The sequence below is a fragment of the Silurus aristotelis genome, assembly GCF_946808225.1.
Source record: "Silurus aristotelis genome assembly, chromosome: 17".
Lineage (NCBI taxonomy): Eukaryota > Metazoa > Chordata > Actinopteri > Siluriformes > Siluridae > Silurus > Silurus aristotelis.
Window position 1 is genome coordinate 2,167,097 of NC_139590.1, and position 104,865 is coordinate 2,271,961.

The window sequence follows — 104,865 nt, forward strand, 5'->3', positions numbered from 1 at the left end:
GTGTAAATTTATAAAGTAACACGCTACTTTACTCTTTACTCCAGAAAAGTAATATTATTATCACCTCTATCTTCAACAGATCACTGGAGCTGTGTGAGGTCCCCTCCTGCTTTAAACTCTCCACAATCATCCCGGTCCCCAAGAAACCCTCCATTACTGGACTGAATGACTACAGGCCTGTCGCTCTGACATCTGTTGTCATGAAGACCTTTGAAAAGCTGGTATTGGCCCATCTAAAGAAGGTGACAGAACAACTGCTGGATCCCCTACAGTTTGCATACCGAGCAAACAGATCGGTGGATGACGCAGTCAACATGGGGCTAAACTACATTCTACAACACCTTGACTGCCCAGGAACATATGTCTGGATTCTGTTTGTTGACTTTAGTTCGGCTTTCAATAAAATAATTCCAGGAATCTTTCAGTCCAAACTCCTAAACCTCACTATACACCCATCTGTCAATGGATCACCAGCTTCCTGACAGGCAGAAAACAACAGGTGAGACTGGGAGATGTTACCTCCAGTATTCGGACATTCAGCACTGGTGCGCCTCAGGGATGTGTCCTTTCCCCACTGCTATTCTCCCTTTATACAAATGACTGCATATCAAGTGACCCAACTGTTAAACTCCTGAAATTTGCAGATGAGACCACACTCATCAGACTCATCCAAGATGGTGACGAGTCTGCATATGAGCAGGAGGTGAAGCAGTTGGTGTTATGGTGCAGTAAGAACAACCTTGAGCTAAACACACTCAAAACTGTGGAGATGATAGTGGACTTTAGGAAACACCCTTCAACACCACTTCCCCTCACAATATCCAACATCCCTGTGTCATCTGTGGAGAACTTCAAGTTTCTGGGCACTACCATTTCCCAAGACCTGAAATGGGAATGCAACATAAACTCAATTCTTAAAAAGGCCCAGCAAAGGATATACTTTCTACGCCAGTTAAGGAAGTACAGTCTGCCACAGGATCTGTTGATGCAGTTCTACACTGCAGTCATTGAATCTGTCCTGTGCTCATCAATCACCATCTGGTTTGGAGCAACAACAAAACAGGACAGAAACAGACTGCAGAAAACTGTTAAAACAGCAGAAAAAATCATTGGTGCTCCCCTGCCCACTCTCCAGGACTTGTACCAAACAAGAACCAGAAACCGGGCAGAAAAAATCATTAATGACCCTTCACACCCTGGTCACAACATCTTCCAGCTCCTCCCTTCTGGCAGGCGCTACAGAACTTTGTTCACCAAAACTGCCAGACACAGGAACAGTTTCTTTCCCCAAGCAATCAGCCTCACTAACAACTGACCATAATTATATTCCCTGCTCATATCTATAAGTACTGCACACAACTGTCAGTCATCACATTATCTGTATATGTTACACACACTATGGCTGCTACATACTGTACAAACTTCTATAGTAAACTCTCTATCATACCTGACACACAATACTGTTTACACTACCATGCACTCTCACACTTTATGTTTACTGATCTGTATCCATATTTATTACCCACACTGTCTATACTGTCTCACATTGTCTGTATTGTCTTGTATAGTCTGTTTGTGTCTTGTCTTGTCTGTTTTGTCATGTATAGGTTTATTTATGTCTGTACTTTTGAGTCACTAACAGCTGGAACCAAATTTCTTGTGTGTGTCAACACACTTGGCCAATAAACCTTATTCTGATTCTGATAACGCACTGCTGGGGAGCTGCGGTTCATTGAAGGAAACATGGATTCCAACATGTACTGTGACATTCTGAAGCAGGACATGATGCCGAACCGCAGTTTTCAAACATAAAAACCACCCAAACACACCACCAAGATGATAGTGATGGAGTTGCCAAGTAAGTCTCCAGACGTGAACCTGAATAGCTGAATACATGAGCCCTGAATAGACATCACAAGACAGTGAAGGATATACAAAACACAAAATAGTGCCAACCAGTAAACCTACTGTACAAAATGTTATATAGCACAATGTGCAAAAGAAAGAACTATAAACAAGTGTATTTGTAAATAAACACAAAATGGAAAAACAAGGTTGTGCAAAACAGCAAAAGCAGCGATCAAGAAGATGTGCAAAACAGCATGTAAACAGTTATATAGTTATAATAAAAGAATAATATAGATGGATGTGTGTGAATCCAAATGAGTATGAGTGGTGTTTGACTTTAGATTTGTAGCAGCTCAATAACATAGGTTAAATAACAATAAGTTGAGTATGTGTGTGTATATATATATATATATATATATATATATATATATATATATATATATATATATATATATATATATATATTCGATTCGGTTCGATTCGGATTGAATGCAATCCTTTTTATGTGAGGAACATAGTTACAATCAGGGTTCCCTCACGGACATATAAAGGGGCGGAGTTAGCGTAGTGTTATTTCATATCAAAAATAAATAATAATGCATGAAAAGAATCAATAGTGCTCATCGCAATAGTGCTAGTTCGCAAAAGAATCTATATTGCTAGTCACGAGGAGGTGGCCACCAGCTTAAAGTAGCGCTATCCTGCATATGTTTGGGTCAGGAAATGATGAGTGGAGACTGGAAGAAAGAACCCAAATGCAGGATGCAAGCAGAGTAATATAGAATACTGTCTTTATTGAGAAAGAGGCAGGGGGGAGTAACACTCTGGTCATACACAGTTCTAGGGTCAAATACAACAGACAGAGCAATGGGGCTCAGGCAAAAAAACAGTCCAAGTCCAAGATCCAGGATGTGCTGGAAAACCAAAATCAACAAACAGTCCAAAATTCCAAGAGCCGGCAAAATAAGCAATATCGAGCAGAGCAAAAAACACAAACTAAGGTCCAAAATCCAAAACCGGTAAACAGGCAGGCAGAACGGGGATCAAGGTCAGTGTCAGGGTCAGGAACAGGAACAGGAACAGGAACCAGAAAGGCAGGGTGGCAAGACTACTTTCAGGGACTTAGGAAGCTGGTAAGATAATCTGGCCGAGAGTAAAAGTCTGTCTGTCCTTAAATAATGTGTGGCGCGGGATAAACGGCAAGATGGCCGCCGACTCGGAAGCATACACCACGAACCAGTTTGAGACAAATAAAAAAAAATCATAAATCCTGAATCCATAGCGCTAGTGTTAGCTGCAGGCCATTTCCTGGTTAGGGGATAATACTAGTGCTATTGATTCTTTAGCGTTTTATATCTAGCTTCAAGAATTTCTTATAAAAGGAGAAAATCTGTCATTTCCGTTCATTTTAATTTACACGCAATTTTAGGTTTTGCGTTTCTTCCCCCCAAACTGGACTGAGACACATATCGAATAACACATAATCAGACTTAAAACGAGATACATACCGAACCATGAGTGTTGTGTAGTCTAAACAAAGTCTAAACAAAGATGTAGGTCTGATGATGCAGATTTTTCTACACTAGAATATACATACTGTACATTTTTAAATACTCTATATGTGTCTTGTTTAGAATTGCCTTTTATTATACTCTGCTTGCTGAGTTTATAATAAAAGAAAATATATAATCATGACCCCCTACAGTACATTGTATAGTGTGTTGTTAATGCAGGAAATAATCTGTTTCCTTTCAGGAAGTTCATTTGCTCACACTTTTGTTCTTAGTGTTGTTCATGATCTCTAAACCAGGAGGTCACTCCGTCTTCTCAGAACGAGAATATATTTATTTTATAAATTAGGAGGTTTAGATTTTTTATTGAGCAATAAAAAGTGCTTGAAATTAAATGATTTTAAAGTTAATAAAATAAGTATAATCAGTTTAATAATTCCAATATGTAATTTTTTATGTAATTAATTTGTCACATGTTCATTACAGCAAAATTTGTTCTTCACATGTCCCAGCTTGCTCAGAAGCTGGGGTTAGAGCGCAGGGTCTGCCCTGATATGGCGCCCCTGGAGTATAGAGGGTTAAGGGCCTTGCTCAAGGGCCTAAGATTGACAGCTTGGCAATACCAGGGCTTGAACCCCCGGCCTTCCGATCAGTAACCCAGCGCCTTAACCACTGAGTTCCCACTCCCCTAATCTAGGTTTATTATTATTATTATTAAAATTACACTTACCAGCCAACAGTGAAGCTGTGGGGACACTGACTATGGAGAGAAAATAAAGAGGATGTAAACCAGTGATATAAAAACCCAAAGCTGTCTTTCACTTGATAATCTTTAATTATACTAAAATATAAATAATCCTCAGCTGTATATGAATTTAGACTTAGAGACTTTATTTGTCATTGTTGTGATATAACAAAATTAGTTTGGTAGCTTTCAGAGACCAGCAGCAATAAGAAAGAAAATGTAAGAGTAAACAAAAGAATAAACAAAGATAATAAAATATAAAAATTTTAAATATAAAATGTGCAGTGTAACATGAACATATGTTTATTCAAATATATGTGCATGTTACAATTATTTATTAAATATTATCAGTAATTTTATAAAAAAATGTTAATATTATTATTCTAATACTTAAACTAATTTATTTAATAGTATCAGTAATTCAGTCATAAGCAGAACAGTAGTGCTGGGACCGAACGCTCTGTGCTTCTGCTTCACCATGCTGTTAAATACTAAAGAGTTTGTGTAATGAGTCTGTTAGAAATTTGCGTATTGTTAGGAATATAACTGTTTTCAGCAGGTAATTGGTTCAGTCCTCACTAGACATATGGACACCTTTCATGAAAATGACTGATGAGATTATAAAAAAGTTAAGATAAACTATCATCACCCTTTAATAACATTTCTTTCAGTTTTGTGAGTTTTATACTTTTATGAATGAAAATTCTGGAGAACACTTTATGTGTATCACATCTTGACCTTCACCAACAGGAAAAAAGACAAGCAGATTTGACAGTAAATAAATTATAACGGCCAATAAAGGTTAATGTCGAGCGCAACAGTAATATTGCATCAGCATGTTTTTCCTCAAAGAAGAAGTGTAACAGTTTAAGCACATCTCACACAGCTCAAAATAACATTATATTCTAAATAATTTATATTTTTCTATAAAATTGTGAACAATAAAAAATTATATAGACAATAGATTATCTTCATAAAGCAAAATATTATAGGTCAAGAAAAGACCTCAAAATGCAGTAAATATTAATAATCATCTTGCAAAGATTCTTTGTGATATGAATTGTTTTAAAAACAAAACCTGTCTCGTATAATTCACAATAATAAAACATGGAAACTGTGATATTATAAAAAAAAAAAGTATTTACCAAGTAATAAAGTGAGATGAAGTCTCAACATGCTGGTTCTTCAGGCGTAGTTCAGTTTGATGCTAATTTCGATTAGCGCTCACTGTCGATCTCTATTTATGCTGAAGCTTCATGAATTTGAAGAGGCGGAGTTTCTTTTTTTGTTTAGTTTCTGCTTATGAGAGATAAAAAAAAATCACCACTAGTTATAGAAATCTTTTCAAGCCCACTGAGTGACTGTAGTGTGAATGTGTAATTACTTTTTGCAATTTTTATAGAAAATATACAAATTTATTTACATTTTTACGTCATTATTTTAACAATTCAGTTAATAACTCCAGCATTTTATTTACAACAACTCAAAACTTATACGTTTGTGCTCAAGTTAAAATCATTCTCATCCATGTTTTTTTTTTTATTTCTTTACTCATGATTTTAAAATGTACAGCATGTCGATGATTCTAGTTCACTTTTTAGTCAAGAAAAAGGCGTTCTCACACTTTCTCTCACACTTTCCTCTTTTCTTTTGTGCTAAAACATTAAAAGAAAAGCTGCTAACCTAGCATACTGTAAAGCACAACAATCCAGTAAAATCATCATTGCGTTATTTTGGGTCATTTTACACCACATACTGCATATTCAGAGCATATATTCTCCAAGATGGTGCCGGTGAGGTCGGCTGCCGTCACGACTGCGCTGGATACGTTTTCTCTTTTTTGTTTACTTTATAATTTAATTTAATTAGTTACAGTTCCATCTACACAAGATGGACATCATTAGATATGACAGAGACACTCATATCTATTGGTGTACAATGCACTCACCTTTCACCGTTTTTAAACCCGGACCCATGCTGGCTGAGCGAGATCCTGAGGGAGAACAAAGGACGCAATCCGTATCGGCGTCCACGAGGAAAATGAGCCGGCGTCAGGAACAGGCTGAGGGCACGCACACACCGCGCTTCCTTACCTAGTATCCTGTTAGCCAACGTCCAGTCACTGGAAAACAAGCTCGAAGACCTCAGGTCAAGGGTCAATTTCCAGAGAGACATTCGGGACTGCAACCTTCTTTGCTTCACCGAGACATGGCTGAACCCAGCGGTACCGGACCACGCCATTCAGCTGGCCAAGTTTTTCTTGGTTTATTGCATGGACAGAACACTAGAGTCAGGGAAGTCAAGAGGAGGTGTAGTGTGTCTGATGGTGAACAACCACTGGTGCGACAGTGCAAGCATCGTTCCTCTTTCACGCTCCTGCACACCAAATCTGGAACTACTGACCATCAAATGTCGGCCCTTTTATCTACCTTGGGAATTCAGCTTGTGACAGTGCCAACCTCAAGCTTGCACTACCGAACTTTCATCAGCACATCACCTGCCCCACCAGGGGCGAAAGAACACTGGACCACTGTTACACACCATTCAAGAACAGCTACAAGGCACAATCATGTCCACCGTTTGGAAAATGGGACCATGCTGCCATCTTCCTCATGCCTGTTTACAAACAAAGGCGGAAACAAGAAGCTCCGGTTCAGGGGGAGGTCGCACGCTGGACTGACCAATTGGTGGCCGCTCTGCAGGACATGTTTACGGAAGAGGTTGTGGGATTCATCGGGAAACTAGCGGATGATACTGTGCAAAAAAAACACCATCAGAACGTTCCCAACCAGAAGCCGTGGGTGGATAAAACAATCCGCGACGCTCTGAGATCCCGCTCCGTTGCCTACAACACGGGCTTGCCACCGGGGACATCGATGAGTAGAAGGCTGCGTCTTACAGTGTTCACAGAGTGGTGAAGGATGCAAAGCGGTGCTACATGAGGAAACTAGAGTCACAGTTTCAACATAGTGGATCTAGGAGCCTGTGGCAGGGACTAAGAACAATCACGGACTATTGAAAAGCATCTTCTAGAATGGTGAATGCAGAAACTTCTCTGGCAGATGAGCTAAACACCTTTTACGCTCGTTTCAAGGCTGCAGCTAACCACGCTAACGGTGCTAGCGGCACAAACAGCATGCACGTCAAGAGAGCCAGAGAGGTAAACACATTCACTATCTCGGAGCATGACGTGAGGAGGGCATTCAAGAGAGTGAATACCAGTAAGGCAGCAGGACCAGTTGGCTTTACCAGTCGGGTTCTGAAAGCCTGCGCTGACCAGCTTGCACCGGTGTTCACTGAGATATTCAACCTCTCACTGGAACATTCTATTGTCCGCTCATGTTTCAAACAGTCCACCATTGTTCCTGTCCCGAAGAAACCCCATCCCACCTGACTTAACGACTATCGCCCTGTAGCCTTGACCTCAGTAGTGATGAAGTGCTTTGAGAGACTGGTCAGAGACTTCATCACTGCATCACTACCAGACACACTGGACCCATTACAGTTTGCGTACCGTCAGAACCGTTCTACTGAGGACGCCATTGCTCATCTCCTCCACACTACGATGAGCCACCTGGACCAAAGAAATGGGAATTATACAAAGATGCTGTTTGTGGACTACAGTTCAGCATTTAACACCATAATTCATAACATCACCTCTAAGTTGGAGGTCCTAAGACTCAACCTGCCGCTGTGCCAATGGATCTCTAATGGAGCTTCCTGACAGACAGACCACAAGCCGTACAGGTCGGCAAACACACCTCAGCCCCCCTCACCATCAGCACTGGAGCTCTCAGTTCTGAGCACCCTGCTGTACTTACTGTACACATCACTGTGTGGCCACTTCCAACTCCACAGCCATCATCAAGTTTGCTGATGACACTTGTGGTGGGCCTGATCTCCAACAACGACGGGACGGCCTACCTACAGGAGGTTAAAAACCTGGAGAGATGGTGCCAGGAGAACAACCTTCTCCTGAACGTCGACAAGACTAAGGAGTTGATCGTGGGCTTCAGCACGATCAGGGGCGGTCATACCAACCGCTAAACATCAAGGAGACCCCAGTGGAGAGAGTGGACAGTTTCCGGTACCTAGGTGTTCACACCGGACCTGTCTTGGTCCTGTCACACCAACACGCTAGTGAAGAAGGCCCGGCAGCATCTGTACCATCTGAGACGCTTAAGGGATTTTAAACTACCCTCTCAAATGCTAAAGACTTTCTACACCTGCACTATTGAGAGCGTTCTGACGGGAAGCATCACTTCCTGGTTCGGGAACAGCACCATGCAGGACAGGCGAGCCCTCCAGAGGGTGGTGTGTTCAGCTGAACGTACCATCCACACCGAGCTCCCTAACCTGCAGGACATCTACAGCACGCGGTGCAGGACCAGAGCCAGGAAGATTGTGAAGGATCTCAGCCATCCAAACAATGGACTCTTTTCTTTTTTGCGTTCAGGGAAACGCTTCCGCTACCTGAAAGCGAACACAGCGAGAATGAGGAGGACCTTCTTTCCGCAGGCCATTAGGAGTTTAAACCAGGAAACACCCAGGATCTAAAAACTGGCCCACTCTCTCCATCATCACACTTTTTCTCTGCACATATCTCTCTTTTCGCACTACGGCACTTTAAACTCTGGACTCGCACAGCACAGTGCACTTTATAGTGCCTTGAGAAATTATTCGGCCCCCTTGAACTTTGCGACCTTTTGCCACATTTCAGGCTTCAAACATAAAGATATAAAACTGTTATTTTTTGTGAAGAATTAACAACAAGTGGGACACAATCATGAAGTGGAACGAAATTTATTGGCTATCTCAAACCATTTTAACAAATAAAAAACTGAATAATTGGGCGTGCAAAATTATTCAGCCCCCTTAAATTAATACTTTGTAGCGCCACCTTTTGCTGCGATTACAGCTGTTTTATTTTATACCACACCATACTGCACATGGACACTTTACACCACACTTTTTTACTGCTTACTGCCATAAGCATATTTTGTATATACATCTTATCTCTCATATATATCTATATATATTCTTATATTTTATATAGTTTTTATACTTCTTTTTTTTTTATTTTTCTCCCCATCCTATTCCCCCATGCCGGAAAAAGCATTTCCCTGCATGTTGTACCCTGTATGTATGTGTATGTGACAAATAAAATTTGCTTTGATTTGATTTGATTGAGTTAGATGCAGGAAAAATGGGCAAGCATAAGGATTTACTATTTGATATATCAAAGTACTCCAGGGCAGGAACAGTGTTTAGCCGGTGACAGGGGTATGGGCGGCCGAGGCTCATTATTTCACGTGGCGAGCGAAGGCTGGTTTGTTTGGTCCGATCCATCAGATGAGCTCCTGTAGTTCAAACTGCTGAAGAAGTTCATGCTGTTAATGCTCGATGGGTCATGACTGTTTTAGCAGCACAAGGGGACCAACACAATTTTAGGCAGGTGGTCATAATAAAATGCCTGATCTCTGAAACTCCATGTTGCCCAGCAACAGCCCCAAAACCTGAAAGATCTGGAGAAGACCCGAATGGAGGAGTGGGCTAAAATACCTGCTGCAGTCTGTGCAAACCTGGTCAAGAACTACAGGAAACGTCTGACCTCTGTTGTAAACAAAGGTTTCTGTACCAAATATTAAGTTGTATGGTTCTATTGTATTAATACTTATTTCATGCAAGAAATTGAAAATTAATTATTTAAAAAATCATACAATGTGATTTTCTGGATTTTTTTTTTAGATTCTGTCTCTCACAGTTGAGGTGTAACTTTAATGAAAATGACAGATCTCTCCGTTCTTTGTAAGTGGGAAAACTTGAAAACTCGTCAGTGTATCAAATACTTATCTGCCACACTATTTCATAAATATCTATATTATTTACACTCACAAGACATATTTTGCACTTCTATATGTTCTTTGTGGTTGTTTTTCACACTTCGCTGACAAGCTGCAACCTGATTGGTCGAGTGGTCTAAAAGTATTCGAGAGCATTTTTTGCATTTCCGACAGTTTGGGAGCATTTATGAAATGCTGAACTATTTCAACAATGTGTTTCATTGCTTTGTAAAAAAAAACCCTTCAGCTTCAAATTCTACACAGTAAATTCACTATAAAACTGAACCCTTCAAATGTGACACATGTATGTGAACAAATAAAAAACCATCAGTCTTTATTAAAGATTTTTTTTATTAAACAGGTCATGATACAAGAGAAACAATATTGCTGCATTTGTGATATATTCAAACAGTGACTTGGCCTGGGGGTTGTGAGGATGGCTGGGGTGGGGGTGTGAGGATGGCTGGGGTGGGGGTCTGAGGGTGGCTGGGTGTGGGAGTGCAGGGTGTTTGGATCAACATGAAGATAGATATAATAGCACCAATGGTTAGCCTGTGGTTATTGCATTTAATGATCAAATGCAAAACTGACTTACAAACAAAATAACAGAAGAGACAAGAAAACAGAACAGGGAACTAGTTGACAGAGAAACAAGATTCACACAGACAACAGAAACATGGACAGTGCCAGCAAAAAATAAACAAAAAAAAAGACTGCAGGCTGCATTTTAGGAAAGTTAACATAAATAACAAACAAAAATCCAACTAGCCAACAAGTCCTTTATCGGATTAAGTAACAAAGGGTTCGCAGCTGATTTTTTTTTTTTTTTACAAACGAAGCCCTACTTCTGGATAGCTTCCTTCTTCGTGTTTTCTGTGTGTAGCAATGTCCTGATCTGGAGAGTTAACTTCGGGTCAAGCTGCTATTTTTGTTTATGATGTTTTTCTCCTTGTCTCCTTTTACTCTTCTTATTGGAGCGGAGCGTGCTTGGTCGGTTCCAGAGTGAACGTTTTGTGATTATGAAGGCTTCTTTTTTTTTCCCGTTTTCCCCCTGTATATTTTGGTTTTGTTGTCATGCATCTTTTAAAATGAAGCATTCTATGTTGGCTGTGTCATTTTGAATTTAAATCACACTGCACAGATACTGCACAATTTGGTTTGGTTGAGCTGGATTGTTTTCTCTTTCTCAATTTTTACTACAAGACTAAACTTTTTCTGTCTCTCAGGCAGAGCGTTTCGATGTAGAGACTAGACAACCACTCCAGCAGGGCACAGGGTATGGAGGGACAGCTGTCTTAAGATGAAACTCTGTTCCCTGCTGGGGGCTGAGCCTCAAAATATCTCTCATATTTGGTGTGTCCTTAACTTGCCAGTTTAGTGTGGGGAGAGCCCAAAGTTTTGCTGCCTTTAACTTTATTAAAGACCATTTCCAAGACCAAGAACAATTCTGATCATCATCATCTTTTCTCTGCTTGTGTTCTATATGGTGGATGTTCAGCCTGGATAAATTTACCAGGTAACAACATTTTTTTAATTTGTCATTTATTTTTAATAATATATTAATTAGGGCTGTCAAAATGCTAATTAATTTTAACAGCACTGAGGCGAAATTAAAACAATCAGTGAAACACACGTTTATTCGCAATGTTCTTTCTTAACTCAGATATAATTAAATAAATAAACTCCACCAAATTTTTTTTTTAATTAGTAAACATTGTTTTACTGATGCGGCAAGTGTCAAATCAGCGCCGGAATCCACCATGATGCACACAGTGTACCCTCTGGGGGTCACACCGACGCATTTTGTGTCTTTTTTGCTCATAACACTGAAACAAACTTAAAACTCTGTCTTTTTTGATCGTAGAGATTCAATTCAATTTTTTATTTGTATAGCGCTTTTAACAATGAACATTGTCTCAAAGCAGCTTTACACAGATAATGTGGTGATTAAAAGTGAATATGTTCTTTATAAGTAAGTTTGTTCCTGATGAGCAAGTCGGTAGCGACTGTGGAAAGGAAAAACTCCCCGAGATGGTATAAGGAAGAAACCTAATAGGGATCCAGACTCAAGAGGGAACCCATCCTCATCTGGGTTACACCGAATGGGAAGAGAAGGATATGGATTATTATGTGTCTTTATTGTTGTATGAAAGTTAATGTCATTGTGCAGTTTGGACTCCGGCAAGACTCGCTCTGGCAGCATAACTAAAAGGGAGAACCAGAAGGTAACACCGACATGAGGGATCTCTGGGATAAGAGACGACCCACCACACCACCATCAACAAACCTGAGTGAAAGTGTGAGAGTGGAGGGACGACAGCATCCAAATATCCCAGTTCACCAAACACTCTATATCCATGTTCCCTCCAGATCTGCTCCTTTACCTAAGAAAAAATTTAGTGATAAAAGGCTTGACTAAATAGATATGTTTTCAGCCTCAACTTGAACACTGAGACTGTGTCTGAGTCCAGAACACTGATTGGAAGGCTGTTCCATAACTGTGGGGCTTTATAAGAGAAAGATCTGCCCCCTGCTGTAGTCTTCATTATTTGAGGAACCAACAAATAGCCTGCACCTTTTGATCTAAGTAGGCGTGGAAAATCATACTGGTACAGAAGTTCACTCAGATACTGCGGCATGAGAGCATTAAGCATTAAGCATTAAATTATTTACATTTACATTTGCGGCATTTAGCAGACGCCCTTATCCAGAGCGACGGACAAAAGTGCTTTAAATCTCTAGTAATGAATAAATCCACACTGGTACGCCAGATTACAAACTTAACATAAATATAACCCTAAAATTCCACAAACATGGAAATGTTAATGCTAATTTAAGTGTTTCAGGAAAAGGTAGGTGCTTAGTCGTCGCATGAAGATAATCAGGGACTCCACTGTATGGATATTTAGGGAAAGTTCATTCCACCACCTTGGTGCCAGAACAGAGAAGAGCCTTGAAGTGTACTTACCTCTCAGTCTGAGAGAAGGTTGTACCGATCGAGCAGTGCTGGAGGATATCAGACAGCATGGTGCAGTGCGAGATGTGATGAGGTCACTGAGGTAAGATGGCGCTGGTCCATTTTTGGCCTTGTAGACAAGCATCAGTGTTTTGAATCTGATACGTGCAGCTACTGGAAGCCAGTGAAGGGAGCGCAGCAGTGGGGTGGTGTGGGAGAACTTGGGCTGATTAAACACAAGCCGTGCAGCTGCGTTTTGGATCATTTGCAGTGGACGGATAGCGTTCATAGGAAGACCTGCCAGCAGAGAGTCTTGAAATCACAAGAGACTAAACAAGCACCTGATTATTTTATAATCAGTGTGAGATGTAATTAGGAGCACTGTAGAGTAATTAAAACAGGAGTGATGTGCTCATATTTTCTAGATCTAGTAAGGACTCTTGCTGCTGCATTCTGAACTAACTGAAGCTTATTTCTGCACTTACTCCAACACCCAGACAGTAAAGCGTTACAGTAGTCTAATCTAGATGTAACAAAAGCATGAACTAATTTTCCTGCATCCTGTAACGACATCATATTTCTAATTTTAGCAATATTTCTAAGGTGAAAGAAGGAGATCCTGGTGATAATATTCACGTGAGCCTCAAAGGAAAGACTAGGGTCAATAATCACACCAAGGTCTTTGACAGCCATACACGCTGAAACAGAAGCACCATCCAGAGATGATACGTAATCGGAAAGTTTGCTTCTAGCTGCATGTGGTCCTAGTAAAAGTACTTCAGTCTTTTCTGAGTTGAGCAGAAGAAAGTTATCAAGCATCCACTGTCTAATGTCCTTTACACATTTCTCAACATTGTTAAGCTGATCTCTCTCATCTGTCTTTGCTGAAATATACAACTGTGTATTATCAGCATAGCAATGGAAGCGAATACCATGTTTATGTATAATTTTACCCAGAGGCAGCATATATAACGAGAAAAGCAGTGGGCCTAAGACAGATCCTTGAGAAACACCAAACTTTACCTCAGAGAGTGTGGAGAACTCACCATTTACATCAACAAACTGATAGCGATCAGTCAAATAAGACCTGAGCCAAGAGAGACCTGTTTCCTTTATTCCAACAACGTTCTCAAGTCTAGAAGGTAGTATAGTGTGATCAATGGTGTCAAAAGCTGCACTAAGGTCGGGCAAAACAAGTAAAGAGACAAAACCCTGATCAGAGGCCAATAACAGGTCATTTACCACCTTAACTAGCGCCGTCTCTGTGCTATGATGAGGCCAAAATCCTGACTGATACATTTAAAAAATTTTATTCATAAGTAGATGTGAGCAGAACTGCTGTGCTACAATCTTTTAATATCCTTAATATCGTTTTAATAAACCTTCTAAAATTTTGGATATAAAGGGGAGATTTGATATTGGTCTGTAGTTGGACAGCTGACATGGGTCAAGGTCAGGTTTCTTAATTAGGTGGTGGATAACTGCCAGTTTGAAGGATTAAGGTACATAACCAGTGCTAATGGAAGAGTTTATTATTTTTAAAACAGCTTCAATTCCCTCTGGAGTGATCTGTTTGAAGAAACTTGTAGGCGAGGGATCGAGAATGCAGGTTGATGATTTTGATGAGGAAATTAATGAAATTAAGTAATTCTCATGAATAGGAGTGAAGCTTTGTAGTTGATTGTCTGCTATAATTACACTGCTGTCTACAGGGTTACTTGTAAGATAATTTGGATTTATATTAACCGTCTGGATTTCTTGCCTGATGTTTTCAACTTTATTATTTAAAAAGTTCATAAAATCATTACTACCTAATGATGGTGTGCATGTGGGTGCAGTGCTTTTATTCCCTGTTAATTTTGCTACTGTGCTGAATAAAAATCTAGGATTATGCTTGTTATTTTCTATGAGGGTGGAGAAATATGCTGATCTAGCAGCACTAAGAGATTTTCTATAAATTAAGAGGCTCTCCTTCCATGCTATTTGAAATACTGTTAATTTTGTTTGACGCCATTTACGTTCTATTTTTTGAGTGGTCTGTTTTAAGCTGCACGTATGATCATTATACCACTGTGCAAATTGTTTCTTCCTGATCATTTTGGTCTTAAGGGGGGCTACATCATCTAGAGTATAATGTAACGTTGATTCTATGTATTCAATGGCCCAGTCGAGCTCTGTGGGGTCAGACGGAGATCTATTTAATATCGTAATGTCTGGAAGATTATTAATAAAAAGTGCTGCTCTAACTGACGTGAAAGTACGATTAACATGATAACGTGGTGAGGTACAAATGCAATGACTGAGGCAGATTTTAAAAGAGGTGAGATAATGGTCTGAAATAGCTTCAGACTGTGGAATTCTGACAATTTTTTATTTTTAATCCAAATGTTAACAACAAATCGAGAGTGTGTCCACCACTATGAGTGGGTCCTATAACATTCTGAATAATTCCAACTGAATCTAGAATGGAGACAACTGCTGCTCTTAAGGAGTCTTCCTGATTATCAAAATGAATATTAAAGTCACCAATAATTAATGCTTTGTCTAAAGAAGTAGCTTAATTTGTGATGAAATCTGCAAATTTTATGAGAAAATCAGAGTAGGGCCCCTGGGGGTCTATAAATAATAATTAGTGGAATTGACTGACTGGACCTGCTTTCGGTCACTGAATATGTTATGCTGGTGTAAAGAACTTCAAATGTTTTACATTTGTGTTCAGTCTTTTGTGTGACGCTTAGATTATTATTATAAATAGCTGCGACTCCACCTCCTCTGCCATTTAGACGGGGTTAATGTATGTAACTATACCTAGGAGGACTCGCTTCATTTAATGCTACATACTTATTCGGTTTAATCCACGTTTCTGTCAAAACATTATTTTTAATTCCTGGTCCGAAATAATTTTGTTTATAGTAAGCGCTTTTGACGTGAGAGATCTAATATTCAACAATCCTATCTTTGGATCTGAGGTGCTGTTGTGCGTTCAGTCTTATTTAATTTAATGTTAATCAGGTTACTTAAACAGACTTTCTGAGAATTCCTAAATTTTGGTTTTGCTCGGGGGACAGACACAGTCTCAATATGGTGGATCCTGAGTGACGACTCTGTGCAGCTAGCAGACGGTTGGTTTAGTCTGTCTGCTCACTAGCCTTGGCTCTGGACAGTCACTTGTTAACTAGTGCTGTTCTGAGACTAGGACCTATACTACAAGAAATGAGAGCAGCACCTTTCCGAGTGGGATGGACACCGTCCTGCCCTAACAGGCCAGCCTTGCCCTCAAAATTGCTCCAATTATTTATGAAGCCCACATTGTTTTTGGAGCACCACTCGGACATCCAGCAGTTCAGCGACCATAACCTGCTGTAGGCTACATCGCCACATCGCATTGGGATGGGGCCAGAGCATGTTACAGCATCGGTCATTGCCTTCGCTAATTTACACACCTCTATAATATTACTCTTAGTAACCTCTGACTGTCAAAGGCATATATCGTTAGCTCCTGTGTGAAAAACTATCTTAGAGAACCTATGCTTTCCTAGGAACCTGTGCTGCTTTGCGAGGGCTCTAATGCCGGAGTCGGGGGAATGCTAACTCCACCTAGGGCATCCAGACTTTCCCCTGCACAACCTGGACTGCTCTCGCACTCACTACTTCTCTCTAGACTCTGGATGCGCTCCTCTAATGCTAAGATCTTCTCCATCAAAGAGCAAACTAGCGTACACATCTCACAAATAAAATTATAGCTAACAACGGAGAAAGACTGACTAAACATGTCACACTTCACACACTGAATGAACTGAATGTTCGTCATAGCGGAGAAATTACGTACCTTAATGTGGTTACTGTAGTGTGTGTTCGTAGTTCTGGTGGGATTGGCCTCCACTCACTGCTTTCAAACCATCAAACAGGGAATAAAGCGCTCTTCCAAAAGCAAAAAGAGACGAAACGGAGCCAACAGAAAGTAAAGGATGCAGGAAATCAAAACGATATTTTGATATTTTAAAGCGATGAGAGAGAGAAAAAACTAACTGTAAAAATTTAAACGCTGATACAAACAAAATTCCCGGCAAACAGTCAACAACAGGAAACAGGAACTGACATCAGCAACCTCAGTCGAGGAGCAAAGCGTTTTAAGAGATAATAGCAATAAATCATTTGATTCTCCAAAGGGTCTATTTTATATTGAGTCTGTACACACTCCTAATAACACCAAAACTCTGCTTTTGTAAAACAAAGCAAGCAGACAGAGTATGCTTTTTGCGGTCTCTGTCATCTCACTTTACAGACACACAAAAAAAAAAAACCCTGAATCTCAGTGAATATTTGCGTCACAGACATAATATATTTATAGAAAGTTCTAAAAACACTATTTTAAAATAAACCAATTCACAACGAATACAAAGATTGTCTGTTTATATAATCCATATGACACTTATAAGAGGTATTGTATGAGGAAGTCTGGTGTGTCAGAGAAGTATGTGAGGGTGGTACAGGACATGTATGAGGACAGTGTGACAGCAGTGAAGTGTGCAGTAGGAATGACAGACTGATTAAAGGTGGAGTTGGGATTGCATCAAGGATCGGCTCTAAACCCTTTCCTGTTTTCAGTGGTGATGGACAGGTTGACAGACGAGGTCAGACAGAAGTCTCTATGGAGTAGGGTTTGTTTGCGGATTATATTGTGATTTATGGTGAGAGTAGGGAGCATGTTGATAAAAGCCTGGAGAGGTGGAGGTACATGCTGGAGAGAAGGGGAATGAAAGACAGTAGGAGTAAAACAGAGTACATGTGTGTGAATGAGAGTGAGGGCAGTGAAGTGGTGCGGTTGCAGGGAGAAGAGGTGGAGAAGGTGGAGGAGTTCAGGTATTTCAGGTACAGTGCAAAGTAATGGAGAGTGAGTTAGAGAAGTGAAGAAAAGAGTGCAGGCAGGGTGAAGTGGGTGGAGAAGAGTGATAGCAGGAGTGATTTGTGATAGAAGAGTATCTGTGAGAGTGAAAGGGAAAGTTTATAGGACTGTGGTGAGACCTGAGATGTTGTATGGTTTAGAGACAGTGGCATTGAGTAAAAGACAGGAGGTGGAGCTGGAGGAAGCAGAGCTGAAGATGTTGAGGTTTTCCTTGGAAGTGACGACGATGGACAGGATTAGAAATTTGTTTATTAGAGGGACAGCGCATGTAGTACATTTTGGAGACAAGGTGAGGGAGGCGAGATTGAGATGGTTTGGACATGTTCAGAGGAGGGAAATGGGGTATACCAGTAGGAGAATGCTGAGGATGGAGCCACCAGGAAGAAGGAAAAGAGGAAGCCCAAGGGGGAGGTTTATGGATGTGGTTTGGGAAGACATGCAGGTAGTTGGTGTGAAAGAGGCAGATGTAGAGGACAGGGTGGTATGGAGACGGATGATCCGCTGTGGCGACCCCTAATGGGAGAAGCCGAAAGAAGAAGAAGATGTAGTATGAATTATTTTGTGATCCAGGGTGATAGAAGAGGGTGACATCAAGGATTGCAAATAACATCCTGGTCATGTCTAAAGAGAGTTCAATCTCTTGGCTGATGATGTACTCAATGACACTATTAAAAAAAAAATTTAAGCATGAGGATTGTATTTGCACTCAGCTGGAATAAGATAGTTAGTTAGTTTTTATCCTTTATTTACACAACATAAAATGTATTCTTTTTGTTTTTTTACATTAGTGACCTGGCCAACAAAGCAGCAGATGTCACCATGACATTTAACACAACAAAGATAAAAAAAAAAATAAAAATCTAACAAAAACAACTAGAAAATTATTGGAGAAGCAACCAATATGGTTCGTCTCCAAGTTATTTCTAAGTGCCATAAATTAGACCAGTGAAGAGAAACTTTAGGTGCACATAAGTTTTAAGTGTTGGTGTTTTTTTAAATCCATTTAAATGTGAAGCTTTTCCCTTTTTTCCATAGCTATTTAAACAAGAGGACAGCCCTTATATTCATTTCTAAAGCATCTACTGTACTTCAGTATGTTGATTCTGTACTGATGAAGCCTCATAAAATTGAGAGAATTTGTTAAACTACAGCAATGCTTTTGACATGAACACCACCTCTGGTATTTTGATGTTTCCCAAGAAAGTCCCCATGTGTACATGGAACGCACATTTCTTTATTTACAGAGCTGGTGTTTGACGTCGAGACAGTACCCTCTTGATGTGCCTGATATGGGCAGCCTCATCTGAAGAGTGTGTCAACATGTTTCCAACATTTGCACGACATGAATAATTAGACACTGATAATAACAGCCAGTGCCAATTATAGCCTATAGTAAATCACAGTGAAATTTAGTGAATGAGATTATGGGGATTTTGGAGTGATGACTCTGGCGAAGCAAATAGGCCGAGCAACATCTTTATCTGAGCCAGGAGCAGGAATACCATCCTCAGCTGAGCAATGGGTAGATCAACATCCTCTTAGTGAAAAAGTCCTCAGCATGAAGAGGAGGCGGTGAATGTCCTCAGTGAAGATGGGGAAGAAGAGAGGTCTTCAGCAAAGAGGGAAGGTGGAACAGTGGGAAAGATGGTGCTCAACACTAGCAGCTGACAAAACTGTGGTTGGCTCTTGAGACATTCTCAAAACCCGTTAAAAAATTAGGGAGTCCAAAATAAACCAAAACAAAGAAATGCAAAATAGAATTCCTTAAAATCAGGTCCAAAGTCGACAATTCAAAAGATAAAAAAAAATCTAAATCTCAACAACTCTTCTCAGGAAAGCAAAAAGTAAAAAAACAAATTTAAACAAATGTACACAGGAGTACTCGGAATAGGAATGGAGACACAGGAAATCCAAACTGCAAAAAACTGACACCATAACATCAACAAACCGTACCAATGGGGGAAATTAAATACCAACAGGCTTGATTAGACACAGGAATAAACAATGGAAAGCTAATGAGAGACTCACAGTAAAAACAGTGGCACCTAGTGGAAAAAGAGGAAACACATGTAAAGAAAACAGAAACAACATTTAAACAACTAACCAATCACAGCTCACCACAATCCCTGATATAATTATTTTTGAACAGTTTTTACATAACAAAAAATATGTAATTTTAACAAGATCTGCAGTATATAGTATGGGTATATAAATACAAAGAATACATTTTGTAGCAATGTGCTCTTTCTACAATTGGGAAAATGGATTAAATATATGTACTTCACAAAGTAAAAGTGAAAAGGCAAATAAAATAACTTCTAGACAAGAATATACAAGATTAGTTAGAATTATCTTATATTCTTTCTTTAAAAGATTTTTTAGAATAATATTAACAGACTGCATGATTGTTGAAAGAGTTTAACAGATAAAATATATAAGACAGATAAAATATATAAAATAAACACTGACTTTAATCTTGATTCATTTCCATATATAATACAAAAATAATACAATCGCTATACAATATAAACAATTGTAATGCCAAGTAAAGAACAATCTGATTATGAAATTCATGTAAATCACAACATCTATTATTAACAGTCATAATGAGAACACTGGAAAATGATCTAATTCAAGAGTAGAATTGTTCCTGGACTTAAAATATTGGACACTATGACAAACAGTTGGCATAAATGTCTGGTTCCTCGTAATCATTGCTCAAGTCACTACTTTGCTCATCAGCATCAACATTAACATAGTCATCATCGAAGTCTGAATCCTCCTTCTCCTGGAAAAAGGTTTCTGTATTTTCATAATCTGCTTCATCGTCATCATGTACAGTCTCTCCTTGGGGACACTCATACGTGTTTTTGAAACCTGGAAAGTGATTTGAATCAGAATACAACATTTTTATTTTTTTATTTATTTTCCAGACTATAAGGCGCTACTTTTTCACCACGCTTTAAACCCCGCATCTTAAACAATAAAACGGCTAATGTATGGATTTTTCCTGGGTTTTTCGGTTTCACAAGCTTCAAGCCAAAGAACTGAGCCCCATAAGATTAGACCAATGAAATTGCCGAACGGGTTCAGGTGAACTAATGAAACTCTTTATATTAAATCAGATGTGCTCCCGCTGAATCGGGCCACACCACATCATAAATATGGATGATGTTCCTCTGATGTTTGACCTGCCTACTCATGTTTCCAATTGTCCTCATGTTTCTGTTTTTCTCTGTAAATAGTTTGTCTTTAAGTACCCCGTATTTCCAATGTCAGATCACAAAGTATTGTTTAGCACCAGTTTTTACCGAGCGTAGTGTTTCTACTTCCTGGTTTGCTTTTAATTAAACAATTTTCTTCAGCATTTGCATCCAGCTTTCATATTACATGACATTTCCTCACCAGCATCTCGTTTATTGTCTCTCTTGAGGTAAAAAATACAAAAAAAATAAACTTAAAAATGCTACAGCACAAAGTCTTATACTTTCTAAAATAATACCAAAAACTAATTACAGAAATCATAAGAAAAAATAAATAAAATTATATATATATATATATATATATATATATATATATATATATATATATATATGGAGCAGCTGCACTACAATAGCTGTTAAAAACGAGGCGAGACTTTAGACTTCTATCTATAAAGAGAATCCTTTTTTTTACATAGTAAAACTTTATTACTCACGTTGTGAAACTATCTTCTTATCCAGCTGATGTCTTTGTCTTTTCTGTCTCATTACAAAGCAAATAATAGAAATAAGAACTAAGATGAGAAGCAGTCCGCCGATCACTCCAAACCCGATGTAGAGAGCCAGTGAAGCTGTGAAAGAAAATGATCAGGTATTTATTTACATTATACTGCAGAACAGAAAATAGCAGAGCTTGATTATTTTACTCTACCTTTCACGGTGATGACCAGGAGCTCAGTGGCAGTAGAGGTGAAGTTACGTGAAGACACGCTAACTCCATAAGTACAGCTGTAGTTTCCCTCATGGACAAAATCTGCCTCAGGAAACAGGAAGATGGCTGAGTGGTTAACAGCTGATTGAGTTGTGGTGATGTTGGATCCACTGATCTTCAAATTGAAGAAACCTCCTGGATACTGGGGTTTAGTGGAGCAGATGATGGAGAAGCTGTAGCCCCTTGTCACATGTGGTCCATCAGAACCCCACTGAAATGATTCATTGGCAGCACTGAAGAATATATTGGGCTGCTGCAGGTTCACTTAAAAAAAAAAAAAAAGAAAAAGAAAATCAACGCTTAAGTTACACAGGGATGTGTAAAATATATATTTGACCTAATCTCTGATGTTTATTTAAGATTAGTAGTAGAAGCTTCCAGTGCCACTGATTTATAAGAGTAAATAGGTAAATCTTTAACTTTAAAGCTTTAAGGTTTTCTGACACTGGAAAGTCAAAGGAATGTATGTTGTTGTATTAATTCAGAGTGAGGTACACGAGAGGAAGGTGAGAACTATGTATAGCTGCTGTAACAAATAGAAGGAACTTACATGTTTCACTGGAATTTCAATAAAAAAAAAAAAGAAGAGGAAAAGTAAAAAGTTTCCTTTTTTAAAGTTAAAATTGCTGGAAAATTGAAGTGGAATAAGAACAATGGAACAATTAAGTCTCTGCAGTTTTAACAACTTTGGAAGGTAAATCTACTACATCACAACGCCCAATCATTAATTTATTTCTTCAAAAGTGTGTTTTATTATTCCCATAATGGCAAGAGATGAGAGAGGAAGTGGCTACTTTACTTCTGTCGGTTTCTGTGTGCTTTCAGTTACTTCTGTAATCCTAGAAATAGAGTCACTGAGCTGGCAGATCATGCAGCTCACATACACAAGCATGTGCACACACACACACACACACACACACACACACACACACACACACACACACACACACACACACTCAGCAAAAACTTGAAGTTAACAAAGTGAAAGCCGTAAATCCCTGACAGACCTGTTTGAGTGTTTTGAGTTAACGAGTTTTGAATATGCACAGACTAAATATAAATGAATCCCAGCAATCAATCAAAGTGCCAACTGTCTCCCAAGTATTCCTCTTATCTTATTCTACAGTAGTGCCATGACCCAGATCTGAAGAAAGACTTCTATGCCATGATAAAAATCACCAAACCCAATTTCAAGCCTCCTCAACTGCAATAGCTGTATAGTAGTGGCTGTTTTCTGAAACCCTCATGAAAAAAGCAGACTGGGAACATCTAATTGAGCATTATTATGTATAATTTTGGTGCAGGACACTTGAACTAAGGAAGCGGTGTTGATTGCAAAATGTTGTTGGGATTGGCTCATCATAATTTCCTTGGCTGTGCATTTGGTCCATGATAAAACACTGTCTTATAGCTTGTTTCCTTTGTTTGTCTATTTGTGGTGATGTTTTCAGGTGGTGATCATCATGTTGAGAAATTAAGCTAGTAAATTCATCGACAATGGAAGTGCCATTGTGCCCCTTATAGTTAATCAAGGTTCCCTTTAAAAAATTGCACAGACTTTGTCTACTTCTTGTTTCATCTCCATACTACCCTGTCCTCCCTCACCACATCCATTAACCTCCTCCTTGATCTTCCTCTTTTCCTCCTGCCTGGCAGCTCCATCCTCAGCATTCTCCTACCAATATACCACATGTCCCTCCTCTGCACACGTCCAAACCATCTCAGTCACACCTCCCTCAATTTGTCTCTCTAATAAACTTGTTTCTAATCCTGTCTATCCTCGTTACTCCCAATGAAAATCATCTTCAGCTCTGCTACCTCCAGCTCCACCTCCTGCCTTTTACTCAGTGCCACTGCCTCTAAACTATACAACATAGCAGGTCTCACCAGGGACATTGTTAGGCTATTAAAAACATTAATACACGACTGGGATTAATGGCTCAGGGACATGCTATGTGGAGCTAAAAAAAGGTCCTGCAGACCTTAAGTTTATTTATTATATGGGTGCAAGAATCATGCCATTTTAGACTTGGGAAAAAGTGTGGGATTGAAACCTTTTAAAAGTGACAAAGACATGCATTAATTTCTTAACATTAGAACAAAACAAAAGAGTAAGTCAATTAGCAGAGAATAATTTGTTACAGGCATATAAATGTAATTCCCAGGCAGTAGATTTTAACCTGACAGAGTAAAAGCATAAATTACTGGACCAATTTATGTCAAATGTTTTTAGTTAGTTTTGAATGTGCGTTGAAAATACAGTCTAAATAATCCAGAGGCCAGCAATCAATTAAAGTTCAAAGTCTCTTCAGTGTTCCACATACACTCTCCGTCCCCAGTGTTCTACACACTACAACATCCTGCTTTAGTGTTTTCCCTCCTGTTTCTTTATTAAAGACCTTTTTCACCTTACACCTGCTCCTACATTTTAATTAATCATTAATACTGCTCAGTAAAACATCCTGCACTTACCCACAGTAATGTTAATGGAGTTGCTCCTGGATGAAGTGGAGGATGTTTCCCTGTATGTGTAATCACAGGTGTACTCGCCCTGATGTGAGGCTTCTGCAGTCAGAGTAAATGTTGCTGTAGAATCTGCAGTTTGCTTCTTTATTGATGTTCCAGTTTTATATAAAATGAACTCTACAGAGGTGCATGTTGGGCTGGGTGTGGAACATCTGAACTGAAGCACTTCTCCAAATGAGACCACAGAGTTTGGGGAGATCCAAGTCAGTGAAGGAGTCTGCATGTCTTATAGTTAGAAGGTAGATTTAATAAATTAGTAAAAATAATATAAAAAAAAAACAGTTTAAAGTGTATATACAGTGAGGCAAAAAAGTATTTAGTCAGCCACCAATGACAGAGATCAAACATTTACTATAAGTCTCCACAAGGTTTTTACATACTGTTGCTGGTAGTTTGGACCATTCCTCCATGCAGCTCTCCTCTAGAGCAGTGATGTTTTGGGGCTGTCGCTAGGCAACACGGATTTTCAACTCCCTCCAAAGATTTTCTATGGGGTTAAGATCTGGAGACTGGCTAGGCCACTCCAGGACCTTGACATGCTTCTTACAAAGCCACTTCTTCGTTGCCCGGGTGGTGTGTTTGGGATCATTGTCATGCTGAAAGACCCAGCCACGTTTCATCTTCAATGCCCTTGCTGATGGAAGGAGGTTTTCATTCAAAATCAAAAATGGCCCCATTCATTCTTTCCTTTACACGGATCAGTCGTCCTGGTCCCTTTGCAGAAAAACAGCCCCAAAGCATGATGTTTCCACCCCCCATGCTTCACAGTAGGTATGGTGTTCTTTGGATGCAACTCAGCATTCTTTGTCCTCCAAACACGACAAGTTTAGTTTTTACCAAAAAGTTCTATTTTGGTTTTATCTGACCATATGACATTCTCCCAATCCTCTTCTGGATCATCCAAATGCTCTCTAGCAAAATTCAGACGGGTGGACATGTCTGGGGGACACGTCTGGCACTGCAGGATTTGAATCCCTGGCGGCGTAGTGTGTTACTGATGGTAGCCTTTGTTACTTTGGTCCCAGCTCTCTGCAGGTCATTCACTAGGTGCCCCCGTGTGGTTCTGGGATTTTGCTCACCGTTCTTGTGATCCTTTTGACCCCACGGGTGAGATCTTGCGTGGAGCCCCAGATCGAGGGAGATTATCAGTGGTCTTGTATGTCTTCCATTTTCTAATAATTGCTCCCACGGTTGATTTCTTCACACCAAGCTGCTTACCTATTGCAGATTCAATCTTCCCACCCTGGTGCAGGTCTACAATTTCGTTTCTGGTGTCCTTTGACAGCTCTTTGGTCTTGCCATAGTGGAGTTTGGAGTCTGACTGTTGAGGTTGTGGACAGGTCTCTTTTATATTGATAACGAGTTCAAACAGGTGCCATTAATACAAGTGGAGGACAGAAGAGCCTTTTAAAGAAGTTACAGGTCTGTAAGAGCCAGAAATCTTGATTTTTTTTTTTGTAGGTGACCAAATACTTATTTTTCACCATAATTTGCAAATAAATTCTTTAAAAATCAGAGAATGTGATTTTTGGGATTTTTTTCTCATTTTGTCTCTCATAGTTGAAGTATTCTTGGATCCAAGATGGCGGCGCGGCAGTAGCTCGCAGTGGCCGCTCCGGACCCAAAATGGTGCTAACTTTATTTTGTAGCCCGCCTTACACAACACATGGACATCGGAGCAACCGGTGTGCCTGTGTACAACCGCAAAACACTGAAAGAACTTAGAAACAACCCAAACAACACCATAAATGATGACCTGCAGCAGAAACTACGCGACCTCGGCGTGCTCCGAGAACCAGGCCTCCAGACCTTGGCATCGCCTGCGGAGGACGGACGGAGGAGGGGGAATCGGAAGCGCTGCGCGAGGAAGCAGAAACGCAGAAAGCGAGCGGGTGCTAATGCTAGGCTAAAAGCTAACCCTAGCCGGCCCGCTCTACCATCACTACTGCTGGCAAATGTCTGCTCCCTGGACAATAAATAAGACTACATCAGACTCCAACAAGCTACTCTGCGTGAGTACAGACACTGTTGCGTTTTTGTGTTTACGGAGACGTGGCTGAGCGGCAGAGTTCCGGACGCCGCCATCCAGCTGGACGGGCTAGCCGCGTTTCGTGCCAACAGAAATGCAGCTCTGTGCGGTAAGACTCGCGGCGGCGGTCTGTGTGTTTACATCAACACGGAATGGTGTAAGAACTCTGTGCTTGTTTCTACCTACTGCTCATCGCTGCTGGAGTTTATTGTTGTGAGATGTAGACCTTTTTATTTACCCCGGGAATTCACCACCGCTATTGTGCTCGGAGTGTACATACCACCTAGCGCTAATGCTAAGGAAGCGCTCAGCGTGCTCTACGGGACCATTTGCGGACTTCAAAACTCACACCCTGATGGATTGTTTATTGTCGCCGGAGATTTTAATCACGCAAATCTCAGGACTGTGCTTCCCAAATTCTATCAGAATGTGGACTTTGCAACCAGAGGAGAAAACACGCTGGATGTTGTTTACACAAACATCCGGGGCGCATACCGGGCGAAGCCCCGCCCCCACCTCGGTTACTCAGACCACATCTCTGTTATGCTGATCCCAGCATACAGACCACTCAGCAGGCGTTCAAGACCAGCTCAAAAACAAGTGAGAACCTGGCCAGCAGGATCCATGTCTGCTCTCCAGGACTGTTTTGAATGCACTGACTGGGTCATGTTCAGGGAAGCTGCAACCAATGGCGATTTCATCAACTTGGAGGAGTACACGTCAACAGTGACCAGCTACATCGGCAAGTGCATTGATGACGTGACTATTTTCAAGACCATCACTACACGCTCCAACCAGAAGCCGTGGATGACCGCCGAGGTGCGTGCGCTGCTAAAAACAAGAGACTCTGCCTTCAGAGCAGGGGACAAGACGGCCTTAAAAACAGCAAGGGCCAAACTGTCCCGTGCCATCAGAGAGGCGAAGCGCGCACACGCCAAGAGAATCCATGGCCACTTCCAGGACAGCGGAGACACCTGGCGCATGTGGCAGGGCATCCAGGCGATCACGAATTACAAGACCACATCACCTGCTTGTGACCGTGACCCTTCCCTCCCGGATGCGCTGAATGACTTCTACGCCCGGTTCGAGGTGCAGAACAACGTGGTGGCGAGGAAGACCATCCCTCCTCCCAGTGACCAGGTGCTCTGTCTAACCACAGCTGAAGTGAGGAAAACTCTATGCAGAGTTAACCCACGGAAGTCTGCTGGACCTGACAACATTCCTGGCAGAGTGCTCAGGGAATGTGCAGAACAACTAGCAGATGTATTCACTGACATCTTTAACATCTCCCTGAGCAGCGCCACTGTTCCCACGTGCCTCAAGACGACGACCATCATTCCTGTGCCGAAGAAGTCTTCTGTCTCCTGCCTCAATGACTATCGTCCCGTTGCACTCACACCCATCATGATGAAGTGCTTCGAGAGGCTCGTCATGAGGCACATAAAGACCCAGCTCCCACCCGCACTGGACCCCATGCAGTTTGCGTATCGTCCAAACCGCTCCACAGACGATGCCATCTCCACAACCCTCCATCTGGCCCTCACCCATCTGGATAACAAAGAGTCTTATGTAAGGATGCTGTTCATAGACTTCAGTTCAGCATTTAACACAATCATTCCTCAGCACCTGATTGAGAAGTTGAGCCTACTGGGCCTGAACACCTCCCTCTGCAACTGGATCCTGGACTTCCTGACTGAGAGACCTCAGTCAGTCAGGATCGGGAACAGCATCTCCAGCACCACCACACTGAGCACTGGAGCCCCTCAGGGCTGTGTGCTCAGTCCACTGCTGTTCACTCTGCTGACTCACGACTGTGCACCAACGCACAGCTCGAATCATATCATCAAGTTTGCTGATGACACGACCGTGGTGGGTCTAATCAGCAAGAACGACAAGTCAGCATACAGAGAGGAGGTGCAACGGTTAACAGCCTGGTGTGGAGCCAACAACCTGTCTCTGAACGTGGACAAAACTAAAGAGATGGTTGTTGACTTTAGGAGAGCACAGAGAGACCATTCTCCACTGATCATCGAGGGATCTTCAGTGGAGATCGTCAAGAGCACCAAATTCCTTGGTGTTCATCTGGCGGATAACCTCACCTGGTCACTTAATACCAGCTCCATCACCAAGAAAGCCCAGCAGCGTCTCTACTTCCTGAGAAGGCTGAGGAAAGCTCATCTCCCTCCCCCCATCCTGACCATGTTCTACAGAGGGGCCATCGAGAGCATCTTGAGCAGCTGCATCACTGCCTGGTTTGGGAACTGCACCGTCTCGGATCGCAAGACCCTACAGAGGATAGTGAGGACAGCTGAGAAGATCATCTGAGTCTTTCTCCCCTCTATCATGGACATTTACACCACACACTGCATCCGCAAAGCACACAGCATTGTGGATGACCACACACACCCGTCTCACACACACACTTCACCCTCCTACCATCAGGGAAACGGTTCCGAAGCATTCGGGCCCTCACAACAAGACTGTGCAAGAGTTTTTTCCCGCAAGCCATCAGGCTCCTTAACAAACATCTGAACTGAACTCTCTCTCACACACATACTCACACACACACTTACACAAAACTGTGTGACTGATCTGTACAACCGGACTCAACACACATACACTTCGCACACCCAGGTTTCAACACCATTTACACCTTTCATTGTCGCAATAATGTTTACATGCCGTTTGTTGCTGATCTTCCGGGACTTGCTCTCTTTGCACAATATTCTGTCCAAATCCTTTGGTCACTGATCACTTTATTTTGATTGCTGCTATTGTAGAATTGCACAATTCTGTTTACATTTCTCTGCTTACATTTTTCTGCTACTGTGCACCTTATTCTGTTACGACAGGTTACGACAGAGCTATTGTTGTTTATATTTTTATATTTTGTGTATTTTGTATTGTCCTGCACTGTCCTGTGTTGTCTCGCACTGTCTTGTGATGTCTTTTGCACTGTTTGCACCAGTTGCACACATGCACTTTATGTGGCGAGGATCTTAGTTCCTGGCCCTGTGTTATTCTGTTCTGTGACTGTTGTTTACTGTTGTTTTATGTTGTTTTATGTAGCACCTGGGTTCAGGAGGAACGTTGTCTCATTTCACTGTGTACTGCATCAGCTATATATGGTTGAATGACAATAAAAGCTTCTTGACTTGACTATACCTATGATGAAAATTTCAGGCCTCTCTCATCTTTTTAAGTGGGAGAACTTGCACAATTGGTGGCTGACAAAATACTGTCTTGTGATTTATATATATATATATATATATATATATATATATATATATATATATATATATATATATATATATATAAATAATATATTTGTATATATAATTTATACAAACAAACTCAAATAACTTACTTGAGCACATGACTCCAACATCTTCATGATGTCCACAGTTCTCTACTCCAAATCCATTGTGTGAGCACTGATCTAAGTAGCTTTCAGTTCCAGTACACTGAACATCATCCAGCCAGGTTGGTTCACTTTCCTGACCAAAGCGAGCATTACGAGGAGCACTGACGGCTTTACCACATCCAAGCTGCCTACACACCACCTCTGCATCCTTTAAGTCCCAGGAATGATCACACACTGTTCCCCACTGGGCTTTGTGCTGGATCTCCACTCGACCACAACAGTTACTTGGACCATTCACCAGCCTGATCTGATTACTTTCTAATTAATTGAATAAAAGGTTTTATTATTAACTAAATGTTTATCAGCTTGCATATGACCTATTTTCAATCCATATATGCTCAAGAATATTGATTTAATGTCTTTTAAATAAACAGTTTAAATATCCAAAATCAAATAATTAATATGTACAATATGTTTAAAATAGAACAAGATCTTTTATGCAGGTTTTACAGGATTTTGTTCAATAATTGCAGTCAGTAAAATCTTTTGAACATGATAAGTGCAGTTTGATGGAATCACAGTTTACTCAAGTTATCAAAAATATTTTATAAAGTATTAGCAAAGATTAAAACAAAATAATGTACAGTGGCTGGCAAGCTACTGTCAATTTTTTTTTTTTTGCATATTATGTAAATAGTTTTGTGTATAATCTATTAGCTGTAGATGCCAAAATAAACTTATTGTGGAACCTGCATTACCTGGTTTTAAAGATCTGTATCCATGGATCCATAATTTAAAATCACTAGGTAATAATTGGTAAGGTAATAATTGCCTAAAACCTCAGTATTTTTTACTCTCTAATAAAAGTGCATTCAATTCAATAAAAATATAATATTAATAAGTGATTTCTGTACCTGAGCAAGTAACACCAGCATCTTCACCATGGTTACAGTTGTGTTTCCGGAATCCATTATGACGGCACTGTGTGATGGTGCTTTCACTTCCAGAACACTGAACATTATCCAGCAATATTGGATCTTTTCCCTGACCAAAGTGGGCACTTTGATGATAACTGACAGCTTTACCACATTCAAGTTGTCTACACACCACATGTGCATCATTCAGATCCCAGTCATCATCACACACTGTTCCCCACTGGTTATTATAATAGATTTCCACTCTACCAGAGCAGGAGTTACTGCCACCAGCGAGTCGTATGTTAGTACCTAATACAAACCGAAACATGTAGATTAATAATCAATTAATGATAATTTATCTCATTACTACACATACAAATGTCAAAGAGAGAAAATAGCAAATGAAGCTAGAGCAACAACCAGTAACTATAAACCAAACTTCTTCTTCTTCTTCTTTCGGCTGCTCCCATTAGGGGTCGCCACAGCGGATCATCCGTCTCCATACCACCCTGTCCTCTATATCTGCCTCTTTTAAACCAACTACCTGCATGTCTTCCCTCACCACATCCATGAACCTTCTCCTTGGCCTTCCTCTTTTCCTCCTACCTGGTGGCTCCATCTTCAGCATTTTTCTACCAATATAATTCATGTCCCTTCTCTGCACATGTCCAAACCATCTCAATCTTGCCTCCCTCACCTTGTCACCAAAACATCCTACATGTGCTGTCCCTCTAATAAACTCATTTCTAATCTTGTCCATCCTCGTCACTCCCAACGAAAACCTCAACATCTTCAGCTCTGCTACCTCCAGCTCCACCTCCTGTCTTTTACTCAATGCCACTGTCTCTAATCCATACAACATCGCAGGTCTCACCACAGTCCTATAAACTTTCCCTTTCATTCTTGCAGATACTATTCTATCACAAATCACTCCTGTCACTCTTCTCCACCCACTCCACCCTGCCTGCACTCTTTTCTTTACTTCCCTAACACACTCTCCATTACTTTGCACTGTTGACCCCAGGTACCTGAACTCCTCCACCTTCTCCACCTCTTCTCCCTGCAACCGCATCACTCCACTGCCCTCCCTCTCATTCACACACATGTACTCTGTCTTACTCCTACTGACTTTCATTCCCCTTCTCTCCAGCGCATATCTCCACCTCTCCAGGCTCTTCTCAACCTGCTCTCTACTCTCACCACAAATCACAATATCATCTGCAAACATCATAGTCCAGGGAGACTCCTGTCTGACCTCGTCCGTCAACCTGTCCATCACCACTGCAAACAGGAAAGGGCTCAGGGCCGATCCTTGATGCAGTCCAACCTTCACCCTGAACCAGTCTGTCGTACCTACTGCACACTTTACTGCCATCACACTGTCCTCATACATGTCCTGCATCACCCTCACATACTTCTCTGACACACCTGACTTACTCATACAATACCACAACTCCTCTCTCGGCACCCTGTCGTACGCTTTCTCTAAATCCACAAATACACAATGCAGCTCCTTCTGTCCTTCTCTATACTTCTCCATCAACATCCTCAAAGCAAATAAGGCATCTGTGGTGCTCTTCCTCGGCATGAAACCATACTGTTGCTCACAGATGGTCACCTCTTCTCTCAGCCTGGCTTCCACTACTCTTTCCCATAACTTCATGTTGTGACTGATCAACTTAATTCCCCTGTAGTTACTGCAGGTCTGCACATCTCCCTTATGCTTAAAGATCGGAACCAGCACACTCCTTCTCCATTCCTCAGGCATCCTCTCCCCTTCCAGAATCCTGTTAAACAATCTGGTTAAAAACTCCACTGCCATCTCTCCTAAACATCTCCACGCTTCTACCGGTATGTCATCTGGTCCAACCGACTTTCCATTCTTCATCCTCTTAATCGCTGCTCTCACTTCCTTCTCACTAATCCTATCTACATCCTGCTTCACCAACTCCACCTCCTCCAACCTTCTCTCTCTCTGATTTTCCTCATTCATCAGCTGCTCAAAATACTCCCTCCATCTTCTCAACACACTCTCCTCACTAGTCAACACATTTCCCTCTCCATCCTTTATTGCTCTAACTTGCAGTACATCCTTCCCAGCTCGGTCCCTCTGCTTGGCCAATCGGTATAAATCCTTTTCTCCTTCCTTAGTGTCCAACCTCTTATACAGTTCCTCATATGCCTTTTCCTTGGCTTTCGCCACATCCCTTTTAACCTGCTGCCGCATCTCCTTGTACTCCTGCCTACTTATCTCATCACTCTGTCGATCCCACTTCTGTTTTGCCAATCTCTTTCCCCTAATGCTCTCCTGCACTTCCTCATTCCACCACCACGTCTCCATGTCTTGCTTTCTATTTCCAGATGTCACACCAAGTACTTTTCTAGCTGCCTCCCTCATCACTCCTGCAGTAGTTGTCCAATCATCCGGCACCTCTTCACCACCACCAAGCCCCTGTCTGACCTCTTCCCTGAACCTCACACTACACTCTTCCTCCTTCAGTTTCCACCATCTTATTCTTCTTTCAAACCTTACTTTCCTCCTCTTCTTCTTCGCCTCCAAAACCATCCTACAGACCACCATCCGATGCTGTCTAGCTACACTGTCCCCCCGCCAACACCTTACAGTCTCCAATCTCCTTCAGGTTGCATCTCCTACACAGAAGATAATCCACCTGTGTGCACCTTCCTCCACTCTTATACGTCACCCTATGATCCTCCTTCTTCTTAAAATACGTGTTCACCACTGCCATTTCCATCCTTTTAGCAAAATCTACCACCATCTGCCCTTCCACATTCCTCTCCTTAAAACCATACCTACCCATCACCTCCTCATCACCTCTGTTCCCTTCACCTACATGCCCATTAAAGTCTGCCCCAATCACCAATCGTTCTTTTCTAGGTACACCATCTACCACTTCATCTAATTCACTCCAGAATCTTTGTTTCTCCTCCATCTCACAGCCAACTTGTGGAGCATAGGCACTGATGACATTTATCATCATCCCTTCAACTTCCACCTTCACGCTCATCACCCTATCAGAAACTCTCTTCACCTCCACTACACTCTTACTGTACTCTTCCTTCAGAATCACCCCTACACCATTTCTCTTCCCATCCACACCATGATAAAACAGTTTAAACCCACCTCCAATGTTCCTGGCCTTACTCCCTTTCCACTTGGTCTCCTGAACACACAACACATCTACCTTTCTCCTCTCCATCATATCAGCTATCTCTCTCCCTTTACCCGTCATAGTTCCAACATTTAAAGTATCAACCCGAATCTCTACTCTCCTACACTGCTCCTTTTCCTGCCGTCTCTGTAGACGCCTTCCTCCTCTCCTTCTCCTCCTTCGGCCAACAGTAGCCCAATTTCCACCGGTACCCTGTCGGCTAACGATACCTGTGGCGGTCGTTGTTAACCCGGGCCTCGACCGATCCGGTATGAAATTCTCATTTGTGATCCGCATATTTGATTTGGCACATGTTTTACGCTGGATGCCCTTCCTAACGCAACCCTCCCCATTTACCTGGGCTTGGGACCGGCACTAAGAGTACACTGGCTTGTGCCCCCCTATTGGCTGGGTTAGTAACTATAAACCAAACAAAAACTTAATTAACCGCAGCAGAACTGGATGATTAAACAGATTTGTGCCAAGGGACAAAAAGGAGTATTTATACACACACTAATAAACACAGATTTAAAGACATCTGTGAATTCAAGACACCTGAACATTGGCACTAATGACAGGACAAGAGTGGGGCATGATATAAATAACAAACACATACATACATGATAAAACCAAAAGCACAAGGTTTCATAAGCACGGAGGTAAGTAATGGTGCTATGAGATGTGCTACCCGAGGGGGAATCACTGATACTCTTTCTTTCAAAGCTTGATAAGAACATTGTTAGTATTTGCAAATAAGCTAGAATTCTGACCCTCAAAGACCTGTTAGTCTGCCTTTAAAATGTCCACCTCCACCACATTTATTATCCTAAATTAGATGCAACTGTTTGAGGTCGTTAGCTGCATAAAGACACCTGTCCACCCCATACAATCAGTAAGAATCCAACTACTAACATGGCCAAGACCAAAGAGCTGTCCAAAGACACTAGAGACAAAATTGTACACCTCCACAAGGCTGGAAAGGGCTACGGGGAAATTGGCAAGCAGCTTGGTGAAAAAAGGTCCACTGTTGGAGCAATCATTAGAAAATGGAAGAAGCTAAACATGACTGTCAATCTCCCTTGGACTGGGGCTTCATGCAAGATCTCACCTCGTGGGGTCTCAATGATCCTAAGGAAGGCGAGAAATAAGCCTAGAACTACACAGGAGGAGCTGGTCAATGACCTGAAGTCAAGAGCTGGGACCACCGTTTCCAAGGTTACTGTTGGTAATACACTAAGACGTCATGGTTTGAAATCATGCATGGCACGGAAGGTTCCCCTGCTTAAACCAGCACATGTCCAGGCACGTCTTAAGTTTGCCAATGACCATTTGGATGATCCAGAGGAGTCATGGGAGAAAGTCATGTGGTCAGATGAGACCAAAATAGAACTTTTGGGTCATAACTCCACTTAACGTGTTTGGAGGAAGAAGAATGATGAGTACCATCTCAAGAACACCATCCCTACTGTGAAGCACGGGGGTGGTAGCATCATGCTTTGGGGGTGTTTTTCTGCACATGGGACATGGCGACTGCACTGTATTAAGGAGAGGATGACCGGGGCCATGTATTGCTAGATTTTGGGGAACAACCTTCTTCCCTCAGTTATAGCATTAAAGATGGGTCGAGGCTGGGTTTTCCAACATGACAATGACCCGAAGCACACAGCCAGGATAACCAAGGAGTGGCTCTGTAAGAAGCATATCAAGGTTCTGGCATGGCCTAGCCAGTCTCCAGACCTAAACCCAATAGAGAATCTTTGGAGGGAGCTCAAACACAGTGTTTATTAGCGACAGGCCAGAAACCTGACAGATCTAGAGAAGATCTGTGTGGAGGAGTGGGCCAAAATCCCTCCTGCAGTGTGTGCAAACCTGGTGAAAAACTACAGGAAACGTTTGACCTCTGTAATTGCAAACAAAAGCTACTGTACCAAATATTAACATTGACTTTCTCAGGTGTTCAAATACTTATTTGCAGCTGCATCATACAAATAAATAGTTAAAAAAATCATACATTGTGATTTCTGGAATTTTTTTTTTAGATTATGTCTCTCACAGTGGACATGCACATACGATGACAATTTCAGACCCCTCCATGATTTCTAAGTGGGAGAACTTGCAAAATAGCAGGGTGTTCAAATACTTATTTTCCTCACTGTATATATATATATATATATATATATATATATATATATATATATATAAAAACACATTTTTTTAAAATAAATAACAAAACAAAGAACAATATTATATTTATATATATATATATATATATATATATATATATATATATATATATATATATATATATATATATACATACTGTAAATCTAATTACATGATGTTGGGTCATAAAGAGTTTTCTGTACCTGAGCAAGTAACACCAGCATCTTCACTATGGCCACAGTTGTGTGTCCCAAATCCAGCATGACGGCACTCTGTGATGTCACTTTCACTTCCAGAACACTGAACATCATCCAGCCATATTGTGCCACTTCCCTGACCAAAGTGGGCACTTTGATGAGCACTGACAGCTTTACCACATCCAAGCTGTCTACACACAACTTGTGCATCATTCAGATCCCAGCTATCATCACACACTGTTCCCCACTTGTTATTATAATAGATTTCCACTCTACCAGAGCAGGAGTAATTACCAGCAGCAAGTCGTATTTTAGTGCCATCTAAAACAAACAGGAAATAGTATGTTTATGTAAATGAATCATAGTGAATTCCATTACTACACTACACTGCAATATTACACACACATTATATATATATATATTGTGTGTGTAATATTGCAGTGTAGTGTAGTAATGGAATTCTATATGAGAAATATATAACTCATCTCACCTGCTGTTAATTAACCTCATTAGTTGCAAAATGTTTCTCCAACTGTTTAATTTTAAAAACACTTTTTTCAAGACCATTAATCTAGACTTTTCTTTTATGTTGCAACCATCAAAAAAAATGGATCTATTTCTTTCATAAAATGGCATTTATCCAATTTAAACATTTGATAAATTTTTTATGTTCAACTGTAAATAAAATCTGAGTTCATAGAATTTGCCGGTCATTAAATTCTCACTTTATTTACATTTTACACAGTATCCAACCTTTTTATAATTGAGGGTTTATTATACACAGGTATAAGTAAACACAAAGCTATTTCTTGGTCTCGTTGTCTTTTTCTATCAGGAACCTTCACAAAAATAACGTTACACCCCTTACTCTAAACTTTAAAAAGGGGAAACGTAAATTGCATTGAACAGGATCTAAAGAAAAGAACGACTGTCTTCTTTTGCTTACAGTGGTTTTTTATTTCCTGCCTAAGACTATAAGCTGTCACTAGTCGATTCAGCCAAAGATGCTACTCAGGAACCTTCCAACCACAAGATCAAGATGTTCTCTTTTGTGATCTGTCTTGCACGAGTTCTGAGGTCCTGGATGAACTCTAATGCATTTTATGATGATGCACATTGTAAATAGTTCTTTTATAATAAGAGAAAATGTAAAAACATGACCTCCTGCATTGTGTGGTGCAGAAACTATCTGTTTCCTGAAAGGAAGTCCATTTACTCACACTTTCGTTCTCAGTGTTTGTGCTCTCTAAAACCAGGAGGTCACTCCATGCAAGAGCAATCATTTAGTTTAGAACTCAAGTCAACTCTTTGTTTTTAGTTTTTTAATGAGAGTAAATTTTTTTTTTTTTTTATGAATGAAAAAGTTCAAATCATTGCTTTTTAAGAGAAGCATCTTGGCATAACAAATAAAATAAATAAATAAATAAAGTACACTTACCAGCTGGCACTGAAGCTCTAAGAATAGAGACTATGGAGAGAAAATAAAGAGAATGTAAACCAGTGAAAATTTGTAATGTACTTCCATTTACACAAATAAAACACATGCATGATTGAGATTCCTCTGACCAAAACTCCATGCTTCTGCTAAACTATGTAAATAAATGAATGTAAATATAAACTGTAGCATTTATATTAAGGCTGTTCAAAAATGTGCCTATTGTTATGCATAAACCAGTGTTTGTGCATATAATTGATTCAGACCCTCCAAAAATAAATATTGCCACCAATCATTAAAACAAGTCAGCATATATATATATATATATATATATATATATATATATATATATATATATATATATATATATATATATATATATATATATATATATATGAGCACAACAGTTTCTTTTTCCACAACATTTTCCACAACATTTTTACTAAAGTCATCAATTCCTCAAACAAGAAGTGAAACAGTCTGGACACATCACACATATAAAATTAGACACATAAGACGTCTCGCACAAAGTACGATTATTATCATACAGATCAAAGTGTCATTTATAAATGCATTAACTTTTTAAAAATGTGAAAAATGCAGCAATACTGTATCTTTATTTATGTATCTTTATCTTTAGCTTTATTACTAACAGATATTAAAAAAATAATTAGATCAAGCATTTAATGCAATTTTTCCATTATATTTAATGTTTCAAAATTTTACATTATAATAAAAATACATTCAAAATAAAAGCAAATGAAATGCCATTATTGTTATTAAACTTTCTTCTCAATTTTAATTTAAATCTTTATCTCAGTTCCAGAATTTAGAATTGGCTTATAAAAAGCTTGTCTCTATTCCTATTTCAAAGATATTGCATCATCATTTCCCAAAATTGATTGTATTGTTTTTGAAGAAGAATAACCCTGAATGGTCTCACCTTTACTAAAAGTATATTCCAAAGATATAAAAAGTGAAAATTAAAGAATTATATCACAAACAAGCCAAATGTATTGATACAAATCTTGTATTTACCGAGCAATAAAACGAAGTGAAGTCTCAGCATCCTGGTCCTTGAGGCGTCCTTCAGTTCTGTGCTAAGTGAGTGCTAAATGCAGCTGTTTTTTCATGGTAAAGCTCATGAGGTCATGATGATTTTGTTCATGTGTATCTGAAAGGCGGAGTTTCTTTTTCTTTTTGCTAGTCTTTGCTCATAACAGGCACCACTTGTTAGTGACACTGTACTCAAACTTAACAGAGTGTGAAAATTTCCACTTCTTCATTTGACTTCCTGTCAGACTGGTGGAGAAAGAAACAAAAATCAAAGATGTCAGCCCTAAGAAGATCATCTGGTGAGGTTCATGTCGATCTACATTCTTCAACAGGTTTTAAATTAAGTTAAAATGTGTTGAATGTAAAACGTCACAGCATATGATAAAGTGCTGACTCCTGACCAATTCTTCTATATGACTAAATAAATAATAGTACCCTGAAATTTAATTCAGTGTGATATTTAATATAAAAAAAACTGAAACTCAACAACAATTATTGCAGTGATGTTAGAGTTTTGTTGGGAAACATGAAAAAAAAAAAATCTAAAATACTTACGTAATGTTTCCACCCCCAGCATAAATATAATATTTGGTAGATCCACCTTTTGCTAGTAGATTCCCTCTGACCAACCAATCAGAGGACCGAAATGCTGACGCTATTCTGGGCCAGCTAGCTGCCCTGTGAGGCAAATTGGAAATCTGATTGATTGGTTAAAGAAACAGACTCCTTGCTAATATAGACTAAGATACATAGATACATAAGATACAAGTCTGAAGGTCCTGGGCAGATTAGATTGATATGGCAGCACATAGAGGCTGAAATTTGATTGGAGCAAAAACCTTCACATGCACATACCGGAAGCAGTGCAGCCAGGAGAAATTCTACGATATAAAGAGAATAAACTGTTGGGAATAAATTCATACAATTTCATGTATGGAGGGTCTGCTTGTCTGCAGGAAGACCCCACTTATACGGACTGTAGCAGATGAACAGCTGGTCCAACTTCCTTTACAGGGCAGTTCTGTGGATGAATGTGTCCAGTGCTCAAACTGGACACACACAATTAAGCTTCTCCTATTCAGGGTCCCAAAAGGTAGGAGGATAGAACGCCTGGAGCATGACTGGCCATGGGGCAACAGAGGGCACCTTGGGAACATACCGTTATTAATACATAACTTTGTACATGCTGTTTTTTGCACATCCATTTGACTGCTGCTATTGTTGTTTTGCACAAGCGTCTGTGTTACATTTTATGTTTATTTACAAGTACTCACCTGTATCCAGTTCTCTCTTTTGCACAAAGTATAATATTCAGTAAGTAAAATTCCCACTGGGATGAATAAAGAGCCTGCATGCCTGCCTGCCTAGCCCGCCGGCTAGATTGGTCCCCCAAAGCTGATCTAGAGGCCTCCGGGCAGAACTGCCTTTTAGCATCCTGGAATCTGTCAACGACAGCATTGACAGCGTCACCAAACAGGCCAGTTGGCACTACAGGGGCATCCAGGAGAAAATCCCTGTCTCTGTCATTGAGATCAGAGAGGGTCAACCAGAAGTGCCTCTTCACAGCCACCAGGGCTGCCATAGACTGGGCCAATAGCCCCAGCGATCTCCTTGGTGGCCTGAAGAGACAGGTCTGTGGCACGACTCAGTTCCAGGATGTTGTCGCTCTTAATTTCTTTTCCCTCTTCTAGCTCCTTAAGCAGGACAGCCTGGTATGGATGATGCATTGCTGGCAGAGAGAGCTTGCAAGTACCTCTTGGACACGGGTAATCGCCCTATATCCTCAACTCTTCAGTCCCACTGCATTACAGTGGAAGGTAACATTGGAACTGAAGAGGCAGGCCGAATAATCATTATTAACACACAGCCTAAAGGATCGCTTGCTGTTATCCATCTTTTTTATTTTTTACCTACTTACCTTGAAAGGAGAACAGACACACACAGAGGGCTTCCTGAACAACAGATGCTAGCTATTTCACCCCACTGGTGAAGTCATGCCCTTCCTTTGGACAGATTACACAGGTGGGTTCAGAATAAGGTCACGCGTTCCCAAAGCGTTGTTGATGCAGCTCGAGTTCCTGAAGGGGATTAGCAGCAATAAATTAGACTATGACTTGTAGATCCTGACTGAACCCAAGAATTTTATCAGGGAGTGTTTCAGTGTTTCTAAAGGCTCCTGGAAATTCTCTACAAGGGTTTGTTTAATGCCGTGCCAAAGACAATCAGCACTAAATGTGAATACATTTTTCATGAGTGCACTTCTAAACTGGTAAAACTAAATTAGGGTAAGTGTAGAAAAGCCTTTTCCTTTAATAGTTTTTCCATGCTTCACCACTTCACCAAAGAAAACTAACTGGACTTACCATGGTGTGTTTACTGAAGAGGGCACTGCGCTAACTGATGTTGAGAACTTCTGCAATACTGGCATAGTCTATTTTACATCTTTAGTGTTCCAAGATTGTTTAGATTTATCTCTTTAGTTGCATAGGTTCTTCACTTGGACTATCTAAGATGTTGGCGGCAATCACCTGTGTGGCTTTTCTGCTTTTGTGCATTGCATCTATATCTACTGTATTTCTATCTATCTGCTGCAAATGTGTGGAAAATGAGAGCATTTTTACCTGTACCTTAAGTACCTACTTTAAGGGTGCAGAGTTGATTGCCAAAAATAACAGCTTCATTAATGTTGAATAGTTTCTCTTGATAGCCTTTCTGAAGAAAAAAAAAAATAATGTCTTGTCCTTTCATCAATCTTGCTGAAATGTCCTGTTCTTCAGAATGTCACTGTGGTGTCCCGTTGTCTCCACATGTTAATAATGGCTTTTTGTGTGTGTGTGTGTGTGTGTGTGTGTGTGTGTGTGTGTGTGTGTGTGTTCCACAGCACACCTAATCTTTTGAAACAATTTTGTAGCCCCTACTTTCTTGATTCTGTTTCAGTAATGAGAGCCCCCTATAGCTTTGTAAGGTCTTTGAAGACTGTGGTTTTATTAGCAAGATATCAAGGAAACCAAACAGAAATCGCTGATCTACATTTGGTGTAGTGGCCCCCTCTGTAAGCCAGAGTGGAGTAGTAAAATGTTCTGTATTCATAGGTTGGAAAAACAATATCCACACATAACAATCACATAAAATCTATTTTTATTTTTATATTTTGTGTATTGTGTATTGTCTTGCACTGTCCTGTGTTGTCTTTTGCACTGTTTGCACCAGCTGCACACATGCACTTTATGTGGCGAGGATCTTAGTTCTGGCCCTGTGTTTTTCTGTTCTGTACTGTTTGTTTTATGTTGTTTTATGTAGCACCTGGGTTCAGAAGGAACGTTGTTTCATTTCACTGTGTACTGCATCAGCTATATATGGTTGAAATGACAATAAAAGCTTCTTGACTTGACTTGAGGTGAACTACACACATACAACAGCATAACACACTGCCCTCTAGTGTCTTGCCAATAATAATTATACAGTGTTACCTCATATTTAAATACACATATAAAATCATTTTTTATTGTTTAGTAATGGGCACATCCTGTGATCTTTTTGTTCGCTGACCAATACATCGCTCGCAACTACAATTTTTATTTAACATTTTTGCTTATACGCTGTAAAGTCTTTAAATCACTAAAACATGCATTTGTAACAAAGGAGTGTAAACTTATTTTTATTATGTATGTATATTTAAACAGAGCATAATATTTAAAGGTAAAATATCAGAGAGAAATTTGTATCGAACATTTTAGACAGTTTTTTTACATGCAATTTTTATAACAACAGTTATGTACGTGGATATTATTCGCGTTGCATTTTAAATTATTCTTCTGTGGGAAAATGTTTTCTGGATCTTTTAATCAGCTTCACTGTGATCTGTCTCAGTCTCTTCTTGGCCTCATTTCCAACCTGATCGAGTCAAAATTCACAGGTTTAGTATTTCATGATATATTTTAACTCAGATAACACAAAGATAAATAATTCCGTCTCTGTCATGCGGTTACAGGATGCTAATCAACAGCCAAGCAGGTTCTATAACCACCCTTTCTCTCTTTTTATAAACTGAAGTGTGTTAAGGAAAAATAAGAAAGTTATGTGGAGCAGCTTCACTACGATCAGTTAAAGAAAAGAAATCAGACTTTAGAATGCAACAGTGTAGTGTTATAAAACAAAACAAGATATTCAGTCTTCGTTTAACAAAGTATAACTTTTTACCTCACATTGTGTATCGAACTTCTTATCCATCTGATGTCATCTTTTCCGTGTCTTCACAGAACAAATGATAACCATAAAAATGCAGAACAGAATGTGAAAGTAATATTTTATTTAACTCTGTTTTTCACAGTGATGATCAGGAGCTCAGAGGCAGTGAATAAAATATATATCATTATATATCTCATTATATACAGGTGTATCTCTATAAATAAGAATATCACCAAGAAGTTGATTTATTTCAGTAATACAATTTAAAAAGTGGAACTACTATAGATTTGTTACACACAGACTGACATATTTTAAGTGTTTTCTTCTTTTGATTTTGATGATTTTGGCTTATATCTAATAAAACCCCAAAATTCAGTATCTCAGAAAATTTATATATAACTTAAGAACATTAAAAAAACAAAGATTTTTAACACAGAAATAGAACAGAAATGTTGGACTATTAAAATGCATGAACATGTCCAGCACTCAATACTTGGTCGGGGCTCTCTTTGCATGAATTACTGCAGCAATATGGCATGGAGGCAATCAGTCTGTGGCACTGCTGAGGTGTTCTGGAAGCCCAGATTGCTCTGATAGCAGCCTTCAGCTCTTTGTTGGGTCTGGTGTCTCACATCTACCTCTTCATGGATTCCCCATGGATTCTCAATGGGGTTTAGCGGCGATTGCTGGCCAATCAAGCACAGGGATACCATAGTCCTTAAACCAGCTATTAGTGCTTTTGGCAATGTGGGCAGATGCCAAGTCCTGCTGAAAATGAAATTAGCATCTCAATAAAGCTGGTCAGCAGAGAGAAGCATGAAGTGCTCTAAAACTTCCTTATAGATGGCTGTGCTGAGCTGAGCGACTCCCCAAACCACCAGTGACTGTCCAAACTTTACACTGGACCTCAAGCAACATGGATTCTGTTTCTCTCCTCTTTTCCTCCAGACTCTGGGACCTTGATTTCAATGAAATGCAAAATTGACTTTAATCTAAGAAGAGGACTTCGGCCAATTAGCAACAGTTCAGTCCTTTTTGTCCTTAGCACAGGTAAGATGCTTCTGATGTTGTCTCTGGTGCAGGAGTGGCTTAACACAAAAAATGCAACAGTTGGAGCGCTCCTTTTTTATTGGTCTGAATTTTGGGTTTTCATTAGCTATAAGCCATAATAATCAAAATTTAAATATATAAATAAAATAAATGAACACTTGAACACTAAAATAAATAAGAACTTTTTGATGATATACTAATTTATTGAAATAAACCTCCATATTGTTCCCAGTGTCATTGATATGCAGTAAATTTGTGAAGCTGTTGGTTCCATTGGTGAGGCATTGTGCCACTTAATCTAGGCCCCCTTTGAAAAAAAATGTATATGGACCTCATCAAGTCAACAGGCCATTAAATGTGCATGCAAGGTTACCACTTTAGTACTGGTAGATTATTATGGAACCTTGATGCTGTTCATTTGCACCATGTCCATGTTATTGCTCTTTGTGTGGACCACGCCTCTTTCCAGGCGCACCACGTATATTACTTTCACGCTTTGGAATCTGACTCAGAATGTGTGGACCCCGCCTCTTTCCAGGGGCACCACGGATATCTCCTCAGCGCTTCAGATTTGGGTTCGAACATTGTGGACCTCGGATATACCTACCCGTTCCGCTTTCCTCACACTCTCACGTACGGCTCGCCGGTTTCATCACGGTTTAATAAAACCAGCTTTACCTACTACGGCTTCTGCCTCCGTCTCTCCAAGCTTGACACCGTCTTACTTGTCCCTGAGATTATTCTTGCCACCCTGCCTGTTCCTGTCCCTGGTCTTGTTTCTGGCCCCCTAGTACCCGGTTTGGACTTTGGTTTTGTTTGGGCATTTTGTTTTTGCTCTGTTTGCCAGCTCTCTGATATTTTTGAACTGTTTTTAGACTCTTTATTTGCCCTAATTTCTTGCTGTAGAAGCTTCTACAGTCAGAGTAAATGTTGTTGTAGACTCTGCAGTTTGCTTCTTTATTGATGTCCCAGTTTTATATAAACTGAAGTCTACAGAGATGCATGTTGGGCTGGGTGTGGAACATCTGAACTGAAGGACTTCTTGAATCGATACCACAGAGTTTGGGGAGATGTATATAGCCTGCAAGTCTTATAGTTAGAAAGTAGATTTAATAATAAGTATGTTATATATAAGCTATAATAAGCCAGGTTGGTTCACTTCCCTGACTAAAGTGAGCTTTACCACATCCAAGCTGCCTACACACCACTCATCATCATCTTATGAGTATATATATATATATATATATATATATATATATATATATATATATATATATATATATATATATATATATATATATATATATATATATATATAAATAAATAACTTTACTAACAAACTAACACACAGACTAGTCCAGTAATCTGCTTTTACTATTAGGGAAAGAGAAAAACACTCAATTTTATAGGAAAATAATCAACAATGGTGAAATGGGATAAAGCAGGTTTGTTATCCCCTAAGTTGCTCTTATAACAATTTCTAAATGATTTGTGAGGAAGGAAATTCTGTATCAGGATTGGTAGTGGTAGCTCAGTGGTTAACACAGAATCTTAATAAAAGAGCTCAATTGAGAGCACAACATCTGAGTCTAGTGAACTGTCTTCAGCCTCTTCCTACAGCGAGTTACCCACACACACACACATATATATATATATATATATATATATATATATATATATATATATATATATATATATATATACACACACACATATATACACGCTCACCGGCCACTTTAATAGGTACTGCCTTAATCCTTCGAGAATTTGGTCCATACTGACATGATAGCATCACACAGTTGCACATCTATGATGTGAATCTCCCGTACCACCACATCCCAAAGGTGCTCTATTGGATTGAGATCTGGTGACTGTGGAGGCAATTTGAGTACAGTGAACTCATTGTCATGTTCAAGAAACCAGTCCGAGATGATTCGCGCTTTATGACATGGTGCGTTATCCTGCTGAAAGTAGCCATCAGAAGATGGGTACACTGTGGTCATAAAGGGATGGACATGGTCAGCAACAATACTCAGGTAGGCTGTGGTGTTGACATGATGCTCAATTGGTACTAATGGGCCCAAAGTGTGCCAAGAAAATATCCCCCACACCATTACACCACCACCACCAGCCTGAACCGTTGATACAAGGCAGGATGGATCCATGCTTTCATGTTGTTGACGCCAAATTCTGACCCTACCATCTGAAAGTCGCAGAAGAAATTGAGACTCATCAGACCAGGCAACGTTTTTTCAATCTTCTATTGTCCAATTTCCGTGAGCCTGTGTCAATTGTAGCCTCAGTTTCCTGTCCTTAGCTGTCAGGAGTGGCAACTGGTGTGGTCTTCTGCTGCTGTAGCCCAGAAGACCACAGTTAAAAAGTTACCACCTGAGTTAAAATATTTAAAATATAAAATACCACCTTAACTCAGTTACCACCTGAGTTAAAATATGCATACTTGCATCATGTATACTTCACACTAATAAATTGTGTAAAATCTATAAATATATTACAAACAAATAAAATGTTGAGATGAAATCTAGGGTTATCCTGATTCTTGAAGTGTCATTCAGTTTGCTGCTTGCAGCACTCACTGCTAATCTCTTTCCATGGTATAGCTTCATGAGGCAATTGAGAGGCCTTCCTGCTCATAAGCAGACCCTCAGCAAATGGATTATTGACAGTATTGCATCCTCTTACTGGTCCTTTGGTCTCCCCCCTCCATTCGAGAGTGTGGCAGCCTCTAAGGCTTGGTCCTCTGGAGTGTCAGTCCAAAACCTTTCCGATGCTTAGGACTGGTCCACCCGCTCACCTTTGTCAGGTTTTACAACCTTGACCTCTGTACCACTCCTGGCACTTCTGTCCTTCAACCTAGCTGTGCTCTTTCACACTAGTCGGGGACTGGTCAGCTCAAGTTCCTGAAAGGGAACGTCCCTAGGTTACGTATGTAACCCTAGTTCCCTGAGGGAACTAGATGCTGCGTCTCTATGCCACACAGACCTTCAGCTCTTCCTTCTTAGTTACAGAAGCTGATGCCGGCTTTACTCTGTGTGCATTTTATACTTCCTGGTCGTGATTTCACCCTGCCGGTGATAGCCTGCCTCCAATTTTGACTGATTACACACATTATTCAGAGTATGGACAACGCAGCCACGTTCCTAAAGCATTTTAACGCAGTGTCTTGTTCCCTTAGTGAACTAGGGTTACATACTTAACCTAAAGACGTTTTCCGTGTTTATCATAACATGATTTGATGGGATGTAATGACCTTCCCCTTTTACTTGGTTTGCTTGATATCACCACTAAAAGGAGTAATAAACATATAGGATATAAATTAAACGAAGAGCAAGCGTAATCCACAAAGAGCAAGAGTAATCCATGTTTGTTCACAAGATAACAGGTACAGCATGGGAAAAAGATTTCCGCTGTAAGGATGGTCAGATCTCTTCATGAGGCCAGACCCTGAGAATTACCATGCAACAAAACAATAAACCTTCTAATCTGAGGAGAGGATCTGTTTAATCTGAGGAGAGAAAGCCATATGTTCAGCTGCCCGTTTACCCATCTTTGAGCCCCCTCTTTCCCTTCTGGGGAGATGGCCGGGTCATGGAAAGGTGACTTAGAAGTTACTAGAATTTAAGCTACTATACTTGCATAATGTAATAATTACATTTTAGGAATGTATGCATTTTACCTTCACATGTTTGTTATCATTTTAAAGGTCTCAGTGTGATTGGAAGTATGATCTTAGACCCATATCATTAGAACAGATCTCAGGTTTGGGGAAATTCTGTCCTACTGACATAAGGGTTGCCCCTTATAAGATCCTTACCAGGTGTTGGTTTTATGGTTCATCACTCACTTTCCTCCCCTGCAGCATCGTTGGGAAGAAGGTTGGGGGCGTCTGACCCTGCATTGACTACAGGCAGCTGAACTCTCAAATCGCACCACTCCCTTAACCTCTCCCGCTTGTACCAGCCGCTTTGGAGGATCTAAAGGAGGCTAGGGTGTTTTTAAAGTTGGATCTCCAAAGCGCCTACAACCTGGTTCATATCCGAAAGGGGAACGAGTGGAAAACCGCCTTTACCACACCCTCAGGACATTACGAATACCGGATCATGCCGTATGGCCTCTCCATCTCTCCCGCAGTCTTCCAGGGCTTTATGAACGAGGTGTTCCGGCCAAAAGTTTGTCATGGTCTATATCGACAACATCCTGATTTACTCCTGGGACTTACAAGAGCACCGTGAACATGTGTGCAAAGTCCTGAAAACACTTCTGTCACACATCTGTACTACACTATCCAGACCACCGGAAGCCATTCGTGGTTAAGGCAGACGCTTCCTCAACAGGCGTGGGGGCCGCCCTCTCTCAGCGTTCCAGGTCCCCTCCTCAGCTCCACCCATGCGCTTTCTTCTTCCATAAACTGTCAGCTGCCGAACAGAACTATGATATAGGCAATCGCGAGCTCTTGTCCATCAAGCTGGCCCTGAAGGAATGGAGACACTGACTGGAGGGAGCCGGACATCCGTTCTTAGTGATCACCGACCACAAGAACCTCCATTATCTACAGGAGGCACGGAGACTCAACTCCAGGCAAGCTCGGTGGGTCCTCTTCTTTACCCGGTTTCGTTTCCACATCATGTACCGGGCCGGTACACAGAACGGAAAGGCTGACGCTCTCTCCCAGGTGTTCGGGCTAGAGGAACCCAGTGAGCCAGAACCTATCATACCTCCCGCACTCATTCTTGGCCCTATTGTTTGGGACGTTGACTAGGAGATTCGCACGGCCACTCTTCAAGAGCTCGCCCCGGAGGGGTGCCCGGAGGGATGAAATTATGTCCCCACCGCCTGCCGACGCGGTCTCATCCAATCAATACATGAGGGACCCGGATCAGGTCATCTGGGTGAGAAACGGACTTTGCAGCTCGTCCAGACTTGATATTGGTGGCCGAGGATGTCCCAGGAGGTCACACCCTACGTCCAGGGATGTTCCACCTGCGCCGTCTCAAAGGTCCCACACCACCTTCCTGTGGGCAAATTCAACACTAATGGTCCAACCTAGGTATCGCCTTCGTGACAGACCTTCCACGGTCGGAGGGCAACACCTGCGTCTTGGAAGCAGACGATCGCTTTTCTGAGGCCTGTCGGTTCATCCCCCTTAAGGCTCTGCCCACCGCGCTCGAAACGGCTGAGGCCCTCTTCCAGCACGTTTTTCGAAACGTCGGCCTCCCGGAGGAGATAGTCTCCGACTATCTATAAATAGGCCCCCAGTTTACATCCCACGTCTGGAGGGCATTCTTTCGATTACTGGGGGTGTCTGTCAACCTGACGTCTGGCTACCACCCGCAATCCAACGGCCAGGCGGAGCGGAAAATCCAAGAACTGAGTTGTTACCTAAGTACGTACTGCAGTTGGGACCAGGTGGAGTGGTGCTGCTTTCTGCCATGGGCCGAGTATGCCCAAAACTCCATCCATCATGACGCCACAGGTCTCACTCCATTCCAGTGTGTGCTGGGGTTCCAACCGCCCCTGTTCCCTTGGTCAGACGAGCCGTGCAACGTCCCCGCTGTGGATCACTGGTTCCGGGAGAGCAATCGGGTCTGGGAGTCAGCGCGCACACAGCTGCAAGGAGTCCTCTGTAGCACCCGCAGGCACGCCGTTGCGAGATGGTTGGAGTCCCTGCGCTTCCGTCCGGGAGACCTCGTGTGGCTGTCCATGAAGGACCTGAGGCTGGGACTGCCCTTTCACAAACTGCGCCCCCGGTTCATCGGGCCCTTCAAGGTTGCCAACCAGCGCCCCGGGCAAGAGGCAGGCCCCGGCGCAGGGTCAGGACATCCGGAGCCGTCCCTGGGGGAGGGGGTGGTGTCAGGGAGCACCCTGCTTCATCTCCCATGCATGCCCCACCCGCACGGAGCTCCTCACCATCCTACTGTTTATCCGAACCTGACACTCATTCCCGTACATCCACTGGCGATCAAAATTAGAGAACAATTTATAAACAATTGAACAATTCTGAAATAATGTCATTTTCACTGCTCAACAGTTGAAGGAGTTTTTGTCCTGTCTATACTATGCTACCAGAACACCTTTTCCACAAAATAACTAAGGCATTTAAAAAAAAACATTATTTTGCAGAAAACACACTGATCAAAATTAGAGAACAACAATGACTGTAGCATGGAAAAAGATTACAACAATATTTTCTGAAGGTTACAGCAGTCAGTCTTCCCGTGGGCTCACCCCCTGCAGGAAGGACCGTAAGGGACCGGTGCTGAGAGGATCGGGCAGCAGTCGAAGGCGGGGGTCTTGACAACCCGATCCCTGGACACGGAGGAGTGTCTAGGGAATCTGCTTAGACTGCTGCCCCCGCGACCCGAAATACGGATAAGCGGGAGAAGATGAATGAACATGAACAACAGTCAGTCATTTCAGCCCATCTGCGGCCACAGGACAGCACTAGTCTCTCACACTGCTCTGGTGTGATTTTGGTCCACTCTTCTTCCAGTCTCCTCGACAGTTCAGTGACTGTAGTGGGTTTCTTGGCCATAACTTTGTCACCAAGGATTTTCCAGAGGTTCTCTAGTGGGTTGAGATCAGGACCCTGGGCAGGCCATATCATTATTTCAATGTTTTCAGTTTCAATTAACTGCTTTACCCGTTTTGCTGTGTGACATGGAGCGTTGTCCTGCATGAAAACTGCGGGCTAATTGGGTGATGAACGCATGGAAGGAACTATATGTTGTTGAAGAAGGTTCTGATAAACATTTGCAGTCACTCTGCTATGTAGCTGTATAAGAGGCCCAACTCCTGCTGCAGAAAACATGCCCCAAACCATCACACTTCCTTCTCCACTTTTCACTGACTTCTTTACACACTTTGGGTTCAGTCTTTCTCCAGTTTGTCGCAAAACATAATGTTTCCCATCGGACCCAAATAAATTAAACTTGCTTTCATCACTGAAGTGAACTTTGGACCAGTTCTCCTCTGTCCACACAACAGAGTCAGTGAAACTGGAAGTTAGGCTGCCAGTTAAATAGGGGTTGACAGATAATCAAGGAAATTACCACCAGGTGCCAGATTAACACCAATAACTGGGATGTATCTGAAAGTGTTCTCTAATTTTGATCAATGTGTTTTCTGTAAAGTAATGTTTTTTTTTTTTTAAATGCCTTAGTTAATTTGTGGAAAAGGTGTTCTGTTCTGTGTTTTAATTAATCAATTGGTGTTAGAAATGGCTCATATGAAAAGCTAAAACCCTCCCAAATGATGTTTAATGCACTGAAATAAATTAGTTTTACTGAAAAAAGATTTATCATTTAATCAGGACAGAAAGGTCAAATTTTGGCAAGACAAAAGTTTTGTCGCCTATACAGAAATTGAACAAATTTACTGCAAATACATGCTGTTCGGCAAGGATTCATACAATTTATTGATGAAGTCATCAGGTATAGCAATGAAAGCAGTCTTTCATGCCTCCCAGAGTTCATCAATATTCTTTGGTTTCGTCCTCCATGCTTCCTCTTTCATCCTACCCCACATATGCTAATTTCTGACGACTGTGGTGTAATTCAACAGAAGATTCATCTGAAATATCCACCTTCTGCCACTTTTCCAGCTTGCATCCTTTTAGCAGGCTGTGGGCCTTGGCAAATGCCACACGGTTTTTCAATAGTCGTTTGTTTAGTGCTGGCTTCTGGGAACTGATTCGACCATGGAGGCCATTTCGAGACAGAATCTGACAAACTGTTCTGGTTGACATAGGGACTTTAGGTGACCAGGGCTCGTGGAGCTCTGCTGCAGTGGAAAATGGGCTGCCCTTGGATTTTCGAGCCAACAAACGGTCCTCTCAAACAGTTGTCTTGCAGTGTCTGCCTGACCCGGGTTTGTCAAAAACGTCTCCAGTCTCTTAAAATCTTTTTTTTTATCCTCTGTACTTGACACTGAGACACATTGAAAGTGTCTGCCACATCAGCAGTGGATCTGGTCTTCAGCCTCTTGATAATCAAAACTTTAGTCTCAGGGTGAATCTTAGGCATGTTTGCAGAGGTCTAGTTGCAGTTGATGTGAAGGTCTAGTATACTGGGGTTCTATTTATACACACCTGAGACCGAATTGATCCATTTTTTGTCACAGGTGAAGCTCATATGACAAGGCGACAACACTTATGTCTTTGCAAAAATTGACTCACTGGGGTTTACCAAGCTGTGAATATTAAAATACTTTTTGACAGTTTTATTTTGCACATTATTACAAAAGCTGTTGGGATTAAAATGAGCCATTACTTGTAAAAAAATCTTGATTAGAAATATATTTCAGGGGCACTTCAGGTCAATTTGTACAGAAGCGACAAGACTTTTGTCAGGGACTGTATATAAACCCCTCACTCACCTTCACTCATCGTCCGTTCATGTTTTTCGTATGCTCCATCTACGATGGGATTCACTCTCTAATCCTGCTTCTGCCGAAGCATATTCTAGGATTATTCCACACACTTCTCTTCATTTGCTCGGGACATTGTGGACCGCGCTCCCAGAGCGCACCACGGCTATCTCCCTCACAAACTCTTCACTACCGCTGGTGTTTATGTTCTTTCTGCATCCTCAATATTAAAAACTGCACCTATTTGTACTCCGGCTTCTGCCAGATACAGACTGGCGAGTTTGTCCGTGAGCATGTGTCATGGCTCTCACTGACTTAGCAAGTTATGACTAATTAACTAAATCAGTTGTTCTTTATGAATGAGCAAGCATTGAGCGGCCTACTTAAAGAATATTAGTTTACCGTTATATACTCTAACCAAGGCTGTATGCGTCTCCAGGTCCATAATGAATGATTAATTGAAAAGACAGAAAGCTTAGAATAATCTATTGAAATTACAGAAGAAATACAATCAATAAAGTGCTCAGATTGAATTAAAGATTTTCAAGTTAAATCTTTATTATAAATTGGAGTCAGATTAGAGATAAAAAAATTACATTTATGAAACAAACTGATATCCATTTTAGTAATCTTTTACAGCAGCACGAGAAAGACTAACACGCAGCATACCTTGACCCACACCAGTGAATTCTGTCATTGGGCCATTGGGTGGGCACCCCTACACAGCTTTCAGCTTTAGTATCCATTCGACAAGTAGAGTAAGGTATTTTTTGTTTCATTGGTACAATATTGTTGATTAATTTGAATGATAAATGTTTAGTTATTCCGGTCGGTGTTTGTTATTATAAATGTTGGTTGTTTCTTTTTCTTTCCTTATGTTTTTTTCTTTATTTGTTTTCTTTGTAGTTTTTTGGTGCCATGGTGCTGTGATCTTATTGGTATGGTGCTATGAAGTCAATCAATAGTTGTGATTTATAGAATGAATTTGCAACAAAGAATTGAGACAATGAGTTCTTCAGTGATGAAGTTTTATTGTACCTGAGTAAAATAAATTGAAGGCACCCGTCAAAAAAATCTCTGCCTCCTTTGTTCGAAGCTGTATTGCTGCTACAGAGACTAATGACAACACAAACGTTTGCCACAGGGGGCAATCTCTGACATTGTGTCTACATTTTGAGTTATTCAGAATCACTGAATTAATGACAAGAGCCTTAATTATAGAAGCAAGTTAATAATTCTACATTACAAAGCTACTTCTAAAATAAATCAATGTTTATATAGTTTCCATGTATATCAATGCTATAATTGAAGCTATATTGCAAATATCAGCAAACAAATTGCCTTGTGCATTTTTTTTTTATCTTAGATGTAAAAAGAATAATACGAGAATGAGGAGAAAGCCAATTTTGTGCTAAGTATATAAGTGTTAGCATTCTAACCAGTAGATGCTATGGTAAATAATAATAAGATATATGTGTAGAAAAGCATTATGTGCTAATAAGATATATGTGTAGAAAAGCATTAAGAAAATAAAACCAAATGTTTTACATAAATACATGAATCCTGAGTAAAGAATAAACTGATTCATATGTCATTTAAATCATTCACAATGATAATATCTTAACTATGGATAGTAATGATCTAATTTAATCATAACTTGTTACTGGACTGTGGATACTGCACTCTAACCTACAAAATTGGCATAAATGTCTGTATCCACATCACTTCTTTGTTTATCGGGATCAACAATAATGTAATCATCATCCGAGTCTTTGGAATCCTCCTCCTGCTGGAAAATGGTTTCTGCATTTTGATAAACGTCTTCATTGTCATCTGTCTCAAGCTTTCCTTAAGGACTCTCATGTGTTGTTGGCACCTCCAACTTGATTTGCTTAAAATGTACAGAGGTTTAGAGGTTAATTTTCTATATAATTGATTTCAATAAAACTAATGTAAGAAATGGTCTGTCCTAAATGTTGTTAAAGGAAAATAATCAGTGATTACATCCTACATGTTTTTGTGCACTTTTATGCCTTGGCAATTAGACACATTTTTCATTCATCATAAAAAAAACATAAAAATTTAATCCGTTTATAGTAATTAGTGTAAAGTCTGCAAAACAAGATTAAGACTATTGTATTACTGGTATATTATTGTGAAACTCACACTGCATATCATTTGTCTTATTCAGCTGATCATCTCCTGTTTGTTGCCTTTTTACAAAGTAAATGATGAGTGGAACTAGGAAGAGAAGCAGTCCTGCTGTCACTCCAACACCAATGTAGGGAGCTAGAGATGCTGAGAGCAAAATCATCATCATCATCATCATCATCATCATCATCAAGATTTTAAAAAATATAACTGCAGAACAGAAAATAACAGACCCAATTACTTCTACTCTACCTTTCACAGTGATGACCAGGACCTCATTGGCAGTGGAGGTAAATGTACGTGAAAACACATTAATCTCATAGGTACAGCTGTAGTTTCCATGATGGACAAAATCTGCCTCAGGAAACAGGAAGACGGCTGAGTGGTTAACAGCTGATTGAGTTCTGGTGATGTTGGATCCACTGAACTTCAAGTGAAAGGAAACTCCTGGATAGTGAGGTTTAGTGGAGCAGATTAAGGAGAAGCTGTAGCCCCTTGTCACATCTGGTCTATCAGACCCTCAATGGAATAAACCACCGGCAGCACTGAAGGACATATTGGGCTGCAGCAGGTTTACTAGAAAATAACGAACAGAAAAGCCACTTTCGTTAAATCGGAACTGATGAAGAAGCTGCTAAGGGCTGTGTAAGGCACACACATTTTATCAATCTAACAATTATACTGTATATTGTTGATATTTATTTATTTGATAAAATTATAGATAAGAGTCTATAGTGTACTTTGTAGCCGTGAAAAGGTAAAGGTGTATGTTAAGATTGTTTGACACTAGAAATTTAGAGTGTCTAAACTTTGTAGTTACGTGACACAGTGGAGCATTCTAAGTCAGTTTTTGAGGGAGCTGACTGTGCACATTGTGCTCGCATGTCAATGCGAACACTCCGCTCTCAGTGGGCACTCTTCGAGGAAAAACAGGTGGTGGCGTTTCAGAGGTTCCTCTCACATTGCTCTCATGGGGCTGCTCAGCAGGCGCAGCCCCAAGTACCACCCAGCACCTCCCGTCATTGGGAGGTACAGAAACAGAGCGTCGCTACTTGCGCTCCCGCTGTGAGGGATTGTGTGCAATGCTCTGGGCCAAAGCCCCAGGAGATGACTGATCAGTCATTTTCAATAAGAGACCTGGTGCATCAACCCTGCCATGTTCAGTGCTTCAGGGCACAGCCAGGTCCAGCAAGCACTCTCCCCAATTTTTACCCGGCATCGTAGCAGACCTGGAGAACTCGTGGCCTCCTTTAACACTCCTCGAGCTACACCAGGGCGTAGCCCCGGCTCTAGGCGTACCAGAGGTTAGTCTATATAGGCTGATACCCTTAAGAGACTACCTGGCAGGTTGATTGTCGATAAAGTTGCATCCTCCTATGAGTCCTCTGGTCGCCCCACTCCCTTCGGGGTCAGAGCGCACTCGGCTTGGAGTGTGGCAGCTTCTAAGGCTTGGTCCTTCCAGGCCACAAAGGGTTGTTCCACCCCCTCCAACTAATGACAGCCAATGTCAAAGTTGGACAGCCAGTAGATTTTATTCCCTAATAATAAATTTTATTCTGTGGGATTCCACGGAAAGGCTATGACCAAGACAAATGCAGACACGGAAGTGCATGTTGTGAACCCATAAGAGCAAGTTGTGTAGGCTGACAATTACGTTTATCTAGTTTGTGTGTTAGTTTGTTAATAAAGTCATTCAAGTAATACTTTTAATGTCATGAAGTGCACAGGCACAAAAGCAGAAACAAATGCAAGTGCAGGTTAGGTATGTTTCTTCAAATTCTAAATGTGAAACAATTTAAGGTCAGGTGGTTGGCAAACAATATAACAGAAAAACAAGAACAAGAAAGGAGAAACAAAATGAGATCAAACACCAGGAAATTGCAAAACATTAAACAATGAACAAAAATAGTGGTGTAAAGTACAGTAAACTCTACACATTACTACAGAGAGCTATGACGGAAACAAAATACTATTTACAGTGAGGAAAATGAGTATTTGAACACCCTGCTATTTTGCAAGTTCTCCCACTTAGAAATCATGGAGGGGTCTGAAATTGTCATCGTAGGTGCATGTCCACTGTGAGAGACATAATCTAAAAAAAAAAAATCCAGAAATCACAATGTATGATTTTTTAACTATTTATTTGTATGATACAGCTGCAAATAAGTATTTGAACACCTGAGAAAGTCAATGTTAATATTTGGTACAGTAGCCTTTGTTTGCAATTACAGAGGTGAAACGTTTCCTGTAGTTTTTCACCAGGTTTGCACACACTGCAGGAGGGATTTTGGCCCACTCCTCCACACAGATCTTCTCTAGATCAGTCAGGTTTATGGCCTGTCACTGAGAAACACAGAGTTTGAGCTCCCTCCAAAGATTCTCTATTGGGTTTAGGTCTGGAGACTGGCTAGGCCACGCCAGAACCTTGATATGCTTCTTACAGAGCCACTCCTTGGTTATCCTGGCTGTGTGCTTCGGGTCATTGTCATGTTGGAAGACCCAGCCTCGACCCATCTTCAATGCTCTAACTGAGGGAAAAAGGTTTTTCCCTAAAATCTCGCAATACATGGCCCCGGTCATCCTCTCCTTAATACAGTGCAGTCGCCCTGTCCCATGTGCAGAAAAACACCCCCAAAGCATGATGCTACCACCTCCATGCTTCACAGTAGGGATGGTGTTCTTGGGATGGTACTCATCATTCTTCTTCCTCCAAACACGTTTAGTGGAATTATGACCCAAAAGTTCTATTTTGGTCTCATCTGACCACATGACTTTCTCCCATGACTCCTCTGGATCATCCAAATGGTCATTGGCAAACTTAAGATGTGCCTGGACATGTGCTGGTTTAAGCAGGGGAACCTTCCGTGCCATGCATGATTTCAAACCATGACGTCTCAGTGTATTACCAACAGTAACCTTGGAAACGGTGGTCCCAGCTCTTTTCAGGTCATTGACCAGCTCCTCCCTTGTAGTTCTGGGCTGATTTCTCACCTTCCTTAGGATCATTGAGACCCCACGAGGTGAGATCTTGCATGGAGCCCCAGTCCGAGGGAGATTGACAGTCATGTTTAGCTTCTTCCATTTTCTAATGATTGCTCCAACAGTGGACCTTTTTTCACCAAGCTGCTTGGCAATTTCCCCGTAGCCCTTTCCAGCTTTGAGGAGGTGTACAATTTTGTCTCTAGTGTCTTTGGACAGCTCTTTGGTCTTGGCCATGTTAGTAGTTGGATTCTTACCGATTGTATGAGGTGGACAGGTGTCTTTATGCAGCTAACGACCTCAAACAGGTGCATCTAATTTGGGATAATAAATGTAATGGAGGTGGACATTTTAAAGGCAGACTAACAGGTCTTTCAGGGTCAGAATTCAAGCTGATAGACAGGTGTTCAAATACTTATTTGCAGCTGTATCATACAAATAAATGGTTAAAAAATCATATATTGTGATTTCTGGATTTTTTTTTTTAGATTATGTCTCTCACAGTGAACATGCACCTACGATGACAATTTCAGACCCCTCCATGATTTCTAAGTGGGAGAACTTGCAAAATAGCAGGGTGTTCAAATACTTATTTTCCTCACTGTATAATGACAGGATGAGGTAAAAACAACACAAAGAGATACACGTGGCAATGACTTGAGAATAGAATGTGGAAGTGTTTAGTGTAAGAGGGTTTATCTCTGACTTTTAAAAAAAATTTCCAAAAATTATTTGGACAGCATATAAAAGGAAATAATCACAAAACACTTGTCAGTATAACAACCTGCCTGCACTTACCCACAGTAATGTTAATGGAGCTGCTCCTGGATGAAGTGGAGTTACTTTCCCTGTATGTGTAATCACAGGTGTACTCGCCCTGATGTGAGGCTTCTACAGTCAGAGTAAATGTTGCTGTAGACTCTGCAGTTTGCTTCTTTATTGATGTCCCACTTTTATATAAACTAAAGTCTACAGAGATGCATGTTGGGCTGGGTGTGGAACATCTGAACTGAAGGACTTCTTCAGGTTTGACCACAGAGTTTGGTGAAATCTGAGTCAGTGTAGGAGTCTGTATGTCTTATAGTAAAGAAATATTTTTAAAATGTTAGTAAATGTATTTAAGCACGAATTTCTTTTTTGCAAAAAGAAAAAGAACAATATCTTACTTGAGCACACGACTCCAGCATCTTCACCGTGTCCACAGTTCTCTACTCTAAATCCTCTGTGTGAGCACTGATCTAAGTAGCTCTCAGTTCCATTACACTGAACATCATCCAGCCAGGTTGGTTCACGTCCCTGACCAAAGCAAGCATTACGAGGAGCAGTGACGGCTTTACCACATCCAAGCTGCCTACACACCACCTCTGCATCCTTTAAGTCCCAGTAATGATCACACACTGTTCCCCACTGGGTTTTGTGCTGGATCTCCACTCGACCACAGCAGTTACTCGAACCATTCACCAGCCGGATCTTATTATGGACTGATTTATTATATAAAAATCAAAAGGATTGTATCAATGCCAGATTTTTCAGTTCATCAGATGTATCCATAAGCCATAGAAATCTTATTTAAAAAAAATACATTTTCTATCTGAACTACAGAGTCTCAGCTGAACAGTTGAATATCAAAGTGTTCAGGTTTTATTTATTTTTTTGATTTTTAGTTTTCTTAACCAAATAATTGCAATCAATGATTGCAGAAAACAATAACATTTTAACTAGATTTAATTGAAATAATTGTGTATAACAATATAAATTATTAAAACATGTACAATCCCAATTTTAAAAAGTTGGGACAATTTGTAAAATGTAAATAAAATCAGAATGCAATAAAGTGTTATTTATTCTCAGTAAAAAATATATTTTTGTATTATTGTAAATAGAATATGGGTTTATGAGATGTGCAAAACATGGCATTGTGTTTTCATTTACATTTTGACAGTGTCCCAACTATTTTTGGAATTGGGTTTTTACATGCACCGTTATACATTTACAAAATAATCAGCTGATCATCAGAATAACCAAATACAATGTTTACGGGTGAAATGTAGACATCTATAAAGATTTGTAAATGATGTTCATAAATCAGCACTTATTATATTTGAAGAAAAATTTAACAATTTGCTTTTTCATCAACTTAAGCATGAAAGTAGGTACAGTAAGATTTCAAACACTACAGAACTCTGACAGGCCAAAAGTTGCTGAAATAGAATATTAAACAGTATTATAGTTTCTAATTCTCATTGTAATTTTCCATTTCTATAGTAATAAATTACACTGGGAATCATATGGTGGAAATCTTGTATTACTATTTTATAGACATATGCAATTGTTGTAAAGAGGAGAGGAGTTTATGATCACAACACCTTACTGTAGATTATTTTCTTATAAAATGGAGGGTTTTATTCTTTCTGTAAAAGTAACACTAAAATACTGATCAGTAGTTGAAGCTTAGGCTGAATTATTAAACCAACACTGACTGACAGTTTTTGTGTTAGTCTGTTAATAAAGCTATTTACTGTAACACTATATGAAATTTATAGAGGATTTGTGGCAATTCTGGGAGAGAACAAAAATTAGATAGTGATTATTTATTATTTAATGATTATTGATGATTAATACTGGTCAGTAAAACATCCTGCCTGCACTTACCCACAGTAATGTTAATGGAGCTGCTCCTGGATGAAGTGGAGGATGTTTCCCTGTATGTGTAATCACAGGTGTACTCGCCCTGATGTGAAGCTTCTACAGTCAGAATAAATGTTGTTGTAGACTCTGCAGTTTGCTTCTTTATTGATGTTCCAGTTTTATATAAACTGAAGTCTACAGATATGCATGTTGGGCTGGGTGTGGAACATCTGAACTGAAGGACTTCTCCAACTGATACCACAGAGTTTGGGGAGATCCGAGTCAATGTAGGAGCCTGCATGTCTAATCATACATTAAAATATTAATTTAGTATGCATACATGCTTAAACAGGTTATTAGTGGAATAAAAAAACAAGCAAACAAACTAACAACAAAACTTACTTGAGCACACGACTCCAGCATCTTCATGATGTCCACAGTTCTCTACTCCAAATCCTCTGTGTGAGCACTGATCTATGTAGCTCTCAGTTCCATTACACTGAACATCATCCAGCCAGGTTGGTTCACTTCCCTGACCAAAGAGAGCATTACGAGGAGCACTGACGGCTTTACCACATCCAAGCTGGCTACACACCACCTCTTCATCCTTTAAGTCCCAGTAATGATCACACACTGTTCCCCACTGGGCTTTGTGCAGGATCTCCACTCGACCACAACAGTTACTCGAACCATTCACCAGCCTGATCTGATTATGGACTTCAAAAATCAAAAGGATTGTATTAATGACTCATTTTTCTGTTCATTAGATTTATCCATAAGACATAGAAATGTAATAATGAAAAACAGCAGCTGAGTATGCGGAATCATTTCAACTTTAATCAACACTTTCCTTGTTAATAAATGCTATTTATATAAGCTATTATAAAAAAAAATAAATAAAAAAAATCTAGCTGAACTACTATCCACCGGCTTCGCCTGGTCTCGGCGCCCCGCCTGTATGGAGCGCCTCTCCTACATACTAACTATCCACACCTGAACCTCATTCACGAGGCCTACTTAAGGACCTCGGCCCCACTATGTGGTGTCCCTTATTGCACGTTGTGCCTAGAGAACTTTCAAACTCTGTTTTCACCGCGTGGACCGCGCCTCTCCTCAGGCGCACCACGGATATCGCCTTCACGACTTGATATCCGTTTCGGACTTTGTGGGCCTCGCCACCGTTCGGCGTACCACAGATTATCTCCTTCCCATTTCGCTTCCCGAGCAACTCTCCGCTATCCTATGTTTTCTGAATAAAACTCACTCCATCTACTACGGCTTTCGCCTCCGTTTCTCCACGCATGACAGAATAACAGACCTCAAAACAAAAACCAAAAAATAGGAGTTCAGCCGCGGCTAGCACAGCCGCCACCCCTCCCTCCGGCAGCCCGATGGCCCTTCCGGCTTCGTTTACGGGTGACGCAGCCGGGTGTCATGGCTTCCTGCTCAAGGTGAGACTCTACATAGAGATGCAATCTCATAAATTCCCATCTGATCACGCTAAGGTGGCTTTCCTCATCTTACTTCTTTTCATCAAAGCGCGAGCCCGGCTATCAACTCTTACACGCAATTCACGAATCATTTTACGGAGGTTTTCAGCGTTGCCACAGGAGTGCTCTCAATGGTGAATCAGCTGCTCAGCCTACGCTAGGGGTCTGATAGCATAGCAGATTACAGCCCTTATTTCCGTACCTTAGCGGCCACTAGCGGCTGTATTGAGGTTGCACTCTTGAGTGTCTATCGTCTGGGTTTAAACCCAGAAGTCAGATATGTAATGGCGATCGACGATGACACTCTGGGTTTAGAGGCATTCATCCAACGATCCATCGGGATGTCCCAACGCCTCGCCACCTGCCGTCCTACAGAGGTTGAGACCACCTCTGCCTCAACGCCGGCTCCCGAACCAGAACCGATGCAGTTGGGGTCTCAGAGGCTCTCTAGGAGTGAGAGGAACCACCCGCAAACAGCATGGACATGCCTCTACTGCGGTAATACAGACCATCGCATCTCTGAACGCCCTACCCGGCCTTCCCGACCAGCAGTGACTACGGTAGAGTTTCCCACCGATATCTCCTCGCTGTCTAAGTTGGTCGTAACACTCTCTACCCCCACGCTCTCTCTCGCTGTCTCTGCCGGTAACTTCATCTCCCAGGACTGCCTCAACAGGCCCCAGCATCTCTGGGAGAGAGGTAACCAGAAACTAGCTGTCCAAACCATACAAGGACACCTGCTTGGTTGGGGCTGGGTGAAGTACTGCACTCCCACCATCACGCTTAGAGTGAGGCTGTTACATTGGGAGGAGATACGGTTCGCCACACGTCTTCCCCCCATCGGCTGTGGGATTGTGCGATCGAGCTGGTACCGGGAGCTAAACTACCAAAGGGCCAGGTGCATCCCCTGTCCGCACCATAACGCAAGGCCATGGAGGAATTTGTCTCACGAGCTCTCCGCCAGGGTTTCATCACCCCATCATCGTCACCAGCCACCTACAGTTTATTTTCTGTGGGAAAAAAGGATGGCAGCTTACGTATACACTACCTTAACCTGAATGCTCAGATCGCTCCTCTCCCATTCCCACTCCCTCTGGTCCCGGCCGCTCTGGAGGACTTACGTGAGGCTCTGATCTTCACCAAGGTGGACCGCCGGAGTGCGTTCAACCTTGTACAAATCCAAGAGGGAGACGAATGTAAGACCGCATTTCTCACTCCATCTGGGCACTATGAGTACAGGGGAATGCTGTATCCCTATCCGTTTCGCTGGCGGTATTCCAGGGGTTTATGCACAAGGTGTTCGGCTCCTTCCTTCACAGAATCGTCTAGTATACATTGACGACATTCTGATTATCTCCTGAACACTCTGATTATCTCCTGAAAACTTCCTGAGCATTTTGAACACGTGTAGATCCAAGTTGGCAGCGCGGCAGTAGCTTGCAGCGGCCTCTCCGGATCCAAAAATGGTGCTTTACTGTGTACCGTGTACAACTGTGTATAGTAGAAGTGACAATAAAAGCCTCTTGACTTGACGTGAGCCAGGTACTCAAACAACTACGGAAACACCAGCTGTTCCTGAACCTCTCTAAATGCGAGTTCCACTGACCCAAAATCCACTTCCTGGGTTATGTCATTAACGCAGAGGGTATACAGATGGACGAGAGGAAGATCACGGCGGTTTGGAACTGGCCACTCCCGTGGCGCCACTTCTCCGCCATCCTGACCCCCAGTGTCCTTTTGTGGTGGAGGTGGACGCGTCCTCTACTGGAGTAGGGGCTGCCTTGTCCCAAGAATCCGGAAAACCCCCCGGCTTCACCCGTGTGCCTATTTCTCGTGAAAGCTGTCCCCAGCCGAACGAAATTACGACATCGGCAACCTGGAGTTGCTGCCCATTAAGCTGGACTTGGAGGAATGGAGGCACTGGCTGGAGGGCACTGCTCACCCATTCATGTTTATCACCAACCACAAGAACCTCCAGTACCTCCGGGAGGCCAAAAGACTGAACCCACGACAAGCCAGGTGGGCCCTGTTCTTCACCCGCTTTCAATACGTCCTTAAATACAGACCTGGATCAAAGAACGGGAAGGCGGACGCCCTCTCCAGGATGACCGGTAAATCCCAAGCCTATCATGCCACTCCCGTTCATTCTCGGCCCCATCGTCTGGGACCAGCAGGAGGAGATTTGCCGGGCCACACTCTAAGAACCGGCCCCGACTGGAGGTCTGGAGGGTCACACCTATGTTCCGACCACCTGTAGGCAGACTCTCCTCAAGAGCGTCCATGAAGTGCCGGGGTCAGGTCATCCCGGGAGCAAGTGGACTATCAGATTAGTACAAGCTCGATACTGGTAGCCTGAGATGAGCCAGGACGTGGCGAAGTACGTACGGGAGTGCTTCGCCTGCACCATGGCTAAGGTACCACGACACCTTACAGTAGGCAAGCTAGTGCCTCTCCCCATACCACACCGTCCCTGGTCCCACCTCGGGATATACTTTGTCACTGACTTACCTTGGTCGGAGGGCCACACGTGCATTCCGGAAGCGGTCGACCGGTTCTCCAAGGCCTGCTGCTTCATCCTGCTAAAAGGGCTGCCTTCGGCCCTGGAAACCGCGGAAGCTCTCTTCCACCACGTATTCAGGAACTTCGGGCTTCCAAAGGAGATCGTGTTTGACCGCGGGCCCTAATTCATGTCTCATGTCTGGTGGGCGTTCTTCCGGCTGCTGGGGGTGTCAGTCAACCTCTCTTCTGGTTATCACCCTCAATCCAACAGCCAGACAGTACGCCCAGAACTCGCTACGCCAGGTACGCCCTTCCAATGCGTGTTGGGGTTTCAGCCACCCCTCTTTCCCTGGTCGGACAAACCATCTCATGTGCCGTCTGTGGACTACTGGTTCCGTGAAAGTGTCCGGGTATGGGAGTCGGCACACACCCAGCTGCAGCGGGCCCTCCGCACCATCACCGTTTCGGGTGATCAAGAGGCTTTTATTGTCGGGTGTTCCACGGTGCTCACCCGCTTTGTCCAGCGGCCCAGGCGCAGGGTTTGGGCATCAGGGGCCACACCAAGGGGAGGGGGTGATGTCAGGGCTCCACCGACTTTGCCTGGTCTCTGCGCACTGCCCGTACGGCGCGCCGCTCCTGCAAACTAACTATCCACACCATTCACGAGGCCTACTTAAGGACTTCGGCCCCACTATGGGGCATCCGTTATTGCACGTTGTGCCTAGAGAATTTTCGAACTCGTGTGGGCCGCGCCTCTCCTCAGGCGCACCATGGATATCGCCTTCACGACTAGGTATCTGTTTCGGACTTTGTGGGCCTCGCCACCATTCGGGGTACCAAGGATTATCTCCTTCCCTTGTCTCATTCACTTCCCGAGCAACTCTCCGCTATCATTTGTTTCCTGAATAAAACTCACGCCATCTACTACGGATTCCACCTCCGTTTCTCCGGATGACAACTACAGAGTCTCAGCTGAACAGTTGAATGTCAAAGTGTTCAGGGTTTTTTTGTTTTGTTTTCTGAACCGAATTATTGCAATCAATTTAAACAGTTTAGCTTGTTGGTTAACACAAGCCATGCAATGTTTGCTGAAAACAATTACATTTTAACTAAATTTATTGGAAATAATTGTGTATCAAAATATAAATTATGAAAACATGTACAATACAAATTCCGGAAATATTGGTACAATTTGTAAAATGTAATTAAAATCAGAATGCAATGAAGTGGTATTTATTCTCAGAAAAAACATATATTTTGTATGATTGTAAATAGAATATGGGTTTATGAGATGTGCAAAACATGGCATTCTGTTTTCATTTACGTTTTGACAGTGTCCCAAATTTTTTTGGATTCGGGTTTTTACATGCACCGTTATACATTTACAAAATAATCAGCTGATCATCAGAATAACCAAATACAATGTACTGGACAAAGAAGCAGCTCAAAGGCTGAAATGTAGACATCTATAGACATTTGTAAATGGTGTTTATAAATCAGCACTTATTATATTTGAAGAAAAATAAAACAATTTGCTTTTTCATCAACTTGAACATAAAAGTAGGTACAGTAAGATTTCAAACACTACAGAACTCTGACAGGACAAAAGTTGCTGAAATAGAATATTAAACAGTATTATAGTTTCTATAATACTTTTATAGAGAGAATAAAAATTAGATAGTGATTATTTAATGATTAATGATTATTGATGATTAACACTGGTCAGTAAAACATCCTGCCTGCACTTACCCACAGTAATGTTAATGGAGTTGCTCCTGGATGAAGTGGAGTTACTTTCCCTGTATGTGTAATCACAGGTGTACTCGCCCTGATGTAAAGCTTCTACAGTCAGAGTAAATGTTGCTGTAGACTCTGCAGTTTGCTTCTTTATTGATGTTCCAGTTTTATATAAACTGAAGTCTACAGAGATGCATTTTGGGCTGGGTGTGGAACATCTGAACTGAAGGACTTCTCCAACTGATACCACAGAGTTTGGGGAGATCCGAGTCAGTGTAGGAGCCTGCATGTCTAATCAAACATAAAAATAGTAATTTAGTATGCATACATGCTTAAACAGGTTATTAGTGGAATAAAAAAAACAAAAAACAAAACAACAGCAAGAAACTTACTTGAGCACACGACTCCAGCATCTTCATGGTGTCCACAGTTCTCTACTCCAAATCCCCTGTGTGAGCACTGATCTATGTAGGTTTTAGTTCCATTACACTGAACATCTTCCAGCCAGGTTGGTTCACTTCCCTGACCAAAGCGAGCATTACGAGGAGCACTGACGGCTTTACCACATCCAAGCTGCCTACACACCACCTCTGCATCCTTTAAGTCCCAGTAATGATCACACACTGTTCCCCACTGGGCTTTGTGCTGGATCTCCACTCGACCACAACATTTACTCGAACCATTCACCAGCCTGATCTGATTATGGACTGATTTATTGTACAAAAATCAAAAGGACTGTATTAGTGACTGATTTTTCTGTTTACCATTTGTATCCAAAAGCCATAGAAATCTTATAATGAAAAACAGCAGCTGAGTTTCCAGAATCATTTCAACTTTAAACAACACTCTTTTTTAATAAATGTTATTTTTATAAGCTATTATAAAAAAAATGTCTATCTGAACTACAGAGTCTCAGCTGAACAGTTGAATATCAAAGTGTTCATTTTTTTTTTTTTTTTTTTTTTTAAGTTTTCTTAACCAAATGATTGCAATCAATTTAAACAGTTAAGCTTGTTGGTTAACACAAGCTATTCAAAGTTTGCTGAAAACAATTACATTTTAACTAGATTGAATGGAAATAAGGGGGGAGTGGTGGCTCCAGCGGTTAAGACGCTGGGTTATAGATCGGAAGGTCTGGTGTTCAATCCCCGGTATCGCCATCCTGCCACTTTTGGGCCCTTGAGCAAGGCCCTTAACCCTCTATGCTCCAGGGGACCCTTACAAGGAAAATAAATCAAGGACCGTGACGTCAGAGCGATGTGGGGCTGCCTTCCCATGGGCTCACCACCTGCAGGAGGGACCGTAAGGGACCGGTTCTGAGTGGATCGGGCAGCAGTCGAAGGCGGAGGTCTTGACAACCCGATCCCTGGACAAGGAGAAGTGTCTAGGGAATCCGCTTAGACTGCTGCCCCCGCAACCCAAATTACGGATAAAGCGGGAGAAAATGAATGAATGAATGAATGAATGGAAATAATTGTGTATCAAAATATAAATTATTAAAACATGTACAATCCCAATTTCCAAAAATTTGGGACAATTTGCAAAATGTAAATAAAATCCAAATACAATAAAGTGGTACTTATTCTCAGTTTAAAATATATTTTTGTATTATTGTAAATAGAATATGGGTGTCATGCGATAGAAATGGAGGCAGAAGCCGGAGTGCAGTTTGTGTGGTTTTAATGAAGAGAAGATAGATCGACAAACATGTACCAACTGGGATGGAGAGTCCGAGAAGGAAACATCAGTGGTGGGCTCAGAGAGCGCGGTCCACAATGTCCAGAGCAAAGATTGCAGGATATTCCGAGATATGCTTTTAGGGAAAAGCATAGCACTGAATTGTACGGTGAGTCCAACTGAAGTCGAAGCATATGGTTAACAATAACGGACGGTGAATGAGAGTGAGTGAGGGGTTTATGTATGTGCCGGGAACAAGTGTCAGGTGTGGATAATTAGTAGGATGGCGAGGAGCTCCATGCGGGCGGGGCGCACACGGGAGGAGAAGCAGAGTTCTCCCTGACAATAGGTTTATGAGATGTGCAAAACATGGCATTCTGTCTTCATTTATGGGAATCATATGGTGGAAATTTTGTATTACTATTTTATAGACATATGCAATTGTTGTAAAGATGAGAGGAGTTTATGATCACAACACATTACTGTAGATTATTTTCTTATAAAATGGAGGGTTTTATTCTTTCTGTAAAAGTAACACTAAATTACTGATCAGTAGTTGAAGCTTAGGCTGAATTATTCAACCAACACTGACTGACAGTTTTTGTGTTAGTCTGTTTATAAAGCTATTTACTATAACACTATATGAAATGTATAGAGGATTTGTGCCAATTCTGGGAGAGAATAAAAATTAGATAGTGATTATTTAAAGATTAATGATTATTGATGATTAACACTGGTCAGGAAAACAGCCTGCCTGCACTTACCCACAGTAATGCTAATGGAGCTGCTCCTGGATGAAGTGGTGGATGTTTCCCTGTATGTGTAATCACAGGTGTACTCGCCCTGATGTGAAGCTTCTACAGTCAGAGTAAATGTTGTTGTAGACTCTGCAGTTTGCTTCTTTATTGATGTTCCAGTTTTATATAAACTGAAGTCTACAGAGATACATGTTGAGCTGGGTGTGGAACATCTGAACTGAAGGACTTCTCCAGGTGAGACCACAGAGGTTGGGGAGATCTGAGTCAATGTAGGAGCCTGCATGTCTAATCAAACAGAAAAATAGTAATTTAGTACGCCTACATGCTTAAACAGGTTATTAGTGGATTAAAAAAACAAGCAAACAAACAAACTAACAACAAAACTTACTTGAGCACATGACTCCAGCATCTTCATGATGTCCACAGTTCTCTACTCCAAATCCTCTGTGTGAGCACTGATCTATGTAGCTCTCAGTTCCATTACACTGAACATCATCCAGCCAGGTTGGTTCAGTTCCCTGACCAAAGCGAGCATTACGAAAAGCACTGACGGCTTTCCCAAATCCAAGCTGGACACACACCACCTCTGCATCCTTTAAGTCCCAGTAATGATCACACACTGTTCCCCACTTGGCTTTGTGCTCGATCTCCACTCGACCACAACAGTTACTCGAACCATTCACTAGCCTGATCTGATTATGGACTTCAAAATCAAATGATTGTATTAATGACTGATTTTTCTGTTCATTAGATGTATCCATAAGACATAGAAATGTTATAATGAAAACAGCAGCTGAGTTTGCAGAATCATTTTAACTTTAAACAAGACTTTCTTTGTTAATAAATGCTATTTTTATAAGCTATTATAAAAAAAAAAATTCTAGCTGAACTACTATCCACCGGCTTCACCTGGTCACCTGTTTCTCCACGCATGACAGAATAACAGACCTAAAAACAACCACCAAAAAATAGGAAATCACACTACCTCCAATGAATCCCCAGCCATTCACGCCGTCAGACACGGTCTGTGAGCTCAGCACCGCTATCCGAGCCGCTTTCGCTTCAGCCGCGGCTAGCACAGCCGCCATGGCTTCCTGCTCAAGGTGAGACTCTACATAGAGATGCAATCTCATACATTCCCATCTGATCACACTAAGGTGGCTTTCCTCATCTCACTTCTTTCCGTTAGAGCGCGAGCCCGGCTATCAACTCTTACACGCAATTCACGAATCATTTTACGGAGGTTTTCAGCGTTGCCACAGGAGTGCTCTTAACGGTGAATCAGCTGCTCAGCCTACGCTAAGGGTCTGATAGCATAGCAGATTACAGCCTCCATTTCCGTACCTTAGCGGCCACTAGCGGCTGGATTAAGGTTTCACTCTTAAGTGTCTCTCGTCTGGGTTTAAACCCGGAAGTCAGATATGTTATGGCGATTGATGATGACACTCTGGGTTTGGAGGCATTCATCCAATGATCCATCGGGATGTCCCAACGCCTCGCCGCCTGCCGTCCTACAGAGGTTGAGACCACCTCTGCCTCAACGCCGCCACTGGCTCCCGAACCAGAACCGAAGCAGTTGAGGTCTCAGAGCCTCTCTAGGAGTGAGAGGAACCACCAGCAAACAGCAGGGACATGCCTCTATTGCGGTAATCCAGACCATCGCATCTCTGAATGCAATACCCGGCCTTCACGACCAGCAGTGACTATGGTACAGTTTCCCACCTATATCTACTCACTGTCTAAGTTGGTCGTAACACTCTCTACCCCCACTCTCTCTCTCGCTGTCTCTGCCGGTAACTTCATCTCCCAGGACTGCCTCGACAGGTTCCAGCTTCTCCGGGAGAGAGGTAACCAGAAACTAGCTGTCCAAACCATACAAGGATGCCCGCTGGGTTGGGGCTGGGTAAAGTACTGCACTGCCACCATCACGCTCAGAGTGAGGCTGTTACATTAGGAGGAGATACAGTTCGCCACACGTCTCCCCCCTTATCAGCCGTGGGATTGTGCGATTGAGCTGGTACCGGGAGCTAAACTACCAAAGGGCCAGGTGCATCCCCTGTCCACACCAGAACGCAAGGCCATGGAGGAATTTGTCTCATGAGCTCTCCACCAGGGTTTCATCACCCCATCATCGTCACCAGCCACCTCCAGTTTCTTTTTTGTGGGAAAGAAGGACGGCAGCTTACGACCCTGGATACACTACCGTAACCTGAATGCTCAAATCGCTCCTCTCCAATACACACTCCCTCTGGTCCCGGTCACTCTGAAGGACTTACGTGAGGCTCTGATCTTCACCAAGCTGGACCTTCGGAGTGCAGGGGTTCCAGGGGTTTATGAACGAGGTGTTCCGCTTCTTCCTTCACAGAATCGTCTAGTATACATTGACGACATTCTGATTATCTCCTGAACACTTCCTGAGCATTTTGAATACGTGTAGATCCAATTTGGCTGCGCGGCAGTAGCTTGCAGCGGCCTCTCCGGATCCAAAAATGGTGCTTTACTGTGTACCGTGTACAACTGTGTATAGTAGAAATGACAATAAAAGCCTCTTGACTTGACTTGATGTGTGCCAGGAACTCAAACAACTACGGAAACACCAGCTGTTCCTGAACCTCTCCAAATGCGAGTTCCACTGACCCGAAATCCACTTCCTGGGTTATGTCATTAACGCAGAGGGTATACAGATGGACGAGAGGAAGATCACGGCGGTTTGGGACTGGCCACTCCCGTGGCGCCACTCTTCCGCCATCCTGACCCCCAGTGTCCTTTTGTGGTGGAGGTGGACGCGTCCTCTACTGGAGTAGGGGCTGCCTTATCACAAGAATCCGGCAAACCCCCCGGCTACACACTGTGTGCCTATTTCTCGCGAAAGCTGTCCCCACCAGAACGAAATTACGACATCGGCAACCTGGAGTTGCTGGCCATTAAGCTGGACTTCGAGGAATGGAGGCACTGGCTGGAGGGCACTGCTCACCCATTCATGTTCATCACCGACCACAAGAACCTCCAGTACCTCCGGGAGGCCAAAAGACTGAACCCACGACAAGCCAGGTGGGCCCTGTTCTTCACCCGCTTTCAGTACGTCCTTACATACAGACCTGGATCAAAGACTGGTAGGGTAGACGCCCTCTCCAGGATGACCGGTAAATCCCAAGCCTATCATGCCACCCCCGCTCATTCTCGGCCTTCATCGTCTGGGACCAGCAGGAGATGATTTGCCGGGCCACACTCTAAGAACCGGCCCCGACTGGAGGTCTGGAGGGTCGCACCTATGTACCGACCACATGTAGGCAGACTCTCCTCAAGAGCGTCCATGAAGTGCCGGGGTCAGGTCATCCCGGGAGCAAGCGGACTATCAGACTAGTACAAGCACGATACTGGTAGCCTGAGATGAGCCAGGACATGGCGAAGTACGTACGGGAGTGCTTCGCCTGCACCATGGCTAAGGTACCACGACACCTTCCAGTAGGCAAGCTAGTGCCTCTTACCATACCACACCGTCCCTGGTCCCACCTCGGGATATACTTTGTCACTGACTTACCTTGGTCGGAGGGCCACACGTGCATTCCGGAAGCGGTCGACCGGTTCTCCAAGGCCTGCTGCTTCATCCCGCTAAAAGGGTTGCCTTCGGCCCTGGAGACCGCGGAAGCTCTCTTCCACCACGTATTCAGGAACTTAGGGCTTCCGGAGGAGATCGGCTACTTGGGGTGTCAGTCAACCTCTCTTCTGGTTATCACCCTCAATCCAACAGCCAGACAGTACGCCCAGAACTCGCTATGCCAGGTATGCCCTTCCAATGCATGTTGGGGTTTCAGCCACCCCTCTTTCCCTGGTTGGACAAACCATCTCATGTGCCATCCGTGGACTACTGGTTCCATGAAAGTGTCCGGGTATGGGAGTCGGCACACACCCAGCTTCGGGTGTGGTTGTCCATGAAGGACTTAAGGCTGAAGCTGCCCTGTCGTAAGCTGGGTCCCAAGTACATCGGACCGTTTCGGGTGATCCATCTGGTCAACGAGGTGTCCTACCGATTGGAACTGCTTGCAAGGTACCGCATACACCCCACGATTCACTTGTTACTATTGAAGCCTTGTGTCATACCCATCTCTTGTCTTCCAGGTGTGCCAGGGGACCCCATGCCGCCAGAGGTGCTAGGGCAACCATCGGTCTTGTCAGTGTGGGCGATCCTGGATTCCCACCGTCAGGGCGGGCGGTTGGAATACCTCGTCGTCTGGTAGGGCTACGGCGCGGAGGAGCACTCCTGGTTGGCACGGCAGGACATACTGGACCCCACGCTCCTGGAGGAGTTCCACGGTGCTCTACCACTTCGTCCAGCTCCCCGGGCGCGGAGTAGGCCCAGGTTCAGGGTTTGGGCATCAGGGGCCACACCTAGGGAAGGGGGTGATGTCAGGGCTCCACCGGGTCTCTGGTCTCTGCGCACCGCCCGTACTATCCACAGCATTCACGAGGCCTACTTAAGGACCTCGGCCCCACTATGGGGCATCCGTTATTGCACGTCGTGCCTAGAGAACGTTCCAACTCTGTTTTTATTGTGTGGACCGCGACTCTCCTCAGGCGCACAATGGATATCGCCTTCACGACTAGGTATCTGTTTTGGACTTTGTGGGCCTTCGCCACCATTCGCCGTACCAGGGATTATCTCCTTCCCTTATCTCCTTCACTACCCGAGCAACTCTCCGCTATCATATGTTTTCTGAATAAAACTCGCTTCATCTACTACGGCTTCCACCTCAGTTTCTCCGCACATGACAACTACAGAGTCTCAACTGAACAGTTGAATGTCAAAGTGTTCAGGGGTTTTTTTTGTTTTCTGAACCGAATTATTGCAATCAATTTAAACAGTTAAGCTTGTTGGTTAACACAAGCCATGCAATGTTTGCTGAAAACAATTACATTTTAACTAGATTGAATGGAAATAATTGTGTATCAAAATATAAATTATGAAAACATGTAAAATACAAATTATGAAAAAATTGTTACAATTTGTAAAATGTAAATAAAATCAGAATGCAATGAAGTGGTATTTATTCTCAGCTAAAAACATATATTTTGTATGATTGTAAATAGAATATGGGTTTATGAAATGTGCAAAACATGGCATTCTGTTTTCATTTACATTTTGACAGTGTCCCAAATTTTTTTTTTAAATTTAAAAAATAATCAGCTGATCATCAGAATAACCAAATACAATGTACTGGACAAAGAAGCAGCTCAAAGGCTGAAATGTAGACATCTATAAACATTCGTAAATGGTGTTCATAAATCAGCACTTATTATATTTGAAGAAAAATTAAAAAATTTGCTTTTTTATCAACTTGAACATAAAAGTAGGTACAGTAAGATTTCAAACACTACAGAACTCTGACAGGACAAAAGTTGCTGAAATAGAATATTAAACAGTATTATAGTTTCTAATTCTCATTGTAATTTTCCATTTCTATAGTAATAAATTACACTGGGAATCATATGGTGGATATTTTGTATTACTATTTTATAGACATATGCAATTGTTGTAAAGAGGAGAGGAGTTTATGATCACAACACCTTACTGTAGATTATTTTCTTATAAAATGGAGGAATTTATTCTTTCTGTAAAAGTAACACTAAATTACTGATCAGTAGTTGAAGCTTAGGCTGAATTATTCAACCAACACTGACTGACAGTTTTTGTGTTAGTCTGTTAATAAAGCTATTTACTGTAACACTATATGAACTTTATAGAGGATTTGTGCCAATTCTGGGAGAGAACAAAAATTAGATAGTGATTATTTCATGATTAATGATTATTGATGATTAATACTGGTCAGTAAAACATCCTGCCTGCACTTACCCACAGTAATGCTAATGGAGCTGCTCCTGGATGAAGTGGAGGATGTTTCCCTGTATGTGTAATCACAGGTGTACTCGCCCTGATGTGAAGCTTCTACAGTCAGAGTAAATGTTGTTGTAGACTCTGCAGTTTGCTTCTTAATTGATGTCCCACTTTTATATAAACTGAAGTCTACAGAGATGCATGTTGGGCTGGGTGTGGAACATCTGAATTGAAGGACTTCTCCAACTGATACCACAGAGTTTGGGGAGATCCGAGTCAATGTAGGAGCTTGCATGTCTAATCAAACAGAAAAGTAATAATTTAGCATGTATATATGCTTAAACAGGGTATTAGTGGAATAAAACAAACAAACAAACAAACAAACAAACAAACAAAAAAAAACTGACTTAAACACACGACTCCAGCATCTTCTTGATGTCCACAGTTCTCTACTCCAAATCCTCTGTGTGAGCACTGATCTAAGTAGCTCTCAGTTCCATTACACTGAACATCATCCAGCCAGGTTGGTTCAGTTCCCTGACCAAAGCGAGCATTACGAGGAGCACTGATGGCTTTCCCACATCCAAGCCGCCTACACACCACCTCTGCATCCTTTAAGTTCCAGTAATGATCACACACTGTTCCCCACTGGGCTTTGTGCAGGATCTCCACTCGACCACAACAGTTACTCGAACCATTCACCAGCCTGATCTGATTATGGACTGATTAATTGTATAAAAATCAAAAGGATTGTATTAATGACTGATTTTTCTGTTCATTAAATGTATCAATAAGCCATAGAAATGTTATAATGAAAAACAGCAGTTGAGTTTTTAGAATCATTTCGACTATTAAACAACACTTTCTTTCTTAATAAATGCTATTTTTGTAGCTGAACTACAGAGTCTCAGCTAAACAGTTGGATATCAAAGTGTTCAGGTTGTTTTTTTTTTTTTTATGTTTTCTGAACCAAATAATTGCAATCAATTTAAACAGTTAAGCTTGTTGATTAACACAAGCCATGCAAAGTTTGCACACTGTTTCCACTGGGCTTCGTGCTGCGGCTCCATTCGACCGCAACAGTTACTTGGACAATTCACTGGTCTGATCTGATTATGGACTGATTATATAAACAATGCAAGGTTTTTATTAATGACTGATTTTTATGTAAATCAGTTCTTCTCTTTGGCTATAAAAATGTAATAATAGAAAAACAGCAGCTGAGTTTGCATACAAGTTTAAACTATAAACAAGCCTTGCATTCTTGATGAATGTCAAACTGAAGTTATTATAAAAAGTGTTTTGCATCTGAACTACAGAGTCTCAGCTGAACAGTTCAGCTTGTTGATAAGCCCAAGCCATGCAACACTTGCTGGGAAGAATAACAATTCAACTTGACTCCATGAAAATAATTTTGGATCATAATAGATAAAGGCTGAAGGAGCAGCGTATCAGAAAAGGATCAAATTTAGATGTCTACAGACCTTCATCTTCCAGGGGTTCGTAAATTATAAAAGTTAAGTGTAAATGTAGGTAAGATGTCGAGCACAGTATTGCTGAATTTTCAAATCTGACAAAATTTGCTCATTAATATTCTATTCCACTGAATTTGACAAAGATTTTTATTTTGAACATAAATAAGCCGCACCTGTCTATAAGCCTCAGGTGTCTACACTGAAACTAATTAACTTTATACAGGCTTTAACGAAAGACAGTGCCTGTTACACAGTTTAATGGGTGAAATATGTTGTGGCTCCTTTAAGAGCAGAGCGGGATTTTGGAGATAGCCTGCCGCCGCATTTACCGGTATTACTGCATGTGTGCAAGACCAAGGATTATGTCCTTATTATTTTCTGATGCTAATTTCTAAGTTTCTTTGACTAACCTGTAACATTGTTGCCAAGAAAAATAAAAAAGCACAAGTTTTGGAAACCTGTCTGTGCTTATATGATTTCTGTTGCAACTGTAGTTAGCGAGTGAGCGGCAAGTCAAACGTCAGAGGAGCCTCATCCATATTTATATTGTGGTGCGTTCCACAATTTTATTGGTCTAATGTTATGGGTCTCAGTTTTTTGTCTTGAAGTTTGTGACTCGGGAAAAATCCCAGAAAAATCTATAAATTAGCCGCTTCGTTGTTTAACCCGCGGGTTCAAAGCGTAGGAAAAAGGTAGCGGCTTATAGTCCGGAAAATATGGTAATCATATGTAATTGTTAGAAGGAGAGGAGTTTATGATCACAACACACTGTTAATTTTCTTCTAATAAAATGGAAAGTTTTATTCTTTTAATAAAAGTAACACTAAATATCTGATCAGTAGTAGAAGCTGAATTTTTCACCCATAACTGACTACAGTGTTTATTTTACTCTGTTAATGAAGCCACTTACAATAACACTATATTTTAATTATAAAGAAATTTGCTAATTCTTAGAATAACAATTATTTAGTGATTATTTAATAAGGGAATAATAATTATAAATAATACTGGTAAAACATCCTGCCTGCACTTACCCACAGTAATGCTAATGGAGCTGCTCCTGGATGAAGTGGAGGATGTTTCCCTGTATGTGTAATCACAGGTGTACTCGCCCTGATGTGAAGCTTCTACAGTCAGAGTAAATGTTGTTGTAGACTCTGCAGTTTGCTTCTTTATTGATGTACCAGTTTTATATAAACTGAAGTCTACAGAGATGCATGTTGGGCTGGGTGTGGAACATCTGAACTGAAGAACTTCTCCAACTGATACCACAGAGTTTGGGGAGATCCGAGTCAATGTAGGAGCCTGCATGTCTTATCATATAGAAAAATGTTTAATAAATTAGTAACTATATTTGCTTAAACAGGATATTAGGATAAAAATAATAATAACTTACTTGAGCACACGACTCCAGCATCTTCATGGTGTCCACAGTTCTCTACTCCAAATCCACTGTGTGAGCACTTATCTAAGTAGCTCTCAGTTCCAGTACACTTAACATCATCCAGCCAGGTTGGTTCAGTTCCCTGACCAAAGCGAGCATTAGGAGGAGCGCTGACGGCTTTCCCACATCCAAGCTGCCTACACACCACCTCTGCATCCTTTAAGTCCCAGGCATCATCACACACTGTTCCCCACTGGGTTTTGTGCAGGATCTCCACTCGACCACAACAGTTACTTGAACCATTCACCAGCCTGATCTGTTGACTCTCTGATTTATTATAAATAAAAGGCAGAAGATTTTTATTAATGACTTTTTTTCTGTCATTCAGTTCCAGTCTTGAGTCAGAAAGAGCTCATTTTCCAAAAAGGAAAACAGACGTACAGTTTATACTATTTTATTTGTTACTGTGTTTGCTCAAGTATAATTTGTTTTTGTTTTGTCTAATAACCAGTTTGACAAATAATATTAATGTAATGTGGATCTTTTCCTGTAAATTCTCCAGAAATGTTTTACGAAAAGGTTGCAGTCTGTACTAAATATTTAAGGCTGATACGTGCAGCTAAATTGAAAGAATGTCAGTTTAACTCGACTTCATTTAAAATGAAACTGTACAACATACAAACAATAAACCCCAGTGTCAGGGCCATGCATTTCACACCGAGGCCTTCAGTGGTGTCCTACCTGAATCCATCCACCGCATTACAATCACTATGATGCCATGGTGATAGAAACCATCAGTTTTATACAGAAACACATTGAAACAGAGCGAAGCATAACAGACAGGTATTTCATGCAGTGAGAATGAGGGCCATTACTAAAGTAAGAAAACTAATTAACACAATTCAACACATCTCCTCCAACACCTCTCCAACACATCACCACCATCACCACCATCGCTACATCATCTCTAGCAGAAGCACCATTTTCAACCTCATAGTTCTCCGAGCATGGAAACCCCAGGGATTATCATTTTCCTGCTGGTTTCAATTGTATGTTTTTCCAAATGAAAAAAGTTAAATAATAAACATTTTAAATTGTTTTGGCCGACCTTTCCTCACAATTTCCAGCTTTTCTTGAAATGTCTGTCTTGAAAATGTTCTTGTAAGTTTATCTGAGACCAGTCTGTCAGCCATTATGGAATAATAAAAAAAAAACAGCCATTAAATCTACACGAATATTGAGCTTTCCTCTGACTAGTCATGTCAAGTTTATTTCTGTAGCGCTTTTCACAACAGACATTGTCTCAAAGCAGCTTTAAAGAATTTCAGAGTTAAAGATATACTAGTGTGATCTCTGACCATCCAACCTAAGAATGTGAAAATGCTGGTGCTATTGTACGCCTGCTAAATGGCCCCGGTGTCACCAACTCGAATTTGAGTGGTTAAATCAACAGTTTTATTGTCATGTATTGGAAGCTACAGGTGCCCACAGTGTTGATTTTGAAGGCCTTAAGGCTGATTTCTTTTACCGTGGCAACACATGATGGCTGACATATGATTTGATAGAAACTCTAACATAAACATACACTTCTGAAAGCAGCACAACCAAAAGAAAAGCACTGAAATAAAGAGAATAGACTCTTAGTAATTATTTAATAAATATTCATTGGGGAAAAGAATAGTAAAATGTAAGTAATTTATTCTGATAGTATTAAGGCCAGCAGAGAAGAACTTTTGGCCCTGAAGCTCGCCACTGATTAAACCATGAACATGTACAATGAGACATTCACATTTAATATAACATTCATGAAATATAAAGATACTCATTCATTCATTCATTTTCTCCCGCTTATCCGTAATTCGGGTCGCGGGGGCAGCAGTCTAAGCAGGCCCCCGCCTTCGACTGCTGCCCAATCCTCACAGCACCGTCCCTTACGGTCCCTCCTGCAGGTGGTGAGCCCACGGGAAGATATAAAGATACTGATCTGAAATAATTTATTAGTAACTCAGTAAATTACATTTATATAATTTGACAGATACCCTTCTCCAGAGCCACTTACAACTGAAGTGTAACACACCTGAGCACCTGGGGGTTAAGGGACTTTCTTAAGGGCCCAAGAGCAGCATTTTGGTCTGAACCACTGAGTTACGAAGTCACCACATGTTGAGTAGCTGAACAGAAAAGAATTGTACCACAAAACTATTGACTTTTCACAAATTGTTGAATTATTGTCTAACAGCATTACAGTTCTCCACCTCTTCTTATATTACCATTTGTTATTGTTATCATATAAGAAAAATAATTTTGTAACAGCATACGCCGAAGTGACATTAATTATTATCAACAGCAGCTGTTAAGCAAATCGGATATAACAGCCAGACAACTTCAGCCTGTTGTGGAATTTGCAGCTGTTACCCGGTTCTGAAGATCTGTATTTCAGGATTTTGGGGTTCTGTCATGCCTCTTATCTCCACCAGATGTCCCCATTGTTTCCTTATGTTGTTTTCTTCTGTTCATTAAATCAATCATCTTCCAAACTTCAACCTGTTTGAGTCTGTTTCTGCTGTTGGGTTCACATACTACTCTGTGGCACAATCTGAGAGAGGGTCTGATTGTACCGCTGTTTACCTTCTTTAACTTCTAGCTCAGAGTTTACATCTGATTAAGTTGATTTATTAACATTTTATGTTAAAATGACTGGAAGTGCTAGCTATATATATATATATATATATATATATATATATATATATATATATATATATATATATATATATATATATATATATATATATATTTTTTATTAATTAATAAAAGGTAATCAGTGATATATAAATACAATTACACTTATAACAATGCCATAAAGTAAAAGTTTTCTGTACCTGAGCAAGTAACACCAGCATCTTCACCATGGCTACAGTCGTGTTTCCCGAATCCATTATGACGGCACCGTGTGATGTCACTTTCACTTCCAGAACACTGAACATCATCCAGCCATATTGCGCCACTTCCCTGACCAAAGTGGGCACTTTGATGAGCACTGACAGCTTTACCACATCCAAGCTGTCTACACACCACATGTGCATCATTCAGATCCCAGCTATCATCACACACTGTTCCCCACTGGTTATTATAATAGATTTCCACTCTACCAGAGCAGGAGTTACTGCCACCAGCGAGTCGTATGTTAGCGCCATCTAATACAAACAGCAAAATGCATGTTAATATTCATTCTTTATCATTAATTTTATTACTATCTGATATCCTACTGTCGTTTTTTATTGTACAGTATATTTTCCCATTAAGTATAAATTATCAGTACAATCATCTAAACTCCAAATAAGCATCAGTAGACGTGTACCTCTGTGTTGAATGACTGAAACTGTTACATCTACAAAATTCATCAACTAGAATGAAAGTGGTGTTAATTCACCAGGCAAAATATATATATATATGTCAAGTCAAGTCAAGTCAAGTTTATTTGTATAGCGCTTTTCACAACAGACATTGTCTCAAAGCAGCTTTACAGAAAACAACAGTGAAGGTGAATGGTGTGCGTTTGTCCCTGATGAGCAGCCGTGGCGACAGTGGCAAGGAAAAACTCCCTTAGATGATATGAGGAAGAAACCTTGAGAGGAACCAGACTCAAAGGGGAACCCATCCTCATATGGGTGACATCAAAAGTTTGGTCATAAATCTTTCAACAATACAGAACAATTTGTGATCATCATAGATCCAGCATCAGCTTCTCCATGCCAGGGCCTTTAAACACTCGGCATCTACTTCTCCATGATCATCCATAGGTCCATAATCTTCACGAGGTGGGACGTGACTGGAGCTGGCCAAACCTCAGGAAGCCTCGGGATGGGGAGAGAAAGAGAAGCAGTGGAGAGGAATTAGCGTAGCTGCTGTTCATGATATTAACAGCACAAGTTGATAATGTGCATGTGATCAGATGTTCTGGAGCACAAGGTTGTGATGTGATGTGTGTGATGTGTGTTATGTGTAGGCTTTGCTAAAAAGATATGTTTTTAATCTACACTTAAACTGGGAGAGTGTATCTGAACCCCGAACACTGTCAGGAAGACTATTCCAGAGTTTAGGAGCTAAATGTGAAAATGCTCTACCGCCTTTAGTGGACTTTGCTATTCTAGGAACTACTAGAAGCCCAGAGTTTTGAGATCTCAGGGAGCGTGACGGATTGTAGCGTGTTAAGAGACTGGATAGATACATGGGAGCCAAACCATTTAGTGCTTTATAAGTGAGTAGCAGTAGTTTGTAGTCTATTCGAAACTTAATAGGAAGCCAATCTAGGGACGATAAGATTGGGGTTATATGATCGTATTTTCTTGACCTAGTAAGAACTCTTGCTGCGGCATTCTGAACTAACTGAAGCTTGTTTATTAATGATGCAGGACATCCACCTAGTAATGCATTACAGTAGTCTATTCTAGAGGTCATAAACGCATGGACGAGCTTCTCTGCATCAGATATAGATAACATATTTCTTAGCTTAGAAATATTTCTAAGGTGAAAGAAGGCTGTTTTTGTAACTTGATTGATGTGATTTTTAAAAGATAAGTTGCTGTCTAAAATAACTCCCAGGTCTTTTACCGTTGAACTAGTAGTTACAGAACAACCGTCTAAATGCAGGCTGAGATGCTGGAGCTTCTGTGTACTATTTTTTGGGCCGATGAGCAAAATCTCAGTTTTATCAGGATTTAATAGCAGAAAGTTATGGGTCATCCAATCTCTTATTTCTTCAACACACTCAGTTATGCGAGCTAATTGAGCTGTATCGCCTGGTTTGGATGAAATATATAGCTGGGTATCATCAGCATAACAATGGAAGCTAATTCCATGCCTTCTAATAATATTTCCTAATGGAAGCATGTATATTGTAAAAAGCAGGGGTCCCAGAACTGACCCTTGTGGCACGCCATAATTTACTAGCATTATCCTGGATAGCTCTCCATTTAAATCTACGAAATGGTAACGATTGGACAGGTAGGATTTAAACCAGCTTAATGCCTGTCCCTGAATACCGATGTAATTCTGTAAGCGATCGAGGAGAAGATCATGATCTATAGTGTCGAACGCAGCACTAAGATCTAGTAAAACTAATAGGGAGATGTAGCCTTGGTCTGAAGCTAAAAACAGGTCGTTAGTGATTTTAACTAGAGCAGTTTCTGTGCTATGATGGGGCCTAAAACCTGACTGAAACTCTTCAAAGATATTGTTCTCCTGCAAGTGGTTACATAGCTGGGCAGCGACAATCTTTTCTAAAATCTTAGACATAAATGGGAGATTTGAAATTGGTCTGTAATTCGATAGCGTGTTTGGATCCAGATTAGGTTTTTTAATGAGGGGCTTAATAACTGCTAACTTGAGGGATTTAGGGACATGACCTAACGATAGTGAGGAGTTAATAATATTTAAAAGAGGCTCACCAGCTGTATATAACACTTCCTTCAGTAGTTTAGTGGGAATTGGATCTAACTGACATGTTGTTGATTTAGCTTTCATAATAGCATCATACAGCTCTTCCTGTCCTATACATGTAAAACAGTGTAGTTGTGGGGTTGTAAGTACGATTGTGTCGGGAGATGCTGTCAGAGGTTGAACTGCCACAATTGTTTTTCGAATGTTATCTATTTTTTCAGTGAAGAAATTCATAAAGTCTTCACTACTAAACTGTGATGGAACACATTTTTCAGATCCCTGATTTGTTGTTAATTTAGCGACTGTACTGAAAAGGAACCTGGGATTGTTTTTGTTATTTTCTATGAGTTTGCTCAGGTGTTTAGCTCTAGCAGCTTTTAGCGCCTGTCTGTAGCTAAGCATACTGTCTTTATACGCAATTCTAAATACCTCCAATTTAGTTTTCCTCCATTTTCTCTCCAGATTACGTGTTGTTCTCTTTAGGGCATGTGTATGACTATTATACCAAGGTGCAGGTGCTTGTTCTCGAACCTTTTTTAACCGGATGGGGGCAACAGTGTCTAAAGTGCTAGTGAGGATAAGGTCTATGTTGTTCGCCATCTCATCAAGATGATCAGCATTTATGGGTTTAATGTGAAACTGAGATAAATCAGGCAGGTTATTTATGAATCTGTCCTTAGTGGTTGGAATAATAGTCCTACCAGGTCGATAACGTGGTGAAACACGGTTAATCTGCTCTACCGGTAGTGTGTACAGTAGGAGATAATGGTCTGTGATGTCATCACTCTGGGGTAAAATATCTATATCAGTGACGTCTGCTCCGTGGGATATTATTAAGTCTAGTGTGTGGTTAAAACGGTGGGTTGGTCTGGTGACGTTTTGTTTAACTCCAAAAGAGTTTAGTAAATCGACAAATGATAATCCTAGGGCATCGTTTTCATCATCTACATGAATATTAAAATCTCCTACAAGCAGCACTTTATCAAAGCTGATCAGGAGGTCTGAGAGAAAACAAGCAAACTCATGAAGAAAATCAGCGTAGGGTCCTGGGGGTCTGTACACGGTGACCAGAGCGAGTTTTCTATGCATCTCTGAAAGTGCAATTTTAAGAACGAGCACTTCAAATGATTTAAAGCTGAATCCTAATCTCTGACTAACATTAAGAGAAGCACTATAAATGGTTCCTACACCCCCCCCACGACCAGTCTGACGGGGCTCATGCTTATAAACATATCCTGACGGTGTCGACTCGTTTAGACCCATATAATCACCTGGTTTAATCCAGGTCTCAGTGAGACAGAGTGCATCGAGATTATTCTCTGTGATCATCTCATTTACAATCAGTGCTTTGGGTGCAAGTGATCTAATGTTTAAAAGACCGAACTTTAGAACTTTGTTGTGTTTGTTTATCTGGCATTTTTCAGTTTTAACTGCAATAAGATTATTTCTGGATCTTGTGTATGTAATTCTTGGTTTTACTACACGAGGAATAGATATGGTTTCTATAAACTGGGCTGTGTGTGAACTTGTAACTATATAGTAACAATATATAGTATTGTTTTAGCAAAATATAAAATAAAAATAAAAACAACAAGAAACTCAACAAACCACAATACAGACAACACAAATATCACAGACAATCAGACAACACCATACATCCCAGACAACACAATTCTCAATCACAGACAGCACAAAGCTCAAAGATTAGCAGTTTTATGAGGAAGTTTCAGAATGAACTCTGATGAGGGCTAAAGCTGATGAAGAGGATTATCCAAGACAGTTCGAGGTGAGAAATTGTGTTGTTGCACGGGAGGAACTGAGTGGCTGCCTGACTCTGGTTTACTGAGGGAAGTTGTTGAACCTCCTGCAAAACTGTCTCTGCTTGATTCAGCCAGACGAGCTACGCAGTGAACTTTACAATCACAAGGTATAATTATTTCTATTTGGGATAAGTATTGTACGAGCTCTGAGGTCCTGGATGAGCTGTCAGAGATTGCAGTGACGTTGGAACTACTTCCACATGCACAGCTGACCACCAGCTTAACTTCCAACGTACACACTAATATGATTAAAAATACAGCACACTCATGCACATACACCTGAGCATCAGAGCAAAAAACTGAGTTACAGTACAGTGGCCAGGGTCATACAGAGGTTTTCCAAGACAGGTTCCACTCGGATTCCACCTTGTGCTGTCCATCAAGTGCAGAAGCTGCTTCAAAAAACAGATGCATGAGTGCTGCAGCATTGCATTAGTGGTTGCTGAAAAAAATCTGTCAAAGTGATGGTGTAAATCATGTGTGGTGACGCCATGCTAAGGAGGACCAAGAAAATTGTGTCTTGCCTACAGTCCATCATGGTGGTGGCAGCATAGTCTGGGGCTGCATGAGTGCTGCTGGTACTGAGGAGCTGCGGTTCATTAAAGGAAACATGGATTCCAACATGTACTGTGAACTTCTGAAGCAGGACATGATGCCGAACTGCAGTTTTCAAACATAAAAACAACCCCAAACACCAGAGGTGGGAGTAAGTCACTAAATGCAAGTCTCAAGTCAAGTCCAAGGTTCAACATTGCAAGTCAAAGTCAAGTCAAGTCATTCTGTTGTAAGGGTCAAGTCAAGTCAAGTCAAGTCATACTCTTTGTCAAGTCAAGTCAAGTTGCAACTTAGTCATCAAGTCATACCAAGTCGCACACAGATTTGTTTGACACATTTTTTAACTCAGGGACTTTTATTAATTATTTAGACACAGAGGGCTGATGATGGGTTACAAAAATAAATAAATTAACTTGCGTGTAATAAAATAATATCGTTAAGAAGCACTTTAAATGCTTTAAAATAAAAATTAATTAAATGAACAAGTAAACAAGAATTAATAAAACTTTTCCCATCTTGTGCTAGCCCTACATATAGTTATTTTGCTGTGATGTCCCCTATGAAAGTGTAAACTAAACAAAAACATTCAACATTTCAATTTAATCCAATTAGGCCAACGTGAACACGCCTAATAAAGCCACCCAAGTAGCACACATTGACTTTTTCATTCTCTAAATGGTGATTTAATGAGAGAACACATGGAGCCACTGCACTGATTGTCACTACTTTTTTTTCCCTGGGTAAGATCGGTGGCCTCTGCAAAGGGGTGTAAGATGCGGACAAGTTCTTGTAACTGGCTCCACTCTCGTGATGTAAAGATCAGTTCTTTATGGCCAACATTTCAAAGAACTACGCCCAGTGTTTGGTTTTCACATGCAAGGATTGCTTTTAACTGTCTCAGGGTGGAATTCCAGCGAGTAGTCACTGAAGCTGGGATTCCATGTTGACCGAACTCCGACTCAAAGTTCTCTTTGAAAGAAGAACTGGTGTGGAGCAATGAGCTCAATTTTGAGGACTTTGACAAACTGGCACTTGCAACTTTTGTGTCTTTAAGGCCATCCCCTATGACCAACTGCAAGGTATGAGCAAAACACTGGAGTCTGGTTTGTGATTTCAAAATTCTATCCATCATCTTTTGCTCCTCTACAGACACATCATTCCACATCTCTGCATCTTTTAGACTATCCTCCACCTCCTCCTCTGGTCCTGGAAAGCAGACAGTGAAGGCTTTCTTCATGTTGGCCACATTATCGCATATCACATGTGAAATCTTCTTCTTGATGTGATACTCATCACATATTTGGTGAAATTTTTCACATATGTTTTCACCAGTGTGTGATCCTTTGAACCGGTCACATGCTAACAAGATTGACTGTAGCTTCAGATTGTCATTTTCAATGTCGAAGCCAGTGTGCTGTGACCCCTAAAAAGCCCCTCATTTTACGATAAGACCAAATGTCAACAGTCACTGACACATTGTCTATTCTGGCAAGTTCCGCTTTTAATTTAAGCTTCCTTTGGCTCACCTGATCTTCATGTTTTGAGGTCATTGTGCGACTACAAACAGGAGTGTATTTACTGTCCACAATCGACAAAAAGTGATGAAAGTTTTTATTGTCAATTATTGACAATGGAAGATTGCAATTTATGATCAGGTCTGATAGTATTGAGTGCGTTATTGCTTGTTGCTGAGGATGACTATTGCTGTAGAGCGGAACAGTGCGCTGGTCAAAGAACTGCAAGATGCGAGGCTGCATTGAGTCTATCTCAAATTTGGCCTTAAGGTACTCTTCATATCTAAAAAAAAAGAAAAGCACCTATTACTTTATGTAATAGACACATGTTTTTGACCACTATTTCGGCGGGCGTGAACGTTACTGTCAAATAACTTGTGTAATGCAATTTTCGTTTCAACTCTGATTCTGATGAATGTGGAACTCAAGTTTACATTATTATATCTCTAACTGTTTGATTTAAGTTGGAAGTAGATAGATACCACAGAAAAACTCGTGCTTGAAAACTAGCAAAAAATTTGCGTTGCCCCAGTGACCAACCACTACTTACTTCTCGCTTTGCAACTTGAAGTGACAAATAAAATTTCAAGTTGTGGCCCATAAATCACTTATCTTGGCACTGCAGATATTACACACAGCCGTTCTTTTCTTGGCCGTGTACGCGTAATCTCTAAACCCAAACTTTATTATCCTCGGGGCTGGTGTTGTTGTTGCGGTGTCCATGTTGTCTTGTCCGCGGAGGGATCTGCTGTTTTGGCAGGCGGCAAGCGGCTTCCGGATAGCATCTAGCGGTTTACGCATGCGGAAGAGTAGCTTGGGTTCGCCGACTTATTGGAAAATATATAGTTTATTCTAAAATATATAAAATAAAATCACAATAATTGAAAAAAAATATTTTCCACAAGTCATTTCAAGTAAAAAGGCACAAGTCCGAGTCAAGTCTAAAGTCAAGTCGAGTCTTTTCAGAGATCTAGTCAAGTAAGTCTCAAGTCCAGAAAATTGTGACTCGAGTCTGACTCGAGTCAAGTCATATGACTCGAGTCTCCCACCTCTGCCAAACACACCACCAAGATGATAGTGATGGAGTGGCCAAGTATCTCTCCAGACCTGAACCTGAATAGCTGAATACATGAGCCCTAAATAGACATCACAAGACAGTGAAGGGCAGATATACAAAACACAAAGTAGTGTTACTCCGTATTGGAAATAACATTTATTTTGCGCATGCATGAAAAGAATCAATAGTGCTAGTCACAATAGTGCTAGTTCGCAAAAGAATCAATATTGCTAGTCACGAGGAAGTGGATAGCAGCTTAAAGTAGCGCTATCCTGCATATGTTTGTGTCAGGAAATGGTGAGTGAAGACTTGAAGAAAGAACCCAAATGCAGGATGCAAGCAGAGTAATATAGAATACTGTCTTTATTGAGAAAGAGGCAGGGGGGAGTAACACAGGTCATACACAGTTCTAGGGTCAAAGCCAACAGACAGAGCAATTGGGCACAGGCAAAAAAACAGTCCAAGTTCAAGATCCAGGACGCAGAGATGTGCTGGAAAACCAAAATCAACAAACAGTCCAAAAATCCAACAGCCGGCAAAATGAGCGATTATAGAGCAGAGCAAAAAACACAAACTAAGGTCTAAAATCCAAAACCGGTAAAGAGGCAGGCAGAATGTAGTGTTCATGATCTCTAAACCAGGAGGTCACTCAGCCTTCTCAGAACAATCAAGTATATTTATAGCATTTATTATTATTAAAATTACACTTACCAGCCAACAGTGAAGCTGTAGGGACACTGACTATAGAGAGAAAATAAAGAGGATGTAAACCAGTGATATAAAAATCGAAAGCTGTCTTTCACTTGATAATCTTTAATTATACTAAAATATAAATAATCCTCAGCTGTATATGAATTTAGACTTAGATACTTTATTTGTCATTGTAATGATACAAAAAAATTTGTTTGGTAGCTTCAGAGACCAGCAGCAATAAGAAAGAAAATATAAGAGTAAAAAAAAAATGAATGAACAAAAGATAATAGCACTAAAATATAATAATATAAAATATATGTGCAGTGTAACATGAACATATATTTATTTAAATATATGTGCATGTGCCATATGTTTATTAAATAGTATCAGTAATTTTATTAAAAAATAATAATATTATTATACTAATATATTTTAATAGTATCAGTAATTCAGTCATAAGCAGAACAGTAGTGCTGGGACCGAACGCTCTGTGCTTCTGCTTCACCATGCTGTCAAATACTAAAGAGTTTGTGTAATGAGTTTGTTAGAAATTTGCGTATTGTTAGGAATATAACTGTTTTCAGCAGGTAATTGGTTCAGTCCTCACTAGACATATTGACACCTTTCATGAAAATGACTCTGCTTTAACATATGAAAAGAGTAACACGGCCAGAAGCTCATACATGAACACTGTGTATTAGAATTTATACCACAATGCTGGTCTGGATTCTGATTGGTCAATTCTGATTAACTCTCTATTAACAGCTTTGACAGGATTTCATTACCATAATACTTTTACTATGTTTAGAGATTCTAATGTAAAAGATCTTTGGCAAAATCTGGAGAGTATAAAAAAAGATAAGATAAACTATCATCACCCTTTAATAAAAAGTTTTTCACTTTTGGGGGTTTTATACTTTTATGAATGAAAATTCCAGAGAACACTGGACGTGTATCACATTTTCACCTTCACCAACAGGAGAAAAGACAAGCAGATTGAACAGTAAATAATTATAAAAAGTTAAAAAGTAAAAAGTAAAAAAAAAAAAGTTAAAAAGTAGGCTATTAAAAGTTAACGTCGAGCGCAACAGTAATAATGCATCAGCATGTTTTTCCTCAAACAAGAAGTTTCACATTTTAAACACATCTCACACAGCTCAAAATAAGATTATATATTCAAATAATCATTTATATTTTTTCTATAAAATTTTAAACAACAAAAAAATATATATAGACAATAATGTATCTACATAAAGCAAGATAATATAGGTTAAAAAAAAAAAAGATAATCATATTGATTAATAATCATCTTGCAAAGATTATTTGTGATATGAATTATTTTAAAAACAAAACCTGTCTCATGTATAATTTACAATAATAAAACATGGAAAACGGGGAATTATATTAAAAAAAAATCATAATTTACCAAGGAATAAAGTGAGATGAAGTCTCAGCATGCTGGTTCTTCAGGCGTAGTTCAGTTTGATGCTAATTTCTGCGCTCACTGTCGATCTCTATTTATGGTGAAACTTCATGAATCTGAAGAGGCGGAGTTTCTTTTTTTGGGAAGTTTCTGCTTATGAGAGATAAAAAAAATCACCACTAGTTATAGAAATCTTTTCAAGCCCACTGAGTGAATGTGTAATTACTTTTTGTAATTTTTTTACAAAATATACAAATTTATTTAAATTCTTAAGATCATTTCTAGCCATGTTTTTAAAATTTCTTTACTTATGATTTCAAAATATACAGTATGTTGATATAACAATGATTCTAGTTCCGATTTTAGTCAATCCTTTTTTCGTTTGTGCTGATATGAAAAAAGCTGCTAATCTAGCATACTGTAAAGCACAACAATCCAGTAAAATCCACATTATTATGTGTTATTTTGGGTCATTTTACACCACATACAGCATATTCAGAGCATATAATATTATAAGTATTAAAGTGAATAACACTGAATATACCTGCTGCAGTCTGTGCAAACCTGGTCAAGAACTGTTGTAAACAAACGTTTCTGTACCAAATATTAAGTTGTATGGTTCTATTGTATTAATACTTATTTCATGAAAGAAATTGGAAATTAATTATTTAAAAAATCATACAATGTGATTTTCTGGATTTTCTTTTTAGATTCTGTCTCTCACAGTTGGGGTGTAACTATAATGAAAATGACAGATCTCTCCGTTCTTTGTAAGTTTAAAAACTTGAAAACTCGTCAGTGTATCAAATACTTATTTGCCACACTATTTCATAAATATCTATATTATTTACACTCACAAGACATATTTTGCACTTCTATATGTTCTTTGTGGTTGTTTTTCACACTTGGCTGACAAGCTGCAACCTGATTGGTCGAATGGTCTAAAAGTATTCGAGAGCATTTTGTGCATTTCCGACAGTTTGGGAGCATTTATGAAATGCTGAACTATTTCAACAATGTGTTTTTTTGGTTTGTAAAAGAACCCTCTTCAGCTTCAAATTCTACACAGTAAATTCACTATAAAACTGAACCCTTCAAATGTGACATGTATGTGAACAAATACAAAACCAAAAGTATTTATTAAAGATTTTTTTATTAACCAGGTCATGATACAAGAGAAGCAATATTGCTGCATTTGTGATATATTCAAACAGTGGCTTGGGGGCCTGGGGGTTGTGAGGATGGCTGGGGTGGGGGTGTGAGGATGGTTGGGGTGGTGGTGTGAGAGTGACTGGGGTGAAGGTGTGAGGGTGGCTGTGGTGGGGGTCTGAGGGTGGCTGGGTGGGGGAGTGCATTGTGTTTGGATCAAAATGAAGGTAGATATAATAGCACCAATGGTTAGCGTGTGGTTATTGCATTTAATGATCAAATACAAAACTGACTTACAAACAGAATGACAGAAGAGACAAGAAAACAGAACAGGGAACTAGTTGACAGAGAAACAAGATTCACACAGACAACAGAAACATGGACAGTGCCAGCAAAAAAAACAAAAAAACAAACAAACAAAGACTGCAGGCTGCATTTTAAGAAAGCTAACATAAATAACAAACAAAAAACCAACTAGCCAACAAGTCCTTTATCGGCTCAAGTAACAAAGGGTTCTTTGTTACTTCTTCGTGTAAAACTTCTTCGTGTTTTCTGTGTGTAGCAATGTCCTGATCTGGAGAGTCAACTTCGGGTCAAGCTGCTATTTTTGTTTATGATGTTTTTCTTTTTGTCTCCTTTTACTCTTCTTAATGGAGCGGAGCATGCTAGGTCCGTTTCAGAGTGAATGTTTTGTGATTACGAAGGCTTCTTTTTTTTTTCTTTTTCCCCCCTGTATATTTTGGTTTTGTTGTCATGCATCTTTTAAAATGAAGCATTCTGTGTTGGCTGTGTCATTTTGAATTGAAATCACACTGCACAGATACTGCACAATTTGGTTTGGTTGAACTGGATTGTTTTCTCTTTCTCAATTTTTACTACAAGACTAAACTCTTTCTGTCTCTCAGGCAGAGCGTTTCGATGTAGAGACTAGACAACCACTCCAGCAGGGCACAGGGTACGGAGGGACAGCTGTCTTAAGATTAAGTGCCCTTGAAAACTCTGTTCACTTCTGGGGGATGAGCTTCAAAATATTGCTCATCTATGGTGTTTAGTGCGGGGAGATCCCAAAGTTTTGCTGCCTTTAACTTTATTAAAGGCCATTTCCAAGACCAAGAACATTCCTTATCATCATCATCATCATCATCATCTTTTCTCTGCTTGTGTTCTATATGGTGGATGTTCAGCCTAGATAAATTCATTAGGTAACAAAATTATTTATTTTGAAATAATATATTAGGGCTGTCAAAATGCAAATGAATTTTAACGGCACTGGTTTTATTAACCCACAATTAATGCAGAGTGTATTTCTGTTTGACCATTTTTAATAAAAATCTAAATAAATAACCATAAAAGAGGCGAAATTGAAACCATCAGCAAAACACGTTTATTCACGATGTTCTTTCATTACTCAGATATAATTAAATCAATAAAATCCACCAAAATTTTTTCTTTTTGCCGTCTCTGTCATCTCTCTTTACAGACACACAAAAAAAAAAACTGAATCTCGGTGAATATTTGCCTCACAGACATAATATGTTTACAGAAAGTTTGAAAAACACTACTTTAAAATAAAACAATTCACAATGAATACAAAGATTGTCAGTTTATATAATTCATATGACAGTTATAAGAGGTATTGTATGAGGAAGTCTGGTGTGTCAGAGAAGTATGTGAGGCTAGTGTAGGACGTGTAGGACATGTATGAGGAAAGTGGGACAGCAGTGAAGTGTGCAGTGGGAATGACAGACTGGATCAAGGTAGAGGTGGGATTGCATCAAGGATTGGCTTTGATACCTTTCCTGTTTGCAGTGGCGATGGACAGGTTGACTGGCAAGGTGTCAGGTAGACAAACACAGGGGAAAACCGAAGTGTGTTTTCAAATTTTAATAAAGTAGAACAGAAAAGAACAGGTAAAGGTATCGATTCGGAGAAGTAATCCACGTGGTAATCAAGGATACGGGTTATAGGTATTGTATCAGGAAAGTCAGTAGGATCCGGGAAGTCCTTTAAGATAGTCTGGATAGTAGATCCATAAAGTCCCAGGGAAAAGGCTAGATCCACAGGGTTCGTTTGAGACATTCTCAAAACCAGTTAAAAAATTAGAGAGTCCAAATTAAACAAACAGAGAAATGCAAAATAGAATTCCTAAAAATCAGGTCCAAAGTTGACAATAAAAAAAAAAAAAAATTAATTTTAACAACTTAAAAACTCTTCTCAGGAAAGCAAAGGCAAAAAACTATTGTAAACAAATTTACATAGGCCTACTCGAGATAAGACTGGAGACACAGGGAATTCAAACTGCAAGAAACAGACACCATAACATCAACAATCAAGCAAACTGACCCAAAGGGGGAAATTAAATACTGACAGGCTTGATTAGACACAGGTATAAACAATGGAAAGCGTCTCTAGGTTAGGTATGTAACCCTAGTTCCCCGAGGGAATGAGACGCTGTAACCCCTGGTCGGGGGCTATAAACGGAGGAGGGCAGAATGCCTGTAACACGACACGTAGTGTGGGAGCCGTAGGCACCTTAGGTACATACCCAGGTTTCGTGTATAGAAACACTCTGGCCATGCCAGGGGCAAACTCCAGGCGGGACGGGGCTACAGACAGAGCCTGCAGATTCCCGATCCTCTTCAGGAAGGTGGTCTTAACCGTACAGGAACCTAAGGCCCACCTCTGCCAAGGGCTCAAAGGGGGGCTCAGATAGAGTGGCCAACACAACTGCCAAGTCCCAGACAGGCACTCTGGGTCACGTCCCGGGCCTCAGCCTCCGGGTGCCGCAGGGGAAACGTGTCACCAGAGGGTGCCTACCCAGCGACTGCCATGATATATGCCGTGATGGCAGACACGTAAACCTTCAGGGTCGAACGGGTTAACCCTGTGGCAAACTGTTCCTGTAAGAACTCCAGAACTGCACCGACTAGGCAGTTAACTGGGTCCAAGACATGGTGCTCACACTGTCACGTGAACAGTCGTGGAGGGAGCTCTGAAGTGGAGAAGGATTCCTACTACCTCGGTGGAGAGACCAGCCGCTACGAACTTTGCCCCCCTCAGGGGCCACAGCTACAGCTTCCAAAACTCAAGGCAGGGGTGAACCAGGGTTCCGCCCGCCTGCGAGAGGAGATCTCTCCTGGGAGAACTTGCCCTTGGAGGGCCCTCAAGTAGGGATACCAGGTCTGCAAACTATGGCTTGCCTGATCATCAAGGTGCTTCCAGGAGGAGACAGACTCCTTCCCGGCAAACTCTTTCCAGAACTCCCGAGAGCAGCGCGATTGGAGGAAAGGTGTACAGGCGTAGCCTCGGCCACAACCGTACAATGGCAGCCACTGTCTCGACAGGGCGTCTGCTCTGACATTCAACCGTCCCGAAATGTAAACGGCTTTCAATGAGAGGAGTTTTCCCTGGGACCACAAGAGGACCTCTCGCGCCTGTTTGTACAAGGGGCAAAACCGGAGGCCCCCCCGATGGTTGATGTACAAAAAAACACTGCCAACATCTCCAGGCAATTTAAGTGCCACGAGAGACATGGGCCGCTCCCCACCCTGTGAGGGAAGCTTCCGTTGTTAGCGTTACGCGATGATAAGGAGTCCCTAAAACGGGGCCTCGGGACAGAAACATTGGGTCCTTCCATACATCCAAGGCTCGAAGGGCACGCCGCAAGACCTTGATGGTATGATACGGACTCCCTCTGGGGAAGAACCCTTCTGCCCCGGAGCCACCACTGGAGGGGCCTCATATGGAGGAGGCCGAGTGGAATTACACTGGACGTTGCCGCCATAAGTCCAAGCAGCCTCTGGAACTGCCTCACAGAGTGGCTGGCCTGCCCCTACCCTCCTGACTGCGGTGAGGATGACTTTGATCCGGGCAGGAGACAACCGTGCCCGCAACCTGGCCGAGTCCCACACTACGCCGAGAAAAGTGGTTCTCTGCGCTGGAGAAAGTACACTCTACCTGGCGTTTAGTCTGAACCCCAGTTCCTTCATGCAGGCGAGAACGACATCTCGATGCCGACCTGCCTGGTGCTCTAAACGAGCCAATATCAACCAATCGCTGATATAATTCAAAATGCCCTGAAGCCGCAGCAGGGTCAGTGCTGCGTTCACACACTTTGTGAAGGTACGGGGTGAGAGTTCTAGGCCGAACGGGAGGACCAATATTGGTAAGCTTCGCCCCGAAAGCAACCTCAGGAACCTTCTGTGTGTGGGAAGGATGGCCACGTGGGAGCATGCGACCTCCAGATCTAACGTGACAAATCAGTCCTTGGACTTGATCTGAGACACAACCTTTTTGAGAGTGAGTATCCTGAACCCGAGCCTCATAAGTGACTGGTTTAAGGAGTGGGATGCAACCCGCCATCCTTCTTCAGAACAACAAAGTACGGGATGTAGTAGCCTGACTCTCTGACCGAGGAGGAGGGAACCACCATGATAGCCCGTTTCCTCAGGAGAGTACGCACCTCCTGTCCCAGGACCAGAGTCTGCACGGGTCCCACCAGGGTGGGACACATCCCGTTGAACCAGTAAAGAGAAGACGCGAACTGTATCACGCAGCTCTTCTCCACAGTACGCAGGACCCCCAACAGACTCCCTGCAGCCCTCCAGACTAACAGAAAGTTCCACAGGGGAACCAACCCCTCGGGGCTGGCCTCTGACCCACTTAGAGCAGCTGGAGCGGTGCTCTGCAGCCGACTACACCTCCTGAGAGGCGGCGATCTTACGGGGGGGATTAGGCGGAAAAACCACTGGAGGGAAGCCACACCCTGAACATGTCCCATGGCAGGGCTAGTAGACAGTCCTCCTGAACCCGAACGGCTGGAGCAGCGTACTGCAGCCATTGAAGCGTTGAAGAGGCAGTGGAAGACCCCCATCCAGAACAAACAAAAAATGGAAGGCTGCGTCCTGTACATCCTGTGCGCCCTGAACGTCCCTGCGTGGACAGCGTTCCCAAAGCGTTTTGACACAGCTCGAAGTTCCCGAATGGGGAACTAATGAGAGACTCATAGTCAAAACAGTGACACCTGGTGGAAAAAAGAGGAAACACATGGAAAGAAAACAGAACATTTAAACTACTAACCAATCACAGCTCACAACAATCAGTGATAATTACTTTTGAACAGTTTTTACATAACAGAAAAATATGTAATATGAACAAGAGTATGTTTTTTTTTTTTTAGATCTGCTGATTATAGTATGTGTGTATATAAATACAAAGAATCAATTTTTTTGCAGTTTATGTAGCAAATATTAATACAAATTATACAACATAGTGAAATTTGTAGGCTGTAAAAAGAACAATATAACAAAAAAAGTCAAAATGTTCAATGCTAGCAATCAATAGCAATGTGCTCTTCATACAATTGGGGAAATGGATTAAATTAATGTACTTCACAAAGTAAAAGTAAAAAGGCAAATAAAATAAATTCTAGACAAGAATATACAAGAATAGTTTGAAGTTTTTTATATTATGTCTTTAAAAGATTTTTTAGAATAATATTAACAAACTGCATGACTGTTAAAAGAGTTTAGGACATATAAATAAAATAAACACTTACTTTAATCTTTAATCATCATTTCCATATATAATACAAAAATAATACAATCGCTATACAATATAAACAATCGTTATGCCAAGTAAAGAACAATCTGATTATGAAATTCATGTAAATCACAACATCTATAATCAAAAATCATAATGAGAAAATGATCTAATTCAAGAGTAGAATTGTTCCTGGACTTGAAATATTGGACACTATGACAACCAGTTGGCATAAATGTCTTTTTCCTCGTTTTCATTGCTCAAATCACCACTTTCCTCATCAGCATCAACAATAACATAGTCATCATACAAGTCTGAATCCTCCTTCTCCTGGAAAAAGGTTTCTGCATTTAAATAATCTGCTTCATCGTCATCTGGTTCAGTCTCTCCTTGGGGACACTCATACGTGTTTTTGAAACCTAGAAATGGATTTGAATCAGAATACAATTTTTTTTTTTTTTTTTGCTATATTAAGAGCTATTCAACTTTAACACGAAAATTACAAGAAATAAATACAACTATTTGTGTATTCCTGTTACAGGAAAATCAAAGCTGATGACATAAAAGGTGTTAGTCTTCTCTTAAGCGATTTTACACTGATTTTTAAAGAATTTAAATACGATTTCTCATTATTTGTGGTTTATTTTTACAAGGTCTGAAAGACAAGTAAGTGTTTCCTGTCAGAGATCATGCCCATCGAGCCGAGCGCTGCATACCACATGCCAGCTCACAGAGCTACACCACACTTTTGTGGTTGATGAGCCATGTGCCTCTTTGTTTGATTTGTGCTATATTTTCACCCCTGTCTCATATACTAGGGTTTCCAATTGTCCTCAAATGTTTGTTTTTCTCTGTAAATAGTTTGTATTTAAGTACCCCGTATTTCAAATGTCAGATCACAAAGTATTGTTTATTGTTTAGCACCAGTTTTTACCGAGCGTAGTGTTTCTACTTCCCGGTTTGCTTTTAATAAAACAATTTTCTTCAGCATTTGCATCCAGCTTTCATATAACATGACATTCCCTCACCAGCATCTCGTTTATTGTCTCTCTTGAGGTAAAAAATACAAAAAAATAAACTTAAAAATGCTACAGCACAAAGTCGTCTACTTTCTAAAATAATACCAGAAACTAATTCTAGAAATTAAAAGGAAAAAATATATATATTTGGAGCAGCTGCACTACAATAGCTGTTAAAAACGAGGCGAGAATTTATAGACTTCTATCTATAAAGAGATTCCTTTTTTTACATAGTAAAACTTTATTACTCACGTTGTGAAACTATCTACTTATCCAGCTGATGTCTTTGTCTTGTCTGTCGTGTTACTAAACAAAAAATAATAAGAACTAAGATGAGAAGCAGTCAATCACTCCAAACCCGATGTAGAGAGTCAGTGACGCCATTAAAGAAAATGATCAGGTATTAATTTACATTATACTGCAGAATAGAAAAAAGCAGAGCTTGATTATTTTACTCTACCTTTCACGGTGATGACCAGGAGCTCAGTGGCAGTAGAGGTGAAGTTACGTGAAGACACGCTAACTCCATATGTACAGCTGTAGTTTCTCTCATGGACAAAATCTGCCTCAGGAAACAGGAAGATGGCTGAATGGTTAACAGCTGATTGAGTTGTGGTGATGTTGGATCCACTGAACTTCAAATTGAAGAAACATCCTGGATACTGGGGTTTAGTGGAGCAGATGATGGAGAAGCTGTAGCCCCTTGTCACATGTGGTCCCTCAGAACCCCACTGGAATGATTCATTGGCAGCACTGAAGAATATATTGGCTGCCGCAGGTTCACTTAAAAAAAAAAATTAAATAAAAAAAGGAAATCAAAGCTCAAGTTACACAGGGATGTGTAAAATATATATTTGACCTAATCTCTGACGTTTATTTAAGATTAGTAGTAGAAGCTTCCAGTGCCACTGATTTATAAGAATAAATAGGTAAATCTTTAACTTTAAAGCTTTAAGGTTTTCTGACACTGGAAAGTCAAAGGAATGTATTTTGTTGTATTAATTCAGAGCGAGGTACATGAGAGGAAAATAAGAACTATGTATAGCTGCTGTAACAAATAGAAGGAACTTACATGTTTCACTGGAATTCCAATGAAACTAAAAACAGAGGAAAAGTAAAAAGTTTCCTTTTTTAAAGTTAAAATTGCTGAAAAATTGAAGTGGAATAAGAACAATGGAACAATTAATTCTTTGCAGTTTTAACAACTTTGGAAGGTAAATCTACTACATCACAACGCCCAATCATTAATTTATTTCTTCAAAAGTGTGTTTTATTATTCCCATAATGGCAAGAGATGAGAGAGGAAGTGGCTACTTTACTTCTGTCGGTTTCTGTGTGCTTTCAGTTACTTCTGTAATCCTAGAAATAGAGTCACTGAGCAGGCAGATCATGCAGCTCACATACACAAGCGTGCACGTGCGTGCACACACACACACACACACACACACACACACACACACACACACAGCGAAAATTTTAAGTTGACAAATTGAAAGCCATAAGTCCATGACAGACCTGTTTGAGTGTTTTGAGTTAACGAGTTTTGAATATGCACAGACTAAATATAAATGCAAGCCCAAAAATCAATTAAAAGTGCCAACTGTCTCCCAAGTATTCCTCTTATTTAATTCTAAAGTAGTGCCATGACCCAGATCTGAAGAAATACTTTTATGCCATGATAAAAACCACCAAACCCAATTTCAAGCCTCCTCAACTACAATAGAAGCTGTATAGTAGTGACTGTTTTCTGAAACCCTCATGAAAAAAGCAGACGGGAACATCTAATTAAGCATTATTATATATATTATTGGTGCAGGACACTTGAACTAAGGAAGCGGTGTTGATTGCAAAATGTTTTTGGGATTGACTCATCATAATTTCCTTGGCTGTGAATTTGGTCCATGATAAAACACTGTCTTATAGCTTGTTTCCTTTGGTTGTCTATTTTTGGTGATGTTTCAGGTGGTGTGCATCATGTTGAGAAATTCAGCTGGTAAATTCATCAACAATGGAAGTGCCATTGTGCCCCTTATCCTTGTTCAAGGTTCCCTTAAAAAAAAAAAAAAAAAATCGCACAGACATTAACCTCCTCCTTGACCTTTCTCTTTTCCTCCTGCCTGGCAGCTCCATCCTCAGCATTCTTCTACTCATATACCACATGTTCCTCCTCTGCAAACATCCAAACCATCTCACTCTAGCAATCCTCAATTTGTCTCTCTCTAATAAACTTGTTTCTAAAGTTTAGAAACTAAATAAACCAGTCCTAAATAAACCAGAGGTCGATCAACCAATCGATTGAAATTCAAAGTCTCTTTAGTGTTCCCCATACACTCTCCGTCCCCAGTGTTCTACACACTACAACATTCTATCTGCACTTACCCACAGTAATGTTAATGGAGCTGCTCCTGGATGAAGTGGAGGATGTTTCCCTGTATGTGTAATCACAGGTGTACTCGCCCTGATGTGAAGGTTCTACAGTCAGAGTAAATGTTGTTGTAGACTCTGCAGTTTGCTTCTCTATTTTTTATATATATATATTCCCAGTTTTATATAAACTGAAGTCTACAGAGATGCATGTTGGGCTGGGTGAGGAACATCTGAACTGAAGAACTTCTCCAACTGATACCACAGAGTTTGGGGAGATCCGAGTCAATGTAGGAGTCTGCATGTCTTATAGTTAGAAAGTAGATTTAATAAAAAAAAAAAAATATATATATATATATATATATATATATATATATATATATATATATATATATATATATATATATATATATATATATATACACTGAACAAATGATAAACCCACCACTTTTGTTTTTGCACCTATTTTTCATGAGCTGAACTCAAAGATCTAAGACTTTTTCAATGTACACAAAAGGCCTATTTCTCTCAAATATTGTTCATAAATCGGTGTGAATGTGTGTTAGTGAGCTCTTCTCCTTTGCTGAGAGAATCATCCACCTCACAGGTGTGGCAGATCAGGATGCTGATTAGACCGCATGATTACTGCACAGGTGTGCTTTAGGCTGGACACAAAAAAAAGGCCATTCTTAAATGTGCAGTTTTATCACAGCATGATGCCACAGCTCTCACAAGTTTTGAGGGAGCATGTGATTGGCATGCTGACTGAAGATTTTCAAATTTTCAAATTTGTGAACAATATTTGAGAGAAATAGGCCTTTTGTGTACATAGTAAAAGTCTTAGATCTTTGAGTTCAGCTCATGAAAAATGGGGGCAAAAACAAAAGTGTTTATAATTTTGTTCAGTATATATATAGCTGTTTTTGGTTGTTTTGCAATAAACAAAGAAGAATAACTTACTTAAGCACACACCTCCAGCATCTTCATGGTGTCCACAGTACTCTACTCCAAATCCTCTGTGTGAGCACTGATCTATGTAGCTCTCAGTTCCAGTACACTGAACATCATCCAGCCAGGTTGGTTCAGTTCCCTGACCAAAGCGAGCATTACGAGGAGCACTGATGGCTTTACCACATCCAAGCTGCCTACACACCACCTCTGCATCCTTTAAGTCCCAGTAATGATCACACACTGTTCCCCACTGGGCTTTGTGCAGGATCTCCACTCAACCATAACAGTTACTTGGACCCTCCACCAGTCTGACCTGATTACTCTCTAATTAATTGAATAAAACGTTTTATTAATAACTCATTTTTTTTTTATCAGTTTGTTATGAGCCATAAAAAAATAAAAAATGTAGAACCAAAATTTAAAACCAAGGTCTTGGAATAATCCTATATCATACATGCTTAAGAATATTGAATTAATGTCCATTAAATAAACAATTTAAATATGTACAATGTGTTTAAAAGAGAAAATGTAATGTTCTGTAATGCAGGATTTACATTATTTTGTTTAATAATTGCAGTCAGTACAAAACTTTTAAACATGATAAGTGCAGGTTGATTTTTTTTTGTAAAGTATTAGCAAGGATTGAAACAAAATCATCTACAGTGACTGGCAAGCTACACAAAAATGCTTTTGTGTGTGTTTTCTTTTTGCATATTATGTAAAATATTTTAAGTTTTGTGTAGAATCTATTAGCTGTAGTTTCCAAAATGACAGCCAGCCAACTTTAACATATTGTGGAACCTGTATTACCTGGTTTTAAAGATCTGTATCCATGGATCCATAATTTAAAATCACTAGGTAATAATTGGTAAGGTAATAATTGCCTGAGACCTCTGTATACACTGTTTACTCACTAATAAAAATTCATTCAATTCAATAAAAATATAACATTGATGAGATTTCTGTACTTGAGCAAGTAACACCAGCATCTTCACTATGGCCACAGTCATGTGTTCCAAATTCGTTATGACGGCACCTTGTGATGTTACTTTCACTTCCAGAACAGTGAACATCATCCAGCCATATTGGGCCACTTCCCTGACCAAAGTAGGCACTTTGATGATCACTGACAGCTTCACCACATTCAAGTTGTCTACACACCACATGTGCATCATTCAGATCCCAGAGCTAGAGCAACAACCAGTAACTATAAACCAAACAAAAACCTAATTAACCGCAGCAGAACTGGATGATTAAACAGATTTGTACTAAGGGACAAAAAGGAGTATTTATACACACACTAATAAACACAGATTTGAAGACATATGTGAATGCAAGACACCTGAACATTAGGACTAATGACAGGACAAGGGTGGGGCATGATATAAATAACAAACGCATACATACATGATAAAACCAAAAGCACAAGGCTTCATTAGAACGGAAGTAACCCGAGGTAGGAATCACTGACACTCGGGATGCAAGGGGCATGTATGAGGGTATCAAGAAGGCAACAGGCCCACCCACCTCCAAGATCGTCCCACTTAAGTCCAAGACTGGCGAAGTCATCAAAGACCAGGGGAGACAGCTGCAGCGCTGGGTTGAGCACTATCTTGAGCTGTATGCAACCCAAAACGTCGTCAACGACACCGCCTTTGACGCCATCCCAGACATGCCAGTCATGGAGCAACTAGTTACATCACCCACCCTGGAAGAGCTCAAAAAAGCTATCGACTGCCTCGCTTGTGGGAAGGCCCCTGGGAGTGACAGCATCCCGCCTGAAGTCCTTAAGATCTGGAAACCAGCGCTACTCCAACCCCTGCACAAACTCCTCTGCCTCTGCTGAGGACAAGGACACATCTGAGACATGCGAGATGCAAACATTGTCACTTTGTACAAGAACAAAGGAGACCGCAGTGACTGCAACAACTACCGAGGCATATCCCTCCTCAGCATCATTGGAAAGGCTTTCGTCTGTGTCGCCCTGGCAGACCCTAGCCTCCCGCGTCTACCCAGAGTCCCAGTGTGGTTTCCAAACTGGCTGGTCAACTGTAGACATGACCTTATCACTACGACAGCTGCAGAAGAAGTGTTGTGAGCAGCAGATGCCCCTCTATATTGCCTTCATAGACCTGACCAAGGCGTTTGACCTGATCAGCCAGAGTGGACTCTTCAGGCTCCTGCAGAAGGTCGGCTGCCCCCCACAACTGCTGGCTATCATAAGATAATTCCACGAGAACATGCACAGCACAGTGTGCTTCAACGGCGCAACATCGGAGGCCTTCCCAGTCAGCAGCGGAGTGAAGCAAGGCTGTGTCCCTGCCCCGACGCTTTTGCCATATTCTTCTCCATGCTCCTCCAGTACGCCTTCAAGGACTGCAGCGAGGGCATGTACATCCACACCAGGACTGACGGCAAGCTGTTCAACATCGCCCGTCTCTATGCTAAGACCAAAGTCACAGAGGTTCTCATCCGTGAATTGCTCTTCGCCGACAATGCAGCCTTGACATCACACACGGAAGATGGACTGCAGAAACTGGTATGTTGCCTCTCCCATGCCTGCAAGAAGTCTGAAAAAGACTAACGTAATGGTGCAGGACACAGACTCCCCTCCCACCATTGCCATCGAGGGGTACAACTTGGAAGTCATTGAGAACTACACATACCTTGGGTCCACCATCTCCATCTCGCTCTCAGCAAAAACGGTATTACAGGTAGGTGCTGATGTACGTTATTTTCCAGACTATAAGCCGCTACTTTTTTCCCACGCTTTGAACCCTGCTGCTTAAACAACGAGGCAGCTAATTTATGGATTTTTCCAGGGTTTTTCTCGGTTTCACAAGCTTCAAGCCAAAAAACTGATACTTATAACATTAGACCAATGAAATTGCGGAACGGGTTAAGGTGAACCAATGAAATTCTTTATATTAAATCGGGCACCACATCATAAATATGGATGAGGTTCCTCTGACATTTGACCTGCCTCTCACTCGCACTGTCTACAGGAAAGGAGAATCATTCGTCACGCTGAAAACAACTGAGCATGAAAAAAACGCACTTCACCTGTGTTGTGAGCTGCACAGCATCAGGAGAAAAGCTTCCACCGATGGCAATTTTTAAACGCACAACGATGACAAAAGATAAACTCTCAAGAAAAATTGTTGTGAAAGGAAGGAGGAAGACAGTAAACAATAACTTTCTTGGTAGGCTACTGTTTAGATACAAGCCATTGTAGCGCGTTGAGTCTGGTTGAAGGGAGAGCTCGCTAACTCCAGTTGCAAAATAAATCATATAAGCACAGACAGGTTTCCAAAACTTGTGCTTTTTTCTTTTTCCTGGCAACAGCGTTACGGGTTAGTCAAAGAAACTTAGAAATGAGCATCAGAAAATAATAAGGACATATTCCTCGGTCTTGCACACATGCAGTAATACCGAAAAAATGCGGCGGCAGGCTATTCCCAAAATGCCGCTATGCTCTTAAAGAAGCCACAACATATTTCACCGGTTAACAGGCACTGTCTTTCGTTAAAGCCTGTGTAAAGTTCATTATTTGCAATGTAGACACCTGCGGCTTATAGACATGTGCGGCTTATTTATGTTCAAAATAAAAATCTTTGTAAAATTCAGTGGGTGCGGCTTATATTTGGGTCCGCTTAATAGTCGGTAAGTAGAGAGGCCTGGGGTGCAGTCAGCATTCCAATACATCCAAATGGTGTTAAGTAGGGATGAGATCAGGGTTTTATAGCAGGCCATTCAAAATCATCCAATATTTGATTTTCACCCAACTATTTTGCAATTTGATGTTGAGGAACATTATTCGGAAATTGTTCCACAATTTGTAAACACAGTCTTTTACAGATTGGTAAATCTCTGCCCATCTTTACTTCAGAGAGACTCTGCCTCTCTAAAATACACTATTTTTACCCAATCATCTCACTGACCTGCTGTCAATTAACCACATTATTTGCTAAATGTTTCTCCAACTGTTTAAATTTAAAAACACTTTTTCAAGACCATTTATCTAGACAAATTTTTTTTATGTTGCAGCCATCAAAAATAAAATGAATTTATTTCTTCCATAAAATGGTGCATTTATCCAATTTAAACATTTGATATATTTTCTATGTTCTATTGTAATTAAAATCCGGATTTATAAGATTTGCCGTTCATTAAATTCTGTTTTTTATTTACATTTTACACAGTATGCCAAACTTTTTAGAATTGTAGTTTATTATAAACAGGTAAAAGTAAACACAAAGCTATTTCTTGGTCTTGTTGTCCTTTTCTTTCTGGAACCTTCACAAAAATAACGTTACTCCCCTTACCCTAAACTTTAAAAGGGGAAACGTAATTTGCATTTAACAGGATCTAAAGAAAAGAACGACTGTCTTCTTTTGCTTACAGTGGTTTTTTATTTCCTGTCAATAACCGTAAGCTGACACTAGTCGATTCAGCCAAAGATGCTACG

At 40.9% G+C, this 104,865-nt stretch overlaps 2 protein-coding genes across 2 annotated transcripts in view; both read right to left on the reverse strand.

The window, feature by feature from the left end:
- The window catches only part of LOC310740326 (uncharacterized protein), a 23,482-nt gene extending 18,163 nt beyond the window's left edge, over positions 1 to 5,319 (reverse strand). The window contains exons 1-2 of the mRNA XM_083566974.1: positions 5,250 to 5,319; positions 4,090 to 4,119 (exon numbers count right to left, since the gene is read on the reverse strand). Coding sequence (XP_083423100.1) covers positions 4,090 to 4,119; positions 5,250 to 5,280 — 61 coding nt within the window. The 5' untranslated portion in view covers positions 5,281 to 5,319. The remainder of the gene's footprint in view (positions 1 to 4,089; positions 4,120 to 5,249) is intronic.
- A 13,218-nt stretch (positions 5,320 to 18,537) lies between these two features.
- On the reverse strand, positions 18,538 to 101,563 carry LOC310739953 (scavenger receptor cysteine-rich domain-containing protein DMBT1-like; the record flags this gene model as incomplete). Its single annotated transcript, XM_083566247.1, has 24 exons — positions 18,538 to 20,686; positions 21,507 to 21,641; positions 21,722 to 22,045; positions 58,190 to 58,468; positions 58,558 to 58,872; positions 60,044 to 60,322; positions 60,422 to 60,736; positions 65,758 to 66,036; positions 66,138 to 66,467; positions 68,569 to 68,883; positions 69,166 to 69,291; positions 71,722 to 71,878; positions 72,282 to 72,367; positions 72,465 to 72,629; positions 74,421 to 74,735; positions 76,523 to 76,801; positions 76,885 to 77,199; positions 79,752 to 80,066; positions 87,969 to 87,998; positions 94,208 to 94,432; positions 94,541 to 94,768; positions 94,882 to 95,454; positions 100,419 to 100,665; positions 101,366 to 101,563. 24 exons carry the CDS (start codon positions 101,561 to 101,563, stop codon positions 20,481 to 20,483), a joined length of 6,036 nt encoding a protein of 2,011 aa, XP_083422373.1. The 3' UTR covers positions 18,538 to 20,480.
- Between the last annotated feature and the right edge of the window lie 3,302 nt (positions 101,564 to 104,865).